This window comes from Siphateles boraxobius, unplaced genomic scaffold (assembly GCF_051911475.1).
Source record: "Siphateles boraxobius isolate OS27281-9 unplaced genomic scaffold, OSU_SipBor_1 130, whole genome shotgun sequence".
Classification (NCBI taxonomy): Eukaryota; Metazoa; Chordata; class Actinopteri; order Cypriniformes; family Leuciscidae; genus Siphateles; species Siphateles boraxobius.
In genome coordinates, this window is record NW_027508734.1 from 14129818 (window position 1) to 14270297 (window position 140480).

At 36.5% G+C, this 140480-nt stretch overlaps 2 protein-coding genes across 5 annotated transcripts; one reads left to right on the top strand and one right to left on the bottom strand.

Moving 5' to 3' along the window:
* Positions 1 to 396: 396 nt before the first annotated feature.
* arnt2 (aryl-hydrocarbon receptor nuclear translocator 2) lies at positions 397 to 93123 on the bottom strand. Of its 4 annotated transcripts, none has more exons than XM_077228018.1 (20): positions 92677 to 93051; positions 78935 to 79046; positions 69593 to 69640; positions 68108 to 68152; positions 66795 to 67008; positions 64648 to 64861; positions 54527 to 54629; positions 52037 to 52102; positions 48774 to 48859; positions 41438 to 41514; positions 39895 to 40029; positions 39523 to 39597; positions 31550 to 31701; positions 17780 to 17855; positions 15102 to 15225; positions 14416 to 14515; positions 13071 to 13212; positions 10896 to 11064; positions 2975 to 3120; positions 397 to 1831 (listed from the first exon to the last, which is right to left on the bottom strand). In XM_077228018.1, the coding sequence occupies exons 1-20, from the start codon at positions 92705 to 92707 to the stop codon at positions 1733 to 1735; spliced, it is 2214 nt and encodes a 737-aa protein (XP_077084133.1). In that variant the 5' UTR covers positions 92708 to 93051; the 3' UTR covers positions 397 to 1732. The 4 variants fall into 4 exon arrangements, with proteins under 4 accessions (XP_077084133.1, XP_077084134.1, XP_077084135.1 ...); XM_077228019.1 differs by having other exon boundaries at positions 10896 to 11061; positions 92677 to 92930; XM_077228020.1 differs by lacking the exon at positions 68108 to 68152 and having other exon boundaries at positions 92677 to 93123.
* Positions 93124 to 99789: 6666 nt separating this feature from the next.
* ctxnd1 (cortexin domain containing 1) lies at positions 99790 to 132165 on the top strand. The gene is made up of 2 exons (XM_077228081.1): positions 99790 to 99920; positions 130897 to 132165. Exon 2 carries the CDS (start codon positions 130951 to 130953, stop codon positions 131128 to 131130), a length of 180 nt encoding a protein of 59 aa, XP_077084196.1. The 5' UTR covers positions 99790 to 99920; positions 130897 to 130950; the 3' UTR covers positions 131131 to 132165.
* Positions 132166 to 140480: the final 8315 nt, after the last annotated feature.

Genomic DNA, 140480 nt, shown 5'->3' on the forward strand with positions numbered 1-140480 from the left:
GACCAAGAAGCTAAATAAGCAGGATAAGGAAGCATAAATGAGCAGGCAGTAAGTCTCAATTTGCCCATTGATGTTTCTTGGAGCAGCAATAAATTTGTATGCATGCATTGCAGACCATTTAATATACGGCACAAAACGCTATTTACCATAACTCTACGATTAATGAAAGTAGTTTTACTGTACATTATAGCTGAAATGAGCTTTTTGTATACTTCCATAAAGTCAACATGAAACCAACAGACACAAAACCAATGCAGATTAGCATTAATGGAGAGAAATCATCATTTTGAGGATTGAATTTACACAATTTGTGACCTGTTAAAACAAACTGGCAAAATGAACATTTAATGTTAAAAATGTGTGTATTGAGCAACACAATGAACAAAGCTCAGTCTATTTGATTGAAATGCACATACTCGATGAGGATTTATTGACACAAGCACAATTTCTTGTCATAAAGTTACACAAAAATAATGGAACACATTTGCACAATTTATACAATCCTAAACTCATTGTACAATGGACAGGCTAACTAAGTACCGGAGTTAAATATGTACTCACATTGCACACAATGATATTAAACCTACACAAGTATATATAGCTGTATGTCAAAGGAAACATGGTCCGACATAAAAATCACATTATTTACATTAAACATCCATTTGATTTAGCAAAAAGGTTTCGATTTCATGTCGACGTCTTTCCATCAGTCCATAGTTGTGGCGTGATCGAGTTTCATCATGAAAACGAGAAGTCCACGTTATTAGTCCAAAAGTTAATAGCAAGTATTGCAGCTGCCACAAAGATTACAATGAACATTGTTTATTTTTATGCTGCATTTGCTCATGAGGCTGGTGTCGATTACTTCAGAAAGTGACACTGTTGCAAGTGTTTTTGTAAGAACAACAAAAGGAAAAGGAAAAAAAAAAAGGTTGCAAAAGCAATTTCCGATTTAAATCAAATACTGATTTTTTTTCTTTACACCTGCCTACATTTATTATTAGTTTAACTAGGTTATAGACATCACTACATAGACTACATTTTACACGGTAAGCGTAAAAATAACTCAGCGTTTTTTGTCAGCAAGATGCTGTTTGGCAATGAAAAATGAGGTGCAATACAAGAGAAAAAAGATTCTTCGCATCATGAAAGATTCTGAAAATACTTCTGTACGATAAAAACGTCAAAAAAAGAGGAAAACTCTTCATTATATTTTTGTTGGATTCCTGTGTGTGTGAAAACAGTCCTGACATGAGGTTGCTGCATGAATCATTAACTTTAGCATACAGTCATTTGACACAAAATCCTGCATCATATTCACATTTCAGCCAAACCAGGCATTAAATTCACCTGCTTTCTATGTAAATTAGACTTATAGTTATTGCGCTTTATTTACTACAGTAAATTATAATCTTACACTGTTTTCGCTCTCAAAAATTGGTCTGTAAATGCAAATGTATTTATTAAAAGGGTCGTTTACGTATATTTTCCATTGATAATGGCAGCAGTTAATCATCACATGATGATCAAATGATGAGGAACATCAAGAATGGGGTATATCTTGTGTTTTTAACTGTTTGTGTATGAATGATCAAGTCAAGAGACTTGATCATGACATTCACATGGCAAGTGAATTCAGAAATGTGTTTCAGCAGCGTCATGTTAGTCACATGTGAGATAAAGGTACTGCAGTCTGAACCAAAACAAAACGAACAAACATACGAGTCTCCATTTACTCAGAAAACGGTGGGAACATGCCGAGGTCGGCAAAGTCTTCAATGTTGTAATTGGTTGATCCTTGAGTGGGATCGCCTGGCATCGGCAGCATATCCTGTGGGACAGAAATACAGCGCTCTGTTGAATCAGACAAGCTGCTTTGCCAGTGAGTCAGTGTAACTGTAAAGGCTGATTCACATCAGACGTCATTTGAGGTTCTTATCACAAAGCATCAACAGCTGTTTCCATCACCCTGTTTTTATGCGCATTTTTTAGCATTGCATCAGAAAAGGTGATGGAAATGCCAAATTTTAGGGAAAAAACCTTATTTTGCAAAAAGTTTTTACGCTTGCTTGAGGTGGTTTTTGACAAAAAAGAGTTAATGCGAAAAATGGGAGATGGAAACGCATTTGCAGAATAAATTCTGTCATAGTGAACATTAAAACCCACTTAAATCCACGTCATCCGCTCGAACAACTTGATGGAAATGCACCTAATTAGCTTTTTTCCATCTTTTTTTGGGCAAACTTTGAAAACATTTGCTTCACTTTTGGATGGAAACCCAGCTATATGGTATTCAAGAGCTACAAGTGAAAAATATTTTCACCAAATCATATGATTAAAAGAGTTTAGGTTAGAGTTTAGAGTTAAAAGATTTCTTTATTCTTTTTAGAACTTCTCAGACATGGCCATTATGAGTAATGATTAGTGTTGTTATCGTTAAAAACAATTAATTGAATAAATTAAATACAATTAGAAATGATGCCTTGGCAACTAACTAAACTAAAGTAAGTTGAAGTACAAATATTACTAAAACTGAAATAAAAATCAATTAAGGCTAAATAGAAATATTAAAAACGAATATTTTTTTTAAAAGATCACAACAAAATTAAGATTATATAGTATTACACACATAATAGTATTTAAAATAACACTGATAATGATACATACTGTATCTTGATTTAATGATCCAATTCAAGATGTTTTGAAACAGTAGGCATTGTGAATAATCAACGAAAGACTTAATTCAATAATTAATACATATGAATGACAGTAAATATTGTTAGTTAATAATGACAGAAATTTCATTTGAACTATTCCTTTAAATCTTTACTTCTATTTTTGTTCGTTTGGTTAGCATACTGGTTACTATCACAGGGCACAGGCCTTCAAATGTTCTGTTGCGCACCAATGCAACTCTATATGTGCTGAACACAGGTATATTTTGATGTGTATGAATGTGAAGTCAAGCGCTCACCTGGAAGACCTCCGTCTGGCTGGACTGAGGATGAGGATGTGGGTCTCCACCCTGCTGGCTGTGGTGTTGACTCTGCCACTGGGACCAGACCTCAGACGGACGACCCTGAAACTGCCCTCCGCTCTGGCTGCTTTCACCTGACACATCTGGAGAAACCAACACATCTTGAGCTTACAGATGAACAGATAATACTTCTAGAATCGTTTTTTTTTTCATGGTATTCATTACTGGAATTCCAGTTCAATGTTTTATGGAACCTACAGGGCCGGATTAAGAATTCAGAGGCCCCTGGGCACAATGTCTTGTAGCCCCACCCCACAGGCAGGCCAAATGTAGTTTGTCCAAGGATTTTAATTTGGCATTAACAGTTTTACTGACTGAAAAGGAACTTTGTTGTACTATGCTGGAGTAAAGTTTATAAACTATCGTTCTTTCCCATAGGATTTTGTAAAACTATGTTGGGTGGACCTCTGTCCCTCTAGGGGGGTGCGGGGGAGCATGAAAATTTTGTACATTTTAAGGTTAAATGCATCAATCTGGTGCACTTCACTTGTAAGAAATAAACCCTTGAGCTTTTATTTTGGAGAAAACACCAAATCACCATGCTGATCGTGTGAGCAAAGTGCGCACTTTTCTTTAAATCACGCAGCACAAATTCGAACTCTGGTCGAACACGTCAAAAGCTACTTTCCAGCACCTCACGCCCTACAACCTATGCCACTGTAGATATTTAGTTGCAGGCGTCTTTTTGCCAAAAAGATAGGCACTAATGGCGCTTTTCCATTACCAGTACCAGCTCGACTCGACTCGACTCGCCTTGGCTCGCCTCGACTCGGCTCGCTTTTCGTTCCGTTTTCCATTGCAGAAAGTATCGCCACAAATAGTACCCGGTCGTCATAGCGACGCCTTTCGTTCCTCGTTGCCCCATCAAGCTCTCGCTGGATCCTCTCTTCGTCAACCAAACAAAGGCATGTCTGCACCTCCTCGTTTGACCACGGCGTATTCTTCCGAGTTGCCATAATAATAGTAGTAAGTTTAGTAACTATCTCTGGCTAAACTATTTAAAAAAGGCGGGGTTATTCTGGATACTCCATCTGGCGCGTGCAATGATGACGCAGTGAATAGTGACGATTCTCTCTGACCAATCAGCAGTCGGCATTGTTTTCACGTCACATTTTAGTATCGCCTTAGCTCGCTTAGAACCTCGCCGGAGGTGGTACGAAAAAAAGTACCCGAAAGCAGGTACAGGTACAACTTTTACACAGTGGAAAACCAAACAAAGGCGAGTCGAGTCGAGCCGAGCCGAGCCAAGGCGAGCTGGTACTGTGTAGTGGAAAAGCGCCATTAGTGCAAATATACGCTCCGTTATCGGAAATGTAAAAAAAGATGGAATTTTTTTCTTCCAATCGCTTGGGCCCCATAATGCCCATTGGATAATCCGGCCCTGGGTGCCCCCCAATTGGCTGGTGCCCCAGGGAACTCGCCCAATCCCGTCTATGGATAATCCGGTCCAGGGAACCGAGCTGTGGAATGTTATCATTGTTTATGAAAACAATTAAGAAATCATTTGTTGAGCTGAAATAAAATAAATAGTAGATGAAAAACCTAAGCTAAAAAATACTTAATTATAAATAAAATCGTATTGTAATATTTAGCTAAAATAATTCAAAATAATTTGTTGATTGAAAAAAAATAAGTGAAATAAAATAAAATGTATATATTAGATGAAAAACTTACACTTAAAAGAAAATTATAAACTGAATAAAATAAAATAACTGAAATAAAATGTCTTGTTACTGACTTAAAATATTAAAAATCCTTTGTTGATTGAAATAAAGCTGAAATAAAATATAAATATTAGTTGAAAAACTAAGTTGAAAATTAAAAACTGTATAAAATATTATAAGTGTTGTTATTGTTAACTAAAACTATTAAACATAATTTGCCGATTTAAATAAAGCTAAAATAAAGTAAAAAATATAAATATTAGATTAGATAAAAGTTATATTATATTAGCTAAAATGTATATAATATTAGTTATATTAGAAAAAAAATATGTGAAAATTAAACTGAATCAAATAAAAATAACTGAAATAAAATAAGTGCTAAAATTACTAAAACTGAAAAAATTATGCTAAATGAAAAAAAACCCGACAAAAAAGCACATAAAATGATTAAAACTAACTAAAATTAAAATGAGAATTCCAAGAAAAAAGCTAATTAAAAACATCAATAAATACTATAATAGTACATAAATAATAAAAAAAATAACGTTTTGCGTTCTACAGAAAAAAAGGGTGAATCAAAGATGGAAGAACATTCTGATATGGATGCTCCACCACTTCTCAACAAACATGTTTATAATTTGCGGTATCAACTTTCACCATTAACTCCAACACACGTCTACTTTTGCAGCATCTCAATTGAGCGTGCGTGTAAAATACCTCAACCGTACGACCTCCATTTCGCTCAATTTGTTGCACAGGAGGGGAACACATTTACTACTGGCTGACAGAATCATTTAAACGCATACATCTACAGTCTCTTCACCCGCGGGGCCCGAGTCTTTGGTTAGGAAACGAGCAGAGTCGAGAAGACTAATGCGCGGTGGGCGCAGGCGGAGGTGACGACGTGGGTGGGTGTTTTGCAAGATGGCACAGAGATGCCCCCGGGCTGTTTCTCATATTCTCCATGTTGATGAGGCAGTGATGTAAGGTCAAACTTCTCATTTCCCTACTGTGTTAGCGCTTGCCACGCGGACGCCGAGAGCGTCCCTTCTCTGGCTCAATTTCTGGCTGTCTTTCCCTCAAGGTTCGGCTGTTTGGCTCCACTGATGCGCCTCGTATGTATCTCTCTATCAATTTTCCTATTCGTCTCTCATTGTCTGTCTCTCCCCAAGCCATCTTTCTCCGTCCCCATCAATCTGAAATCGGCGTGCTTCATGTTCTCCCTCGGTATCTGTAGAGCTTAGGTGTCGCTTATTCTCTGACCACTCAATCAAACATGATTCTTAAAGATGAAACAGTGCAAAAAGCCAGCGTGACGAATGCAAACACATTTCAAACAAAGAGCCGGGCTTTGCTGTTAGTCCCAAGTGCTCTTCAAATCAATGCAAGGATTGAAAGCACATTCTCTCGCTTTCATAGTGATAAATGCAGCTCTTGAAAGCATGCTCAATTTCAAAGCATATAAAGACAGCAATTAAATCACAATGTAGCATTATCTCAGTATGAAACATTTGAATGAAGGCAGCATGATGGTTGTTTATGCATTTCATTAGTTACAAAAAAGAAGATAGTTCGCATATGAAGTACAAATCTAGCAGGAGCTGTAAATAAAAGATTGTATTGATTTCATGTGAATGTTTTCACATTACTGGTGTTAAGAGTTACTTGACTATTATCTTATTCTCACTCTGCCGATGTTCTTTTCTTTGATCTACTTGTATATGTGACTGATTGGACACTTGGAAACAAAGACTTAAAGGGTTAGTTCGCCCATTTAAGACTTGAAGTTGTATGGAATCCTTACCAGCACTATAGTGCATACACACTGACCCAGTTCTGGCCGCTGGAAGTTTTTCAAGAAAGTACTCCCGGTTAGTTTCGGGGGCCTCAAAACTGTGCGTTTTTACGTGAAAAAATGATTTGCGTTTCAAAGCTTGATTAATTTAACACACAAAAAACACGCCGGTCAAAATTCATACCTCCCTCTGACCAGGGAGGTGACAACAGAGTGGGTCAGTGTGTATGCACTATAGTGCTGGTAAGGATTCCATACAACTTCATGTCTTAAATGGGCGAACTAACCCTTTAAGTTTTCATCTGTGTAAATATATTGATCACATGTCCTGGAACAAAGATCCTGGCCTTCAGCAAACAATAGCAGTCAATTAACTTAAAACCTATACAAATAAAAAGAAACTGAATTTCTGAAATATGCAGTGGTTTGGTAATGTCACCAAATAAGTTCATGATATAAAAATGTTAAAATGAATGACATTTCTGATTTTCTAACTGCTGCTCTGGCAGAGATGTGCCCCCCTGTCACTTCTCATTTCCATCAGAACTGAATATGAAATATGAAAATATATAAGTTCTTTGGAAAAGGTGCAAAGTACAACTTTCCTTTTTATGAATTCATCATAGAGAGAAAGTCATTAAGTCTGGGTAGGGAACAGGGCCATACTTATACTCTGGCAAATTTGGCAAAAGCAATGAAGATTTCATAAGAATACGATTTCATGAGCAAAAAAAGAAAAAGAGGAAAAAAGGGGAAACAAAGGGAGATTTATGCATGTAACAATGGCTTAATAATGGCTGCTGAAAATTCAGCTTTGCCAACATACACAGGAATAAATTACATTTTAAAATGTATATTAAAACAGAAAACAGTTATTATTGATCAAATAAACTTGTCTTATCGATCAACTGGGCAATTTTTGATTCTCATTGGTTACAATTGTGCACATACCTTTACTAACTAAGGATTACAATACAATAATGTGCTCAGTTTGCTGGGAATAAAATGTCATTCAATGAATTAATTCCAAACACAGAAAAAGACATTCCTGCAGTCTCTGCTTCCTTCCTCCTTTTACACGTTCAAGGGCTGTCCACGTGAGGAGGTGAAGATAAATGTTCCATTTTCTTTAATGACACCATATTAAAAAAGAATTATCTGGACATGGCTTCATTTTCAAGCGGCTGGCAAAAAGTCTTCAGGCCATTCGGAGCCTGATACACTCGAAATTGAAGTGGGTTTTTAATGTCACCTCTTTAACATAAATTACTTATTAAATGGACACACTAATCACAGGTTCAAGGTAGAGAGTTCCCCTCAAGGGACACAACAATGGGAAGAAAATGCCATCCTGTAAGCCTCCGTACGTACGCCCTGCTTCAAATTAAATTTGGTTCATAGACCTGAATGTGATGGAGAAATTCGAAGCGTCTTTAAACGGATGAAATGCAATAACAACGATTCTATAGTTTCTCCCTTTAAGCCGTTCAGTTGCACAACTGTGGTGGTGGATCTTTGCCCTTCGTGTCACGCTGGTCAAATTCCTTACTTAAAAGTGTCAGGATTCAGAAACCAGATCTCTGTAGCATGAGTTAAAAGGTGCAGCACATGACAGATTAATTAAACACACTGCAGGGTGTTTAAAGCCCTGCACATTACAAAAGAAAGACAAGCAAGAGCAGGTGAGTTTTGAGTTTGACTGATGTAAGATAGAATAGGAGTGGGCGATATGAATGCACAATAATTATATATATATATATATATAGTTCATATTCATTTTTAAACACCACAATACTAATGTTTTAACTTAGGAAGAGTTCAGAAAACAATATTTGGTGGAATAACCCTGATTTTCAATCACAGCATTCATGCGTTTTGGCATGCTCTCCACCAGTCTTTCACATTGATGTTGGGTGACTTTATGCCACTCCTGGTGCAAAAATTCAAGCAGCTCGTATTTGTTTGATGGCTTGTGACCATCCATCTACCTCTTGATCACATTCCAGCGGTTTTCACTGGGGTTCAGGTCTGGAGATTGGTCTGGCCATGACAGGGTCTTGATCTGGTGGTCCCCCATCCACACCTTGATTGACCTGGCTGTGTGGCATGGAGCATTATCCTGCTGGAAAAAACAATCCTCAAAGTTTTGGAACATTGTCAGAGCAAAAGGAAGCACATTTTCTTCCAGGACAACCTTGTACATGGCTTGACTCATGCGTCCCCAGATCATCAATTTTCAGCTTTGTCCAACACCTGGTCATCTAATGGTTTGACGGAGACGTAGCGAGGCCTACAAGCCACAATGTCTCACACCCATTGTGAAATCTGGTGGAGGATTGGTGATGATCTGGGGGTGCTTCAGCAAGGAGAAAAAATTGTCTTTGTCAAGACGCATGAATCAAGCCACATACAAGGTTGTCCTGGAAGAAAACTTGCTTCCTTCTACTCTGACAATGTTCCCCAACTCTGAGGATTGTTTTTTCCAGCAGGACAATGCTCCATGCCACACAGTCAGGTCAATCAAGGTGTGGATGGAGGACCACCAGATCAAGACTTCCTAAGTTAAAACATTAGTATTGTGTTGTGTAAAAATGAATATGAAACTAATTTTCTTTCCATTATTCAAGGTCTGACAACATTGAATCTTTTTTGTTATTTTGACCAGTTGTCGTTTTCTGCAAATAAATGATCTAAATGACAATATTTTGATTTGGAATTTGGGAGAAATGTTGTCAGTAGTTAATAGAATAAAACAAAAATGTTAATTTTACACAAACACATACCTATAAATAGTAAAACCAGAGAAACTGATAATTTTGCAGTGGTCTCTTAATTATATAGATATATATACAGTATATATCTCGAATCTGGCCTCCTTTAAAAAAGGTTTGGACACACCAGCTCTATTTCACTTTTTGTGACATCTTTCTTGATGTAAGTTTTGATTACATAAACTTATTTGAAAAGCAATTTTCCAAACTTATTGAATAAGTTATGCATGTTGTGTAACAGTCACGATTAAAAGTCGCTGTTCTATTGAGAAGTGATTTAAAAGGGTTTTCAAAACTAGAACAAACATCTAATTGCCTGTTGTCCAACAATTGTGAACACTTGAACCACAGAAATCTGTTTTTTATACGGTCTATAATAGAGATTAAGTGGCCAATCCAGAGAAACAAAAAACAACAAAACTGTGTCTCACTATGAATGCCATTCAATCCTCACACTGTCTGCTGTTAAAGACAAAGACTGTTTTGTTGAAGACAAATGTCTGTTTCAGTCATTGTGTGTTATAGTCTGTGTTTTATACGGAAATCTATAAATTGCTGTACATGTAAAATACAGTTCATACAGGCATCTGAAAGGGCCCATGGGAGGATTTTGTTTCCCAGAGGTGCTGTGATGTCACCTCCATATGAATGCCTGTTAATCTAAGACTGACGTCAGTCTGGAACAGATCACGGGTTGAAGCGCACCAGGGATCTTCTGTCAATCATGCGGTGAGATCATTCGACCGTTTTAAGGTAAAAACAGAGGGTTGTAACAATACCAAAATGTCAGTAGCCTTATCAATACTTTAAATGATGATCAATAGCAATTCTTATAATACAAAACAAACGAATGCACTCAAATTCAATATTTTGACAAATCCAATTGAAACCAACAAAACCAATGTTTACATACATAACTTACTAAAACTAACATTTTAACCAAGACATTAACACTTAGGCTGTAACACAAGTTCAAATTATGATATCTACTTGATCACGTTGATCAATAAATTATTCAATGAATGTTAAATAGGATCTATTAAGCCCTTTTACAAAGTCTTATTTTGTTTTTAGGGTGTACTAGAATAGGTTTTCATGCTTCAAATGTTCAAAAAGCACCTTATTATTCACATATTTTACATTGTTGCAGAACCTTTCTTCCCAGTCTGTCAGTAACGCTCTGTTTAGCCCCTACTTTCGAAAAGTGCAATATGCTCTGATTGGTCAGCTGGACCAGTGTGTTGCAATTGGTCAACCGCTTCCAGCGTGTTTCAGAAATGTCACACCCCTTACCGTTCAACACTCTACTAACGGAACTCAACCAGGCCTTACCCCTTTTTTTGCATATGCCTTGAGCAGGTATTATTTAAATAAGGAATATTGTGACGAACGTTCCCGGAAGAAAACTCAAGACTACAATGGAGGCGTTTGAGTGAGTTCAGAAACGGTGCTTACTGATATACAGAATAACTCCCTTTTGAGTGACTTCATACTTTGTAACTTTGCAGACCTTTTCATGCTTTTCAAAAAAGAATAATAGGACCCCTTTAACATACAGCAATGTTAGCGCAATAAACACGTATGCACCAAAATGGAGCAATTTATTGTCATAAATGAACAGATCTTACCAAAAGCAGCGCTGCGATTGGCCAGGTTGGAGTAGGCATTTCCAGAGGGCGATGAGGTGGCGGGGCTGGACAGAGGGCTGTATGAGGACGGGTCGGCCTGGTAGCTGTGGCTGGAGCCAATGCCAAATGGTGAGGATTGAGCCTTATTGGACTGAGTTTGAATCTGCTGCTGTGGTGGAATGACAGGAGACATGATGATGATGTTAATATACAGTGGAAAATTGTATACACTACCGTTCAAAAGTTGGGGTCAGAATGTTTTTATTTTTTTGGAATGAAATTATTACTTTTATTCAGGAAGGATGCATAAAACTGATCAAAAGTTACAGTAAAGACATTTATAAGGCCCTGTTTACACCTGGTATTAAGATGCATTTTGGTCAGAAGGATCAAAAGTGGACAACGCTGAATACAGGTGTAAATAGGGTCTAAAACTTTTTGACTTTGTCCACTTTTGACCACTTGTAGACGCTTATGTGTTTGAATGTGTTCTAACAGTCACAAAAGAATCTACTCCACACCTACTTACCAAACGCGTAAACATTATGGGAAGAGCACTAGCCAGACAGGATTCAAACTTTGTCGGCTGAAGACCCAAGTGTGGTTTAAAGATGAAAACCTTACCAAGCACAATGTTCTCTCACCATTCCTTATTTCTAACACGCACTCACAGCTTTCGGCATGGTCTTGCGGCTATCAGAGCAGAAACAAAAGCTGATGCTCTTCGTATGTTGTACCGTTTAATGTCAACCTGGTGTGTTCATATATAAATTGCGTGAGCTTATTTTGTCTAAAAGACCGAAAGATCTGAAAAAGCCTGTATATTTACCAGCTCATAGACCCTCCCATCAAAGAAATCAGGACAGAAGTGGTTGAAAGTGGACAAAAGAGACAGATTAAAACACCAGGTGTAAACGGTAATGTGTCTCCCTCGTCTACTTGTGATCTGATCGACCAAAACGTTTCTTAATACCAGGTGTAAACAGAGGCAAAATGTTACAAAACATTTTTATTTAAAATAAATGCTGTTTGTGGTGAGCAGGAAAAGGCAGAGGGCCGTGAGAGAACGTGATGAGCGACACCTGTGAGACGCGTGAGACCTGTTTATCAAGCGACGAGAATACTTTTTGTGCGCAAAAACAAACATAAATAACGACTTTATTTCAACTATTCATTTCCTTCTCTGTTGGCCTCTAGTCAGTTAAACTAGTGTAATTGCGTAGAGCTACGTCACACGTAGGCTCACTATTGGCCGACGCTGGTCATGTGGGTGATGCGTGTGACGTACAACAACAGATCATACGCTGTTAAACTAGTAACCTGACTCGAGGCCCAGAGAGAAGGAAATGAATATTTGAAATAAAGTCGTTATTTTTGTTTGTTTTTTGCGCACAAAAAGTATTCTCGTCGTTTGATAAACTTAGGATTGAGCCACTGTAGTCACTTGGACTATTTTAACGATGTCTTTAATAACTTTTCGAGGCCTGCAAGTTCAATCCCTGAAGAAGCCTATGGACTAGTATGGAGGAATAATCCAACTCTCAGATTTTATCAAAAATATCTTAATTCGTGTTCCGAAGATGAACGAAGGTCTTACGGGGTTGGAACAACATGAGGGAGAGTAAATACTAACAGAATTTTCATTTTTGGGTGAACTATCCCTTCAAGCGTGGCCTAAAAGACTATTTAAGAGTGAACATGTTGCAATTTTGCCCCCCGTCTTTTTGGATCATATTAGTTTAGTTGCACTTAATGTTTGCAGTTATACAGCTATCCGGTTTGAAAATAAAAATAATCTCTCTTTTTTTGTATATTTAATAAAATAATAAATCATTTTTAGTTGTATATTTTTGGAATAGAAAAAGTTTATATTTTTTGGTTATTTTTACTATTAAAATATATAATTATACATAATTGTCTTAAATATACAATACATACATACATGCATATTATTTTTGGTAAGGCAAGTATTAAAATATATATTTTACTACTGCTTTGCCCTGAATTATCTTTTTCAGCCACAGCTCCACATCCAAACGTGGATCTGGTTTCAATTCTCCCATCACAGAGCTAAAGAGGAATGTTCCATTACTTTAATTAATCTGATGGAGAATAGAGCGCCAGTGGCCAGCTGCCGGCGCAGGCATGCAAGGGCAGCGATGGGTTCATTCTCACCTGGCCGGAGAAGGGCGGTCGGCTTCCTGTCCAGGACACCTGGCCGGCGTTGATCTGCCGGGATATCTGGGTTAGGTTCTGTCCTGCTGAACCAGCTGTGGACTGGATGTCATTGACGCCTGGGACGTGGATCACAGATGAGCTGAAAGACACACATGCACCACATTATGACATTCCTCTAGATTCTCTGTCAAACGTCTATTCGCCTATTCACACCAGGCACAGATTTTTTGCCATAATTAAGCATTAAACTATTAAAAAAAGCTACAGAACCCTTTTACACCAGGCCCTGTAACAATGCACCATTTATAATGATCATGAAAACAACATTCACTACATCCAAAGAAAGAATTTTAAGCACAAAATCATGATGGGTCTTGACAGTGACAGGAAAAAAACTATATATTCCCCATCAAAAGTATTCTTCAAAAGCACAACACAATATAGGTAATCTAAAGCAATACTGTAATCAGGTAATCTGACACAAATACTGTCATGGCCCGCAAGAAATAAATAAATGCTCTCAATTCACCTAACATTGACTCCAAAGATAATTAACATTACATCCTGATATATTCCAATATCACCACTTTGTGTAAGGAATGTGACAACGTCCAAAAGTTGTCCCGCCGTTTACCCGCACTTCATTGAATTTCTTCACTTTGACATTCAGTACACTGGACAGAAATCACATCGCGTCAACACCCGCTGCGGGCTTTCACGATGCCTTGTGATGCAAAGCTGAATTTTCAGCATCATTACTCCAGTCTTCAGTGTCACATTTCCTTCAGAAATCATTCTAATATGATGATTTGCTGCTCAAGAATAACTTATTTTCACAAAGTTTCCATCCAAAGTTCCGAATTTCACTTATGTGCAAAACTGGAATATCGCAGAAAACATTCGCGAATAACGCAACGTTAAGTTGCTGGTCCAACTATCCAATCACATGTTGAGGCAAAGTCACAGAGTTTTTTGTTTTGCATTGAGGGATTTATTTGGTAAATGCGTTTATGTGCATGTCTTCTTATCGGATCAATTGAGCACATCATTTTTTTTTATTATGCACATTTTTAGAATAGGTGGATGGAAATATAGCTATAGTTTAAAAGAGTTGTGCTGCTTAATATTATTGTGGAAACAGATGATTAAAATTACTAACCCAAACTTTTGAACAGTAGTGTATCAGTAACATGTTAGTAATTTTGCATTATAGCACATGAAAACTGTGCAATAAAATGTCGTATTCTGCATAAAAGTATATAATGACCAGAGTGTATTTGCATTTCATTTAAAAAATTGTTGTGAAAAGGTTTTTAAAGTAGTGAAATGTGTTCATCCATACCCAAAGCTCTTGCCAGAGTGTCCGGGCTGGAACGGGCTGCCTTGAGAGTATAACTGCTGCCCACCAGCAGTGGAGGAGGGAACCATCATCTTTTTATCAGCTAAACACAAACAAACCCAATAAACAAAGATCATTATCATGCTCACAGTTATTGAATGACTACATTTAAGAAAGGAGACATAGTCACACAACACATCACAGCATCTTTACCGGCAACAAAGACACTGAGGAAAAAGAACAGAAAAATAGAGACAAACTATAGAAGACAGACATGTAAACTTATCAGAATTACCCAGCAAAACCAGCATGGAATCATTTTTGTTTTTGCATATGCAATAATATAGCCATATATATATATTGTATTATAATAGTGACAAACTACAGAGGAAAGACACAATGTTAACAGAATTACCCTGCTAAACCAGCCTGGACCAGCTAATGACCCTAAATAACTGTCTCTGACCAACAGAAGCTCGATTTTACGTTTTTTAGCTGGAATATCCGACTTAATTTCTTAGTAAATTTGTTGCAATACCTACCAACTGCATTATAGAGTTTAAACTCTAGCTGGCAGACATGCGCAGGCTTTGTAATTACATTAAGTAAAATTACAGTAAATTGCTTGTTTAGATTAAAATCAGTGTGTGATGAAGTGCTAATCACATGAAATATATCTAAGAACATACATCCAGAGATCCCTGTGTACATGTCACTGAAGCGAGGGTCTCTCTCCTGGGAGAACAGTGAATCGGCTTTGTCGATGGTCTTGCCCGCCTCATGAACGCCGGACTGCACACTGGCAACTGGCACCTGTGGGTGTCAACGTGAGAGGGTCAGTTTGTTACTGATTATTTAACTTGAATGAAAACTAAATGGTAAATAAGAGATGAAGTGAACGCCACAAGGATCACAAACCTAACTTCACTGCAAGCTCAGGAATCAATAATGATGACCAAAAAAAGTCGCTTTCTAAATTGCAGACAGGCGATAAACATCCATATAGATTGTAAATGCTGGTGGGTGCTACCCAAGATCCCATGTGTGAGGAGTTATCTATGTTCAACAAATAATCCTCACTGCTTTATTAAGATTGACTCAAATGACCCCTTTAACATAAACAGCATATTATATAGCATAACAACATTATCACTTATGACTCAAAGCAAATGTGCATTAAGTTGAAAAAGTTATCACAAACGCTGGGTGTTATATGTGTGACTTTGTCCTATTTTTATAGCACAGATTCCACAGAGAGGGAGTTAAAAGTCCACACCTACAATGACTAAAATGATCCAGATTCTCTATTGCATTTTTCAGTCATTACCCAAAGTAACATACAGTGCTTTAAGCAATTCTAGCATGCATACCATGCAAACTAACACATGTCTTCAAGCATAAAGCACACAACAGTGACCTCATACTTTTACAGTGGAATTGATTGTGGGGGAAAATTTTTTATTTGTTTTATCCATTCAAATTAAAAAAGAATAATAATTCTGAGCCATGAATTAAACCAACTAGCTTTAAAGGTATAGCGGAGGATCTTTCCGAATTTTAGAGAAGACCCGCCCTCTCCAATTTTTTAAAAAATGCACATGCGCAACACTCTATTTGCTCCCGAGAGGGAACGCCTATTAAACGTATGCACGAGAGAGCATGCACGAGCCTAGTTCACCTCGATACCCTTTACCATTTGGTCATAAGGCTACTTTAGACAAATTGAGATGTTTACCTTGTCTAAGCGGTGCATGACTTGTGCCAGGGCTAGCATCGCTAATCATAGCTTACATTAACTTTTACTAGCAGTGATTTTAAATGGATTTCTCCAAATAGCATGACTAACTTTTACTAGCTGTGATTTTAAATGGATTTCTCCAAATAGCATGACAAACTTTACCTGTCTAGTAGAATCTTCGCGACTGCGGCATCAGTGGGAAGCCCAACCTGTGCTTTTAGCACACGCCAGCGTGTGAAATTTTCACCCAAAATCACTTTGGTCTTGTTTCTATATTCTGCGGCCTTTCTCTTCTTATCATACACTTCGTATACATTTTTTCTCTTTCGACTGAAACCGTAACTCATCACACATAATACACCTGAAAGTGTGCGTGCGCAGAAGGCGAAAACTACATAGGGACGAGCACGTACGATGCCTTACGTAAACATATCACCAGAATGATTGACACTTAGGTGGACCAATAGTATAGGCTACCCACCCGGAAAAAGAAAATCCTCCGCTATACCTTTAAGATGAATCACAACATTACAAACTCGTATTTGAAGCAAACAAGTATTTGAAAATCAGAAAAAACAAAAAGTACTTAAAGTAGGCATGAAATGAAAGTTGCATTTGATTTTACCACCATATTGTGACACATTTCCATTTTATCAAACGAGGATTAAAAGAGTTAAAAACATCTCTATTTGATTGTATTGTAAAAAGTGAACGTTGCACACTGGAATAGAGGCGGAACTGAATCCGAATGGATGTAGCGCGTCATCAAATGGGCACATCACAGGATGAGCAAGTTATGACAAAAGATTGATTAAAGATTACAATATTTTGTAAAAATAAAAGATAAATAAATGCATGGATGAATTGATTATAATAAGGGTCAGTGAAATAAAAAATAAATATGGTCAATTTTATAAATATATAAAAATATAATTGTATTTTACCAGTAATATTGTCAATTTTCATGGCAACTTTTTTTTTTGTGTTGTTGAATAAATTAAATAAAGATATTAAAGACAAAATGTTCCCCTAAATATTTTGTTAAATCATTTTTTTTATATAATTAGATTACAAACCTAAAACCAATTTGATACAACAGAAAAGCTTTTCATTAACTTACAAACCTCAATTTGAGAAAACCTGGTCTAGAGTTTAAACAGATCTAGTAATCGACAATCAAACATCATATATCTCAATATGAACTCTCATTTCTCATCAAATGCCCCCAAAACCAAACGATCTGACCCATTATCATCCACATTCATTTTATAGCCCTAAACTCTATTTAGTATAAAGTACATAGTATATATAGTACAACAACAATAACTAAGGGATTTTCGGAGAAACATCTGAGACGAAGTTGATGAAACATGACGGTTAACTCCATTAAGTCTCTTGAGCTTTTAAAGAATACTTCTAGAGAATAAAATTTTCCCGTTGGAGCTTCACTGTCTGATATTCAGTTTAAAGCATAAATCTAAAACAGGCTCAGCTGTGACACTAATGGAGGGACTTGCATATAAAATGAAGGAGGATAAATTATACATACTACACAAGCTAAAAAGAGTAATGCACCTGTGAGGGTTAGGTGACTAAATGACAAGCTAAGAGAAAAGTGTGTATGCGCACCTGCGACAGGTCATAAGCTGTCAGTCCATCTCTCTGGTGAACCTCCAGTTCGGCCTGCTGCTGCTGCTGAAGCTGCCTGGAATAAACACAACCAACATACAACTTTGACATCAACACCTGCTGTTTATCATATTCCAGTTTGATTAAAGGCATCATTAACGGACCATGTAGAATAGATAGATATACTAGTCCGATAAACGACCTCAAATGAATATTCGGTTTCGGTAATAAACGATCGATCATATACATAACACTCCAATCCATATTCTTTATACATTGCCTAAGATCATCAAAGCCAAAAATCAGCCTATATGTGAAATAGTGTAATAAATTACACGTGAATTACATATGAATGTAGGACACGCTTTCTTGTCAAAAGTGATGCACAGTACATTTTACAGCAGTGATTTAGTGGCTTACCGCTCATGTAACACTACTTTTGGGGGGAATTGTTTTTATATATATATATATATATATATATATATATATATATATATATATATATATATATATATTTATATTTATTTTACATACATTTTTTTAAAATAAATTAATAATTATTTTTTATTTATAATTTTATAATAATTTATTTTATTTGTATCTATTTTTTGCACACCATCTGTTCCTTGGCAGTTCTTAAAATTAAGTAAATACAACCTCAGATGAATGACAACACATGACATATTACACTGTGTCATGGTTTGTTTAACAAAAACTAGGCCAAAATTGAGAAGGTATGGGTGACAAACTAAGTACACCCTTATGGCTCGTTTCCACTGAGCGGTACGGTACAGTACAGTACGGTTCGGGTAGGTATACCATGATCCGGCTAGTGTTTCCACCGCCAACAGTACCCTTACTTGTGGTGTTTGCCGGAAAGAAGCGATCGACGTCATTTTCGCGCAAAGAAGAAAGCGACATAGTAAACAACAATGGATGATACAGCAGATCTTGTTCTTGCTTCTCGGAATGTTTGTCACAAGAAACAAGCGCCGGCATTACGCGTTTCTCAATACCAAGTAGCCTACGCAAAGTCCGACTCAGGATAATGACTCCCGAGGACGCGAGTCCAGTAATTCTGCTAATGGAACAGCGCATTCTTGAAAGCGTCACTCAGCTACTCCGGTTATCTCCGTATGTACATTTTAGGCAACAATAAAACGAAATATGTTATAAAACACCACTCTGCTTCTTTTCGATTTCATTTAAATACATTTTAAACATTATAAGCACACAAATGTGGTTCAGGCACTGCATGTATGTACGGTAGCCTATATTTATAACAAAACTAAATATAAAACACAACCCTTCCTCTTTTCGTTCAAATTTAAAAAAAATAAACATATTCCAGGCAATATGTGCATTGGTACAAATGTTGCAATAAACAACATTACAGATGATCTTGTAATAAAATAAAAAATAACAAAACTCAACGCTATCTCTTTTTGTCTACGCGGTGCATGACTTGTGCCAGGGCTAGCATCGCTAATCATAGCTTACATTAACTTTTACTAGCAGTGATTTTAAATGGATTTCTCCAAATAGCATGACAAACTTTACCTGTCTAGTAGCATCTTCGCGACAGCGGCATCAGGTTGGGCTTACCACTGATGCCGCAGTCGCGAAGATTCTACTAGACAGGTAAAGTTTGTCATGCTATTTGGAGAAATCCATTTAAAATCACTGCTAGTAAAAGTTAATGTAAGCTATGATTAGCGATTAATAGCCATTATAAAAGTATAAGTAAAAGGTACAAAAAGCGATACAGTAAAGGTTTAATAACATAAAACAAACAATTCAGTCAAATATAAAAATTCAGCACTCAAATATATGAATCTGCCAAAACTATTGTCCAGGGAACGAATTATAGATTCACGAGAACAAAGATCGCCTGTTAGGTCTATACAAGACGAATTATATCTCATGTTTAACCACTACAGAGACGTCAGAGTCAGCGGTAAACATCAGAACGACTAGCCGAGGAAAGGCTGTTCCAGGCGGGGTACATGAGCGCCGAGCGCCCGGTGATTGCTTGGAATGGATCTCAGTCAAATTATCATAAATCTATAAATAAACCACAGATTTGAGCTTTAAAAAACTATATTCTCGCCTGAAAAACTCTTAAAACTACATTTCGTGACACAAAAACAGTAGTATTATATTTCAACTGTATATTTAAAAATGGCGCTTCTAATGCCCTTGTAGCACGCGCAAGTGACAATACTCTGTCAACCAATCAACGTTCTGCAGTGAGTCTAGCTCCACCTTTTAGTACCGTACCACTGTGTTAAGTACCCCAACGGAAGGGTACCCAAAAAGTGGTACAGTACGGTTCAGCTTTTTGGTACCATTCACAACTTTTGACAATGGAAACGCAAATAATTGCGTACCGTAACGAACTGTACCGTACCGTACCGCTCAGTGGAAACGAGCCATTACTGCTTCCCTAGGAATTAAGAGTTTAAGTAGCAGTCAGGCGCTGCTAATCAAATGTCGTTGATTAATTGATAATCAGCAAGCATCAGAAAGCAGAAGTATTGGCAGTTTGCTGGTCTGGAGGATTCAGGTGTGTGTTAACACGATAGCAAGGAGGAAAGACATCAGCGATGATCATTTCCAAACAAATTGAAGTCTATCATTCTACAGTGAGGAAGATTATTCACAAGTGGAAAACATTCAAGACAGTTGCCAATCTTCCCAGGAGTGGACATCCCAGCAAATTCACCCCAAGGACAGACCGTGCAGTGCTCAGAGAAACTGCAAAACACCCAAGCGCTACATCTCAGACTCTACAGGCCTCCGTCCTTCAGATGAGACGTTAAACCGAGGTCCTGACTCTCTGTGGTCATTAAAAATCCCATGGCACTTCACGTAAAGAGTAGGGGTGTAACCCCGGTGTCCTGGCCAAATTCCATTCAATGGCCCTTGCAGGGTTCCAGACTGCGACCACATTTTTTGAGAATGTGCGAGTTAAAATGTAACGTGGTCGCATTTGTGCGAGTGGACGCTTGAGCAACAGAACGCCGTTGTATCAGCTGCTGCAGTCCGTAACTTACGTTCAAAATGAACGAGTAGGCCACATCATGAATCCATTTTCCAAACCGTGTTTTTGACTTATTCTGAATCACTACGGTACGCCTATAATAAGTGTTTATATTCGTACTATTTTATCCCGGGGTCGTCTCGGCTGCGGAGTAGCCCAGTGCCTGCATGACTCGCCATAGACATTAACGGAGAGAAGTTGACGGACAATAACGTCTACAATGTTCTTCCGCAAGAATCGTGCAGTTTATTTATTGACGAACGTAGACGTCACGCGCATTGCACTCGACAGAGGAAAAGGAAATTATTATAAATGCAGAAGGTAAGGAGTGTGAGATTTCTGCTTTGTTACAACTATAAACTTTGATAACGAAAAATCTGTATCAGTTTATTATAATACTCTTATCTTTTAAAATGTAATGCATACATTTGAATGTTTAATGATTTTTAAAAGATAGAAAGATGATAATAGACAGATAGATAGATAGATAGATAGAATATGATTCAAATGTAAATAGATAGATAGAATATGATTCAAATGTAAATAGATAGATTGTACATAATTCAAATGTAAAATGCCTAAAATTACAGATTAAAATTACTGTCCAAAATCCATGAAAATCCTGAAATTTGGCAATGATAATTAATATATTACAGGTATTTCTGCTGCACTCACTCTCTCTCCTCTCCAGCTATAGCTGGTGTGTGGTGAGTGCACTGGCGTCGTTGTGCTGTGGCTGCCGTCGCATCATCCAAGTGGATGCTGCACACCAGTGGTGGTTCAGGAGAGATTGCCTGATACAATTGTAAAGGCTTTGGGTGTACAGTAGTACATATGAAAGCACTATATAAATATATCATTCATTCAAGCCCCTTTCACACAGCACGTTGATCCCGGGAAATTGCCCGGGAAATTGCCAGAACACCTTCTGTGTGAACGCAAACACGACCTGGGATTGATGCCGGGATCGATGCCGGGTTGGGGACCTAGTAACATTGCCGTGTTAAGTCCTGGAACGCGCGCTGTGTGAACAAAAGCCGTAATCAATGCCGTGTCGTAATGATGACGCTGAAGCCGGGATCGTTCGCCAGTGTGAAATGGTATGTAATGCGCTAGTTCACACTGGTAGTGTGAATGAACCAAAGTCAAACGAACCCGGGTCAAATCCCAGGTAAGTTTATCCCTGTATTTTCCGGAATCTCTGTGTGAAAGGGGCTTCAGTTAGCATGTTAAATATTAAAGTTCAAGACAGCATTATGTGTTTGGCCATAATGCACAGCGCCATGTTTGGTGAAAACCAAACACAATATCAGCAAAAACACCTCATAACAACTGTTATACACCTCATAACAACTCAAAGCACTGTGGTGGAGGGGTGATAATTTCAGCTTGTTTTGCAGCCACAGGACCTGGGCACCTTGAGTCGACCATGAACTCCTCTACATATGAAAAATGAAAAATATTCCAGAGTCAAAAGTGAGGCCATCTGTCCGACTACTAAAACATGGCCGAAATTGGGTCATGCAACAGAACAATGAATCCAAGCATACCAGCAAATCTACAACAGAATGGTTGAAAAAGAAAAGAATCAAGGTGTTGCACTGGCCCATTCAGAGTCCAGACCTCAACCTGACTGAAATCCTGTGGCGGGACCTTAAGAGAACTGTGCTTAAACAGACGCCAACATACATCAATGAACTGAAGCAACATTGTAAAGAAGAGCGGGTCGAAATTCCTCCACAATGATGTGACAGTGAGAGACTGATAAAGTCAAACAGAAAATGATTACTTCAAGTTATTGTTGCTAATTGTGGTTCCATATGCAATTAAATCATAGGGTGTACTTAGTTTATCACACGTCTTCTCCAGTTTGCCTTTAGTTTTTGTTAAATAAAAAAAGACAATGTGTCATGTAATGTCTTGCGTTTCATCTGAGGTTGTATTTACTTAATTTTAAGACCTGCTAAAGACCAGATGATTTTTTATTATTATGCCCTGATACGTAAAACTATAAAAAGGGTGTACTTTCTTTTTCATTTGATTGTACATGCTAAAAGCAAATGTTATTGCAACCAACCACACAGTTTCATTTATGCATCCCATTAAATAAGAAAGAGTTGCTGTTTATGTGTGCACCAAGTTGGTTACTTATGAGGGTCCATTTCAGTTAGGATGCTGCCTATTCAGCTGCCAATGTAGACAGTAGACTATGTATTTGTAAGACAACATGGACTATACTATTGTTAACATAATTTTATAGAGTATTATATAGAATAGAATATTGTGTGGTTTAGTGGTTTAATTTCTTAACTGATAACACAAAGGTTTTAGGCTTTGGGGAAAATAGTACATTTTAAAATAAACTGCACTATTTTATTAATATTTTACAGGATTGAATACAATATTAACAATTAGCATGTCTTTCACTTCTTATGCAATCTTGGGTGGACTGAAAAACAAAGAGCTTGTCACAATGCATTATGGGGTTGCACTCTGCACAAACTACACATGTAATGTCTCAGCATAATTACACTGCCTAACTTTTGCATCAAACATGCATCTTCGATGCCTTAAAGTCCTGCCTATGTGGGCCGCTTCAATAGGTTTTGGAACAGAGCTGGTGTGTTTCAAAGGAAAACAGATTCTCTGGCTGCTTTTGAACTGAATGGAAATTCCCTACTGAGAAGCAAAGCTCTTATTATAAGATATCTTTGTTCAGTTTCACTATCAATACCATGCGTCATGGAGCTTCAAATATACCTGCAAATGAAAAGGGGTGCTTTTCCTATCTAAAGGAAATCATATTAACCTGAAAAGAAAAAAACCTATTATATCAAGAGGTGGTTGGAAATTGCCCATGAAAACACACACAGACCCAGATATTAGCGGTTTGAAATGAGCGCAGACATTCTGAGAGCACACTAGGCCACCTGGACCAACAGTGGAATGAGATGGATTAAAACAAAAACACTGAACTACACTTGAACTTCTTAAGAACAGAAAGATCGGAGGGAAAAAACTGAAACAAAAATGTAAAAAGGGCAAAAACATCCAAGCATCCAAGTTTCCACAGGAACTCAAACTCTCCCCTGCCTCCCTCTGCAATTAACTCACTATGTCTCTAAATATGAAAAACGATTACAAGGACGCCACAGTACTTTCATCTCGGCATGGGAAATCATGAGCCGGTAACGTGCCGCCTGTGCTTGGGTGACTGCCACACGTTTCTGAATGGGAAGAGTCTCAGTGGACGCAAGTAAGTGAACCTATAGGACGGATAGCGGTTGTCGTGGCAACAAGGGAGGAGAAAGCAGCGCGAAACTGGACCATGCATGCTGAGAGAGACAGATATAAATTGAGACAAGCAGACAGACAAGGCAGAAAAAAAGAGACATACATTGATTCATTATTTCCAGAAGCTCAACACCTCTGTTGAAACACATAAACCAGTATGAATTTCTGCTAGTTGGTGGGTGGTCTGGGTTGACTAGCTGACTATTTGGTCTTAAGGAAGCCTAATTATAAGTTTGCTGCACACCAAACATTGAGAAATGTCTTGGTAATATATGGATGCTAAAAGGAGTCTTTATATAAAATAAAATAAAAACAATCCTACAGCTGCATCTTTAAATATTAATAATACAAATATGTTGTATTATTTGTACGCATTTATTTGTATTTATTATTTTATCAATATATTATGAATATTATTATAATGACAAAGCACACACATATTGAGTAAAATTGTCCATTTTAAATTAGACAGAACAATCTTTATTGATTTACAGGATTTAAAACAATATATTTACAATCTACATTTCCTGTCAACACGCATTATGGGGTTTCAGTCTCCACAAACTACACATGTAATGTCTCAGCATAATCACACTGCCTAACTTTTGTGTCAAAAATGAATCTTCGATGCCTTTAAATCCTGCTTACTCTTAGGATAATTTAATCTCCGCTAAAAATAGATTAAAATAAATTATTTAAAAAAAAAAGTGAATCTAATCTACTTATCCTAGTCATTCTGAGCCATCGCAAACAGCCATGTTGTCCACCCTTAAAGCATGACTGGTAGAGACGAGCTAACAGCATGCTCTTTCTAGATGGTTTAAGTCTTGATGGTTAAGCTTGTTAAACAGACACCAGCACACTCACATTCAAAACACAAATATCATGTTGGTCTCATCCGGATGGATGGGCTAATTATTATTATTTATAGTTAATGATAATTGATCATTAATAATGCTATAATTCTGAGACAACTATACAAACTTTCATCTTTGCTAAAACCTACATCTGGATCAGTTTCTTCCTGGTTGAAGAAAGAATAAGTAACTTTGGCAAACAGCCTTTTAGTTTTGCAGCTGGGTTTCCATTCAAAACTGTATTTATGGTTTGATGTCAGCCCAATTAATTTAATGCACATTTCTCTTTTAGTTGTACACTCCTTTGCTTAGCAAAAGCACATAACTCTGCAATAATACATCAGCACTTTATATCATAGTATCAAATGTTCTCTCAAACAAAAAAAGTTCACAGTGCAGCACCTTTGAATACTATCCATTCATCCAGTGCATTCACCCAGCAGCTTTGACAGTGGCGTTGTCTGTGTGTCTGTCTGGCGCCTGTAAGAAAATATCTAAACTTTTGTTTTCTGTGATGTGTTTTCTCAACGTCCTTTATATGGAGATGTCTCTAGATGGGTATCTAGGTCTTGTGGTGGTGTGGCATTACGGTTAAAGCTATAAACACAAAGACGATAGATTCAAACCCCAGATGAACCCCAATGATTCATCACTGTCCCCTTGAGCAACCCCGCTTAGAAGACAAACATGGCTGGTCATTAAGGCCAAGCAATATGACAACAACAAAAACCCTCAATATGTTTCAGCCTTTTATATAACAAAAGACTGAACAATATTGTTTGTGTGTGTGTGTGCGTGTGTGTGTGTGTGTGTGTGTGCGTGTGTGTGTGCGTGTGTGTGTGTGTGTGTGTGTGTGTGTGCGTGTGTGTGTAACTTTGGGGTCAGTAATACTTTAATTCAGCAAGGATGCATTCAATTAATTGAAAGTGACACAAAAGACATTTATAATGTTACAGATAAGGTTAAGATTTCAAATAAATAATGTTCTTTAAGACTTTCTATTCACCAAAGAATCCTGAAACAAATGTATCACGGTTTCCACAAAAACACTAAGCAGCACTAGCCTAGAAATCTAGTAGACGCACCCTAGCGGCAGCAAAATTTATTTTGCAGCCAGTGTAGTCTAGCAACTTTCCAACTCTCGTTGGCTTTCGAGCTGGAAAAACCAAACTCTAGTCAGGCCAATCACATCGTGTATAGAGTTGGTGGGCAGGCTTAACATAATGACAGCAGAGATGTGACGGTTCCACGTGAATTCACTGCTACTTGAAAACAAAGAAGATGAAGATGCTGCTGCTGGTGAACAGCGGTCTTTCAAATCGGCTTTGACCGCGACTCTGGAGGACTTGAAGTTAAGCTTTTCTTTGAGAAAACAACAAAGAACGGCACTTAAGTCATTCTTAAAAAGGAAGATGTGTTCGGAGTTTTGCCGACCGGATACAGCAAAAGTTTAATATATCAACTAGCTCCGCTGGTGGGAAAATGCATGGGACTCACTGCCACAACCGTTCGTTGCTCTGGTTGGTTGTAGCGATATCCTATTGCGTGCAGACGGAATTTGAAAGACAACCGTTTATCCCACCCCTCGGATTGAGGCATGCCAATGGTGAGTTCCCAGAACTAACATCTTGATGTGGGTCTGGCTTGCCAGGCTAAAGCAGCACAACTGCTTAAAAAATTCAACATTGAAAAAAAGAAAAGAAACATATTATCTTGAGCATCAAATCACCATATTAGAATGATTTCGGAAGGATCATGTGACACTGAAGACTGGAGTGATGATGCTGAAAATTCAGCTTTGCATCACAGGAAGACATTTATTATATACATTTTAAAATACTTTCAAATACAAAGCAGTCACTTTAATTTGTAATATTATTTCACAAAATCACTGTATTTACTGTATTTTATTCAAATAAATTCAGCCTTGGTGAGAATAAGAGACTTCTTAATGAGACTGGTAATTCAATGATAATCTTGCCTTCTGCAGACACTCAGAAATCTCATTTGCAATTGCACAGAGACTGACATCATTTATGGCAAATGTCACTGCTTCTTTCATTTGTTCAAATATATAGAATGAGGAATGAGATTTGTGAACTGCCGTGCAGGGGATTTTCTATAAATAAACTAAATTAGATGTCTGAAGACTTGAATATAGTCATACAAGCTACTTTTATGGTGTTTTTGGAGCTTGACAGACGTGGTCATTATGAACCTTCATTGTGCAGAGAAGATATAGACAGAACAACAGCAGCATGCAGGTGTGGGACGACATGAGGGAAAGAAAATAATGCCTGAATTGTCATTTTCTTAAACAATGCCTTTAAACACAGCACGTCAGTCTGTGACACCAAGCATTTGGCTCTATTCTTGCGGTTTACATCATATCTGCTTACCTACCACACCGTCTGTCTGAGGGGTGAGTGTTTATCGGTGTCTTTCCACCTTCTTCCTCTCTCCATGCCCTCTCTCACCCACAGCATTACTGTCTATCTGCAGGCAGTTTGCCAGTCTGGAGCCCTGAAGCTGCCGTCTCACCTCGGCACTGCTGTGCATGAATATTCATCTCACTGGTACCTGCTGCTCTTATTATTTACCCATAATCTCACAGTCAGTACGGAGAAAATGACACCTAATGTGAGAAATTTTTTGTTTATTTCTGCCCTTTTTTAAATAACTTTCATGCTGGGATTTCTTGGCCTGTGCACTACAAAAATGCACTCTCTTAATCATTATTTGTCTTGTTTTCCAGTAAAAATATCTCAATGTCTCCAAAATAAGATGAATTTACATTTACTAGATATTAAGACTTGTTTTCGGGGAATATATCTAGAATTAAGCTTATTCTTACCCTATTGGTGAATATTATTTTTCTCTTGTTTTTCTCGCTGAATGTCAATCTGCCATCAGCCAATCACAGTGTTCTGGAAACACTGCCTCCTGTCATAGGATTTTTCACCTGAATTTCGCCGTTACTTGCTTCAGATTCGCATCATGCAATAAAATCTTACAACAAGCTCAAAGGAGGCCTTTATCTGCTTTTATTGCTGTCTAAAAATGATTAAACACACCATTTAATCCCATATTTTGCAATATTTGGGATTTTTTGTTATTTTTGTAAAACTGATCATTTTCTCATCCAATTTCATTTTAAGGAGGATCTGCCTTTCTCGCTGTTTAAGGAGGATCTGCCTTTCAGTTTTTTTTATGAAAAGAACTGATAATTTTCTCATCCAATTTCATTTTTAAGGAGGATCTGCCTTTCTCGCCCCCAGGATGACTCATTCTAGCATTCTTTCACGTGTCATGGACTGGGGAGTCTGGGATAGCTGATGCCATGTGTGATGAATGTCTCCCATATATTTACAATCTCCCAAAAGTACAACACACAAACACAATCACTCAGGAGTTTACAGGCACACAAACTGAAGTGCTGCATTCGCACACACCTTATTCCACAAAGGATGTGGATTGCAACACCCCAAAAGCAAAAGATTTGGATTGCTAACAAAAATAAATAAAGTAAAACAATGTTTTTAACAACATATTATTGTTTGGCTTCTTGTTCAACTTGATTGAAACTCTACATCATTATTAAAAATGTTTTTTTTAAACTTTGTTCTATTTGAAAATATTTTAAAATGTAATTTATTGCTTTAATGCAAAACTGAATTTTTAGCACCATAACTCCAGTCTTCAGTATTTATTTGAAATAGACATTTTTGTAACATTATAAATGTATTTTCTGTCACTTTTGATCAATTTAATGCATCCTTGCTGGATGAAAGTATCAATTTCTGTAAAAAAAAAAAAAAAAAAAAAATTCTCACTGCCATCAAAGGCATTGTAAACTGCAGAAAACACTGATATAAATCCTCATAAATAATAAAAGAGGTATCAAAATACTTTAGCTAAAGCATTCCCGGAGTTACTTTCAGCACACTGCTCTCCCAAACATAACTGATATACAAACTGATTTTCATAATATATACAACCTAAAATTGTTGAAAAAGCAGGTTCTCTTGTGGGTGACATTTGATTTCTGTGTTTAGTAGCATGGAAATAGAGAGCAGGATATGAACACATATATACACACACAAAACAAACACACAGCGAACCTAATAAGAGCTCAAACATTACGATGTGCAATGACTATTGTTTTTCCATTGTGTGAAGAGAATTACTGGCAAGGAAATTATGAAATGATGAGAAAGTTTATTGACCATGGAAGAGGGGGACGTCCATTTTGTAACAGACTCGATTTCAGTAGCATTCATTAGCAGTGTTGTGGAAGCTACTTTGCAACCGCTGTTTGCCAAGCTATACCCAAGCTATAATTGACTGCTCAAACTAGCTCAAAATACCTAGAAATGTAGCAGAATTCATGCTACATCATGACTCTGCTAATTACTGGGAAGCTATGCTATATGCTACATAGCTAATGTACTGACAATGAAGTTTTCTCAGAGTTTTCCATCAAACTGATTCTGGATCAGAAAGAGACAAGCTCTGTTCCAAAACCTAGTGAGATGTTTAAGCAGCATTTAAACTACTGACGCAAAGGCATCAAACAGCAGGTAGCAAAATTACACAGCCTTCATTATGAAGCAGAGAGAAATGCTGATTATAAATATCACTCATGCAGTACTGAAACGTGTAAAGAGAGTGCCTTGTAATTAAAAAATAACTGCTTTATTCACTATTTAAGCTCTCAGAGCTTATTTTTTTGTTTGTTCATTGTTACCTTAGCAACATGGGCTAAAAAGGAGTGGAATGATTCCAATCACAATGTGTTGCCAAATTAGTCACTTATGAGGTTTCATTTCAAATGGAGAGTATAACTTCAGCTTGAGCGTATGCGACTACCAGACTGGATGTGATATATGCTAATCATATATGAGTGCAAAAAACTGTTCTCCTCTAAAGCGTTAATCCTTTCACTATTTTAGTAAAACTGATGGATACAAATAATAATGTCTGTAATGATTATTTTATAATTTTTTATGTTGATTGGCCCAAGAAATGCATTATGCAACTATGCTTTCAAAACTATTGGCGGTCATTGTTTTGTGTGGATATATTCACACTTAATCACTTTTGAAGTGGAGGATAAAGGGCTCCTTCACGACCCATTTGAAATTTCAGTGCAACTGCCACAAGAGGACAAAATGCAACAATCAGTCAGTAGTGATAGTGGAAAGCAGCTTCAGAAGCCAGCTGACAACAGGTCAGGTTATGTATTGTAACAGTGCACTGACAGGTTAGATTAGGCAAACTAAATGTTTCTATTTTCAAAGTACATTTGGTGACTATATTCTCCTCACTGGACCATGTCCTTAGATAAGCCCATTATAAAAGACATAAATAAATAAATAAATAAAGATCCAAAGTAGCACCTGAGGGTAAACTATATACAACCTGCTTTAAATGCATATCTGCAAGTTCACAGGACTAATGTGGGCATAAATCAAGCCCATTCTGCCAACACCAGCTGAACAGGCAAATATTTCAAAAGTGTTAAACAGAAGGAGAATAAATGGTATTGATTTCAGACCTGATGCCAGAGGACCAAATGTCTCGACGCAGGTCACATGGATGTGCCTGACTGGTGCTAATTACAGAAATGACCTAAAACCATCAGTCATCAGAAGAAAAACACCTGTTTGGAATTAGTGACGCACCAAAACCATTTTAGCTACATTTTATCTAAATATTGAAACCAAAATTGATGTTTTCATTTAGCTGGACTGAAAACAAAAATAAAGTTTATTTAATCAGTTAATTAATCAAATGTAATAATTAACACTAAACACAGACATTTTAACTTTTTAATTATATAATTATAAGGTTTCTACTCAGATTTGTTGTTGAAATATGAACATTTAAATGGTGGCTGTAATAAAAACTGTCAAGACAGATTTATTCAAACTTACATTAAATAATGAAGATAACAGTTATAAGAAGTAATATAGTGTATATATTTATAAAAATGCTCCTCTCTAGAGATTTTTTCTCTAGCTGACTATTGAGCTGTGGACAACGAATGATTTTCCTGAGGTAAATGTAACATTATATTGCTGGCAAACACTTTTATTGAAGTCTTTCTGCAGCTAAAACGCTGCTGTAGCAATTACATGAGACAAAATACATTTCAGTAAGATTAATGGATGGTAGGCACACTACAAATAATGTTTAGTGAAGTTTTGTTCATGCATCAACTGAAAATAGCACCGGTTTATCAAAATGAAGATCCATTAAAACAAAAAATCGATATTTTTAACCCAGCCCTGGCTTCTACACAGCTTGTTGTAGTTTATCCACATTGTGTGTACATAATAGACGCTGACAGAGTCATAACGTGCCATTGGAGAAAAGCTAATTGACCATATCGGTCAATTATTTCGGCCATCAAAACCGAAAATATCATTTTCGGCCAAATATTTGTAGTTGCATAAATGTTAGGGTATCAATATTTGGAATAATATTATCAGTCAGGATTTTAATTGTTCCAAACAAAGTATGACAAATCTATTGCAACAGCCTTTAAAGAGATGACAAAAAGTTTGGACATACTTGACATTGGTGTTGGTGCAGATGATGTACTCGATCTCGTCTGAATAAGGGTTCTGGAAGGTGAAACTGCTGGTTCTGATGAGCATCCACTCTCGGTTCTTCATCCGGAACCGGTACATGACTGAGAGAACCTGCCCTTTCAGCTTGACCACCTAAACGCAACAGAAGAATACGGGAGGACAGGGAACATCAAATCACATGTTCTAACATCTTAGAAATTTAAATGTGTAAGACTGGGGGCGGGTAGCTCTAAAGGGGCGCCAAGTTTCAACTTATGCACTACTAAATGTGTTTGTGTTAAAGTCACCATGAAAACAAAATTCAGAACACTTGTCTTTTTATGGTAAATTGCAGTATTTGATTAATCAGTGCACATCATTATTTGTTTAAAATTCAAGTGCCCTCATAATCTTTAATCAAAAGAACCAATAGCAAACAACCATCCAGCCATCCATCCAATCAATTCCCCATGGACAAAATCAAGCCCCACCCTGCCTTTTTTTCTTGTTCAAGAAGCAGTTTCAAAAGACTAATCACAATTTTAGTTTCATACCGACTTTAAACTTAGTTGAAATATTTACAGTAGTCAGGAGTAAATGTTGGAATAGAACTGTGGAGTGATCAAACTGCATCAATAAGCTCATATTTTACCTGACTGACTTTAATCCTTTAGACATATAATGATTGTTGACATTTACACTCGTTTACGTTAAGAAAGAGAACATTATGTGAATGAATGACTTGCGGCTCCTGGACACAAAACCGATCTAAACATCGCACCTACAGGTCCTTCTCAAAAAATTAGCATATTGTGATAAAGTTAATTATTTTCCATAATGTAATGATAAAAATTAAACTTTCATATATTTTAGATTCATTGCACACCAACTGAAATATTTCAGGTCTTTTATTGTTTTAATACTGATGATTTTGGCATACAGCTCATGAAAACCCAAAATTCCTGTCTCAAAAAATTAGCATATCATGAAAAGGGTCTCTAAACGAGCTATTAACCTAATCATCTGAATCAACTAATTAATTATAAACACCTGGAAAAGATTCCTGAGGCTTTTAAAAACTCCCAGCCTGTTTCATTACTCAAAACCGCAATCATGGGTAAGACTGCCGACCTGACTGCTGTCCAGAAGGTCATCATTGACACCCTCAAGCAAGAGGGTAAGACAGAAAGAAATTTCTGAACAAATAGGCTGTTCCCAGAGTGCTGTATTAAGGCACCTCAGTGGGAAGTCTGTGGGAAGGAAAAAGTGTGGCAAAAAACGCTGCACAACGAGAAGAGGTGACCGGACCCTGAGGAAGATTGTGGAGAAGGACCGATTCCAGACCTTGGGGACCTGCGGAAGCAGTGGACTGAGTCTGGAGTAGAAACATCCAGAGCCACCGTGCACAGGCGTGTGCAGGAAATGGGCTACAGGTTCCGCATTCCCCAGGTCAAGCCACTTTTGAACCAGAAACAGCGGCAGAAGCGCCTGACCTGGGCTACAGAGAAGCAGCACTGGACTGTTGCTCAGTTTTGCATGTCATTCGGAAATCAAGGTGCCAGAGTCTGGAGGAAGACTGGGGAGAAGGAAATGCCAAAATGCCTGAAGTCCAGTGTCAAGTACCTACAGTCAGTGATGGTCTGGGGTGCCATGTCAGCTGCTGGTGTTAGTGCACTGTGTTTTATCAAGGGAAGGGCCAATGCAGCTAGCTATCAGGAGATTTTGGAGCACTTCATGCTTCCATCTGCTGAAAAGCTTTATGGAGATGAAGATTTCATTTTTCAGCACGACCTGGCACCTGCTCACAGTGCCAAAACCACTGGTAAATGGTTTACTGACCATGGTATTACTGTGCTCAACTGGCCTGCCAACTCTCCTGACCTGAACCCCATAGAGAATCTGTGGGATATTGTGAAGAGAAAGTTGAGAGACGCAAGACCCAACACTCTGGATGAGCTTAAGGCCGCTATCGAAGCATCCTGGGCCTCCATAACACCTCAGCAGTGCCACAGGCTGATTGCCTCCATGCCACGCCGCATTGAAGCAGTCATTTCTGCAAAAGGATTCCCGACCAAGTATTGACTATTGTGTGCATAACTGAACATAATTATTTGAAGGTTGACTTTTTTTTTTTGTATTAAAAACACTTATTTTATTGGTCGGATGAAATATGCTAATTTTTTGAGACAGGAATTTTGGGTTTTCATGAGCTGTATGCCAAAATCATCAGTATTAAAACAATAAAACACCTGAAATATTTCAGTTGGTGTGCAATGAATCTAAAATATATGAAAGTTTAATTTTTATCATTACATTATGGAAAATAATGAACTTTATCACAATATGCTAATTTTTTGAGAAGGACCTGTATATGTGCATTGCTCCGCTCACGTTTTTGTATCTGTATATATTTACTGCTCCTTATTAATTTCAAATACAATTTCTGAATGTCATTAACATATAAAATACGTATTATTTTATCACTAAGTATTGTTCGTATTTTAATGGAACATTATTTTTACTGTTAGTTATGTGAGGCAAAAGTTAGAATCAACCTAAGCAAGATAAACTGAAATTCACAGCATTCAAACGACTTCTGCTCACAAATTAAAAAGGATGCTATTGGATTACTGAAGGCAAAAGACATACGCATTCAATTTTCCTTACGACCTAGCTTGATACGCTCTGCCTTAAGAACTAATGGTGCAACCAAATTAAACAGGGTTATTATCATTAACTAAAACTATTAAAACATTTCTGTTAATTGAAGTAAAGCTGAAATAAAATAAACTGTAAATATTAGTTTAAAAACTTCAAGTAAACGAAAATTAGAAATGTTGCCTTGGCACTAAACTGAAATAAGTTTACGCACTACAATTTTCACCAGGAAATAAATAAATAACCATAACTGATATTTAAAATGTATATTTAAAATAATAATAAAATGACAAAAGAACAATGAAATTACTAAAAAATGTACTAAAATAAACCAGAAAACTAAAAATAAAAGCTAATTCAAAATATGAATGAAACTATAATAAAACTAAAATAACACTGGTACAAAGTTAGTCACAAACCAGCTAGTTACAAAGCCTAGTGTGAACTTTATGTTCCATATATGTAAGAAGTTACGAATGGCCTGGTGCAACCATACCTGGATCTTTATTTACATGCTCGACATAAAGGAATAAGCTAAATTTAACCAATCGGTTCCTAAAGCAAATACCAAATGTATTACTAAGCTCCCCAACCAGAAACCAAAATTGAGACTTGTCAAGTGCCAAATGTGAACAGAAATTGGCTTTAGGAATTAAGAACATTAAAATTTTGCATGCTTTATGTAAGAATTATAATTAATAATCAAATACAGAAGACAAACAAACCCCTCTATAAACAACGCCAACAACTAACATTTACCATCATTGGTTTATCTAAGACGCATAAAGGGAGTTTTCCCTTTCAGAACTCCATGAGGCATTTCAGACATTACAGATACAAACACATTTGTATGAGGAACAAGACAGGCTCATCTCGAGCAAATGTCGGACTCGTGACTGCATCCACATGCTCGCCACAGTCACCTCTATTGTCACTTAAAGCAATGTTTGCCCATCCAAGTACAGAGATTGCTTTAAATAAAAAGCTGTGCCCAGAGAAAACAACCAGAAAGATCTTCGAAGTTCAAAAACCTTATAAAGTATCTGCCGAAAATGGCTCTCTTAGACAAATAGCACAGCCGGCAGCACTTCAAGTGAGTAAAAAAAAAAAATACAGTGAGTCAAAAGAAAATAAAAAGAAACTTGACTTTTTAGATGTATATACTGCTTTGAGAGAGGAGAGGATATGGAATATTATTCTTGGCGACAAGAGGCCACTTTCCTTTTAGCCTTGAGAAATCTCAGGAGGGAGGGAAGGACACAAACATTTTTTTCATTTCATTCTTCCTTCTGAAACAGAACCCAGAGTTCATAGTGTCAACGCTAAACCAAACCTGAGGTCACATGACTCACATGCACCTCTAAACAGAAGCACCTTGCGCTGTTTGGACATTTATGGGTTTTTTTTTTACTCACAAAAATAAGTTCTCTAATTGGCATCAATGGGTCTAAAGAACCTTTAACGCTCATGTAACCTTTACATTCCACAAAAGGTTTTTTATAGTGTAAAAAGGTTCTTCAGATTATTAAAATGTCCTTTAAAAAAAAAAGTTCTTAAAGAAAAAAGTTCTTTGGAAAACCAAAAATAGTTCTTCTATTGCATTGCAACGAAAGCCTATTTTTGAAAACTTTATTATAAGAGTGTCTGAAGTCACTGAAGGGCAATTTTTACAAAATCTTGGTAGTGAGTACTGAGAAGTGTACATAGTAAACAGTAAGCACATGTATAACACAGAAAAACATCCTGGTGATTGCTTTTAGATATCACAGAATGTAAAAAGCCTTACTGAGAGTGTGTTCTCAAAGCTTTACAGTTTCCATGCTACAGAGAGTTTAATATATTGGGAAACATCAATGTAAATCACGTCATGTAAAGTACAACTATGGAAATTATAGCCAATGCTGATAATCATTTACATTTTGAAGCCAATAACTGATATATTGGTTAATTTTAGATAGCAATCTACATTCTTTGACACTGATAACAAAAAATATGCTCACCTTATAGTAATGTAAATTGAAAACCGATGCAACAACAGAAAACAATTTATTCATTAAGCAAATGTGCCTAAAATGAACCACTCGATTAAAGAAATTATACATGCCTATGTACAACAAACAGGGTTGTTACTGTTTGAACTAAAAATAAAACAATTAAAAATAAATGTCATTAAGTGAAATAATACTGAATTAAAACAAAATAATAGCAGAAAAATTTAAACTTCAAGAACTTAAATGAAAAGGAGAAATGTTACTTTGGCAACTAACTGAAATAAGTTGAAGTGCTAAAATTACCAAAACACTAAAACTTAAACTAAAATTAAAATCATTTATGATACAACTTTTTTATAAATTAATTATAATGATGAATAAATTAAAATATGAATGAACACTAATATAGAATATAAATAATACAAAATTAACACTGATAACAAAAAAAGCAACAAAATACCTGGGTGCAAGGGGGGGGGGGGGGGATCTTACAGGCTATGAGTAAACATTTTATTTCATTTGTGTTTAAAAATAGGTAGGCCAATTAGAATGAATGTGGTGTCCCATGACCATTTGCCTATAATTAAATATTAAATGCATCAGCTTATTATTTTACTGAAGTCACATGATCGCAGATATAATGTGCCTCCCTAGCTGTGATTTACCCATCTGCAATTGATTGGATTGTGAACATTTACCAGAATGAAGATGGGAGGTTGAAGGTGGGACGCTGAAAAATAGGGATTTGTGGTTTCCACCAAATAGGGAAAAATTTTTAATATCAAAGTATTATTAAATCATATTAGATTAAAATTATAAAACCAGGAATGTGTATTAAAAGGTCAATTTAAAGATTAAGTTGACTTCAGGGAAGCCAGGGAATTCTGGATTGTGATATATCAAGGCAGGATCTTAGATTTAAATCTCTCTATGGATTTCATTCTTCATTCTTTTATGACAAATGGTCTCATCTTCACGTGGTAAAGAATCTGTCAAGTAAGAATCCAGTAGTCCTCAAAATCAAATGATTTTGAGCAACCCAGTGAATGTATATTGTTCTAGCCTCTGACATCTGCCGGGACTTAATATCGAAACTACAGGCCAAGAATAACACAATCTCCCGCCTTTCACCGTCTCGCTACGCATAAATTGTCAGCTTTTGTTCCACTTGGCTTCAAAAGTACAAGATAAGACACAGATAAGACTCAGAAACAGGTGTCTATGTGAGCGTTTGTTTGTGCACGACAATGTATATGTGTGGTCTCGAGTTTCGAAGGAGTCTAGTTATCTGAAGGCTTTTCTGGATATCAGCCAAAGGGGTCTTTATCGGCCGTCAACAGACCTACTCAGAGAAACAGGCGAAAGTACTTTGACAAATCTCTTTGTGGCGTACCTGACCACTCAACCTTGGCCTTATGGGAAAAGCGAGGCGGAGGGTCTTTTAAGAAGCGGAGCACGTAATAAAGAGGGCACAATCATCTAGGGAGTAAAGCCCACCTTGAAGTGCCCACAATATCATCCCCTGGGGTGGAATACCAACACACACACACACACACACACACACACACACACACACACACACACACGGTTGGCATAAATGTGTGTGGATATCAGGATGTGAAGAGAATACTGATGATAGCTGACAGGAAGTTTAAGACAATGAAAAAGGGGCTGAAAAGACTGAAAGTTAAGGGAATAAAGAGCAGGATAAACCAAAGATAAAGAGGTAGAATGAGGAAACGAGCAGAGTAATAGGCAAAGCCAAAAAGACCTGTGTGGAGTACCAGCATGTGGTTTAATTGGCAAAGTGATACAAAAAAAAAAATCCAACAGAAGAAATGGTGAAAACCGTGGAAGAGGCCCGTGGAAGCGACCACTAGACCACTCTTTGCTATACTCCACAGGTACTCGACAGACTCTGAGAAACTCTCAGCGGTGGCCAATCAACACCTATTAACTGACTCCAAGGAGAGCTGCAGCTACTGGTACTGAATGACTAACCAAACAGCACTTGAGTTCACTTCCTAGTGCTGACTGGAGAAGGGAAGCTAAGGATTGTGGGGCGTGTTGAGAAGAATTTGTTTTTATTGGCAAGCAAAGTTCACACAATGTCATCCCAGAGCTCAGAGGTTGCCGTTTAATAGCTATGGAGACAATTAAGTTCTCAGTTGTGTAGCCTTTTCTTGGATGTTTCTCCTGAAATTAGGAGAATTCTTACTAACTGCAATTCTTGACATGAAACAAATTACATGAAAAACACCCCAAAGGTCGACTTTTTGCGTTGCTCTATAACCGCACACTATTTTCAATGCGACTGACTTAACAGAGTTGTGCACTCAGCACCACATTTTCTAATGTGAAGTGTATTTTAAAAATGTATTTTTAAAGATCTTATCTCAAGATGGATGGAGCGGTCTGTTGCATTCATTTGCACTCTTTCTTTCTTGTTTTTTTCTAAAGGGAATACGCCTTGGGGCCAGATTCTTCAGAAAATCTTAAGAAAGAAGATTTAACACTTTCCAATAAGGTATCATTAACAAACAATGAGAAACACATGCATTACAGTGTTTGTTAACGTTAATAAAAATTCAGCTGTTCATTGTTAGTTAATATCAGCTCAGGTCCATTACATGATATGAACCTATACAACTTTTAACTTTTAATATTGTATTCGTAATTATTGAAATTAACATCAACTATTATTAATAAAATACTTTTAGAAGTATTTTTCATTGTTAGTTCATGCTAGGGCTGCACAATTAAATGCAATGAAACCGCACACGATTTGGCAAAGGCTGCGATTATTTTATGCGCAGCTTGTCAGTGCAGCACGGGTGATCTGTATTAAATGCTGAAGCCACATCCTTTCACAGAAGGATGCTCAACTGTCGTTATGAAGTGAGTTTGGAGTAAAAGCATGTTATTAAATGCTGTCTTTTGTTGGACAAGAGGTTCATAAATGCTTCTCATGTTGGGAAAGATGCGTGTTGCTTTTTCAAATGCACGTTATACCCTACTCAAACTAACAGTGCTTTCAGAAGGAGCTGCGTTTACAGAGCCATACATCAATGACAAGCTGCGCATAAAAAAATAATCGCAGCCTTTGCGATTTCAAAATAGCGATAAGCCAAATCAGTTTAAGTGCGATTTCATGTAAATTGCATCTAGAAGAAACAGTGAGAGATCTCATTCATGATGGTTCTTTCCTATAGGTGATAGTCATGATGCTGACTGTCAAACCTCTGTGTTTGTGTGTTTGTGTGTGTGTGTGTGTGTGTGTGTGTGTGTGTGTGTGTGTGTGTGTGTGTGTGTGTGTGTGTCGTACCTGCTGAAAGCTCTCTCGCAGGTGGCTCTGGTCCTCTGGGTGGCAGAACTCTAGAATGTCTTTCCCAAGAAGATCCTGTGTAAACACAATTAAAATGAACAGTCATATGAATGCTTGATTTATATGTGCTCTTAGTACTTGTTAAACATAAGGAACAAACAGCATCAGGGTTATAATGAATAATAACTGGAACATTTTGACTATTTAAAGCAGTGATAAGCCTCCATTGTTCTCTATTCTTCAGAAAATTGATCTGTGGTTAAGACCATATGCATCACAAATAAACACACAGGACATAAATACTGTTAAAAAACTGCCTTAATAATTTGTAACTGTGCAATAAAATAATGCTGTACGTTTAATCAAAATGACCTGAGGCTGGTAGCCAATCACATTGATGCAACGAGGGTCCACAAACGTGATAATGCCATCCGAGTTGTGACGGGAAAGGAATTCCGTTGGCACAGAGAGTCCGTTCATATCCATGGAAACGGGAGAGCTGGTCACCTGAGTGACAAGATGAAGGGATCTTTACACAACAGATGGTCAGGATGATCAAACATACACATGCATGTTTTGTAACACCACACTATCATGAGATTGTAAAAGAGTTAGTTGTCTATACTGATGAAGGTGTGAGAAAGTATTTATTGAAAAGAAAAATCTAATTTAAATAAACCATGCTAGATATATGAAAAAATAAATGAATTAGACTCATTTCGACACATTAAAGGTGCATTATGCAGGATTTTCAGTTACTGTTTAAAATATTCTAGTTACTGTGTGTGTGTGTGTGTGTGTGTGTGTGTGTGTGTGTGTGTGTGTGTGTGTGTGTGTGTGTGTGTGTGTGTGTGTGTGTGTGTGTGTGTGTGTGTGTGTGTGTGTGTGTGTGTATAAAAAAACTGTCTGTAGACACAAACATCATCACACACTTCTAATGGATCCTAAATAATGATTAAGAGCCATTATTTTGTACGAGTCTACACTTTATTGTTTGGGAAAATCCTGCATAGTGCACCTTTAAGTACTCAAAAGTTGCTGATATTTATTAAAGCAAGAAATACTTTTCCGCAGTGACACTTGAGTATAACAAATGAGTTTGTTATATGAGAGCTGACGAGGTACTTTTTTATAATGATGGATGAATTAAGTTCCCAGAAATATCATGTGCCAAGAAATATTAATTTTTTGTAAACGACAGAATCAACATATCCTAATATTTCTTCTGTGCAAAGTATTACTTAAATTTTGAAATCCCAGACTCATAACTCATCAAGATAAATTATATTCACAAACAAGTTGAATCAAAGATAAATACACCTTAGATCATTGGGTTCTCTTATTGGAATAGAAGTTGTAAAGAAAATAGACTTTTACAATTTATGAAGACAATGAGTGGTGCTTGCATATGCAAAACAATGCTATGGAGATGTGGGTGGTAACTGTGACATTGCTATGCCTTTTATGAGTGGTTTTAGCAGGCAATGTTTGTCAAGTCACCTTATTTTATATAGCGCTTTATACAATATAGATTGTTTCAAAGCAGCTTTACAGTGATAACAGGAAAACGATTCAATAATGCAAACAGTTCACTTCAGCTGTACAAACGAAAATAGTGTCATTGTTCAAAAAAGAAATGTCATTGTTCAGCTGAAGTCAGTTCAGTGTTGATTCAGTTCCATTGTAAAGATCATCAGCTATTAAATTAGTTCATTTCATCTATAAATCAGTTCTGCAAAAAAACAGTGATGTCGTCATGCAGTTCTCATCCAATCCATTTGTTAGGGTTTTCTGAAAGCTTTCTAATATGTTGCTATGCGGTTGATGGGGTGTTCTAGTTTGTTGATAATACCCATGTTTTTGTTGCCATATACAGTATGTCAGATATCCATGCATTTAAGGTTGGCATACATACCTGCAGTCTTCCAATCGCAACCAAGCAGTATTTGCTGGTTTGACCTGCTTCCGTATCTTCATCCGGAATAGTCATGCCTGAAAAAGACACATGCACAAGAACAGTCATTTGTCCGAACAAACAATGATGTCACACTGAAAACATGTGAAGAGATCTGAAATAGTCCCAGTTCGGCTGGCTCTAGCATTGTTCTGATGACTAAACTGTTTATTCGTACTTCCTTTTTCCAATGAAACGAACTCTTGCAACTCCACACAAGGACCTGATTAAAGGACCATGTGTAAGAATTGAGGTAAAAATATCCAAAAAATGAGCTACACTCATCAAAAGAATGAGAAGAAATAAGGGTGATGATGTCATTAAAAAAATGACAAGTTATAGTGCTGCAGAGATATCAAACTGAATTAGCATGCTAAATTACTAGCCACGGCCCGACAGGGGTCATAATACCAGTTTCGGCCGTGGGAGGCGGTATGCGGGCAACACCAGCCAAACTGCAATAAACGAATAACTCGCACGGCTTGCGGGCGTACTTGAACCTGATGTGTTTGATATTTAGCTCTACCCACAGATCCGATCCGGTTTCACCTGTTATCTACCAGAGCCCGTCTCTACCAAGCTGATGATAAAATGTAACATTAGCTAATTATATTATGTTTATTAAATTGCTTTCCTGAGGTAAATCTGACATATTTGTTCTCCAGCTATGTTCTTGACCTCTGCACGCTGATTAAAAAAAATGAATGGTCGATATTATGTATGAGGAATACATTTTGGTAAGTTGTAGCCTACTGTATCTTTCAACAGTGTTCGTGTTTTTTACTATTAGCTAGTAGAGATGATCGGTTCACGTGCACTAGGGATCTGTCGTGTAACATTTACAAGCGCCAAAACGGTATTTCTTGTTTGAATTGCGTAATAAAATTGACAGAATCTGAGAGCTGAGATTTTTTTATATCATAACTAACCTGCTCTGTCTAGTCTGTCAGTCTCCGTGTCCTCTTTGCTTTGCGATTTTTCTATGTGTGACAAAATTGATGTGTGGCGTGACTGAGAGCGTGTGAAAAGTGTCAATTGTGTGTGTCTCACGGTGAATTCGTGAGAGTTGGCAGCTCTGAATGGCGTTAGCTTGGTCAACATCAGCGAATGCTGTCTGTCAAATTAATGTAATTCAAACTAACAATAAAAATGTAATATGAACAAAATGAATATGAACATATTCACTGGTAAAGGTGATGGGGAGTAGCTTGAAGAGGTCATATTTAAAAATCACTTGACATCAACCAACGTTCCTCTGGAGTCAAAACGTCCTCTATTAGGAATGGCTCGGCTTCGGCTATGGCTCTAGGGTCGTTGTGAAGGTAGGGGCGGAGCATAGAGACTATGCCGTTTCTCGTTTGTTACTCTAGAGTAGACCAACTCACTTTCTGGAGGTATACTGCCCCCATCTGGCATGGAATGTGGAGTTTGAATTGATTTTTTGGCGGACATGACACAAGGCACCTTTAAGAATCTTTGCGCAAAACGTTTTTTTGATCCCACTGATAGCATCTGCTTGACAGTTTTTTACTGTGAGCTACGAGGCTGTTAATTGATGTTACATGCTTTTGTTGAAGCATGCCATTAGCCCACATTATTTGAACATATTTTTTTAATGACAGTGTTAAACAGGAGAATCCCTGGTAAAAAACTACATTGATTCTGCCCTGAAATCTCCACCAATCAGAAAAGCTTATAATGTTGTGATTCACCTCATAACTGGTTGATTTGTTTCATGACAACTCTTTCAAAAAGACTTTAAAAAAAAATGCCTATGGGAAAAACGTATGGGAAAAAATACTTCTGAAACCAAGGATGCTGAAGAAGTGGCCAGGCACTGTTGCACTCGATGGCAGATAGATTTCTCAAGGTTAGATGGTTTTAAACCAGTAACTTGTGATTTTGGTCAATTTATTTAAAGAATCACTTCATAAGACTTCATGAGACTGTATGTTTGTTTTTATTTGCATCCAGCAAAGACAACATATAAATATTTATAGAATAATACATATGTAGTATGGGAAATTTATAGTCTCATTGCCATTATTTCATGGTCTGTTCCCACATTCATACTGCAAACTGTCACCTCGAGTAAAACACAACTCAATTCAGAGGCGCATGGCAGTGCAAGGAACGCCAGTTTGCAAAACGAATGACTCTGTGATATATATATATATACAGCCGTTCCTGTTTATTTGTATTACAGTTTACTCTGCATAAATGACATTCAGGAAGAAAAAAAAACTTCTCTACAAACAGGCTGCATACTACAGACAGATGCACCGATGTTTTGAATTAATTTACTGCCTTTAATTGGCAAAAACTGACATTATACAAGCAGACAGGATTAATTTGGTCGCATATAATAATAAAGTAATAAAGAACACATAATGTGTTTTGCGAACGACATGAAACTGATCTACAATCCATATCAGGAACATCTGGTGTGGCCAGAGCGCTTACTAACCATTAATGCACTGGTAAACATTCAGTGTGATGAAAATGATACAATCTTTGCTTAGATCACCACATTCCAATATGACACAATATTGGCTGACAATCAACTGTTGCAGGTTATTTTTATCCTTACTTTGTGCCGTTATGCAACAAACAGGATGTTGAGCATGTGTGATTAATTTTTAAGACACACATATGGCAAAATTGCAGGAGATGTGCTCGGAGGATACCTGGAGAACCTCCAGATAAGATATGAGGCAAAAAGTTCACGTTTGAGCTTTTCAGTTTAGGGTTTCTCAATTCTCTGCTCTTTCTCTGTCTATATCTTCCTTTCACACAGCACACATGCTGTTGTACTAATAGGAATTGCAGGCCGGGGGGGATCTTGCGTGCCGATGTCATATGGGAGTCATCCAAGACTCCAGACAGTTCTGCGGACCGGTGCATTCTAACAGAATTTAACACCAAATTCCAGAGTTCTAATAGGTCAAGGAGTTCAAACACGTTCAATGTTTGCCACGAGGATTCAGATTGAGAGTTACACAATACATCTGCTCGTGATTCTGATATTGATTAAGTCATATTTAACATCAAAATTACATACAGTGAGGCAAATGATTCAATGAATTTTTTTTGGAACCAGTTCATTTACAAGTATCGGGAACACAACAATAAGGTTGCATTTGTTAAAATTAGTTAACTATATTAGTTAACATGAACTAACAATGAAAAATACTTTTAGCTGAAGTTTATTTCAACATCTAATAAATTTTTTAGGTCACACTTCTCACTATTTACTAACTAATAACTACAACTTCTGCCTCAATAAACTCCTGATTACTGTTTAATAGTAGCTTGTAATGTAGTTGTTAAGTTTAGGTATTGGGTAGGATTAAGGGATGTAGAATCTGCTCATGCAGAATAATGCATTAATATGTGCTTTATGAGTGCTAATAACCACCAATATCCTAGTGATATGCATGCTAATAAGTTAATTAGTAAAAATATTTTTATAGTAAGTAAAATTTATTTATACAGAGCTTTTCACAGACAGGGTCACAATGTGCTTTACGATAGACAATAAAACATAGTAGAAACATAAAATAAAATAAATAAAAGAATAAAATAAAATTTTATTTATAAATAAAAATAAGTAAGTCTTCGCTTGTCCCTTAAAACTGTCTACATTCTCAGCAAACCTAATGCTAGGTGGCAGAGCATTCCAGAGTCATAGAGGCAATGGCTCTATCCCCACGTCTTTAGACAAGTATGTGGTGTAGATAGCAGATTTTGGTTGTCAGACCTGAGAGACCATAAGGGGGTGTGCAGGTGAATTATGTTGGCAAGATAAGCAGGGGCCTGACCATGTAGAGCCCTATAGGTTATGGTGGAAAGTTTGAATTGGATCCTGTAAGTTAAAGGAAGCCAGTGAAGGGAGCAGAGTAGAGGGGTGATAATGGGTGCACCTATTTGATCTAGTAAGTAGCCTAGCAGCAGAATTTTGAATGGATTGCAGACGGTGAAGTGAAGTGAAGAAATGAAGGCATGAATGAGCATCTCCAGGTCTGACTGAGAGACCACAGCCCTCAATTTGCTAATGTTGCGTAAGTGGAAAAAACAGGACTTGGTCAGTGATTTGATATGAGTTTCAAAAGGTAGAGATTTGTCAAATATCACCCCAAGGTTCCTTAGACTAGGCCGGACCGCAGATGACAAATGCCCAATGTTCTGCATAATCAGAGGGATAGCGCTATCTGGCGCTATAATTAAAACCTCTGTCTTATCTGGGCTCAGCTGCAAAAAGCTTTCAGCCATCCAGTTGTTTATGGCGTCTATGCAATCTAGGAGCCTTGTAAGTTGGGATGACTAATTTTGCCGCAAGGTAAAATTAAGCTGAATGTCATCTGCGAATGCCCTCTCCCCCTTTCTACCGCTGCTCATGTGCACTTGTTATTATTGGAGCCTGCCAACTTTATTGTGTGGAGCTATGTCTACCGAGGTGGGTTATACATCATACACATTGAGGAGGGCGTGTGTGTTTATGTCGAATTGCCATAAAGCAGTTTGTGTTTCTCGCTCGTTCTCGCTTCTCACAAGACTTCCTATTTCCAACTTACCGGGACGTTAGTCCCCATGTTGCAAGGTTGGTTTTCCGCCTCGGAACGTTGGGGGGAGCGAAGAAAGTCACCATTTTCACCGGAACAGGTTATTTAAACATCCAAATGATTTCTAAACGGTTTTATTAAGTTGAAATAGTTGCAAAGTTCCCCATTAAAGGCACAGTATGTAATTTACACCACTAGAGGCCGTATATTCAAAACAGAATGATGTGCTAGATGCTATAACTACTACGTATGCATATTTTTTTTCATGAAACTCATGCTGCGTCCGAAGTCGCATACTGTCTGAAAAGGTACTACATTTGAATTTGAATTTATTTCATGACCATTAAAAAAGTATGCTCTATATAGTATGAATATGGGTAGCATGAATGAAATTCAGACGTACTACAACCGCCATGTTGTCACTGACACGTGACCTACCAGCATCATTTGTGTTGCTTTACTTCCATTCATAAATCCCCTTCTGTTGCCTCAAGGGATAGTAAATGGTCCATTAAATTCACAATCTTGCCGGAAGTAGTAAGTCATCCGGGGACTTTTCGCCAACTGTTTTTCAAATACTATGTATTTGGACATGCTACTCTTTTGGCATACGGTTTTTCACAAATTGTATAGTAGGGAAGTATTCGATTTTGGATCCAGCAACACTGTTGCCATGGTTTCTATGGCAGTAAAAGCGGAAACAGAGGATCAAGCAGACATGATGGCATTGACAGTCGATGCATTGAGGAGGGACGTTACACTGGTTAATTCCAGAGAAATTAGCAATTTTAACCATTGTATTGTATTGAATGTACAGTGTAACATGTAAAATGTAAAAATAAGTATTTGACCCCTTGCTGATTTTGCAGGTTTGCCCACTTACAAAGAATGCAACGATCTATAATTTTAATCATATGTACATTCTAACAGTGAAAGACAGAATCCCAAAGAAAATTCCAGAAAATCACATCATATGAATTTATAAAAATTGATAACCATCTGATGAAGAAAAACAAGTATATGACCCCCTACCAAACAGCAAGTATTCTGGCTCCTACAAGCCAGTTAGTCTTTCTTTAAGACACAGCCCCAATCCCAACCAATTATCTACATCAAATACACCTGCCTCACCTCGTTACCTGTATAAAAGACACCTGTCAACACCCAAACAACCAGCATCCGACATCACCACCATGGACAAGACCAAAGAGCTTTCTACGGACATCAGGGACAAGATTGTTGATCTGCATAAGGCTGGGATGGGCTACAAGAGAAACGGAAAGCAACTTGGAGAGAAAAGATCAACTGTCGGTGCAGTTATCAGGAAATGGAAGAAGCACCACACCACCGCCAACCTCCCTCGGTCTGGGCCTCCACACAAGATCTCGCCTCGTGGGGTGTCCCTGATCATGCGAACGGTGAGGAATCATCCCAAAACCACAAGGGGGAACTGATGAATCAACTGAAGGCAGCTGGGACCACAGTTACAAAAGAAACGGTTGGTAACACACTACGCCGTCATGGATTGAAATCCTGCAGCGCAAGCAAGGTCCCCCTGCTCAAGAAGAAACATGTACAGGCCCGCATGAAATTCCCCATTCACCACCTGGACGACTCAGAAGAGGCCTGTTAGAAGGTGATGTGGTCAGATGAGACCAAAATAGAACTTTTTGGCCTCAACTCAACTCGTCGTGTTTGGAGGGCAAAGAACACCGAGTACACCCAAAGAACACCATCCCCAACATCAAGCATGGTGGTGGCAACATCATGCTTTGGGGGTGCTTTTCAGCCAAGGGGACGGGACAACTCCATCGTATTGAGGGGAGGATGGACGGGGCCATGTATCGTGGAATTCTGGACCAACATCTCCTTCCCTCAGTGAGAGAGCTGAAGATGGGTCGAGGATGGGTGTTTCAGCACGACAACGACCCTAAGCACACCGCCAAAGCAACAAAAGAGTGGCTGAAGAAGAAGCACATCAAGGTTCTGGAGTGGCCTAGCCAGTCTCCAGACCTAAATCCAATTGAAAATCTTTGGAGGGAGCTTAAAATTCGAGTTGCCGGGCGACAACCTCGGAACCTGAAAGATTTGGAGGCTGTCTGCAGGGAGGAGGGGGCCAACATCCCTGCTAAAATGTGCACAAACCTTGTCACCAACTATAAAAAGCGTTTGACATCTGTGCTGGCCAATAAGGGCTTTTCTACAAAATATTAACATGCTGTTTGTCCAGGGGGTCAAATACTTGTTTTTCCTCATCAGATGGTTATCAATCTAAATAAATTCATATGATGTGATTTTCTGGAATTTTCTTTGGGATTCTGTCTTTCACTGTTAGAATGTACATATGATTAAAATTATAGATCGTTGCATTCTTTGTAAGTGGGCAAACCTGCAAAATCACCAAGGGGTCAAATACTTATTTCCCCCACTGTATTGCTCATAGTTAGTTAATGCATTACCTAATATTAAGTGACAGGATCTTGTTGTCAAGTGTTACTCATGTAAAAAAAAACAAAAAAACAATTCAATAGATTAAAAAAAATATTTTAAAATAAGTACACTAGCATAGATTAGCATCAATTGATTTCATGGGTTCTTTTAGCTAGTTACTCCACAACACCGTTATACTTCTGAGTATTTGTTTGTGTCTCTCAGAATTGTTTGTATATTTGTTAGTTTCTCTCTGATTTAGTGGCTTTGAACTGAAAGAGATGTGAGCGTGTTTGTGTACGTACCCGCTGGCGGCCAGGCCTTGATGTAGCCAGTACAGTGCACAACAGAGTACTGAGCCTCCCCCTCCTTAGATGGGCCAAGACCATTTCTGCAAAACAAAGAGAAATTAAACAAACAAAACACGTCTGGTGTTTGGTACATTAAAGTTGGCATTCGGGTCATATTAGGATTACGGTCTGCAGGATCTGATTTGGAAAGCCGGCACGAACCTCAGCAAAAATGTTCCCTTTAGCGTTTCACATCAAAATTATAAGCACAACAACATGGCTATCTGCAAACATCAAGATTATTTCAGTTTTGCTTTTCCAAAGTTTGTATTTTAATACCATCTTCAAATCACTTTCGTTGTAAAGTTTGGGGTCGGAAAGATTTTTTAATGTTTTCGAAAATTCTCTTTTGCTCACCATGGTTTCATGTATTTGATCACAAATAGAGTAAAAACAGTAATATCATGAAATATTATTACAATTTCAAATAACTCTTTTCTATTTGAATATATTTTATAATTATTCAGCATCATTATTTCAGTCTTCAGAGTCACATGCTCCCTCAGAAATAATTCTAATATGCTGATTTGCTGCTCAAGAAACATTTAATATTTTTGTGAAAACTGTGAAAAAATTTTCAGGATTCTCTGATGAATAGAAAGTTCAAAAAAACTGCAATGAATTGTAGTAGTGACACATTGAATTTTATGCATTTTTAAAATTGAAAATGTATTTATATAAATGTTTCTTCATACATTTATAAAGAGGTACCAAAATGTATGGCAAAATTAACTAACTTATTAAATGAATTCACAATATGTGCAAATTCATTTTAATCTTACGCCTAATATGATGAAAACAGCTTTGTTAATGTTTCTTGTCCCGTCACACTAACAGTTACGAATTACATTACACGATTAATGTAAATTATACAGTATATTATACATTTAGAATGGTGATATTAGACAAAAGTTTATTAGTTTGCATCCTTGATTATTTCTGTTGATCGTTTAAAAGTTCTATCCTAAAACATCTGTCAAGTATTACATTTTTAGTTTAGCTACTTGCATCTTATCTCGTACTTTATGAACTGAAGCGTCGCGCTGGAATTTGCGCTCAGAAGCTTCTGTTAACATAAAGCCCGCCTACTTTCATTTGATTTGTCATCTCAAACATTTTGACATTGACGAGCACTATCTGAATGCTGAGGCAGCTCAGGTGAGAAGGGTAGTTATCTTGGCGTTGTGCAATATCCTTGCAGCACTAAAGTAGAGTTAAGACAGGCCAATTATTTCAGTCATACTATATATTCCTCAGAAAAATACAGAGGTCTGAACCTTAATGGTGGGTATATACATACAATTCACCTGAGCAATCTCCTGAGGAACCAAAATAACATTTCCAGAAATATTCCCTCTGCGCTTCTGAGCTTAGGATATATTAAAAAAGGAAACCACATTTTCACAATATCCATAAACCCAGAGTCAGACTTTTTTTTACTCAATCCATTAATACAAAGAACTTTGTGTGCCTTTCTCATAATGTTCTTCATGCACTCTGTGCACAACCCCATCCCCCCTGTCAAATCAGCCAGGATTAGTCTTAGCTATTCCATTTAATTTGCTATAACTCATTTATTTCTGTTTAATTAGCTCAACTAGCAGAGCATGGTGCTAGCTACGCCATGACATTTACCTTGAATTAATTACTTAATTTTTGTTCAACTGGTTGAGCATTGCGCAAGCAACACCAGATCATGGGTTCGATTCCCAGGGAAAACATAATGATAAGGTGTATTCTTCGAATGCACAATCCAAGTCAGTTTGGATAAAACATCTGCAAAATGGTTGAATTGAAATATTCAATATTTCTTTTGTTTAAGATTTATCATCCAACAACATCCCTCATCAACTTGGCACTTCTCACCTCTGTGTGTTTTGTGAACCGTACGACAGCCCTCATTCATTTTTGCATAAAAGCTTACTTGACACACGTACGCCATTTATCATTTAGACATCTGATATGTACTTTTCTCACAGATGTTCCTGGAAGAGGTAATTCCTGCATTCCAGAGCTGTTATGGCCCGCAAAACACACAGCATGCCTGCTATCGAGAGGAAGGCAGTGGGTTCAACATCAGAGGTCAAAGGGCGAATTTCTGGAGGAATGAATTGGAACATTGGCGTTACATTCTCAGGAACAAATTCTAGGAAATTTCTTGAAGAAACAAAATAAATGAATGTAATGCCAACTGTCCTAGTTGACAAACTGACGCCAAAAAGTGCCGCAAGAAAAATTGATATTCCCAGATAAGAATTTCCATAATTTGGCCTGTTTACACCTGGTCACTTAATGTATTTTTACTGTTTGGATAGATATCTGATTTGTTAAAACGGTTCCATTTACGCTTGGCCAAATAAATGTGTCTCTGCAAAACGAATATAAATCCGATTCAATTCCCGCGCTAAATTTACGTTCACGCAATGAAAGCAACATTTTATTTATCATCAGCTAATTTCAAGATCAAAGAACGCAATAGGAGAAAGAGCGGCATCAGCACTGGTAAGATCATTTAGTCTCACTACGTTTAATGAAGACGATTGTGTGTTGAGCGTCTGCGACTTAATTTCAGTTTCATTTGTGCCTTGGTTTACTGAAGAGATACTCAGCTACTCATCTGCAGTGATGTGTGTTGCAGTAGCGCTGTCATATCTGGCTATAACATGTCAAATATACCTTGCATTTACGAGTGTCCAGTTTCGTCTGGAATGTGTCTCGGACCACTTCCAAGTGGTTTGAGTGGTCGGATTTGAATCAGTCTCGAAAGCGTTTCGGAGGGCATTTACAGGTATTTTCACGATCGGATAGCTATCCGATCAGAGGAAATGTATGAAGTGACCAGGTGTTTCTTTCATGACCTTGGGTATTTGGAATTGTATGTTGTCATCTATGTATTGTATAATTATATATTGTCTCTGGTAATGTCTTTGTTTTACCTGCCTGGGACTATGGATGTAAATTAGCAATTTTGTTATAATCCGGCATGTTTAAATTTGGTATTTTATACAGCTGTTCATTAACATGCATTGTCCCTAATAAACAAACAAACAAATAAGAGTAAGGCCAAACATAACAATTGAATCAGTAATGCTAAGTACTACTGCATGAGTTCTATTTTGAATTAGATGATGTTGATTAATACAGTAGGGTTGAATAACTCCTGAATTGGGTGCAAATTTAAGATTTGAAAACTCCATTGGAAAAAGAGAGATTCATACCTGTATCTCTTTCTCATGCTAGACAACCGATTTAGTGAGATATGATCCAACGGTGCACTGCCACACCTAGAGAAACAGTTAATTTCTCATTATAAATGAAAAAGAACACAAATACATTTTTGTTAAACATTAAAGTTTGGAAACCGTAACTTAATTATAAACTTTTATGTAAAAAATATATATAAAAAGATCAAAGTGTGGTACTATCAGCAAAGAAGATTCATTTTAAATAATATGTAATCAGAGAAGAACTGAAAAACTGGAAATTAATTTAACAAATTAGACATAATTATGATACGCTATGGCACAAATTATCACTTACAATTAAAAAAAGATTTTAACATTTGTATGTTAATAAAAAAGATTTAAAAAAAGATCAAATATAAAATTCAAATGTGAAAATCAGTAAAGAGATTCAGATTAAATAATATGTACTAATTATCAGTTCCATATGTATAGCATGCATTAACCAGAAAGTAATTTAACACATTTAAAAAGAAAGGCAAAAATGTTTCTGATTTTTACAACCCAGTTCATTATTAGGACTATAATATAGATTTTTTTTAGATAGAATATAATATATTGGTACTTTACAATAAGGTCTCATTTAAATTAGTTTTATCAATGAGCAATATATTTTTTACAGCATTTGTTAACTTTTGTTAATGTCTGTTTATTTTTAAAAATCATGTTAGTTCACAGTAACTACTGTTAACAGATAAATAAAATGTAGTAGTAAATATGGAGATTAACATTAACTAATGTAACAAATGCTATTAAAGTTTTGTTTATTCTTACTTCATGTTTACTAATGTAGTTGACTAATGTTAACAAATGAATCCTTACTGTAAAGCGTTACAAAGATATCTAATATTCTAATAACCATAAACGTCTATTAGGACCATATCTATCTACTGTTATCTTGTGAATCCAGCGAGTAAAGGCAATACGAGTGACCTGAGATCTCTTGACGCTGGGGAAAATAGTTCACATCTGTTTTAACTTTAGCTGTTTATCCTCCACAATCATTTCCATTAGACCTGGCATGACAAAGTCTGTTGTCCCTCCAGTCTTTGTCAAATAGTTTGTCAAGTGTTCATGAATGCAAGGTATGCAAATAAAGAGCACATGCATTTTTCGATCACAACAAGAAAGTAAACATCCTTCAGAGTGGAGTCATGATGTCTGTCTAATAGTGCTCAGATAAACTATTGCATAAAAACTTTAAGAATGACGATCATGTTTTTAAGGGGTTCTGTTTATCTCAAGTGTTTTTTCACACACTTACAAATGTGCGCATTCGCTAACATGCAGGTTCAATTTGTAAGACAACCACAGATAGAAAACATTAAACACGAACACATTCTTGATGTTGCCAACTCTCATATTTATGTGCTGAATGAAGCACAAAGACATATGAGGCTTAATCATACGTTATGTCGGAATTTGCTCGTCATGGTTTATATCTTGAACTAGCAAGGACATTCGTAACCAATTCGGGAAATGCATGTTTCCATCTGTTGTTAAATATAGACCGTTTCAAAACAACATTATGATTGAAAACACCTTTTAAACATAATGAAGGAAGGACAGGAATTTTCAGCAACAACAACAGTCTTGGTTTCTATTTGCCTCACTGCTAAGAAATCCTATTATGAATGCATTTTGTTGTCGTGAAAGTCATGCAGGCTTTAAACTGTAACAGCAAAATTATATTGTTATGATCAGAATAACAGATGAACAAACACTTGGATAAACAGGGAAATATGTCATAAAAGATCAACACAAAACATAATTGAAGAGCATTTTACAAGGGAAACATGCAGACAGTCTATTAATGTTGTGCAGATTGATAATAGTGATTCCACAACATTTTTGTTCGAGTAGAGAGTAATTTCACGCCGACATAAACATATGTGTGGATTTATTTATAAGCAGTGGTATAAATGCTAACGGCACACCACAAGAAATAGTCCAACCTGGTAAAAGTTCTAAAAGGTATCTGAATAACTAAAAAAGAAAGAAAAGGCACATCGTTTCTTGAGAAGAGTGAACTCTTCCATAACCAGCCCTGATTCTTAAAGTCACCATGAAATTAAAACTGGCAATCCTTATATTTGTGGAATATTGCAGTATTTACTATAAATAATTTATCCATGCACAATTATTTTTTTTCACAAGTAATTTTTTTATCAAGATAACTTCCCCTAATCCCCTCCCTTTTGCAGTGACATCTCTTCTCTAATGATGCGTTTACTGGTGTGAGGGCGGGACAACCTGTCACTCACAAGTGATCCACCAATAGCAAAACACAACCATCCAATCAATTCCCCATGGACAAAATGAAGTCCCGCCCTACATTTTTTCTTGTTCGAGAAGTCGTTTCACTCAGATAATCATCAAATTGGGAAGAAAAGACTATTGCACCATGACACCATACCACCCCGTGTGATTATGAGATCTGTGAGCTCACTGAGACTGTAACTGTACCTCATTCTGCAGATGAAGGAACGTCTGGATCCCATACACATTCTCATAGAGGACTGCTGTCCTTCCTTCTTCACCGTCCCCGTCTTTAGGTCCAGAATACGCCCTGGATATGCATCAATTTACAAACACACAAAAAAAAAAAAAAAAAAAACAGACAACACGAAATAGATTAAATTAGAAATGATAATTTCAAATGGCATATATTATGGTACAGTACTCTAACAAAATCACTTGAATTACCTGAATTTTTTTGTGTTTTATTTACAAATGTTACATCGCCAATAAGATAACTCAAATATTTAGATACACTACTTGTGTTTGGTATATTATTTTTTAATTATTATCAATGTTCAAAAGCTTATATTTTAGACTGTGCTTAATATTATAAAACCATGATACATTTTACTGTCACGATTCTTTGATGAATAGAAATGAACAGCATTTATTTGAAATAGAAGTCTTTTGTAACATTATAAATGTCTTTACTGTCACTTTTGATCAATTTAATGCGTCCTTGCTGAATGAAAGTGTAAATTTCTAAATTTTGAATGGTAGTGTATTACGGTTTCCACAAAAACAAAGCAGCACAACTGTTTTCAGTATTAATAATAATAGGAAATGTTTCTTGAGCAGCAAATCACATGACACTGAAAACTGGAGTAATGGCTGCTGAAAATTCAGCTTTGTCTCACAGGAATAAATTACATTTAAAAACATATTTAAATTGAAAACATTTATTTGAAAACATTTCACTTTATTTTATAGTTTATTACTGCATTTTTCATCAAATGAATGCAGCCTTGCAGGTGAGTATGAGAGACTTCTTTAAAAAAAATACAAATAATTAAAAATATTTTTAATAAAAAAAAATTAACAATTCATACTAATAAATAAAAAGATACACTCCAGGAGTACTGAAAATTAGATGTAGATGCCACTAGGGTTATGCACATGTAAAAAGGTTACCACATTTTTGGTTTCATACACATGTTCTTTCAACCATTAAGGTGTATCATCATCCATTGGGATACATGATTATATCAAGGACCACATATACCAATGCAAATCAAAATATTGCCACACAACCTGCAAAAATCATATAATGCCAAGGCACTCGAGAACTTGTACAAAATAAAAAGCCTTTATTTATTCATCGCTATAACATTTTTAAAAATATTTACATATATCCACACACCAACGTGTTGCGGCTAATACGCCTTCATCACTGGATGCACCGGCTATTAACTCATATCACTTCAACATCATGCATCCAAAATGCCACCCACCACATTTAGTGTTAAAGATAAGATTTTTGTGAGCGATTTAGCTGGGCTATATTTTATTGTGTATTTGCCTGCAGTAGGAAACAAAGGAAAAGCTTTAGAGTCTTTACTTGACTACTCGTACACATTCTTAGGTTAAATCATTACCATGATGGCCTCAAGTTACAAAATACGTTTTTAAGATACTGCAGTAACAGTTCACAGAAGTGCATTTCAGGGGCCTTTCAATCCTGATGCACCCCATAACAAACAACAAATGTGCCCACAAACACCCACAGATGCACGGTAAATGTTATGACCATCTCGTTCACTGCTACAACATCTGCTCCATTATACGCCACAGAAGACATGGCTAAAATAATCAAATCACAACAATTTTAAAGTTGTTTTTCCCCATCCAGCACAGCTAGAATAAGGGAGGAACACAATCCAAAGCAGCCAAAAAATGTTATTGGCTTAGCAATACACCCACAACAATATTCAAAGCATGAGCTATACTTCTCGGAATGCTGATACCTATAGGACAAAAGCTCAAGATTATTGAAGCCTGAAGTTATTTCCATAAACAAATTAGCTGACATGCCTTTCAGCGGAGAAGAAGTGGTCTCCGAACTGATCCAGTGACAGCTGCGAAAGCCCTCAGGAGCAGATCTAATTGTCGGGAAGTCTTTCCAGTCTGAAGGACAGACGCCAAGAACGTTGGAAGCATTTAAAAGCTATTAATACTCTTCTCCAAGACAGATAACAACACAACCACTCAATAAGTTCAAGAACATCAAGAAAGAGGCCCTTGGTAGTTGTTGTTGTACAAACAATTGGGTGAAAAACCAGATGGAGATGATAAACAAAGCTGGACTATGATCGTAAATCATCCAGATGGCGACCCACTGCCCTGAGTACAGCCGCACGCTGCTACCAACAACCCAATAACACAGAATAGGCCAGACATGCTGTAATATCAGCCTTTCAACGAGGCAAACCTCGCTGGAAATGGGAAAAAATATTTCAAACACTAAAAGGATTTTCAAGGCCAATATAATAGTTTAGTGATGTCAAATTAGACAGGAATTTTTCCACAATCACTCTAGGCCTCCCCAACGTTAAACTTTTTTTGACTTTCTGACTTCTAGCGGTCAAAATTGAATTTGGTGTCATGTAGGATGACAAGAAATTGTGATAAAGTGCCAACACTAAGTTTGGCACTGAATGCTTCAAGATAACACAGAAAAGTAACGAAATATCAAGGCACCATGTGTATTTTCACCTTATTTTTATTTTAAGAGTGGGTGTGGCCATTTTTACGTGGCTTCCAGTATAATTTGCTTCCAGTTATTTTAGCTGTACAAAAAGTCTATTATGCAGCTTAATAATGAAAACTGGTATTCAAGATTCAAAGATTCAAAAAAAATAATAAGCTAGTGATAAAAATTTGTCTTGGGTAAAAGGCACTTCAAATATTGTCATAATTACAAAACACAATAGTTTGTAGTGCAAATAGTTTTACCGCTTACTGCACTTTGATATTCTTCTAAGTATATAGTGGCTAATGAATCGAAAGTCTTGCACATTCACTGAAAATAGCTTACTTCTGAATTGCAAAATAAGGTTTATACAGGCAAGCAGATGAGCCCAGAAAATTTAAGTACTGGTACAGTTTTGTACAGGTAAAATAACTGGAAGAGAATGACACCAGAAGCCACATTCAAGTTACATGTGGCCCCACCGAAAACCTGGTAAAAATAACTTATTCAAGCCATGACCTCATAAAAGCCATTGCCCGGTTTTACAGTAATTCTCTTTAATCGCATCTCAATCAATCTTATTGTTTGCACTGGTATGAGTAAGTGCTAGTCATATATGCATGGTGATTTGCTGTTTTGAAGACCGGCGTGGGTTTGGATGACCGTTCCTCAGCCTCCTGCTTCCCAAAGCAGAACTCAGCAGGTGGCGTTTGCTTTGGAGCCGGTTCCCTGGACGCTTCTACAACGGAGAACTTTGGTTGATCTTTGAAGAAATTCAACAGCAGGCATGGGAACATCACCTCCTGACGAGCATAACTCCTCCAACTTCAACTCCGTGACCACCTGAAGGGGATCTAAGGACAACACTTGGAGGAACGAGGAAATGTTACCAAGATCGGTCCAAGAACCACAAGGAGTTCCAAGCAAAATCCCCAAATCCTCTGAGAAGAAAAAGGCACAATGTGGAATCTGGGCAAAGGCCCGTTTCATTAGCATTATAGAACGCATAAAGGGCCGCGCCGCACATATATATCCCAGTTTTGCCACACAAACTCCGTTGTTTCTCCTTTGTGGGCAAGTGTATCATTATTATTCTAAAAATGAACAAAGCAACAAAAATGGCAAATATCCCAGGCCACCAACCACAGCCAAGCTAAATATTTAGGCGGCAGTCGCCGTCGACAAGACTGTCGTAGATGGAAGGACAAACAAATAGTGTTGCCAGACAAATAATAGCTGCCCTTCAAGGATGTATCCGAATGGAAATTTAAGCACGTAATGAAAACGTTATCTTCAACAGCAAAGTATGTTTATAAAAATAAACTGAGGAAAAATGGGTCAGTTTAGTCATCGAGTAAAGAATGCTCTTTTGAGTTTAAGTCCTGTTACACTGTTTGAAGGCACTCTGAAATGGTTTTTAAATTTGGCAATCGTATTTAATTTCCACAGAGAATTTCAGGTCGGGCTGTTGCTTGAATCTGTAACCTTAAGGAAAGCTGTATTCTGTTATTCTTTCATTTATATTCAACCATCAATCCATGCATTCCCTGGGAATCAACAGTGTGATGTTGGCAAACACTTGCACCATGCTTTACAAACAATAATACATATATTATTCAAATCAGCCGTTTTCTCATATATTTGCAGTTATTGTCTTAAGATTACTCATTCGTTTTCATGCCATGTTACAGCTCATAGCTCACAAAACCTGTAAAAAGGTTAGATACGTAGGCTAAGGGCAACAAAAACAAATTTGAGCATTCTTTGCATGTCGCAATGCTCGCTTTAATAATTGATGAGAAAATATTTCATTTTGTCACCATGAAGATGAATTGCATTGTAAAAATTCTGATAGTTCAACAGAATTTGTGACTCATGGCATTATGTGCATAACTAATATTATGTAAAAATGGCTCTAAATGGCAGAAATGCCTTCCGTGGGCCATTCATTATGCTTTATTATACACATTAGGATGAGTTTTATGTGCCAGTGAAACATGGTAATACTTTTCTATTAATAGTTACGGTTTTAAATAGTATAATGCATTAAGATAAACACTAAATATGATGTCTCGTGTGTTATTTATATTATTTTATGTTTTGCAATTCAGAACACTCTTTAAAAGCATAACCATTAATGACTTATAATGCATTTTAACAGTGATTACGAAACATATTATGTGTTGTTTATGAAATCACAATGCATAAAGAATAGTATTTTGATGTATTACATATGCAGGCTTCATGTAAAGCTTTCCAGGAATATGTATATGAGACAAGAACAGATTGTGTAGTTTCACAAAGGTGTGTTGTGTGGTCTGATGGATGGTGTGCAAGATCTCACTGATGTCTCCAGCCATCATTTCCCACTTCAGGGGGAAACAAACAAACAAACAAACAAACAAACACACACACACACACACACACACACACACACACACACACACACACACACACACACACACACACACACACACACACACACACACACACACACACACACACAGGGCAGCCAAAATCACTCTTAATCAATTATGTATGCAGAGCCAACCCTTAACATTCCAGCACAGAGAACACATTAGTGGAGCATAGTTTGAGGAGACGAGGAAAATATCTCCCTTGGCCGCTTCATTTGATCACTTTATCACTAAAACATATGAGGTTATCAAAACCTCATCAAGAGCGCCATATTTTAACTGCAATATTTTATCTGAACCTTCTGCAAGAGCGGAATTCCTTCTGAACTTGCAGGTTTCTTTGATGGAAAAGGAAATTCCTAACAACCCTTTTCTGGAAATGTACACATTTGTACATGATGTATATTAGCTTCCAAACGTCTGGGATCACCAACAAAAATGACACAAATATTCATTTCAAATTACCATTCAAAGGTTTGGGGGCAATGTATATATTACATTTTTTAAAAACAGTTTTTTATAGAAGTTCACTCAAAAATGAAAATTATATGAACATTTACTCACCCATAAGTTGTTACAAACCTGTAGGAGTTTCTTTCTTCTGTTGAACTAAAAAGAAGATATTTTGAAAAATGTTGGTAACCAGACAGTTCACAGAAGCCATTGACTTCCATAGGACAATTTAAAAAAAAAAAATAGTATTGGAAGTCAATGGCTACCGTCAACTGTCTGGTTACCAACATTCTTCAAAATATCTTTTTTTTGTTGTTTTCAACAGAAGAAAGAAACACAAGGAATCATACAGGTTTAGAACAACATAGGGGTGAGTAAATGATGCTCTTTGGGTGAACTATCCCTTTAATACTTTTATTCAGCAAGGATGCATTAAGTTGATTAAAAGTGACAGTAAATACATTTGTAATGTTAGAAAAGATTTCTAATTCAAATAAATGCTGCTCTTTCTATCCATCAAACAGTTTCCACAAATATATGAAGTGTTTTCAACATTGATAACAATAAATCTTACTTGAGCAGAAAAACAGCATATTCGAATGATTTCTGAAGGATCATGTGACACTAAAGACTGAAGTAATGATGCTGAAAATTTTGCTTTGCATCACAGGAATAGATTACATAAATAAAATTTAAAAAAGGCATTTTAAATTGTAATATACAATATACTGTTAATATATAATAATATTACTGTTTATAACTATTTTTGATCAAACAAATGCAGTTCTGGTGAGCATTAGACACTTCTGTCAAAAACATTTCAAAAAGTGTTACATGATTTATATATTAAAATGAAAGAAATCTCAGTTTTCCAAGGTGGTCTCAGATTTTTGGCTCCCACTAAATAGGAACCGGGAACATGATCATTTTAATATTACATTGGTGTGTTTCATGTCATAGCCAAACCACAGGTACTGAATACAATTACACAACTAAAATCATACAGAGATGAATACAGATGCCTCTTTTCATTTAAAGTGAATCCCCCGAGTTCTGACAGCGCTCATATTACTGTGGTGAGTAACAGCAGACACTTTGACCCCGGGTCTTATTTAAATGTGGTCCGAGCCACATCAACGACTGGTCCTCTCAAAACAATCATCATCTCACGACTGGTTGGCATAATGAACTGTGACAATGCCCTGATCGCACCTTGTCTGACTGTAGAGACATTTTATTACTTAGGTGGATATTATCATACGGCTCACTGAAACTTTTTAATAAAGGGAAATCAGACAAGAACGATAAAAGGGCTGTGAGAGACCGAGACCACACTGGATCATTCCAACTATCACTATAATTAAATTATAAAGTCATTGCATGCTTCAGGAGGTCAGAGTTTCAGGGTAATTATCGTATACTAAAAATAAAAAAATATATTTTATGTAAAACTATGTATGAAACATACAATTTCTGAAGTTATTATGTGTACAGTATGCAACTGTTCTGTATGAATGGAATACATGGATGAACTGTACAAAATTTGGAGTGCAACAAAGTACTATGTGGGGGAGAAAACTGTTTCCCACAATTCAATGCACTCAACTTGATGGTCCATTTCCAATGAACTAATCGAAAACAATTTCAGCCTCAATTTTGACTCATTTGATCTCTACAAATATTTCCTATTTCTACATAATATTTCTTAATTGTGTGTGTGTGTATATATATATATATATATATATATATACACACACACACACACACACACTACAACACTAAACTGAAACTACTGTCACTTAGGATAACAGTGTCTTCCAATGCATTAAAGTTAACAATTTGTTAAAATATAAAATTGTCATTTATATAAAGCTAAACTGAGACTAACAAAGCCATTTCAGAATCTATTCTGAATCTTAAACCTGAAAATACTATTGAAAATAAAAACCAAAAAGGCAACACTACAATAACCTTGCCATTGCATATCTGATGTTTAGAGGAATATCTCACAGTTTATGCATTTAAAATTACACGAGTCCCTCAAAATATTCATCCGCATTTCAATGAGGATGAGATGGAAAGATTTCCCACAGTAAATTTTTTTTTTCTGTATCTGAGAAGAATAATTCATCTTGTGGTTTATATAAAAACGTGGGTGTCCACAAAGAAGAGAGGAGGAAGTGTTTGCGGTGTGTATGTAGCACCATCTAGTGGAGGAACATTTACTGCGACCAAGTTCAACTTATTTAGAGTTTTTGAGGACATGTGCTTGATTCAATAAGCATGTATCCGTTTTTGCACAGTGGTGAAGCCTGATCTTCCTATAATATACAAAGACAGTTTAGTTTGAAAGTTTGAAAATAACTAGCATTAAAGGTGCTGCAAGCAGTTTCGGAGACTACCATGGAGAAAATGTCCGATCTATCTGACAGATATCATAGAAAAAGGTGTCTTGAGAAATCAATAACCTCTGTAATCAACAAAAAGAGCAAGGTGAGCGGTCCACCCAAACAGAAACCCTCTTTGCCTGTGAATAAATTTGCAAGAGAGAGGTCTTCAACTGCAATTAAGATGAATGGGAATGCTGATGGTTGGCTTTCTCTTGATGTTATACAACTCCTTGTGTGGTTGGGAAATGGGAAATTGTTCAAACCTCACTGAGTACAGAGTAGAAAAACAAATATCTAAACGTAAGCATCTGCCCAAAACATCTGATCTAATCTTCATCTAATATCAACAATCATTTGGACACTCCAATAAAAACAGTACATTTTTTATCAAAGCAAACTAAATGTTCAACTTGAAGATACATTTTGTTTAATAGGTTCTATAATGAAAAACAATATATACTGCTTTCTAAAAAGTAATTTATGGAAAGTAATTGAGACTTTTTATCTCACAAATCTGACTTTTTCCCTCACAGTTGTGAGTTTAAATTACAAGAAAAAAAGTCAGAATTGTAAAATATAAACTCGGAATAGTGATAAAAAAAAAGATTTGTCACAATTACCATTTTGTTGTTTTATTCAGTGATGGAAACAACGATCTTGCATGAACAATGCACAAATAAAACAAAAGTTTCTAGAGGACAAACAAAGCTTTATATCAGCAGAAAATAAATCGGGGGATTCCAACACCAAAACCTCACTGGAACTGCCAAGCATGGTGTTTAACGGAGAGGGAATATGTAATTCTGCCAGAAAATCCAGCAGCAAAATGTCTAAGCATCTGTCTATGATTAAAATCAACAACAACAAAAAAAAAGATGGGTCGTGCAACCTCGCTATGATATTTATCATTAACAGAGTGAGTTTGCCAAAGTCAAAGTCCTGACTTCTGTGATGAGATTCAAGCAAAGCAAATTCTACAGAAACAAACCATTTTGTTTAAATAAATAATCTCTACTTGAACATTGCAGTACAAAATCTGCATACAATCATCCATTTATCTCAACATTGTTAGTCTAGAATGCCTTTCATACATTTAAGTTCACTGAATCCTTTGGCACTTAACTCATTTTAGGATTCTGATCATGTAAGCACTTGTTTTTGTTTCATTAAAAAAAAATTAAAATGAAAAGGAAACTTTTTCAGTTATGTTTTAATACAAAGTTCATTAGCTCGATTTTCGACTGTTTGTTCAAATTTTTAATGCAAATTGTCATATACAAGCAGTTGTTTGTTAGAAAATCTCACAGTTGATTAAAGTTACCGCTGACTCGCTCTCGCCTCAAATACTAATGAGGCGTCTGAATGTTCCCTGCAGAGAAATATTAAAGAGGACATATTCAGCACTTGCTGAATAAGTGGACATCTTTGATGTACACTTAAAATGCTTCTTGCATCAAAAATAATAAAATGGTCATAATTTACTTCTAGCCTGGTGTGTCTTGTTGCTATAACTCACAAGCATCGCTGGGAATTCTCAACCCTGTTACTTACAGTATATTGATGATCTCCATATCATAAGCCAATTAAACTTCAGACTTAAAACAATATGGCCACTTTTTACTGATCTGAGGCAGATAAAAACAATATATAATGACACACACAGAGTAGTAGACGACAACCTGCTGGCTGTATGTATATGTGAAAACACACACACACGTTGGGTTTCCATGTTTTATGGGGACTCTCCATAGACATAATGATTTTTATACTGTACAAACTGTATATTCTATCTCCTAACTCCTAAACACAACCGTCACTGATATCTTTCTGCATTTTTACATTTTCAAAGAACATCATTCTATATGATTTATAAGCTTTTTTCCTCATGGGGACAAAAGAAAAATGTCCTCTCAAGGACAAGGATTTTGGATATTGCTATCTTTGTGGACACTCACACAGACACACACCAACCATTTAAAATGTTGTGGTCAGTAAGATGATTTTTTTTTTTACTTTTATTCAGCAAGGATGCACTGAATTGATCAAAAGTTATAGCAAAGACAGTAGGTAGTAAATTGAAAATGACAACACACAGGTTGTAGGCACCAAAAATATGAATTGCCAGGAATTCACCCAGGCTGGGATGGAAATGTGTTGGATCAGCTAATTCCAAACTGCTGATTCTGACACCATGACTAAAGCTCGACATTTATAGTAGCCATTGTCTAGCAGTTAGTGCTCGTGCTCCAGACATGTTGAGCTGTGGCACTGAAGCGAGAGAAGCCCAATAATTTCCTGTTCCCAAGTATCTTTCAGTAACAAGTGTCTGCCTCTCACCTGTCATTGAATTCTCAGATGTGCTCAGCTGTTCCCTCAATTTGTCCACGTCATCTGGATGGACCTGCTCATAGAGCGTGCTGCCAAACCACTCGGCCTGCGGATGGTTCAGAACAGGAGTGACAGAATCCGACACGTAGATGACACGACCCGTCTCAGCCGCCACCACGAACAAGAAGCCGTCTGCTGCCTCCAGAATCAAGTGCTTCAGTTCCTGTGACAGTAAATAGAGTTTCAAATGACATCTACAGGACATTCAAGAGACATTTAGAGTATCTACAATGCCTGAATTTTCCTATTTAAACAGTGTTTGGTAGCACATTTTGTATATATTTGAGCCTATGCAGTTCATGGTAATATTAACCCTGTACAGCCGGGCTATTCAATTGGCGGCCCGCGGGCCAGGTCCGGCTCGCCAATCATCTCCATATGGCCCGAGGGCACCCCAACCTCCCTCCTCTTCTTTTCCTGGCTGTGCGGCTAAATTTGGTTAGATATGCGCGTGACCGCAGTGGCGCCTGCAGCTGTACGGCTATACGCACTGTGTGTGTACCATGAGCGCTCCGACTGACCTGAGAAACGTTTTCAGTCCGAATATTTCAGCAGTTATTATGTGTGTCCCATATTTCTGTCGACTGAACCAGCGATATCAATCATTCCTGATTAAATCATTCCTGATTTAATTCTTTGGTTCGATTATTTCCTTTCCATGAATTGGCCAAACGCGCTTGCATAACGGTCTGAAACGATTCGGATTCGTTCGGACCGTTCTGTCACTGAATCATCTGAAGCTGTTTCTCGGTCAGTAAGAACAAATAGAGAACAAATAGCGCCGTTTTCAGTTGTTTCACTAGTTTACTTTGAACTACGCAGCACGGCCCAGTGGATAACTGAACGCAAGCTTAAAGGAGATGCGTTTACTCCCGGTCCCGGACACTATTATTAAACAGCGTTGCAACATCCAGTGAGAAGTGTTTCAACCTGACACATCTCTCTGTTACAAACCACAAATTACTCAATGATTTTAACTAGTTTTAAATCGGATGAAACAGCCTCAACATTCCCAACACGACTGATGAGGTAAATAGCAGAAACATTGTGCCATGAACGAAGTTAGAAGACTAAATCCCTAATCACCAGCCTTACAAACATTTACAATGAATGTACTGTAGTAATTTACCATGGTTTGGGCAGAAATGTGGAATATTTATATTGAATACTATGTTATAGTCATGTATATTGCATTAGATTTATTAGGGGGCTGGAGAAATATATAATTAATTGTGTGTATATTTTTTACATGTTCAGGCATTTTTTATACAGTGAGAGTGAGTAAGTAGCCATGCATGGTTTTACCTATGGTTACGAAGTCTCACTGTCAGAATATTTTAATTTAAGCCTATAATAATTATTAATAAAATAATTCTTACCAATAGCTATGATCTTGTATAATTCATATATTTGTACATAGCTGTAAATAAGTTATTTATTATGGTCTGATAAATCTGCATACTGTTGGGTTCCACATTTCCAAGTAAAAACAATACTATTATGTTTACTTTAGCTTACTTATTGATACTGTTATGTTTCAATAAATAAGCTAAACCCATCGGCCCACCTCAACTTTTCGATTTAATAATCCGGCCCTCGAATGAAGCTAATTGAATAGCCCTGCTGTACAGCTTGACGTATAAAACAAAAATAGTCAGAAAAAAAATAATTATTTCTTTTTTAAATATAAACATTTTTTAAAAGTGTGCTTGTGTTTTTTGTTGAGTATCATATTTGATACATCAGGCTTTTATGGCTAATATAGTATGATAAAGTGAGAATACGGAGCTCATACTCGAGGAGGAAAAAAGCCTCAGTTTTATTCAGAGGCCCAAACATATGTTGTTATTTATATGGCCATAAAGATGAAATTATGATAGCTTTTTCAGCAAATTTCATCATGTCTATTTAAATTTAGCAGCTTTAGAAATGTATGTATCAAATACGATACAATAAGCTTTATGGGGGTTAATAAATGCTAATATTTGATTTTGTCCTGTGTTGAGTGTTCAATAAAAAAAAAATTAAACTAAGCTTTTGAGATCAGTTGAGATCCACTGATGTCTATCAAATGTTTCACACAAGTCATTCGTCACCTGTTCAGTCAGGAAGGAAGGTTTGTAAGCGCCGTCGGTTGACGTGTTCCCCGTTCCCCTCATGGACTTCATGTGTGAGACGGCCATGCGCAGGATGGTGAGCTTGTCTGGTTTCCTCGCTAGAGCGCTGCAGGTGGGCACCATGTCCGACAGCTCTGTGATGTACTGGGTCATCTTATTACGCCGGCGACGCTCAATCTCACTGTGGTTCTCTCTGGATGGAGAGAAGAACAATACTGCCATCATTAGCATGTAATGAGAGACGCACAGCACATTTTTACAACTACGTTTGGACCACGGGTACTGGATAATTACCATCAAGGATGTCAAAAGTCAAAACTTCAACATTTTGTTTTTAAAAATTGTATTAATATATAAATAATATAAATAATATTTAATATTACTATACATATAAATGTATGATTTTAAAATATAACATTAACAATTTCTATATATATTATAATACTTATTTTATATATTTATTCTTGTTATGCATAATGTTAATAGAAATATATATATATATATATATAATTACACATTTAAAATGATATCTTTTAAAATTATATACTACATATAACAGCACTACTACATAAAACATTCACCATTTTTTATTATTATTTGAAAAATACATATTGATTCACTTCAGCTTGATTTATTTAAAAAAGAAAGACAGCTTTGTTTTATATTTTATACAGAGTAAAAATAAAAGCATTTTTTTTGTGTGTGTGTGTGTGTGTTTTGAGATCCTTCTTTCACTTGTGGAATTACAATTGTAAAATTTCACTAAATGCCACCTACGTACCTAAAGCATTCGTCGTTAACTTTGATTGCTAAATAAATACCTAAGAATTATTGTAAAGGAGGCGTTCAGGACTCTACTTTCAATATAAAGAAATACATTTTTTTGGCTTGTGCTTTCTTGTCAAAATTCGATAAAAGTTCCTTGGATTGATCTACTGGCAACACGTCTTCACCCAAAACATTAATTTAAAAAAGGTGCCAGAGAGTATAATAAAATACTTTTTCACTTAATTCTTATGATTTAGCTGAGACTTCGGTAATAAACTGAACGCTGACAGATGAGAACCAATCTTCGGAAGCCAGGACGCTGTATTACTCCACAGTGCAATGGCTCAAAGTAACGTGACAATTTCTGAAGAGAATGTCAGCAGAGGATAATTAAATATCAATTTAACATTAGATCTAAACAGAGGCGCTCTCTTGAGGTTGAGAGAACAAGAACGGTTGGTCCTGACAGCAGCAGGGGCCTGATTTCAAGCTATCCTGAGGGAACTTCCCCGAGACAGCCCTACCTGGCATAACGCTCCTTATCACCAGGAATTTGATCATCGTCATACCTGATGAAAAAAAAAAAGAAGATTCAAATTAAAAAATTAAAAAGAGCCTGAAAATGTCACATCATTTTTTATATTTTATGACTTTGGGTAAAATGAAATGATTATGAACCATATTTATTAATGTTGAATGGTTTGACTTAAAGATAGTGTGTGAATATGGTAATATAATAATGAACTGAGATCCCTGGATAATGAAAAACAACAAAAAAAGCAAATTAAACAATCTGAGGTGTCTGTATCCCAGAATATAAACTAATCTTGCCTAAATTGCTTGAAAAAAGTGTCTCGAAGAAGTATTATTATAGTATCTTTGAGAGACTATTACAATGTGTATATATATCATTTTTCTATAAGTTTTATTTTTGCATTTTCCCATTTTTATTCTAGTTAAAGTTTTAGGAATTATGTTTGTAATTTTTACTAATATTTTTTTTATACATGTCCATTTAGTTTCTAGTAGTTTTTATTTAGGTTTTTTGTAATTTTGTATAGTTTGTTATCAAGTTAAACTAAATGAAAATGAGAAATGTTGCTTGTAATTTTATTTCAGTTAACACTATAATAACCCTGCTTCGGTCACACTTAAAAATCTATATGTATTGCATTATATACAACAACAACAAAAAAATTACATTGCATTGCATAAAATATTAAAGCTTGATTAAAATTTAAAGTCATTTGCAGAAACTACTTTTTGGCACCTTCGTATTTAAGAAATTAGAAAAATGAAAGAGATTAAGAAAAAAAATGTCTGTAACAATGCCACTTAATAAGGGACACATTTCTACTATATTTCAAACAACCTAAAAGACTACATATCAAATATATATGGCCATAATTTTTTACTGCGTTTAATAGCTCATGTTGTTCCAAATATGTGTTGTTTTTTATGAGATTTGATGTCAATCAAAGTTCTTGGTCATTGACAACATAAATTTCAGTCCTAGAAATATAGTGCACATGTGGGAATTACTTTTCTGCATTGTTTTGGTCCATTCAATTGTGTAAAAAAAAAAAAAAAAAAAAAAAAAGGAGTTGCATATTGGTTTGGAACAAGATAATTGTAACGTTTTAGTAAATAAAGACAGCATTTTATTTATTTTTTAGTAAGACCATTCCTCAAGTTGGAAATAGCTGGAGTGTTTTTTTGTATATCTCCAGCAGGAGTCAGTGTCTCCACTCTAATGCTACAGCTAACAGTGAAGCATCTTTACCGTCAGTCGCAGCGCAACTATGGGTACAGCTCCTTTAAAAAGAACATGAACTGAAAGGAAACCATAAGTTGAGGGCAACAAAACATGAGAGATGTCTTGAAATGGCACAAACTCTGTGGCACAGCTGAAAGACATGGTCAAACAATAGAAAATATAAAAGAAAGGACATGGTGCATGGACTAACTCGTTTGTCTGAAAAAAGCTTGTAAACATGTGAAAAGTTTACCTTGAAAATTTGCTGGGTCCCTCTCCGTCCTCGTCATCAAATTCCATCCTAAAAAAAATTAAAAAACGTGAAATTGTAAATAAATTTTGCATAGCAGGGCTGATTTTGTGGTATCCATCCATCATAGTACAAGAAAAAAAGACATCTAAATCAATAAAAGAAAATATATGCAGGTGATACAACAGAAAAACTGCTTCATATACTTAAAGTAAATAATAATAATAATAATTTGTTACATTTAAATAGACAAAGTAATTCTAACAATAGAACAGACAGGCTAAACACAGAAAACAGAAAAGGCAATCAAACAAATACAGGTAGGCTAACAGCAGCCAATCATAAAACGACAACAAAAAAGCAGATTATTACACAAGCTAGTAACACTGAAACTTCTACAGTCAGTTATATAAAATACGATCAACATACTGTTGATACCTTGTTGTCCAATATCAGAAAGTACAACAAGGAGGTTCTGGAACCATATTTTGCTTTATTTTTTATGTGAAAGTCAACAGGTGTTTATACTTTCATTAGTAATAAATTAAATATGGCATCTAATCTGACCAAGGCGTATAGTCATAAACTATGAGAGAGGTTTTATAAAGTAGCACAATCTCAGAATGAAACCTGTCTGATGTTGTTGTGTGGGCAGGTCAAGGTGTTTTCTAGTAAAACCACATCATGTTAGTGGACATTATTCATATGCACCGAACTCAAAGCAGCCCTTTAGAAGGTCGATCACAACCATCATCAGGTTGCAGTGTAGAATTCATTTTAAATGAATTTTTCATAGCCTAAAAATTAGGCGGCACTTAATTCTATTTTTGAAATCAGTATCTATCAGTTTCCACAGTAGTTCCTCTTTTATTTGTGAATCAGCCAGGTATTGAAATATTTGCCTATTTTGAAATAAAATGTTTTGAGCAACTATAGTTACCGCAGTGTGTAGTTGTCATTTTCCTTTTTTAAGAATTTTTTTTAATGTCATCCATGTTTTATTTCTCAATGACATGCAAGCAAACAACCAAATAAAGGAGAAAAAAAAGGTATTTATTTCCTTCGAGTCACATGAGGCTGTTAACTTCTTACCTCTTCTTCCAAGAAACAAGGCAAAGGCAAACCCCCCCCCAAAGAAAGGTAATTTTCATTTTATTCATAAGTATTTTTGGGTGACATATATATCTACATAATCATGAAGGTCTCTAGAATCATCCAAACAAAACAAATCTTACAAGAGATCTATAGTTTTTTGTATACTTAGTCAAAAGTCCAAGCGGCAACTATAGTTGCCGGTGGGCAAATGCCTTTTAAGTACATATATCATGGGGAAATGGGGTATACTGTGTTAATAGGTTAATAAATCAAGGTCATTGGTCTTGTTTAGTGCTTTTTGCTTTCATAATATCCTACCTAAAACCCTTTAACTAACATCTCAACTGTCCTGTAGACCTTAATTTGATATGGAATAAATCTGTCAAAAGGAGGAGATGAGAGAGCAATCTTTCCACCGCTCTACCGGGCCACCCCTGTGTCTGCTGTTGGCATGGGCGTAATTTCCTATGGGGACAGGGGGGACATGCATTCATAAAAAGATGCTATAATTTAAAATATACTGTCTTTATATTGTTTTTACATTACAATGGAAATTGGGTTTCACATAATTTCAATTTTATTTACACACAAAACATTAATGTTGAACATTTTTGAATTTATAAAATAATTCGATCAAGTCTTGACAATCGGCCCCAAAGTTATGACGTCACTTTGTAGGCCAAAATGCGGAAGTGAGTTAGCATTTTATCACTTCCGGTTCCATCGCCCTAAAGTCTATGGGTTTTTTGAATGGGTTTTTGCTAAATCGCCTGAAATAAGGTCTGTGGTTAACAGATCAAAACGTGAAAATATTTAGAGGCTTTATGACATAAAACACACCAGTTATAAGCCCAATTTATACTTCTGCGTCGAACTTACGCCGTAGCTACGCCGTAGGCTGTGCGTACCCTTCGGTGAACCCTGACGTGCACCTCTCCAAAAATGTAACAATGCGTCAATTCTACGTGGACGCAAGCGCTGTGATTGGTCTGCTCAAACCGCTCCCTCGGGTTTCACATGCTCCCTCTGCGTGCGTCAACGCGGACAACGACTCAGAAGTATAAATTAAAACCAATGCGTAGTCTACGGCGTAGAGGCTCCGGCGTATGTCCGACGCAGAAGTATAAATCAGCCTATAACCTGCTTGTGGTTTTTTAAACTTTATTGTGTCTGCTTGTGGTTTTTTAAACTTTATATAGGCTTCAAAATGTATACATTTTGGATTACCTTGTAAAGATTATCTTGATAGACAAAACGTGTAAGGGTCACAACTCTTTGTTGAACACAGATCTTATTTTTTGCGATTTTCCAAAAGTCTATGGGGAAAATGCATAGCTTTTCGATCGAGGTAACCCATGCGCCGCTAACTGCCGAGTTGTCCTACAAAGTGACGTCATAACTTCGGCACTCTATTAAACAATAAAAAAGTAAGAAATCTTTTTGTTATACATAGTAGCCTACTTTTATTTTTGGCAGAATTTGTCATTATAATCAACTTAATTATTTCCTGGATTTTGTATCACCATAGTCAGGGGCGGATTAAGGTTGTCAGGGGCCCCTAGGCTGCTCTTTGTGTGAGCCCCCCCACCCCCCACTAAAAATTTATTTTGTGCCATATATGGTCCATACGCAACTACGGTGAACTGGCATACACACACATTGAGACAGCTAACACTACAGTGTTTTCTTTACATTCCTTCAAGTGGTGGACCACAACTGTAACACAATTACCACCACACCACGTAGCTTAAATGAAAAATTGAACATTACAAACAAACCACAAATACAAACAAGGCCCAGTGCTTAGAATCAACCATTTAATTATGATCAAGAAACACTGGCAGTACAACCAAAACAGAGGTGTAAGTGGAAAGAATAGCCACATAATTGGTTTGTTTTGGTCTTGTACATCCATAAATGTTCCAGCAGATGATGGATAGTTTAGATGATATTAATCGTTGCTATATAAAACTAAATAAGCTATGTATTAATAATAAAAAAAATTATAAAAAAAAATTCTCACCATTGGCATTGGCGTGTTCCACCTCTTTAGGTGATGGCTTACAAAAGAAATCTGTCAGCATTCGATTCATCTTCTTATGGAGACGATCACACGCGTTGTTCAGGTTCGATAACACAGAACAAGCAGTGCGCTGCGTTTTTTATGTTGCTAGGCAACCACCGAAACAGCAGTCCTGTCAGTCAAGTAAACGTCAAATCAGCCTTTTAAATTTCGCATAGTAGTCAGCACCCAAATATATTTGTAGGTCGCACAGATTATATTTCAGGAGCATATGCGACCAAAATGGCTTTGATTTCGGGCACTGATGTTAATTTCGAGCCCTGATGTTTCTTGTAATGTTTGCCATAGTTATTTATTTCTTGATTTTGGTGTCTGCGTTTTTTAAAGCCATCTCCCGCGGACGCAGTAACGTTTTTAAGCGCGAACCCGAATCGCCATTGCTAGGAGGGCGCCAGCGCCTCTGCCTCTCAGCGCCTCTGCCTCGCGAGTGGATGATAGCCCTGAAGACGCCTAGCACCCGAATCGTCCCGCGAGCTGTTCGTTTAATAGTCGACTCGGAAGAAAGGGAACATTTTGACAAAAATAAAAAGCGAGGCGGAAGAAATTTTGCCATTGCGCACCGCCACAATAAAATAAACATAGAGGAAACACTGCATTGTGGAATAACTCCCCAAATTCCCTGAAAGTTTACCGATAACATGATGAGCTAGCTGCAGGCGTTTCAGCTAGCTCCGTTCCGGCAGTCTGCGGTGGATCTTGTCTTCGACTGGATGAAGATTCAGCAGCTTTGAAATATGCAGTCAATTTAGGATTTTTTTTCAATATATCTTGGTCCCGTTGTTGTCTTAACTTTAATTTACGTTTTTGTGCTCCACTTTCATGCTTTCTTTCAGCCATTCTGCCACTATGGGGTCCAGCAATAGCAGTGATGTAAATGAAAATGATTGACATGATTTGACCAGCAGCAGCTGATTGGATAACCAATTCACGTCCACGGAGAGCGATCGCGGATAGGTTCGCGCTTAAGTAAATAAAAAAAAATAAAAAATGTTTGGCCAATCTGAGGCCCCCTGAACACGTGGGGCCCCTAGGCTGCAGCCTATGTAAGCCTGTGCATTAATCCGCGCCAGACCATAGTCTCTAAATGTATGTAAATTTAGGAAATGGGATTCAAATCGAAAAAAAATTCCCCCTTTTTGTGTGTTCCCCCACTTTTCAAACCAAAGTTACACCCTTGCCTGTTGCTATGGGGGGGATGGGCTTTCCAGTTTTCAAGTGACAGCAGCAGTTTCCAAACTTCAGTCAGTCACACAAAAGGAAGGATGAAAGATAAAGAGTTAATGATGGGATTAATTGCTGTAGATGATCTTTTTCTCCCTTTTATGATATTATGTCTTGTAAGGGACAAAAAATTAAGGCCCCTTCATCCATTTTGGATGCGTTTCATTCTAATCAGTCAAGGACTCTAATTCTTTTTATGACTAGTAGCTTATGATTCCATTATAATGTTGAAATTCAGACAAGTAATGAGTTTACTTTTACATTATTATATGAAATCCCCTATACTACAGTCAGACATTTAATGTGAAGGGCCTAAAAAAAAAGCGTAATTTTCTTTCAGGTATACCTTGGCAGAGCTTTTGGATTTTCTTGATGCAGATAATCCCCCTGCAAATGTCTGTAATGTAACAGTTGTGCCAGAGTCTGAGAAGAAAGCTCATGACACAGATTGTGACAGCGACGGATCTGATTATGAGTTGGCATGCGATTACATGCGCCTACCATCAAGGTTGCTGAAAGGAAATGGCTTAATATAGTATAAAACTTATTTTTATAGATTTTTTTTGATTTTTTTATTTCATTAACTTTCTTTAGATTTTTGATACAAAATGGCCTGTTGGGGCAACTTAATGGCTGCACTTTGTTCTGCACTATGTTCCACCACTTTAAGACAAATGTATTTGTTGTTTGTTTAGTTTATCATACACTAGAGATTATAAGCTAGATGCAGCTTTTTTTGGGTTCGCATCGAATGTTCTTTGACTGTTATACATAATAAATGTGTTCATGAATAAATATTGATCTGTTGAAAGCAGTTATTTTGAGTTAGATGCCAAATGTTCTCCTCCTATTCAAATTTGACATTGGAGGGGTGCATACAACATATTTGCCCACCGGCAACTATAGTTGCCGCACATTCATATACGATTTTCAAGAAAAGAAAAGAAAAACTGGGGAAAATAAATGCAGAACATGTTCACAGAGGACACTATTAACACAACTATATACATGAAACCATTCAGAAAAATGTGGGCACAAATGGGTAAATAACTAGGCATAAAAAAAAACAATTAAAAGTAATTTAATTACATTTATAGTAGGCCAATTTGCAAAAAGAAACATTCAAAGCCATAGCCTTGTGGACAAAAACTACTTCATTGTCCTGTCATAATAAAGTGTGTCTGTGTGTGCGTGTGCGTGTTTTATTCCAATATGAAACCCTAAAAAAAAAACCCATACGTTATTCATTTTAGACTCAAACTATTAGTATGTACATACTACACAGTTAATAATGAACTGAAAGAACTGTTTGCTTGATTTATTAATGCTGTGGTGCATTCTGGGAACTGTAGTCCTGCCTCCAGCAACACAGATGCCACTGTTCCCTACTTAGATGAATTATCATGTGCTGCTATTCAACAGTTAACGGACCACTTGCACTGAGCTTTGTGACGCACTTCTGTTTGGAAATAGTACGTCTCCCTTATTTCCGATAATGTTTACTTTCAATGTACTGGGGTCAATGAGTTGAACAAACGCCAGCTAAAATGAGTGGCCGCTATACGATTTAAAAACTTGGCAATTTTAATTGACAGGAGATGGTATATTCTGATGTTTACTGTATGCAGAATTTTCCAAACTTATCGGAACATGAAGTTTCAATCCAACCCAAGCCGATCTGAGAAAGCAGCGGGTGTTAAAATTACGCCATTATTTCAGCACAGGGTGTCAGTGTTCATCTAAACTAGTGACCGTGACGCTGAAGTGTGTGAGAACAGATGAATAACATCTCTACGAACCACGAACATTTATTTATTTGGATTAAATATTTTAAGCATTCCGTGTCACTTTTCAATGTCAATCTTTTTACTATTTACATGTTTATGCCCAAAATAATATAATAATATTCAAAGTAGTTGACTGTCATTCCCCTCTACACTGTGGACGTTATTGATTAAATTGCCTAGCCTATTTAACATTGTTACGGGCAAATCGCAAGCATGATTTATTCAACTATTTTAAAAGACTGGAATAAACACCAGCACACACCAGCAATCCTTTTAATAGTCAATTTAATTTAAAAATGTAAACCCAACAGGTATGAAATGTCAACTGTTAATGAGAAGACGAGCATATAGGACTGCTGCAGCTTAGTAGATAAATATACTTAGCCTATTTATTATTCAGAATGCACAGTTGGAAAGAAAATATATTTATAGGAACATTTCAGCGGCTTAAGATAAATAATACAGAGATCATTATTCATCGTTTTAATCAATTGGCAGCCATAAAACATAGTGATAATCTGCATTCTCATGTATGTAGGTGCGCTGAACGCTCTAACCGGAAACTCCCCATATGTACTAACTAGAACCCGGAAGTAGTTGTGCAAGTAGTCCATTGTGCAGCTATACAATGGGCCCTATAAAAGTGTATACTATTGTCTAATAAAGAATAAAAAATAGGAAGCAATAATATACAATCAATATCTCACTCAAATAATGAAATAATTGGCACAGAATAAAGCTCCACCCTATTTCACCAATATCCACCCACCTGGAGATTTCATTTGCAGTGTTTTCCCACTCATGTACATACAATTAAATGCTGTGTAAAATTGTTTAATATTCTAAAAAGTATAAGAGCAATTTTATGCTAATAAAATATTCAAAAGTAACACCCATACTTGAGACTCATGAAGGTGCATCAGTAAATGAAATTATGCTTTTATTTCCTTTCATTACCACTTGAACACCTGTTCAACAACAAAAAAGTCTTACGTGATGAAAACAAATGAGTCCTCCTCTTTCATAAATGGCAATCATGTCAATCATGTCATAATTCCATTAGCTCATTAAAGCTGCATTCACATTTTCACATTAAAAAAGTGAATGCAGCTAAAGTGTGTAATGCGAGCTTTAATGTGCAGCTTTCACATTAAAGCTTGCATTACACATTTTATTGTATTCAACGAGAAATTACGTAGATAAAAATTATAAACAAAGATTAGAAAAAAGATAAAGATAAAAGGTATATAAAGGAGTTTCATTTCCCTAAGGGAAACTGACTGTCTGAATGAATAATCATTTCATAATTTATTCATTCAGTAATAATAACAATAATAATAATAACAACAGTCTAATAGTCGAAATTCAGAATGTGTGTAAATGGATGACGCATTAATTATTTATCTCTCTCTCTTACACATTATGTTGTAATGATGAGATATTTTTCACATTTGATTTTTCATAAAAAAATAAGTTTTATTATGTCTCTCCCCACCACCCCCATCTAGTGTTGGGGCGATATGCTCCATTTTCATGTCGTCCTATCGTCGGCCTGTGAGATCGGAATTAAACGATATTATCGTGAGGGGGGCGGGGCTTACTTATATGATTATTAACTTGATTATTCATTAATTTGCGAGTTTTATTACTTCGTTTTATATATGAGAATCTTTTTCTATTTTGCTAGCAAAGGTGGAGTGTTTATTAATAAACTGGATAAGGTTATTTGCCGAGGTAAAGGTTATAGTGAGGTCAAAAAAAGATCCTAATCATTTTTGTATCTGACTATTTACTAGAGAATTTTTAACATGTCAGCGGGAAACTTACGGACACACATTATCCTCTCATGCCGTTACAGATGCAGCATTTTGACTGTTCTTCTGCACGAGATGAAAACACGTTTTAATAATTTCTTGGGTCAAGAAAGAGCCAGAGTTTGCGATATATGTCCTCCTACCAGTGCTTTCTCTGTCTCGATACACTTCACATATGCGCACTTCAATAAGCCCAAAGAATGCGGGTTAATGTGTTCTACATGCCGGGAGAAATCAAAGTGAGGGGCAAAAATCTAGCTGAGTAGATCGGTTTATACATAAACTTATGACTTGACTCCGAAAAAAGGAAAACGGGTAATTTGTTTACATGACCACATGCATTGTCAGTTTATTCAGCATAATCGGGTTAAGAACGTGCATGTAAGCGCTCTCATTCCCTGAAAGTGAAAGTAAAAACGGACTGAGCTTTCAGCATCTGTCGCTGCATTAACACTGCATTCTCTCAGAGGTGATGATGGATATAACAGTATAGCAACTGTCTTAATTTACTGGCTTAATATTTCTCTTGTGGACCTACAGTGATGACATGCAGTGTAAAAATTAGAAGAATATTTCTTGTTAAACAAGTGTTTGAAGCTGCTTTTGATTGTCACAGATGGCAGAGTTGTGCTGTGTTCGTGAACTAAAGACTGTTATTAGGCCTATATCATTTTAGTGATATTATTATTATTAATATTTAGTAATTGTATTGTTTTTAGTGTTATTAGTGTCATTAAACGTTTTGTAAATGTGCTATGGAAACAAAATACTGACGAACAACAATGCCGTTTTCATCTTGGATCTGTATAAGAATGATGCGTCTGTTAAACAAGCACTCTTGACAATTTGTGAATGGATCACCTTGCAATTCAATTTTGATGTGGGATGTAGTTTTTTAGTCTGTTTTAAAAACATTTTCTTAGAGGAGTCCTCATACGCACGTGTCGGTGTTGTCGCAAGTGTTAGGCTATGTGGTGATGTCATTAAGAATTTAGGCAAGGCAAATTAATTGTAGTTCCTAATATTAATTTAATAACAATACTAGCTTTATAATACAAATAATAATAATTGAATACATTAATGGTAAAATGAGCCAATTATCATATTGATATCGTCAAATGCATCTGCCATCGGCGATATCTCTAACTATTGTTGATGCACAATCCTATCGTCTATCGGCACAACCTTACCCCCATCCCCCTCAAACAACTAAACACACCGCTGAAAATGGATAATTCTGACATTGTAAGAATATTGTTTTATTTGCAAACACCAAATTGAACTTTGAACTGATATATTGAACAGAGAATCTGTAAATAATACGCCGTTTAGCAAAATAACTCACCCCGTTGATCTCCGCTTGCCTCCTCGCCCTGGCATGGTGCCCGCCATCCTGACCTGGCCCGCGCCCACAGCGCCTGGCATGGCTACCGAACCCGGCAGATCCGTGCCCATTTCTGAAAAGGCCAAAAACATCTTCACAATCAACAACGTGAAACACTAACTACACATACATTCAGCTGGTGTATAAATGCAATAAACTGTAGTCATGTTAGGCTTTAAGCAAATGAAATGAACCCACAAATAAAATCACAAACAGTAATGCATTTCAAATAAATGGTAAATATACCACCTTGTCTTTATACATTGTTTGTATTCTTTGTCAGACACATATTTGCAATATAAATCTTTTAAAGTAGACCAAACTTGAAACTTGTATGCATGCATACCCACTCTATGTTCCCACTCTCCTTCATTCATTTAAATGAAAGTGAAGTCAGCTCCACTAGAAAATCCAGGCATAGTACAAACATGTTCAAAGGTTTGGAAACGGTAAGACTTTTTTATGTTTTTGAAAGAAGTCTCTTATTTTCACCAAGGCATTTCATTTTGAGCATTTATTTGAGCAAAACACAGTAAAACAGAAATATTGTGAAAATTAATTAATTTTAAATAATTGTTTTCTATTTTAATATATTTTATTCCTGTAATGCAAAGCTGAATTTTCAGCATCATTACTCCAGTCTTGAGTCACATGATCCTTCAGAAATCATTCTGAAACTATGTGTATTGTGAAAAGCGCTATACAAATAAATGTGAATTTAAATTAATTATAAAATGCTGATTTGCTTCTCAGGAAACATTTCTTAATATTATCAATGTTGAAAACAGTTGTGTTTTCAGCTGATAAATATTTTTGTGAAAACCATGAAATATTCAGGATTCTTTAATGAATAGAAATAACAGCATTTATCTGAAATCAAAACCATTTGTAACATTATAAGTGTATTTAATTTACTGTCTTTACTGTCACTTTTGATTCATTTAATGTATCCCAATTAAATAAAAGTAATAGCTCAAAATATTTTATTTGTGTGTTTCTGGTCATTTAAGTGCATTTAACAGCATGTGACCCTGGATGACAAAACTAGTCTTATGGGTAATTTTTTTGAAATTGAGATATACATCACATGAAAGTGTAATAAATAAGCTTTCCATTGATGTATGGTTTGTTAGCATAGGACAATATTTGGCCGAGATACAACTATTTGATAATCTGGAATCTGAGGGTGCAAAAAAATCGTAACATTGAGAAAATCGCATTTAAAGTTGTCCATTTATGTTTGCGATTGTGCTGCATTCACTCACAAAAATTAATGTTTTATACATTTACGGTAGGAAATTTACAAAATATCTTCATGGATCATGATCTTTACTTAATATCCTAATGATTTTTGGCATAAAAGAAAAATTGATAATTTTGACCCATACAATGTATTGTTGGCTATTCCCACAAATATACCCGTGCTACTTAAGACTGGTTTTGTGATCCAGGATCACATATTTGCATAAAATTTTAACATAAAATTTAATGTTTGGCAACCTTAAATAGTTATTTGGGCACCTGAATCTGCTCTTTGGATTCACGGTTTCACTTGTACCTTCATATGAACTAAGGTTTGAAATCAGGTGTAAGTTTGTAAACCTCATAAATGAATTAATGAAAACTCACTGAAAGGCTCTGCTCAGCTCTAGAGAACAGGAAAAGTGGAAGGCAGACTTTATCAAATATTAATATGATTCTTAAATCAATGGTGCTAAACGTGTCAGTATGTGTTCATTTTCTTAGTCAGCTGCTGCTGGCGATGCTAGTCTGAGATGGTGTGTGTTACATTTACTTATGCTGTTTAATTGGTGTATAAGGTATAATGGTGTTTGGTGTATTAGGAACGACATGAGGGTGAATAATGATAGAATTTTCATTTTTGTGTGAACCATCCCTTTAAATTAATTTAACAGTGTTTTCCACATATTTGCATAAAATTGTATGCATGTCGTTCCAAACCCGTAAGACTTTTGTTCATCTTCAGAACACAAGATCTTTTTGATCTTTTTGATGAAATCTGAGACCTTTCTGTCTCGGCCTCCATTCACAGCTATGCAACCTATTCTGAAGCTTTAAAAAGTTCATAAAGAGAACTTAAAATTGAGCAGTTTACAAAAAAAATTCTGAAGAGACTCGATCGAGAACCAGTAAGGTTCATTCTTGCGTTACGCAGCACGTTTTTGCTTCCACAAAAGGTTTGATTCGCGCGTCAAGCTTTATCGGTTGAGCTTCTGTTTATGTTTTCGCTGATCAATGTTTATATGTGAATAAAAGCCTAAATTCAATCTGTTCATCATATTAATCAAGTCTCTTCAGAAAATTAAGTTTAAACCGCTTAATTAATATGGATTAGTTTTACGATCTCTTTACAAACTTTTTGAAGCGTCAGAGATCTTCATTTGTGTACCGAAGATGCGAGTTTGGAACGACATGAGGGTGAGAAATTATGCTGCCTTCATGTGCTATCGGAATTATCATAAATACTAGTTAAGTTAAAACATTAGACAATGCCCTCTCAAGTCAAAATTTGAATTCGATGAGCTCGTAATCACGACTTTAGAAGTGGGAGTAGGAAGTTTACAATAGCACGTGAACGCAGCATAAATTACAGAATATTTATTTTTGGGTGAACTAACCCTTGAATTAAATTAGCCCCATAACTAGACTTTTGTTTATCAGTAAATGATACAGAAACTTTATCTGAGCATAAAACATGTATCATAAACCAACTATATTTGTGCACAAATGTCTTCCGAAGACATATGAAAGCTTTGAAATGAAAAGACCAAAATTGAAAGAGATGGTCGCAGCAGTGGGATTTTCAGCAAATAATTAGCAATTGAAAGATTTGAAAATATAGTGCACAACTTTTTGACTACTTTAATGATGTAATGAAACCCTAATAAAGCCTACGGTATCACATTTGAAGGTTTTTAAGAATAATAGTAAAAACATTGCTTTTAAGGTTGTGGTACACATCTTGTTGCTGTGAAATCTTTACTAATTTTTATGAAGTAAATATAAAATTTTCTTTTAAACGGTTCATAATATTGAACGCTTAATGTAGACAATTAAGATGAACATTTACTAGACTCAAAAAACTTGTGTTTACGTAATTATCAGACCCTTTTTGTTTCGAAAAATGTTGTTAAAATGTGAGTATCAAATATGATACAAATATGATACTAAACACTAAAGCTTTGATCATAAAAAGAAGCATTTAAATATCATATTAGGCTATTGGGCAACAGAGTTACAAATTTAATTGTCAGAATTTCATCTTACTTTTTGGCCCCATAAATATCAGACCAAATCACATATTTTTGCACAGTTTGGATCTCTGAATAAAAAAAGTAGGATTTTTCTCCTCCTCGATTATGAGCTCTATATTGAGCCAAAAAAGCTATAACACTACATGAGCCAAAAAAGCCTGATGTATCAACTAGGGATGCTAACCGATGACAGTTTGACCGATGGTTGACCGTATCAACGTTAACCGATCAAAGTTGTCGGTAGTCGGTTAAAAAAAAAAGTGATCTCTCAATTAGGCTATTATAGACAGTGGACTAAACGCTACTACAGTTAGCCATCTCATTCCAAGATATTTTGTGTGAACAAATCCCTCACACTAAATTTTTCTTAACTCGCCTGTTTGTACTAACCAATAAAAACATTTGGAGGTCACAGCGCTTGCGCTTGGGTTCGCGCGCTCACAGGGTTTGCGAAAAGTAAAGGCTACAGGCTAAAACACTGGAGGTTAGAGAGAGGGCAGACGACAGGATGAAGCGTACAAAGAAACGTAGTGTGTGGGACCATTTCACCAAAAAGAATGACACAGTAAGTTGCAACTTGTGTGGTACAGTGCTTAAATACAGTAGTAATACTGTAGAAATACATTACATCTACATTTCAGTGGTAACAGATAAGGTGATGATGATCATCATCTTTCTTTATTATTGTTAGCACTAACGTTACCTCAAACTAAAGCGGAGTCTCTTCGGAGCTGTCATTTTCTTAAATTAGCCGCTGCAATGTTTCAAATGAGCTTCTAACGCTAGACCAACGCCTTTATTTTCAACGCGATCACCTTGTACCCAAACCATTTCAAAACTAAGGAGCCATTTGTCCTCCGATTACATACAAGCTCCTCTGCGCCGCGTTTGCGGGACTCATGTTTCGCGCTGTAGGGGATTTTAAAAAAGTGACGTGAGTGGAAGCGCGGCGCCGTGGCAGTGTGTGTGTGTGTGTGTGTGTGTGTGTGTGTGTGTGTGTGTGAGCGGGAGGCAGAGAAAGATGCGACAGAGTTGCGAAATTGCAGGCGTGGCTCGAAATGGCTGTTATTTCAAATAGCGTGGCATATTTTAAACTAATCGGTTAACCGGTTTCAAACCGGCTAATGAGGCTCGGTGGTCGGTCAAGAACATTTTTAGTTTTCGCCATCCCTAGTATCAACAATGATATTTAACCTTGTTAACATGTGCAAAAGTTTGCAACATAGCAAAAGCTGTGTGATCCTTCTTCAAAATATCTCCATTATAGATGCCTTACTGCTTTCCAGAACTTTCTAAAGGTCCCTCATCCAGTCATTGTCTCCCAGAAAGCCCTCAGGTGAAACTCATTAATCTGTCTCATGGGATGGAGTGAAGGACAGAAGACAGATAGGATGCTGCTGTCTCTCATTTTAAATCACGACTCAACAGCTTACGTGCTCCTCTCTCTCTCTCTCTTTTCTCTCCTCTGCCTCATTCATTCTAATGTCAGAGGACCGTTTTCCATTCAGATCTGCCCTAAAACAAAACATCGACATGGCACCCATCCATTGGGATCCCGCCTGTAATTTCTGATCCCTTTAGAAATGTGCAGCACGCCTCATATGCGTTTTGCGTGAGAAGTGAACTCCATCGAGACAAAAACAGGCCAAATGAACACCACCTTCCCAGAACACCACAGTCTCTTGGACCGTTGCCATCTTTACGGATCTAGCTATGGTGTGACAGATAAACTTAGATAAATTGATCCTTTGAAGGAATGATTCAGGTCTGGATTATCAGTATCAGTACTATCAGTTCAGCACTGGATTGTGGGTATGTGGCAGTTTCAGTCGATTTTGGTGTTGCAATAGCTGATGCTGGAGAGCTTTAAAAGTATTAATACTTTTATTCTGCAAGGATGAATTAAATTTATCTAAAGTGACAAGACACTTGTAACATTAAAAAAATTTATTATGTTCTTTTGGACTTTCTATTCATCAAAGAATCCTGAAAAATGTATCATGGTTTCCACACATAAGCTGTTTTTCTTTTTAACATTGAAAATAAGAACTGTTTCATATTATTTGAAAATGGGTTTTTGGAGTGCGGACTGATGGGGCAGTGAACCCGTTCAATGTAAGTGAAGTACAATTCACATAGGAAAATCTCACAGTAAGAAAACTTAATTCATTTTATAACAGTATCATATATCTCTTTTAATTTATTTTATAACCGTTTTAATTTTCCTTGCTTTTATTTTGTGATTATTATAATTATTTTCTGTAAAGCACTTTTAATTGCCATAGTGTATGAAATGTGTTATATACATAAACTTGCCTTGTCACATGCAAATCAGCAGATTAGAATGATTTCTGAAGGATCACGTGTCTCTGAAGTCTGGGTTAATGAAGCTGAAAAGCTTTGCCTTCAAAGGAATACATTTCACAATATTACTGTTTTCCCAGTATTTTGGTCAAATAAATGCAGCCTTGGTGAGCAAAAAATATTTTGTGTTCTTTGAGTTTTCAGCCCTGTATATTATTTTAATATGAGCTAAAATAGGAATGTTACAGCTCAATGAAAGTCTGAATTGACGTGTGAATATAATAGCTAAATTGTTCAACCTCTTTAACTCGGAAGGTTTGGTAGCAAAGCATTTAGGGTACGTTTACACAACAACTATGTACAAAAAAAAGAAACGTTTTTTCTTTGTACAGATGATGACAAAGATGTCAAAACGATCCCTGTTCACGTGGTTCCGTGAAAACGACTAAAAATGCTGCATTATGCTGCAGGCCAGAAGTTGGCAATGTAACTTTGTAAGGAAAGACTACACGCCTATAGACTGAACATGTAATACACATGCATTCACCATTTTCACAGATTCCTGTTTTTGTAGTTTACACAGAGATAATAACTTAAAGTTTTCAAAATTTGCACCAAAATGCTGTTGATGTGTAAATGAGAGGCCAAAACGCATAAAAAGTTGTCTCGTCTAAACGGCCCCTTAGTTCCCATTCTCTAGCAGCACTAAAAAGAGAGTGAAAAGGGCGATTCAGTGCAGCTGAAGCATTATGATTTCAGGGTGTAGATGAGGTTGAAGAGACACTTGGCCTATTTCCATGCAGAAAAGAGTTTCTCAATTCAGTGATACAGAGCAGGAATTGATCAGAAAGTAACAAGTTTAAAGCGAGAATCTACAAATGATTTAATTAACATGATCAAATCCTTTTTTCTGATGAAAAATGTCAAAAATGTGCACGAATATGTCAAGAACAATGACTCTTCTCTTCTGGTCTATTGTTACACAGCCAAAGAAAGTTCATGCTGCCAAAAGTTCTAAATATTTAAGACATGATGATCAGCAGAAAAATCGAAAACATGCTGAGATACTTCAATAATGCATAATTGCACGCATGTGCAATTGACCTCAGTAACGTTTTTAGCTTTATTCTAATTTCAAGAGTTTACAGAAATGAATGCTGTATTTCTTGACAGAAGTTTAAAAAAAAACATCAAAACTCCAATCCATTAAGGTTTCACGCAAGAATGGACTCAGCATTCATTAGCAAATTCATAAAGGGGCCGTATAATGAAAATATATAGAGAGTTCTATAAACTATGAAAACATACTGTAACTTTCAGAGCTAAAAACTTTGAAAAGGCATTTACTGAAACTAAGCTGCAAAAACGACTTGTTCTGAATCCAACTTTCTGATGTCAGGTAAATCAATATATTAACAAACAACTGAAGTCAACAATGCCTGGGTAATCAGAAACTTGGTTCACCCACATAAAGAAGACGAACTATAGATACTCGCATATTTCAGAACAAGTTGTTTTAGGAATCTGTAACAATGTCATGCAGCTTTACAAACAGGCTGTTATTGAAGAATGGAGCTGTTAAAAAATTCTATATTGGACTTGCAGCACATAAAAATGCAAGTTAAAGTATTGCTGTCTGTCATCACATACAGATATTTACATAGAAGTCTTAGGGTGTGTTCACACTTGGCAGGTTTGGTTCAATTAAAACAAACTCTGGTGTGATTACTCATTTGATTAAGTGTGAACGCTGCCATCCAAACCCTGGTGCACAACAAACAAGCGGACACAGTCCCCTGAAAAGATGGTTCTCGATCCGCTTCCAAACAAACTTTGGTGCGGTTCGACTGAACGCAACACAGACCAAAGACATCTAAATGAACCAAAATGCGGAAGCACCTTTTTTCCCCGTCATACGAGCTACGTTGACCATTACAGTTCGGCACAGGCGTCAGAAACACCATCTCCTTGCAGCAGGTCTTTGTTTTTGTGCAACAGAAGAATTCCTGCCGCTGTTTTGACTCCTTTACACATTTTTCAAACTCTTCATGAGTTTTCCATCAGTTGGTCAAAATACCATCATATGTAGCACATGCAATGAGTGGATTTAGTCCTGAACACAGCATTGTTTTGGATGTTCATTAAAGGGTTAGTTCACCCAAAAATGAAAATTCTGTCAGTAATTACTCACCCTCATTTGTTCCAACCCCGTAAGACCTTCGTTCATCTTCGGAACACGAATTAAGATATTTTTTGATGAAATCTGAGAGCTGGAACACTTCTCCATAGGCTTCTTAGGGTTTGAAACTTGCCAGCCCCGAAAAGTTATTAAAGACATCGTTAAAATAGTCCAAGTGACAATAGTGGCTCAATCTTAAGTTTATCAAACGACGAGAATACTTTTTGTGCGAAAAAACAAACAAAAATAACGACTTTATTTCAAGTATTCATTTCCTTCTCTGTGGGCCTCGAGTCAGTTCACTAGTGTAAAAGCGTAGAGCTTCTGTTGTTGTACGTCACACGCATCACACACATGACCAGCGTCGGCCAATGGTGAGCCTACATGTGACGTAACACTATGCAATCACACTACGTTAACTGACTCGAGGCCCTCAGAGAAGGAAATGAATAGTTGAAATAAAGTTTTTATTTTTGTTTGTTTTTGCGCACAAAAAGTATTCTCGTCGCTTGATAAACTTAAGATTGAGCCACTGTAGTCACTTGGACTATTTTTACGATGTCATTAATAACTTTTCGGGGCTGGCAAGTTTCAAACCCTAAGAAGTGCGAAGCTGGGTTCGAATGACGCCATAGATCGGTTCGTTTGGATGATGTGAACTTGTTTTCCGAACTCAGGTGCGCACCTGCACTACAAAACTACAAAATTCGACTGCTTTACGGTAGGGCTTGAGCTATCGATTCTTTTTGTAATAGATTAATCTAGCACTTAATCGATCGATTAATCGAGTAATCGGATATTTTTTTGTGTGTGTTTTATTAACAGAATAGTTATATTAAACTTGTGTCTATTTCAGTTAAAGCTGTTATAAGTTACATACTATAAGTTATATAGTATGCAAGTTATAAAGCTATCTCATATGTGAATTTTCCTTTAAGATATTATAATATAACCACTCTAAGCATCTAAGCATATTTGTGTATTCTGGTAGTTTAACGCTGAAGAAGAGCTGTAACGTGACTTGTTGAACACGCAGTAAAAGCTGACGCACTCTTTGTTCCGTGCGTTTTAGCTGAAAAATGAGTACTCCGAATCTTTATTAAAAACCAACAGGCTGGGGACTTTAATTTTTTGTTGTTGTCTGTATTTTGCAGACGAGAAATACAAACAAGGTCTCGCAAAGACTGCAATACAATATTTGTTCCTCCATCACGGTGTGTACAGTGAATGCATGCTGAAATTATTGTTGCGTGGCTACATTAAAGTTTAAGCATACGATGCATTGCTGCAATTGGTCTGACTGGCGTGTGTGTATGTGTGTGTGAAGGGGTTCTTTTTTTAGGCTTTACTCTTGCAATTGAATGTGATAGTTAAGTTTACTACTTAAAAATGTCATCAAAGCTAAAAATCATATCTAGTCAAACCGCATCACGACATCGCTACAAATACAGTATGGGAATAAAATCAGCGAACATCAATAGGGTTAGACTACGTTACCTTGTTTCAGCGAGTTAAGTGTATTAAGTGAATTAAGTGTGTAATGATCCCACACTTTAGACAATTTCTGCCGTTTATTTACATATTTATTCTCCGCCATCGCGCTAACTAAATTCAAAATATATGCTTCCTGAACAGGTCCGTGTGAATAAACGGTCCGTGTGAAACAATCAAATCCCTGCGCCGCGCGTATAGTGCGAGTCATAGGAATTTAACGAGGCTTCGAGGCAGAGTTTTTGCCTCGAGGAATTTTTGTAATCGAGTAACTCGAGTAACTCAAGGAATCGTTTCAGCCCTACATCAAAGCTAAAAATCATATCTAGTCAAACCGCATCACGACATCGCTACAAATACAGTATGGGATTAAAATCAGCGAACATCAATAGACTTAGACTACGTTACCTTGTTTCAGCCCGCCATCGCGCCAACTAAATTCAAAATATATGCTTCCTGAACAGGTCCGTGTGAATAAACGGTCCGTGTGAAACAATCAAATCCCTGCGCCACGCGTATAGTGCGCGTCATAGGAATTTAACGAGGCTTTTTTGTAATCGAGTAACTCGAGGAATCGTTTCAGCCCTACTTTACGGCATACGTCACTTCCCCCACCACCCCCAACTTCCTCAAATTCTGACGTGAGGACCCAAATATCATTTGATACCCATGTTGTTGTCATGACCGAAGCAACAACTAAAAGGAAGGCGGCAAAGGTTTTGTCAAAGGAGACTAAAAAAGAAAAAGGGAGAGAGACAAATTAAAAGGCCGAACGAGGATCAATATTGGAGGGAGAGCAAGACAGTTTGAAGACGGTGAGAGTGCGCGCGCGCGACCGGCTCTCTCTCTATGCTCGTTCTTTCAGTAACATGCACCCTCTCACAAGCGCAGCAGTCAGTCACCTATAAAGTGTTTTCTAAATTTATAAATAAATCAGGGAGTCAGGGAAGCTGACTACCGTGCGAAATGTAAAAGCCTGGCCCGGCCATGTTACGGAATCTACAAGTAATGCTAGTAGAGTAGCGAATTATCAATCTGGTAGCAAGTAACGTTAAACACTAACATGCTAGTTTACGATGGTTATGATAAATAATCTTTCAGGATAACTATCCTAATGTCTGCAGGCTGATAATCATGTTTGTTTATTTATTTTTATGGTGAAAGTGTCTTGCCTCAGGCTATAATGCAAATCGATTTTCAAATTTGCAGATTCATCTATGGTAGCTTGATATTATAATATTGACGGTATATGGCTATTAACTACCACACAAACATTGAATTGAATTAGCATATCCGTTATGTAAAACAGTAGCAAATAGGCTACTATAATGACGCTGTCTTGTAAACGTGAGCTACGCGATCTTTTGACGTTTGAAAAAAAAAAAATTAAACCCATGAAATTATATTCATATGACATGCTGAAATATATGCCAATGTACCTGGGATGAAGATGTTTCACACGCAACGCTGGCAGTCTGCCCAAGACGTGAGAACTCACGACAACTCAAGACGGTATCGGCTTGTCAACAAATGCACGTGTATCCCCTGATGTAGCCATGACAGATTTCACGACAGTAGTAGAAGACAATACTGTTTCCCAACTGTAGGGGGACCCCGAGAGCAAAAACGACAGTGTTGCTTTGACACATACGTTATGAAACATTTGAGCGAAACACAAAAAGACTCAAAACAGTGAAACTAATATTATAAAACGAGTAGTTCTGACTATAAAAAGCAGTCAATAACTACCGTTAAAACATTTGGGGTCGGTAAGATTTTTTTTTTTTAATGTTTTTGAAAGAAGTGTCTTATTCTCACCAAGGCTGCATTTATTTGATCAAAAACAGTAAAACCGTAATATTGTGAACTGTTTTCTGTTTGAAAATATTTATTATGCAATTTTTTTCAAAGCTGAATTTTCAGCATCCGTCATATGATCCTTCAGAAATCATTCTAATATGCTGATTTGCTACTCGAGAAACATTTCTTATTATTATATCAATATTGTAAACAGCATTTATTTGAAACACACATAGTTTGTAACATTATGTATTTACTGTCACTTCTGAGTAATTGAATGCGTCTTTGCTGAATAGAAGTATGAATTTCTATAAAAAGAATCTTACTGAGCCCAAACTGTTGAACAGTGGTGTACACACCTGGGACAAAAATCAGTTGAAAGTGTTATAAATGGTACAGCAAACAATCTACAGGTTGACACTTCTACAGTCTCACATTACATACATCATATATTCAAGCTCAGCCCTTTCTATCAAGAAAATAAAGTCAATCCTGATGTAGCACACCATATGCTCTAGAAACACACAAGTCTTTCTTAGCAATGGTACACGTCTGGTCAGCCCTGTTATCCATCCCTCCTCTCAATAGAACGCCTTCCTTCACAAACACAAGAGGTCGGCAAACAGTCTGAACTGTTGCTAATCAACTGTGCCTGTAATCCCCATTGACAAACGGCAACTGCTATTTGTACGAAACTCGTTCTTATCGCAGCCATGCTGCAACCAGGGCCTTTTGTTAAGCATTGTGGGCATAACGGTAAAAGTACAGATGGCCTACATATTTCTTAACCAAGCAAAATAAAAGCAAGCTGACATTAAAACAAAGTGCCCTTGAGTTCAACAACAGTCATGTGACTTCAGCTCAGAATGCTCTCTTGCATTTTAAAGCGTGCTTGGCAGCTCTGTGTGTCAACCAGGTGCTAATAACACACACATTCTTTATTCATTTCACCTCATTTGCATTTACAATGAGGTGGCGGGAAAGGAATTGCCCGCTGGGGGAAAAAAAAAGAGTGTTCATGGAAGCAATGGAGTCATGGAGCGTAATTTACTTTAACAAGTGCAGACTGAATAAATTGAGCAGCAGTGGGTTTCTGTGACATGCTTCTATCAATCACTAACCCAGTTTGTTTGATTTGTACAGCAAGTTTGCTGCATAAAGTTTACTAGATGTAGGAGTTGTTTTTATCAGTTTGATCAGGCAAGAGATAATATTGCTTATTTTTTCCAATTCAGACAATTTTTATTGTATGTAGCCTAAAAAAAATTGTTATATGAACTTTTAGGGCCTCTAAATTATCAACTTGACTACTACATGCATTCAGTCACTTGATTGACAGTCTTTAGCAAGTAAAATCCCTTGTAGTATAATTGTGAAAATGTATCACATATCAGGCTTTTGAGGAATGAACATCTCTCGATCATAATTGTATTGCATTGCATTATATGTTTTGCCACCTCAATAAAAACTACAGAACCTTGATCATAAAACTAAGCATTTAAATATTATATTACTTTGAGATATGGACAACTGATATGTATATATGCATATTGTGTAAGTTGTCTGTTGTAAGAATTCTGATAGTTGCATTACAACAAGGTATTAGAATTACATCTGTTAGGCCATATAAATAACAACATCTGCACCAAATTGCATATGTTTGCTAAGTTTGGGGCTCTGAATAACACTGGGGTGTTTTTTTCCTCCTCAATGGTTAAAACTGAATGCCTGATTTCACTTGCAGCAACATTTCTATAGGCTATCTGTGCCGCCCTGCTAATTTCATATTTTGGCCTTCTACATATTTTCATCCATCTTGTTGTTCTGAGTCAATAACTAAACCTAAAACATTCTGTGGTGTCTAAAATAGACCACAAATGCCCACATATTAGTGACTCTGGTGGCACGACAGTTTAAACTCTAGCACCATTAAATATTCAGTGACAAACTAAAAATTTCACACATCCATGAAAACTTACATTAGCTCAGGACAGTCTTGCACAACAATCCAGTGCTCGTGTTTAGATCTCGCACAGTCACTTTACCGTTTCGTCTCATATTCTTGCTCCTATTTTATTGCTATTTGAACATTATCATGTTTGCCAGTTGACAGAAACTTGACTAGGCTATTTGGTTAACAGGCTACGGAATCAACAGGCTGAGGAAGTAAAGCTGTTATGCGTGTTACATACTCAGCTCATAACAAATAACCCCAAATCAATCATTACAGTCCCATAAGCAACGTTTCAGATTCACTAGGTGCGTATCAATGAAATCAAATCACGTACTGGCTTGGGGAAATTTATTCAGCATCTAATTTGCATTAGCAACAAGCCACGGCAGAATAACGCCAAATGTGATACATTTCGTTCTGACGTCACAATACAGTCGCGCAATGTTCTATAGTCACGAAAGAATGAACGTTATATTATCGATATGCTATAACCGTGATTCAGTAGAATTTTAAAATGTTTATTCTAATTATCGCTGCTGTTACTTGTGCAGGGGGGAGGGGGTGCTCGCGTGCGTTTAAACCGTGGCGGTTTCTTTTGTTAAGGCGAAAACACAATATTGGGTAAAACCTCGACGTCCGGTTTCCCTTTAAACACCACACACAATATACTTAAAAGCACAACGATAAAATTCCTACTCACCCGATGGGTTTACAGCGGCGGGTGTTGCCATATTGCCTGGGTGGAAACGCAGAAATGCAGAAATGACGCACAATACGAAAATAACGCCGTACGCAAATCCTCTCCGAGTGTCTCAAACGCGCAAACTCAGTTCAGCCCCGCATGTGAAGATGTGATGGCGTTCGAGCGATGCTGGATGAGATTTTACTGCGTTTATGTTCGTGCATGTAGCAGTTCGTCTGACAAACGCAAGATGTCTGAGAGGTTGCGTGAACACCGCGAGACTTCACTGAATTAATGAATTCAGGATCCAAGCAGCAGCGATCGGCGCCTTTCTGCACTCCAAGAACTTCAAAACGAGCTAATACACTCGTGCGTTGTTGCTTTGCTATGGCCGTGTGCGCTTAGACATCACTGCGTGTTCTGAGATCCGTATAATAGTCAAATGTAGAGTTTTCTCTTTTGTATAGGCTATTGGTTTCAGACTCAACGTTAAAAACCATGCAGTTCATTAGAAAATTAATTAATGTTTTTTGCGAATTAAGTCTTCCAAACTAAAATTCTAACATATTTGTTTTTCTAACAATTTTAATTAGTTTCATTGTTTAAATAAAAATCCATTAATTATGAATATAGCCTATTATTCCATTGTGAAAATGGTCAGCGTGTGTTCAATTAACTCGGGTGTCTTTTTTCCTGGGCAACAATGATGCTGTCTCAAAGTTTGTTTGTTTGTTTGTTTGATTTGTCAATCATTTTAAACTTGTGTCTATAATGTGATTTATAAAATAAAGCCCCCGTGAGAAATATAGCCCCAGTTTTCCTCATTTATTTATAAAGTGTCAAATGTTTGCTATCATTTTATATTAAAAAAAATCATATACAAAAGCATTTTTGTTTTCGTAAAATAATTTGCATCAATTACATTTCTATATTGCGGTGTTTAATATGGTCTAATGGTCTTGAATTTCCCTTACGTTTTTACTTCTCTTCTTTTTTCAATTGCTTACACCCAATTTCGGAAACCATGGCTCCAAAGATGCAAAACGTCACACATCTCTTGCAAAAGCAAACACTTAATTCAAAACTATTTTAACTCTTCTAAAAATTGTGTTTTTGTAACTCACACAAACCATTACATGATTAGTCACGTACACGCCAAATGCACGGATGTGTAAATGTAAAACAACACTATCTTGTGTCTTTTGTTTGTTCAGTGTGCAGTCGAGTGTACAGGAGTTTGTCATATCACTCACAGGTAGCCTACACTATACACTCAAAAAAATTGCTTGTTGGTCAACTTAATACAATTATCACACCTATTTCCACACAGTTTAACTAATTTATTTGTACTTAAACTAGGTTAATTGCACTGATGAGTAACATTTATCCTAAGTGAATGAGATCACACCAATTTCATTTGTATTCTGTGAATGTTTCCTGAATATAATTCACTCTTGTTGAGCCAACCAGTATACTGTTGCTGTTCAGACTGGTGCCCTTGTGCAGATTTGCTTGAGTTTTCTGTTTTTAAGAAAATGGAAAGACTTGTTAGAGTTTAAGTGTTTTAATATTTAGTTATTTTTAACATTTGAAAGAGTTTATAGAACATGAAATAATAATTAAAATATATATATTTTTGGTTACCATCGTGGTGAAGAGGAGAGCTGTTGCTTAGGTTGTCAGTAGCTGTGGTAAAACATTGTTCATCATCGTTTGATCCAGAGGAGTGGGACAATGTCCACATTTTCTCTATTTTATTTATTTAAAAACAAATAGCCAACGCAACTCTTGTTCATTTGCTAAATGTGATTTCTATAGCACAAAAAATTATGATCAAGTTACAGGCAATAGCACAGTTACAGTTCATTGAGAACAACATAGATATCTATTCCTGAGAACTAGAAATCCACCACTGCCCAGTTTCAGTCAATGATTCTGATTACAAATGATTCATGTAGTCCCAACACAAATGGTTTAAGTTAACTTAACATTTTACAAATTCCATTTAATTTAACGTAATAAAATTTAGTTCAAATGACAATTAAGTAAAAAAACGAAAGATCTGTGTTGTTTTAACTTATTTTATTTAATAAACTGAGGAAATAGCTTGAATACATTTTTTGAGTGTATACAAAAGTTGCTGCCTTTAATTTGTAAGTATAATCAACTTGGATGTTTAAATCATTTGAAATTGAAACTTTTATTGCATTAAACTGACGTAAAAAAAATAGTTGAATATTGTATAACTTATTTTGATGAGCAATGTAAAAACATTTGTTGTTTTTGATCATATAATTTATGTGTACATGTATTTGCACAAATTATAAACCATATTTACACTATATTTACAGTATGTATGCACAGTTGATAAACCTTTCAGTTATTGAACTGAACTAAATCAACACAACTGACTTGACCTGCATAATGACACTTGTTAGAGCTGCTTTGAGGCAGAATTTGAATTTGTTACTATTATAAAGCTGCTTTAAAACAACCTGTATTGTGTAAAGTGCTACATAAAGGTGACTTGACTTGTATGCATGTATTTACAAAATAAACAGAAATGGAAGGGTGAACATTTTATTTGTCTCTCAAAACATTTGAGTTTTGATTTCTAAGTGATCAAATCATGTATATTTACACTAAAAACCGAAATGCACTTGGGTAAAAATAAATTCTTTCTTTCTAATAACATTGAGTTTTGATTTTTTTTAAAGTGAGCAAATAGGTACAAATGTTTACACACATGATCACTGGGCATAGGTAATCAGTAAACAAATGTGTGGCATTTAAATTGCAGTGATTTCCAAATGAAACACAAGAGCTGGTGGTTTTGAATTATGTGTCTAGAACTGTGTTTAGAGTTTTGAAAAAGGTTTGTTTCACAAAATTTCAAACGTAGTGTAAAGCAGATAATGTGCTTGCAGTTTTGCAGACTTATTTTTGAAAGAAGTGGACTTTAGATCATTTTTGGTCTAAAAATGATTTCACTAATTGGGCCTCAAGGACCACTCTTAGTGTATAAGCATTTTTTTAAAACTGTAATTCTGTTTGTCACATGATCTAGTTTTTGTAATTGAGCTAAATCGTGACAGGGATCAGAACACCAAGAGCGTAATATAATTTTAGTATTATTTTCATAGGGATTTACCTGATTAATAATGTGCCTGGAGACGATCTGGTTATGAATTCCGTGAATAGATTTCTATTGAGGTCAAGTTTCCAAGGAATCCCCTGGCTTTAAAATTATGTCATACAGTGACCTCTCATACCACACTCCTCCTAAATCATTTATCATCACAAATTGTTCAATGCAAGTTAGTCTGAATAGGATCCTAAATCCTAAATCAAAGTTAGTGTCTTTAAAACACAGGTTCCTTTATCAGAACAGAGGTGAGGTACAGTAGTGCTCATTGTTTTGGACTGAAACAGCTCTCAGTCGACTCCATCTTGTTATACACATTTCTTACCCTGACATATAACACACACCATATTTTTATATAAAGATGATGAAACACAAACACAGTGAAAACATTAATCTTCCAGTGTTCCAGTACAGTAACTCTTTTGATGATTTATGATGGAGCAAAAAACAATTTCCCTCTAGATGAAGTGAGGGTCAAATGAGTGATCCACACTGGAGGAGGTCGGGATGTTCTTATGGGGACTTTCAAGAAATGCACACACACATATACACACACTATGATGACACAATGCTTGACTCTTTTAGATTTATTATATATACAGTCTTTTCATATGAGAAAAAGAAAAGTTTGTCAAGGTAAAAATGTAATGCTTGTCAAAGCCTGGTCTGAACATTTTAAAAGCTTGAAGTTGGAAGGTAATACAATAAACAGATGCGATTGATACAGTTACTAGAATATTGTGATTATTTTCTAGAGAGTGTCAGATGCTAGGGTGCTCTATATGGTTACTTGGGAGCGTTGCTAGGCATTTTCCAAGTGGTTGCAAGACAGTTGTTAGGTGGTTGCTATGGAGTTCTGAGTGATCGCTATGATGTTCCTAGGGTGTTGCTAAGGCCCTGTTTACACTAGTGAGTTTTTCTTTTAAAAAGGTATAACTTTTGCTACGGTTACGCCTGGTGTGTCCACCCTACTTCTGAGTTTTCGACCCTCGAAAACTGAGACTTTTGGAAACACTACAGACCCCGTTTTAGTTTGGAAACTCCAGGGTTGCGTTTCAGTGTAAATGGACCCAAACGGAAACTTTTAAAACTGAAGGCGTGGCTGCCCACAATAAACTAGAACACGACAATAACACACCAGATTGTCTGGCCAGCCTTGACGGCCGTGTAAACAATAACATGGGGACGGAATTGCGGATGGATGGATGGATGGATGGATGGATGGATGGATGGATGGATGGATGGATGGATGGATGGATGGATGGATGGATGGATGGATGGATGGATGGATGGATGGATAGATAGATAGATAGATAGATAGATAGATAGATAGATAGATAGATAGATAGATAGATAGATAGATAGATAGATAGATAGATAGATAGATAGATAGATAGATAGATAGATAGATGTGTTCTGCAGCTGTGTTTAGATTTGTGCCAGTTTTCCTCCTCTGGTTTCTCTGCAGTGCTGCTATGACCTGGTTAATAAGCTCTTGCACTGCAGACACCTGCATAAGATGTTTTGCTGACCTCTACTTTATTAAAGATGCTTTCCGGGCAAAGGAAAACTAGTCTGTGCCTTAACAACAGACAGGGTTGACAGATCAAACGGAAAAGCCAAACTAAAAGAGGGGTGTTCATTGAATTTTATTATTCAGCAGTCAGAACAAAGTTTGAGCCCTGTAAACTTCAAAACTGAAATTCCCTACTGCATGTTGTTACATCAGCCATCAATGTCGTCATCTCACCGGCCCCTTTTGGAAAATGAGAAAAGGTTTTTATTTGATGAGAAATGTTTGAGTTTATATTTTTCGACTTTATACTTTGGCATCAACTCTGAGCTCACTGAGAAACAGCATTTTTATGCATCAGTTTGGAATATATGAAAACAGCAATGTTGAAAAGTCCCTGAAGCACATTTGCAATTTTGAATAATGTCAGGTAGCAAATTGAGCTCTGAATGTCGATATAAAGATATTGACTAAGTGCAAGTTTCCATAAAGATATTGACTAAGTGCAAGTTTCTGTTTACACTGTTCAGCATGAGATCGAGATAGCCAGCAAATGACAAAGTGCATTAAAATGATCTTCTACACTCCACCAACTTCACTTGCTCAAAGCTCTCTTGTTTGTCCTTGTTAGGCAGAATGTTTATGGGACAGGCAGACAGAGTGGCGCACCTGTACCGACAGCACTAACTGCTGACAGGAACATCCAGAATGCAGGAGGACGGTGAGAGTGGCTCTGCTTGTCTGATCCATTAGCATCACAGGCGTCTCACTGATACATGTGACCGATCATAACCTCATGTTCAGTGGGCTTAATAGACCAGTCACAATCACATCCACCTTCTCCATAGACAAACTGATTTTTAGTGATAATGTGCAAATGACCGTGCAAACATCTTATGACCTGCCATGAGGTCTGAGGTTAAGTATTTGCTTCTGTATATGTCAGTGTGATTTTCCACTGGTTTTGCAGTAAATTTTCTTCAAATATCGCTACATAAGATCAATAATACAGTTTTCTTTTTTTCCTTTTTTTTTTTACAAACGCTAAGACACATTTCTCAATACTTGGGTATTTTTCCCCAAAACTCTTCAAACAGTTCTCCTCACCAATTTTCAACTTGGTACAGCAGTTACTTTCATATTAAAAATGCACTAAAACTGCCAAAACACTCAAGTCAAGCCATTCTTTCATAACACTAGCAAAGTTTTCAAACACACTAAAACTCAAACATCAGGTAGCATTATTAGCATTATACTATAACTATATTTATTTTGTAAACTTTCTTTACAAAACGAGAATGACACTCTCTACTGCTTATGGTTCACTGCAGAATATGTTACATAGCCCGTGTTTACATTACAGTACAAAATTAAAGTTTTCCCTTTTTTAATGGATGATAATGAAAGTGAAAGACTAAACACTTGTGTAGGTGTTCAGTTACCTTGTATGGGCGGGAAGTCCGAGACAGAAAGAAAGAAAGAAAGAAAGAAAGAAAGAAAGAAAGAAAGAAAGAAAGAAAGAAAGAAAGAAAGAAAGAAAGAAAGAAAGAAAGAAAGAATGAAACAAAGAAAGAAAGAAAGAAAGAAAGAAAAAAATATAAAGAAAGAAAGAAAGAAAGAAAGAAAGAAAGAAAGAAAGAAAGAAAGAAAGAGAGAGAGACAGATAGATAAATATTGTTGACAGACAGACGGATAGATAAATACTGTAGATAGATAGATAGATAGATAAATACTATAGACAGATAGATAGATAGATAGACAGATAGATAGATAGATAGATAGATAGATAGATAGATAGATAGATAGATAGATAGATAGATAGATAGATACCGTAGATAGATAGATAGATAGATAGATAGATAGATAGATAGATAGATAGATAGATAGATAGATAGATAGATAGATACTGTAGACAGACAGATAGATAGATAGATAGATAGATAGATAGATAGATAGATAGATAGATAGATAGATAGATAGATAGATAGATAGATAGATAGATAGATAGATACCGTAGATAGATAGATAGATAGATAGATAGATAGATAGATAGATAGATAGATAGATAGATAGATAGATAGATAGATAGATAGATAGATAGATAGATAGATAGATAGATAGATGGATAACTACTGTAGACAGATGGATGGATGGATGGATGGATGGATGGATGGATGGATGGATGGATGGATACATACATACAAAGAGATGGACGGATAGACAGATAGAATGATGGATAGACAGACAGATGTCAAGACAGTCAGATAAATATGATCAAACGTTGGTCACAACCAGAATGTTGTCTGTGAGTGTATGCAGTACGTGGAGTGAGAGTCCCTTACTTCCATTTCCAAATACTCATGCCCTTACACTCTCTCTCTCTCTCTCTCTCTCTCTCTCTCTCTCTCTCTCTCTCTCTCTCTCTCTCTCTCTCTCTCTCTCTCTCTCTCTCCTCTCTCTCTCTCTCAGTCTGTTTTAAGAAGCAATGCAGTACGAGTGAGCTCTGAGCTGCAGCAGGATCCACAGCCTCAGTGTCAGACGCTCTGCAGCATGCATCAGGAAACACTTCATCCACACTTTCTGCTCCACGGGATGTGAGTTCAGGTAGGACCATATCCTTTCTCTCCTTCTGTCATGTCTCTCTGCTGCTCCCATTCCCTCGTATCCGCCTTGGGAAGCCAGAACGAAGAGTCTGATCACAGTGTCTCTTGTCTTGTTCCAAGAGATCCAAATAATTGTTGCATGTTTCATTGAATGTGAGGTAGTTTGAGCACTTTTACCTGTTTAAAGATGGATAATGATGTTGAGGATTGACGACTTCATCTTGTTTTAATAACTGAGTTGTCTTTCATGGCCAAGGGAATGCAGAAAGTTTTTGTAATCTTTAAGATGAGGATTAAAAAAGCACACTGTGATGCTTTTGCCTGTGAATCGTTCAGTCTTTCATGCAATCGCCATAAAAAAATTGTTCAGTCAGACCAGAGGCATTTGTAACCGTTTAAATTTCACAATTCATCATAATATCTTTCTGTCTGAGAAAATGAACTGTTCAGAACTCAATCAGAGCGCATGACTTACTGTATTAATCACTAAATTATGATAGGCTAATCTTTCTCAATTTAAATATTTGAATAGCACTGTAACAAAGGTAAGGTGAAGCTACATGAAGTGTGTCTCTTATCACAGCTATTGATTCATATCAGTCAGTCCTGCATGATCAAGCAGAATCCGAATCACTGTAATCATTTATGACTGATTCTCTCCGGCGACTGTCAACATCTTCAAGGTGTGCTGTATTAATGATCACATAGAATTACATGAGTGACTTAAGTATGCTTAAAATGCTGAGAAGACAAAAAACATCTACGTTATACTGCAGATCATTTTTAGAAGTTATCAATCAAATGAAAATTGCATTTCATGTACGTTCATACAGACACACAGACACACAGACACACACACACACACACACACACACACACACACACATACACACACACACACACACACACACACACACACACACACACACACACACACACACACACACACACACACACACACACACACACACACACACACACACACACACACACACACACACACACACACACACACACACACAGAGAAGATATATTTATAGGAAATAAATACATATTTTTGATTGACATATTAATACATTTTCTAAAAGCAACTATCATCTTCAAAATTGTAGATAACTAGATTAGACAGTTAATTAGATAAGCTATTAAAATCATCATGAAACTCATTGAGATACTATTATATTTTTTTATAATTTTTTAATTAGTTATATGTGTATATTTCCCATTTTCATTCTAATTTAAGTTAGTATTAGTAATTGTTTTGTGTTTTCTTGTCACTTTATTAGTTTTTATGTTTATATAGTTTTTTATGAAGTTTATTTAAGTTTTAGTTTTAGATTTAGTTATTTTTGTATGTCATGTTACGTAAACTAAATGAAAATGAGAAATGTTGCCTTAGCAACTAGCTGAAATAAAATAAGTTATTTTTTTATATTTTATTTTATTTAAATTGACATTTATTGTATTTCAAACAACAAAAATATGTTTTTATGGTTTTAGTTTTCATTTCAGTTAACTTTAATAACCTTGATAAGTTTAATAAACTTGTCATAAAATCAAAATGTACACATCATTTAAGAGAATTAAATGTTTGTACTTAAAGGGATATTTCACAAAGATATGAAAATTTTTGTCATCAATTACTCACTCTCATGTCGTTCCAAACCTGTAAGACTTTTGATCACCTTTGGAACACAGATGAAGATTTTTTTGATGAAATGCGAGAGCTTTCGTCTTCTCTTCTCTTGAGCTTCCTCAAGAACCAATGAGGTTCATTTTCGTGTTACGCAGCACGTTTGAGCTTCAGCAAGAACCAATGAGGTTAATTTTCGTGTTACGCAGCAAGTTTGAGCTTCAGCAAGAACCAATGAGGTTAATTGTCGTGTTACTCAGCACGTTTGAGCTTCAGCAAGAACCAATGAGGTTCATTTTCGTGTTACGCAGCACGTTTGACCTTCAGCACGAACCAATGAGGTTCATTTTCGTGTTACGCAGCACGTTTGACCTTCAGCACGAACCAATGAGGTTCATTTTCGTGTTACGCAGCACGTTTGAGCTTCAGCAAGAACCAATGAGGTTAATTTTCGTGTTACGCAGCAAGTTTGAGCTTCAGCAAGAACCAATGAGGTTCATTTTCGTGTTACGCAGCACGTTTGAGCTTCAGCAAGAACCAATGAGGTTCATTTTCGTGTTACGCAGCACGTTTGACCTTCAGCACGAACCAATGAGGTTCATTTTCGTGTTACGCAGCACGTTTGAGCTTCCTCAAGAACCAATGAGGTTCATTTTCGTGTTACGCAGCACGTTTGAGCTTCAGCAAGAACCAATGAGGTTCATTCATGTGTTACGCAGCACGTTTGAGCTTCAGACCTATGGTTCGTCTTGTTTTAAAGAAGACATTTTCCAGATTATTGTAGAAGTGTAGAAATTATTAAAAATGAAACAGAAAAAAACGTTCTATAAGTTTTAGTTTATGAACATGTGCAATGTAAAAATATAATTATTAAATATATATATTACAAAATATATTTTACCTTAAAACTGCAAGAAAAAGAAAGCCAAAAATCTGAACAAGTTGTGTTCCAAATTGTAGGTTTATATTAGCCTGGCTAACTTCAGACCGAGTCTATGTAAAACCAAATGTTCATTTTCACGTATTTGAGGCGTGGTTTTATAGGGTGCTACGAATGTCTATCAAATGCGCCTGTTCGTAGCTCATAGCCAATCGTTTCAATTATACCAGATGACATATGTACAGCGAAAGAAATTAGACCAGGAAGAAGACGATTGGTCAGAGATTTAACTAAACTACTTAGAACAATATCTAAGGCTGCATCGAAAGGTAACTTCGCGTTTGCATCACAAATCGAGAATCCATAATATTTTTCTTTATATTTAAAACATTTTCAGACCTTTTTTTTCTCATAAAATGGAATTGGTGTTATCTTTTGAACTCTTGGCATGAAAACAAACTGAGGTTTCTACCAATCTTTCATGATTTTTCATGTTTATTGCTATTTCAAAATAAAGGCCTAAATACTCCTAATGAATATGAAATATTCTTGTTGCAAATTGATAAATTACTGTTCCTCTCTAATTTATTTTAGAAAACACCAAATATGAAAACTAGAGATTTTAATCTTTCAGATGATATATAGTTTGTCAATATTACTTTAGGTTTGTACTAAGATATCATTGTTTTAAATATATAATGGCAAACGTCCCACCTGTGGGACGGTGACACTCAAGGGTTAAACATCCACCCAAAAACATGAATACAAATGAATCACTAAAACAACTTATTAAATTGCTGACTTTTGACTTTCATACTAAAACCAACCATATTTGACATACTCTTTCTATCTAGAGGCAGCTTATTCCATTCCTGGGCCCCTGAGTATTCAAAAGACCTTCGACCGTACATTGTTTAAAAACGACATAATGTAATATCCATTTTTACTCTGCCTGGTATTATAACAGTATTTCTCACTTACCCTAGAGATATACATATTAAAATACGATGGAGCTCTTTTATTAATTATCTTATATACCATCTTTAATTTAAAGAGCACAACTCTGCTTTCTATGGGTAACCACTTAATAAATCTAAAATGGGAAGCATCAACATGTGTAAAGCTATTAAAACCTAAAACCAACCATATCAATTTATTTTGAGATCTCTGTCACTTAACCAGCCAAAAACGAGACAAATCGGACATCAAAGAAATGCATCCGTACTCCAGATGACATAGGACTAAAAATGATGCAAGTATTTTTAAATTTTGCTTATCCAAAAAACCAACACATCTGGCAAGAAATTTTGTCCCATAATTAACCTTCCCTAGAATTTTCATAGCCATACTCGTACCACTTAAATCATTGTCCAAAACACATCCAAGATAATTAACAGTACTTCTATTTGATATTACATAATCCCCTACCTTGATAGACAAGTTAGGAGCTTTGTTCAAATTTACTTCTCGACCCAAATAATATGGATTCAGTTTTTCCTAGATGCAATAAAAGTTTGTTATCAGAGAGCCAGTCTCTTACCCTGCAAAGCTCCTCACCTAATATCACTTGTATTTTGGAAACATCCTTATCTGAAACGAGTAGAACAGAGTCATCAGCATAAAAAAAACAAATTACAGTCACAAACAGCTTGCTTGTCATTTATGTATAAGAGAAATAGAAGGGGGGCTAGGACACTTCCCTGAGGAACTCCATTATTAATGAATGTCTCCTCAGAGAGTATCCCATCAATTTCTACCCTTTAAATTCTCACAGTTAAATAAGAGTTCAACCAGGCTATGACCATACTTGAAAAACCCATGACACTTAATATATCTAGCGATATTGTATGGTTCACTCTCGAAAGCTTTTTGAAGATCCATGAGTACCATTCCACACATTTTACCTCCATCAATCTGCTTTCTAATAAAGTCTGTTAAATAAAGTAAAGAAGTATCAGTCGAATAAGATCTTCTAAAACCTGATTGAAATTCATAAATTAAACCATTCTAACATACATATTGTTACATCAGTTTGTGCACTAACTTTTCTAAAATTGTTGATGCCACACTAAGAATGGAAACCGGATGGTAATTTCCAGGATCATATCTATTGCCTTTCTTGTACAATTGAATGATTTTGGCTATTTTCATGTCAGATGGAACTATACCCTTTTCTAAAGAAAGATTCACAATAAATGTAATAACTGGAGCTATAGTATCTCCAGCATCTCTTAAAAGTCTCGCTGGAATATCATCTAGCCCAGTGGACTTGGACACCTGAAGTTCTTCTAACATCTTAGTAATTTCATCTAGCCTACTGTAACTGTAAAGTAAAAACAAAAAAGTGACGTATACTATCCCCTTTTTTAAGTAAAAACTTTTAACAAAATCTATTCTATATACTTCCTTAGACAAAGAGAGCTTATCCAATAAGCTCTTTTCAATTGATGGAAAAAAAAGATTAAATTTATTAGCAACTTAACTTTTATCGAATTCAACCTTACCATCTATATCTAATCCTAATAGATCCAAAATAGATCAAGTTATGGAAATCAAGATGTTCTTGACTTTGAATTGAATGTGAATGGCAACATAATGAAAGATAACAGAAATAATCTTAGGTCACAGTCTTTATGAGACTTAATGGCCAAAGAAAAAGCACACTGAGGTAAAATTCCACTAATAGCTGCTAATATGAAACATTTACTCTGTTATTGCATGAAATAACCACAACAAAGCACCATTTTCTTACAGTCCCAGAGAGCCTATATTGACAACAATGTTCCTCATAGAGAATGTGTGTTGGTGCCAGAGTCAGACTATTAAAAATGAAAGATTATACTGGCAAACACACTTCATCGATTTGTGCCTGGAATCGTGACGAATATGATTTATTAAACCATAGCTTAATAATTTTTGCCTTCACTATTTCCCCTCTAGATCAAAGTGTGGCCCCCTTCTTTTGAACTCACACTTTGATGGTTTTTGCTAATAATCTCATTGGAAATTTTAAATCAGCAATGTTCTCCTTCCCTTAAAAATAAAACTGTTGGTCTTTTAAACCTGTGGAAGTAAAGACCCTTATAGTCAGCAGACTTTAGCAATGACGATAAAATGGAAATTGCGCTTTAAACTTTCCAGTTTGGACCTGAGGTTTATTGGGGTGAATGGAGGTCATACAGGAAATTAATTTGCAGAATATTTTCTGGGCACCAAGATATCCTGTCAGAGAGATCTGAAGAAAAAGGTAGGAGAGAGAGATAGATAATGTATAGGAGAATGAATGGAAGAATAAGAGCAGGACCCTAAAAATAATTATATCAAAATGTCTTTTGAAATACATTTATTTTATGCAAAATATACTACAAATACATTTAAATATTATGTAGCCTACTTAATATAAATACCCTGCAATCGTATTATTAAATTGTATACTTAAAGTCTGCTAAATTGGAACAACTAATTTTCTTTTGTTATACTTTACTTTAAGTATCTTGAATTTTAAAGACTGATATTAGACAGTGATCATACTATCTGATATCAAAACACACAGTAATTATCAGTAAGCCTCAAGCATTATGTCAGTAAATATGTTAATGGTACTTAGTATGAAATAATGTATTTTACAGTTTTTTTCAATCGCTAACAAGCGCTTACCCATACTTCAGATACTTTTTCTAAACTCTTAACACAGACTCACACCTACAAAACACAATTGGCCAAATGGATAGTTTTCTTCTCAAAAACACATTTTGTTAAATATATACTAACTCTTCTTTTCAAAATAGAACACATCTTTCTCTGCACACACTAACTTTACCAAAACATTGGAAATCTGACTCAGAATGAAATTATTCTGTCAAAGAATAATACTTGTTTTCACTTCACAAGGTACATGCAGTCAATCAAAGTACACCAGGTTTCAAAATACTGGCTATTGTTGACATTACAAAAACTTCATAGACTTTTGTGTTTCAGTTTTACAGGTATTTGCATGCAAAACATGCAATCCACCGTTTTTACACTAAATGTCTTGGTTGGGAACTGTATGTCCACATGTACTGTAATGTTCACATTCAAAAGCATTCCAGTAAAAAGCAAATCATTTTTTTTCCTTTACTGTTTACAGCCTCTCTTAGTGAAAGACCGTGGTTGATTACATGGTCAATGATAGTGGCAATTTCATCACTGACTACTGTTCTTGCAGCCCTTGGAATGCCACCACCACTCATTCTTACACCTCTACCTTGCCCTCTCCCTGGCCCTGCACCTCTCACTGCATCTCTCACTGCACCTGCACCTCTCACTGCATATCTCACTGCACCTCTCACTGCACCTGCACTTCTCACTGCACCTGCACCTCTCACTGCATCTCTCACTGCACCTCTCACTGCACCTGCACTTCTCACTGCACCTGCACCTCTCACTGCATCTCTCACTGCACCTCTCACTGCATCTCTCACTGCACCTCTCACTGCATCTCTCACTGCACCTGCACCTCTCACTGCATCTCTCACTTCACCTGCACCTCTCACTGCATCTCTCACTGTACCTCTCACTGCACTTCTCACTGCACCTGCACCTCTCACTGCACTTCTCACTGCACCTCTCACTGCATCTCTCACTGCACCTGCACCTCTCACTGCATCTCTCACTGCACCTCTCACTGCACTTCTCACTGCACCTGCACCTCTCACTGCACCTCTCACTGCACCTGCACCTCTCACTGCACCTCTCACTGCACCTCTCACTGCACCTGCACTTCTCACTGCACCTGCACCTCTCACTGCATCTCTCACTGCACCTCTCACTGCATCTCTCACTGCACCTCTCACTGCATCTCTCACTGCACCTGCACCTCTCACTGCACCTGCACCTCTCACTGCATCTCTCACTTCACCTGCACCTCTCACTGCATCTCTCACTGTACCTCTCACTGCACTTCTCACTGCACCTGCACCTCTCACTGCACTTCTCACTGCACCTCTCACTGCATCTCTCACTGCACCTGCACCTCTCACTGCATCTCTCACTGCACCTCTCACTGCACTTCTCACTGCACCTGCACCTCTCACTGCACCTCTCACTGCACCTGCACTTCTCACTGCACCTGCACCTCTCACTGCATCTCTCACTGCACCTCTCACTGCACCTCTCACTGCACCTGCACCTGCACTTCTCACTGCACCTGCACCTCTCACTGCATCTCTCACTGCACTTCTCACTGCACCTGCACCTCTCACTGCACCTGCACCTCTCACTGCACCTGCACTTCTCACTGCACCTGCACCTCTCACTGCATCTCTCACTGGGCCTGCTCTTCTCCCTGGGCCCCTTGCTCTTACTCTTTCTCGTCCAGACATTACAGTGTTTGTCTTTTTCTGTTTCTGTCTCCAAAAACATAACTCCTCAAAGTCCTCCGTTTACTGTATAAGTGTCAATGTAATAGAAAAAAATAACCCCTGCTACTGAGTCTAAGCCAGACTGGAATCAGCTATGGTTGGCCCAATTTACCCAACATAAATCAGCTACGGTGTGTCAATTATTCAATTGTTTGTTTATAATCAGCTGAGATATATTGTTTTTGAACTGATATAATTGCAGAAGCAGATGTTTTTATACTGTATCTAAGGTTTGGAATATTGTTTTTGCTATTGTGGGATGGTGTGTGTTAACATTTGTAAATACAAAAACAATCCATAATTTTGTTGGGAGGTATAGCTTGCTGTTGAGAAAATGTAAGCATTGTGGAAATGTGTTCACTGACTGCATATTGTGTGAAAACGACATGAAATGTGTGAATGGTATGGCCACAAAAGACCGATGCTGTGCTAATTGTGTTTAGAGTTTTGAAAATGTGACAACTGGTTGGAGAAACGCTTGTTAGCGACTGAAAAAAACTGTAAATACATTTTGGTATAGTTTTTTTTTTCACTAGGATGGAGAGAAAGCATTTGTTTAAATGATCTTAAAGTCTATTGCATCTGGAAAGAAATGTTAGCATTGTCATTCATCTCAATGGCAGATACAAATTAAATGAAAAGTCCATTTCATGCTTTTAAGAGCCTCTAAAACTAAATTTGTCACTAGAAAACACCAGTAATATATTAAAATATAAGTTTCTATGTTGCTTGCATTATCCCTTTTTTGTATAGCTTTTCTTTAGCTTGCATTGCACTTATATTGTATTTTTGCATTTACACATGCACACTCTTGAATCTATAAAATGTGTGCTTTCATCAAGTTGAATAGCATAACCAATTTTTCCTTTGTTTTGACATTCCTGCAATGATTGGAAACAGGCAGGTCATTTAGTTGACAATAGGACCAATGCAATTGATAAAGAATAAGGCATCACGTTTTTTTTTTTTAATCCTATTATTAGAGCAAAAAAGGTATTTTCTGTTTGGTGGTTGCAGTAAAACCCACTGCAGCTTTAATAATGAATGAAACCGTTGGACTGGCAATGGGAGGATCTGTATCAGACTCCATCTGCTATTTAGAAATGATTAAACACATCAATATTGGCATGTGATTTATCTGGAATAAGCACTAGGTGGAAACAGATGTGACATTGATCAATGCTCTCCTGGAAACACACCAATCAGTGTGTGTGTGTGTGTGTGTGTGTGTGTGTGTGTGTGTGTGTGTGGTTGTGTGTGTGTGTGTGTGTGTGTGTGTGTGTGTGTGTGTGTGTGTGTGTGTGTGTGTGTGTGTGTGTGTGTGTGTGTGTGTGTGTGTGTGTGTGTGTGTGTGTGTGTGTGTGTGTGTGTGTGTGTGTGTGTGTGTGTGTGTGTGTGTGTGGGTTTAGGGGTAGGGTTAGTTTAGGGAGATAGAATATACAGTTTTTACAGTATAAAAATCATTATGTCTGGAGAGTCCCTATAACACAACATGCTAAATCGAGATATTTAAAAAAAAAAAAAGACTAAAACTTAAACTAAAATTAAAATGAAGTAGGCCTATGTGTGCTTTACTTGAAATGTCAACTAGCCTCCTACTGTGCCACAACTAAACAATAACCTCTTAAAACCTGCGCAGACACAAACAAAAATAGATTATGCAAAATAAGGTGAAAAACGGGAGATTGTGTCTGTGTTTGTGTACTTGCATAAACATATTTCTGGCATAAAAGCCAATAATTTTTAAAGGGTAAAGACTCCATCTCTTTTTTGAGGGTTAGGAAAATTCATGTTGTACCGGTCAATATTAAAAATCTCCGCTGGCTCAGGGGAGAGAAAAAATGTACAAAAATACAAAAAACTATACAAAAACTATATCATGGTTTCCACAAAAATATTAAGCAGCACACCTGTTTTCAACATTGATAATAAAAAGAAATGTTTCTTGAGCAGCAAATCATCATATTAGAATGATTTCTGAAAGATCCTGATGTGACACTGTAAACTGCAGTAATGATGCTGAAAATGCAGCTTTGCATCACAAGAATAAATTACATTTTAAAAAATATTCAAATTGAAAACTTTATTTTGTATATGAAAAAGTTATTATTGTAATAATAATTCACAATGTTACTGTTTTATTGTATTTTTGATGTAATAAATTCAGCCTTGGTGAGCATAAGAGACTTTATTTTAAAAATCTTACCGTAAGGTTTTTTGTTTTTTTTCTTGAACGAATAAACATGATCTCAATTAAGAACATTTCAATTTGAACAAACAAGATTATACTGAATGCAACTTTTAAAACAGGTAATAAACAGGTAGCAACATTTAGCTAAATATTTCCATAGACCTTGACTTGAATCAGTGACTTACAAGTTAACAAATCAGTATAAATCCCATCGTCCATCTGGGAATTCACTCAGAAATTATGTTATATTAAACATCTACACCTGACACTAATATGAAGCCATTTGTTTGATTTGTAGGCTTTTCTGTGTCAGAAGAATAGTACCGTAGGCTCGCTTATCCTGATGAGCAGCAGGAAAGTGAGAAAAAGTGAACTCATGTGGGCTTATTGCCATTGGAATTGTGGAGGAATTGATTTAAGGCCTTTTGGCTGGATTCCCTACTCCCTCTGCTAAAACACATCACATCAACTCAGTTGCCTCCATTTATTTGATCCAGAGAAGCATGTGAAATCAAATGATCGGAAGCTGTGAAGTGTTAGAAGACCAGTGTTCGGTTGTGTCATACACATCGGACTGTGCAATGCATCATGAACATGTTCACATGCATGAATCAGGAACATTGTTCTAACCCTTATATTATGTTCTGGGTCAATTTGAGCCGCAGCACGTTTTTGAGTTGTTGGAAAATTGTGTTCTTATAGGTGTCATGCCTGCAAATTTCCGATACTCTGAGGTTTTGTGGAATGTGCATACAAAATTCCAATTACGATCGTGATGTTATTTCTGTATGTTGTGATGTTGATCCGCAAATTTTAAAGACACCCAAAATTTGTTGGGAATCAAACCCTTGATCTTGGCATTGCTAGCGCCAAGCTCTACTGTTTAAGCTTTAGGAAAGCACACATTAATAATATTAAATGTTTTACTTTTTTTTAACATTATTCATTTTGTGAAAAACAAATGTTTAAAAACTGTTGTTAAATGCAGCTTTAAAAAGCATATGTGACCCTGGATCACAAAACCAGTCTTAAGTAGCACGGGTATATTTGTGGGAATAGCCAACAATACATTGTATGGGTCAAAATTATCAATTTTTCTTTTATGCCAAAAATCATTAGGATATTAAGTAAAGATCATGTTCCATGAAGATATTTTGTAAATTTCCTACCGTAAATGTATAAAACATTTATGTTTGTGAGTGAATGCAGCACAATCGCGAACATAAATGAACAACTTTAAATGCGATTTTCTCAATGTTACGATTTTTTTGCACCCTCAGATTCCAGATTTTCAAATAGTTGTATCTCGGCCAAATATTGTCCTATCCTAACAAACCATATACATCAATGGAAAGCTTATTTATTACACTTTCATGTGATGTATATCTCAATTTCAAAAAATTACCCATAAGACTGGTTTTGTCATCCAGGGTCACATATGATCTCATGTTTAGGTTCACTGTTTTACACAACTTTTTTTTTTGATGATCATAGTGTGATTTTTGTTGAATTGTATTGAATTCAGTTAGGACTCGTAACTACTATTGGACCCAGAATTTTAACATAAAAGTGCTCGTAAAATTCTCCTATTGTGCTCTACATTAAAAATAAATGAGTTTGGAACCAAATGATGATGCAGTACTTTTAAAAGACAAATATCCTGTGGAAAGAGGAGAGAATGTGAGAGAAGATTGAACATAATAAAGAGGAAAAGGGGAGGGTGAAGGGAAAAGTGTGCGGTATAGCAAGAGAAGTGTTCCCTGGAGTTAAATGCAAACACACCAACAAACAGAACTGTAATCACTGCTTGAAGTGGGAAAAATAAAACCGGTACTCACAAAATGGTCTTTTACAAAATGGTCCAAGCATGCAAATCGGTTGATGACATAACTACAATAAAGTAGCCCACAGTTAACAATCACTTGTTTACAAAGTGCAATGGGATGTCAAACTATCTTCAAATAAAATGTTCTTAGACTAAACATGTTAATTTCCTGTCATCTCATTGGAATATCTGAAAGCAGGGTTTTCCTAATATCTATCATTATTAGCAGAAGACATTTCACACATGGGGAAAGCCAATTGTTTGTCTTTGATTCAAGAAGGTCCATATTTCAAAGCTCTTTCTAACTTATGCTCAGCCTTAAAAGTAACATAGTTCTTGTAATTGTTTAACTATATAATTTGTTACAATAAGGATTTAATTACAAGTAAGACTATTGATGGCTCCTCATGCTAAGGCCAAACTTTTTTCTTTCGTTTTTATCTATAGAATTTGTAATGAAAAATAGCAACAAATGCATTTAGAGACTGGCTACAACATGCCACAGTTGTAATATAAAATCCTTAATGAAAAATATATTCCCTTAACAGAATATCTAATATAAATTCTACAACTAGTCAAAATTTACCACAGTAAATACAGTAGAAAAAGCTTTCTAATTTATGTTGGTGCATGTTTTCATCAGCCTTTTTTGTGGCTGTTTTAGATCATGTTTGACTTTCTCCGTAGCGTTTTACTATATTCTCAAAATAATTCAAATGGGTTGCACAGTTATCATCAGCGTCGCATAGGAACGGCTTGTGCAAATTTTATCACACTTTTGGAACGCGCTGGTGAACGCGCCTACGGTGATTCTCGCGCCACTCATGCAAAATAAAACAATGGCCTTCAGTAAGACTCATCAGTTCAGTTCGTACAGCTTCTACAAGCTCCGAACGCGCGATGAATATAATTAATTAATTAATAGCTTGGTTCTACGTTTCGGTGTGTGCACTCAGAGTACCGGCAACATGTGAGAAGTGCCAGTACGCAAGAAAAAGTTAAGTTACGCAACTGATTAAAACATAGAAGTGGCGACCAGTACCGGCACACTTCAAGCACTGACTGTAATAGAGGAACTGCTTGTCAGTTTGAAAGGTATCTAATCTCCATCAACATAGCGTCCAGAGATTATGAACAATCCACCCTAAAGAAAGTGTGAGTGCGTATTCATGTTGCAGGATTGGCCCGAACAGATGCTCTCTCTATGGTCTTCATCTCTGACAGATGGCCGTGATTACAGCTGGGAATTGGAAAGCAGTTGCATTAATTAAAAAGTAATGGAACCGAATGATTATCATGACTTTCAGTTTGATTAACAGTTTTGAACGTCTGTATCTGCTGCCAAAGCGCATGGAACACTGTATTTGTGTTCGGGTGATTTTGACCCGGAGAGGATTTTCTTTATCCCAAAAATGCTAGTTAAAATGATCACATTGCACTAAAACTTACTGACTTTACTCACACCCAGGGTATAAATACTTTCTGTAATATTTTGTGAGTTTTTCCCACCTTGTTACACTTGTGTTCCTTACCGGCCTACAGAAATTGCTTATTATTCTCTCTTTACTTCGGGCCAATATTATCACCAAATGGATTCAATCTGTTTGTCAACTTTTGTATTTCTTTTTGAATCTGATTGATCCTGCTTTATCAGAGCTTATGCACCTAAATGTTTGAGCACAAAAAAAGCATTATTTGTGGGTAATTTGAGCCCGATCTCATGAAAGCGCGTATCTATACAACGAATTTTATTTCTCGTGCCATTTATACGCCAAAAATAGTTTGTGCGTGCATATGCTACGCAGTTTACGCGTGTAATACACACGCACTCCCCACCCTAATCCTACCCAAGGGGTTTTCAGTGCGTAGCATATGGACGCTAAAATCATTCTGTAGTCTGATTCGTGAACAAAAGACTCTTATGAACTAATTATTTTTCTTGAATCAGCAAGACTCATGAATCACAGATATCTGTTTATATTTATCTTATTCATATTGTGGTTGTATTAAATTTGTAATATGCTTTTAATCTTTTATTCATGCAGTGTTGCAGCTCAAACAATATATGTATGTTTTTTTAGGATTTAAAGATATTACTGGAAAACAGGTAAAAAGACAATACATTAAAATGAATAATGGAATTAATTAATAAAAATTATTAATATTTATATTCATTATTATTATTTTTTACAGTCGTTTTGTGCAGGACACTTATTTATACATTTTGGATAAAACTTTTCTTTAAAAAAAAATGGATAATGGAATTGTTATAGGGAATAGTTTTTTAAATGTAAAAAAATGTTAAAGTTTAATCCGAGTCAGAATAATTGTTAAATTCCCTCTGATTCCCATCCCTTGCCATGATAAATTATATTATTAGCTGCTAGCTTCCATTTTTTCATGCAACACAACCCAAAACACAAAGGCTCATAAGAGTGTCTAAAGAAGTCCAAGAACGTATTTACCCTCTAGTCTCTCGGAAATTGAGTTGTTCTTCATGTCAGGCCTGCAGTGGCACTGTAGTTTCTCTCTCTCTCTCTCTCTCTCTCTCTCTCTCTCTCTCTCTCTCTCTCTCTCTCTCTCTCTCTCTCTCTCTCTCTCTCTCTCTCTCTCACTCACTCACTCACACACACACACACACACACACACACACACACACACACACACACACACACACACACACACACACACACACACACACACACACACACACACACACACACACACACACACTATCTCCTATCACAGCTTCGACAGCTTAACACCCTCACCCTCAGTCGTTAATCATAGCATGCAATTATCAAAATACTGCAAATGTCATACACTATCACAGCTTAAATGATAACAGTCTGGAAAATAATTTATCTCCAGCGACAGCTTTTAGACCCTTTAACCACCAAAACATGTTGGTAAAAGACTCAACTAAGGCCAGAAACATTCTGGATGCAAGTACCTGGATGCTTGGCCAACACATTGAAAGTGTGTATTGAACATACTCACATGCTCTCTTGCATTGCTGTGGTGATAATGTCTGTGACAATGTTTTTTTTTTTTATTCAGGCAGCTGTAATATGTTGACGGTTTAACTTTAACCTACTTGTTTAGTAAGATTCTCTTCAGACTGTTGCTCTGCTATGACAGTAGTTGGCCTGAAAGAAAAAACTAACTGAAGATGAACACAGTTTATGTTAGTACCAAGGTTGCATTATGAATAGCGGTATGACATATTTCATAGTAGAGCTTTCATTCGCATACTTGCCTTAAAGGGATAGTTCACCAGATCAAACGTGCTTCGTAACACACAAAGAATGAACCTCATTAGTTCTTGCTGAAGCACAAACGTGCAGCATACCAGGAGAATTAACCTCATTGGTTCTCGAGGAAGCCCAAACGTGCTGCGTAACACGAGAATGAACCTCATTGGTTCTTGATGAAGCTCAAACTTGCTACGTAACACAAGAATGAACCTCATTGGTTCTTGAGGAAGCTCAAACGAGATGCGTAACACGAGAATGAACCTCATTGGTTCTTGATGAAGCTCAAACTTGCTGCGTAACACGAGAATTAACCTCATTGGTTCTTGAGGAAGCTCAAACGTGCTGCGTAACATGAGAATGAACCTCATTGATTCTTTAGGAAGCTCAAACTTGCTGCGTAACACGAGAATTAACCTCATTGGTTCTTGAGGAAGCTCAAACGTGCTGCGTAACACAACAATGAACCTCATTGGTTCTGGAGGATGCTCAAACGTGCAGCGTAACTTGCTTCGACGTCAAGCGAACTTGCTTGAGCTTCAGTTTACCACAACTGATATGTGAGTTGATACATTTGTAAATGTAAAAGCCTAAATTTGATCTGTTAATCTGTTTAATCGGACCAATTCATATGGATTAGTTTTACGATCTCTTTATGAACTTTTTGAAGTGTCAAAGTGGTATTTTCCGACAGGAAAATATGTCATCCTCTGAGACAGCAGAGAGTAGCCAGTTCAGCAATGAGGTTTCTTTACAAGGATAATTTAAGAAATTATGTTTACTTAATTATTATTATTCAGTAAAACTATATGTAATTGAGAATATTATTGTTACTCGTTCATCATTGTGTCAGGGTTTTATTCGCTGAACTAAGCTTGCTTCCTTGCACGAAGAGCAACATAGTAACGAAACACGTGTGTCCATTTTGGGCTACGGTAGACACAATATGTAGACCTCCATAGAAGGGGGTGCCCGCGGTTATGGAGATATAAATGTCTCATTCAAAGGCAATAAAAACATAACGGTTCATTATGCAAGGTCTTCATACACAGCTGAAAACATAGTTATGGATCTTATATTGCATTTCTTTCAATAGATCCTCAGAAATATTACACATTGCATCTTTAAGGAATTTTCCTTATTGATCTTATTTTACTTGCATTTTGAATTTAGTATTGCATTGTTTTGTTTTTTAGGGTTAAATGAAATGTCTGTAAACTTAACGGATAAGGTCCTTGCAGAAAATGAGTGGGGTCAAAATTAGCCAAAACCAATGGGTCAAGGTTTGCCGCCGCTGGTTTATTTTGTAACAACCTGATACAGGAATTAAGCCTTTTTGTCTTACATTTTGCAATGAACTCAGACAAGCTCAGTTATTTTCCGCGAATTGGAATGTGTGCAAAGGATTGTAGGTGATTGAAGGATGTGAAGTATTCACTTGATCCATCCTTCAAAATTAACTGAATGAAGGACGCAAAGCAAAGGCTGCCTTCCAAGGATCCTTTGAATTGAGACGGCCTTTGGCGGTGCTTGATGACATGGCAGCCGAGATATGCAGCCCTCCATTTGTGAAGCACACTTTAATAAAAAGCTGAAGTGATGATATATTTTTGTAGGTCAACCCAGAAAATAGCTTCAACCTGATTCTCTTAAACAAAACCAATAGGATTTTTCCAATGACTTTTGGATTACTTTTATGAATTTTGTATGAATGCATACAATCGCCAGAAGTAAAAAGCTAAAGTTAGGCTATAAATGATCTTCACCAAGGTTGCATGACTTTAAAGTCACCAGCATTAAGCTTTTACAACACAATACAATACATTTACAATACAATACATTTTTTTATTTCTATAGCATTAAAACTGCCATTGACCAAAGCGCTAACCAGCAAAGATAATACAACAAAAGTAATTACATAGAGTCACACAAACAAAATTAAATCCTGTTACTCAGTCAGTTCTAAAAGCCATACTAAAAAGATACGACTTCGAACTAGACTTAAAAGCATCTACAGATGGGGAAGATTTAATGTGCATTGGAAGAGAGTTCCATAAGCGTGGAGCTGCCACAGAGAAAGCCCTATCAGCCTTTGAATTTATTCTAGTTTTAGGAACATGAAGAATTATCTGACTAGAAGATCTCATATTTCTTGTGTTTTGATAAGGTATCAAAAGGTCAACAATAAATTTTGGGGCAATACCATGCAATGATTTAAAAACCATCAACAAAACTGAACTCAATTCTGAATTTTACAAGCAGCCAGTGGAAAGAAACCAAAACTGGGGTAATTCTCTCTTTCCCTTCTTTGTACGAGTAAAAAGTCTGGCTTCAGAATTTTGCACTAATTGTAGACGGGATAATTGACCCTGTCAGAAGCCTATACATAAAGAATTACAGTAATCAGTGCATGATGATACGAATGCAAGAGTAACAGACTCCAGGTCCTTAAAGGAGAGAATTGGTTTCAGCTTAGAAATAATTCTGAGTTCATAAAAACCAGCTTTAACAACAATAGTGACCTGTTTATCCAAAAAAATCTTGACATGATCTGAAACACTTATCGACATAAGTCCAGCCTACTTATTATTTCCATAGAGGCAGAAAAGGGTCCAAAGACAACTCACTCAGTCTTATTGGTATTAAGATGAAGAAAATTGCTTGCCAACCAGGCTTCAATCTCACATAAGCTCTGTACAACTGCATCGAAAGATTGAGAGCCTTTCGGATCTATTGGAATATATAACTGAATGCCGTCTGCATATAAATGATACAGAATATTTAGGAAAAATTGAGCCTATAAAGGGCACATGTACAAAGAAAATAAAATAGGCTCAACTATGGAACCCTGTTGTACACCACAATGTTAACCAGGAGGGTCCCTTAATTCCAATATCTTCCAAACAGCGCAATAAAGTACCATAATCAATGGTATCAAAGGCGGCCGTGAGATCTAGTAGAATAAGGGCAATTACTTCCCAGAATCAACTGCAAATAAAATATCATTACAAATCTTAAAGAAGGCTGATTCTGTACTATGAAGGGACCTAAAACCTGACTGGAACATATATATAGCAGCATTTGCATCTAAGTATGGAACAAGTTTGAAACAACCTTTTCTAAAATGTTCGATAAAAAAGGTAATTTGGATATAGGTCGGTAGTTTCTTAAGACTGTACGATCTAAATTAGGTTTCTTATAAAGTGGCTGCATACTTCATGTTTAAAACAGGAACATTTTCATTGATCAAGCTACTATTAAAAAGAGATAGAAGTACCTAAAATATCGAACAAATTTAACAACAGCCGAGGAAGGAAATAACAAACTGCAAAAATTCACTAACCAATGGTTTAGAAGGACAACACACATGTTTATTAAAATCACCAAGAATAAGAAAATGATCACAGTGAACAGGAACTGTGACAGACACAAACTCTGAAAATGCATTAATAAATTCCTTATTGTACCTTGGAGGCCTATAAATAAGTGCACATAGTAACGAAGAGGCAGAGTCAACCCTAAATAATTGCATTTCAAAGCTGGTATAAGTCCCAGATGGCAGCTGACAACATTGACAAAATGACAAAATGATTTTTGTACACTGTTGCAACTCCTTCACCTCGCCCAGAAGTTCTAGGAGGGTTAATAAACAAAATAATTAAAGGGAGAAAGATCCGATAAAGGACAAATCATCAAACCACGTTTTAATTACAAAAAGGAAAACCAAAATTTTTGATGAACAATAATCATTTAAAATGACAGATTTATTCACGAATACACTGTACAATACAATACAATACACTGTAAGAAAGGACATTTTGTCCCCATAATGTAGGGTTTACCAGGCCACACACACACACACACACACACACACACACACACACACACACACACACACACACACACACACACACACACACACACACACACACACACACACACACACACACACACACACACACACACACACACACACACACACACACACACACACACACACACAAAATATATTTTAAAGAATGTGGGTAACCAAACAGTTGATGGACCTCTTTGACTTCCATTGTAATTTTTTTTCTATACAATGGAAGTCAATGGGGCCCAAGAACTGTTTGGTTACCCACATTCTTAAAAATATCTTATTTTGTGCTCAGCAGAAGAAAGAAACTCATACAGGTTTGAAACAACTTGAGAGTGAGTAAACGATTGACAGAATTTATGGGTGAACTATTCCTTTAATTTCCCTGACAACCTCTGAAGTCCCATTTAGCCAATTTTACAATGTAAAAATATTTTGAGCATGTTTTAACCACAGGCTTATTTTAGGCATTTGTATGAAGTGCAAAAATGCTAATTTCTGGGTTTTAGGACTGGGTTTTAGACAGTAGTCTCTATGAATTGCTCTCAGGGTTTCTGTGTTGTCTCCTTTTGGCTTTTAATTAATCAGACTAAAGTTTGCCTTAGTCTGTTGGATATATTCTCAGAGTTGCTTGATGCACTATATTGAAGGTGTTTTTTTTTTAATCAGCTTGTCAATAATTGCTTTTGATTCTCAGTAGAAAACAGAAAAAGTAAACCTATTTATCAGTTTTTCATCTCCTTTCAAATGTGACCATTCCAGAAGTGGACTGAATAGATAAATGGAGAAGTCATTAGCTGGTTATCAGAAATAATCTCTGAGCAGACACTTTTAGCTTCATACTGTCTGTGTTTGCGCTTTATTCCCCAAACAAAGCAGTTTCTAAAGGATTTAGGGATTCTTTTTTCAAAGCCGCAGCCCGTGTCCACACCAGGGTTAATTCGGAGATGAAAGGTTTCCTGGTTGGAGGGGACAGCAGTAATTCTCTATTAAATTGCTAATGTCGTTGCCATGGTTACAGTTGCCTGCGTCCTTGAGTGAACACTAATTACTGTTCCCAAACAGCATGTCCGCTTAAAGAGCAGACCTCACCAAAGACGTGAAAGGGCTCGTGGACTTAAAGTTCTTCCAGACAAGGCCTCTCAGATTGGATATTTGTTTCATTATTACAGTAGATTTCTTTTCAATAGCGCTAAGGGTCATATAAATGAGACAGGATATCGACTGAAAGGATATCAGGTTGTTCAGTACTGCTTTACATTATTTACTAGCAAAAGTGATGCCAAAACATTGAGTAACAAAAATACAGAGTGAGACATGTCAAGATGAGGAAGAGCTTACAAACAAAAATTTACTGAGTAATGTTACAACTCACATTAATATAGGATTGATGTGTGAATTCATGTGTAAATATGAGCTTTGAACATGGCTCATCCAATTAGAATTTAGAATTGGAAGTATCCATTTAACAATTTAAAATTATAAATAATAGCACTTTATTTTGCAGTCCTGTTCCCCATGCACTGTACATATGTTCTTATTATAGTTATTATTACAATAACTGGGGAATAACTAGGCATTAACCCTGAACCCCTAAACCTAACCTTAACCCATGTAGTTGTAACACTGTAAGTACACGTAAGTGCATTTACTGTAAAATAAAGTGCAACCTTATAAATAAATCAATATTATTTATTAAATCTTCTAATTTGTGCCCATCAAGGTCCAAGTAAAAAAAAAACAACAACTATCAAATGAGACTAAAACTACACACTACTACATTTTTTTAAAGTATAAACAACTTAATCAACATAATAATTTGATATAAAATTACTTACCAGCCTATTTGGTAATATATGGTTAAGCCTTTAACGCATCCTTCGGGTCTTTAGTTCAATTCTCATTCTAATTCACATTTATTTGTATAGCGCTTTTCACAATACACATCGTTTCAAAGCAGCTTTACAGAAAATGCATGAATTCACAATTACAATTTAGAGTGATCTGTTATCAGAGGTAACTGTCTAAGTTATGTATTTCAGAAATGTGCATATACAAATCACACAGTTAGCTTAAAATGTATTAATTTAAACAATGTAATAATTTAAGGCAGAAACGATGAGCTCATTATGAATACATGTTTGTTAACAAATGATTATGATTTAAATAATTGTAGCATGGGTGCACCAGGACGTAATTCACTATCCTCCTCCACATTCATTTTTTTAATTATATTATATTCATTATAAAAAATTGTTGTTGTTTTTTAAAGAATGCCTGTTTCCTCATTTATTTTTGTAAAAATTGTGTAGGGCTGCTAACGAACTGAGGTCTGTAACAGTGTAAGTATTTTTTTTTATTTTTTTGACTGAATAAGTGCAATTCACCTTTATTCTACAAGGTGGCAAAGTCTTATATACAATGATGAAGTGATGTTCCACTCATAGTTACCGCAGGCAGAAAACAAAACAATAGGAGAGGAGAGTTTTATAGTGTCGCGACAGAGATACATCCGTGTTAGATATAGATCCAGGTTGCTAAAGACCCGAATATGTAATAATGATTGGTGAAACATTCATGCATTTACTTTCTGAATTTGATCCATTCTTGGTGTTTATTGAGATTGTTTTAGTTAAAATGGGGGCAATTCATTTGTTTGAAATGGCGCTTTATCATCATAATGACATATCCATTTTTGACTTTGTTGTATATATTATAGGCTGTGATGGTCTTTTGATTAGTTCTTTCATCTTGAACATCTGATTGTTTTTAAATGACCATTGTTGGACTGATATTATATGTACTTGCTAAGTACTATTGATAGTTATTTTGTAATGTAATGTTGTAAATATTGCCTGTACCTGCCCGGGGACTGCAGATGAAAATTAGCTTCGGCTAACTCTGGTACAAAACATCTTTTCGTAAGATTAATGTATTTTAACGCATTCTCATCCTTTGGCGTCATATGTGACGCCATATGACAAAACGGCGAAATACTACGCACATGGCACCCTTTATCGTCAATATAACACGCACTGTGATGGGTACGTTTAGGTGTGGGGTAGGGTCTGCGTCTCATATTCACGCTAAAGGATGCCAGTCAACTTTATGACGCCTTGGGTTCGCGTGTTATATTCATGCTAAAGGGTGCCATGTGCGTAGTATTTCGCCGTTTTGTCATATGGCGTCACATATGCCGCCAAAGGATGAGAACGGGCTCTGTATTTTGTACGTTGTCCCTGATAAATAAATAAAGTAAAAAAAAAAATTTTTAAATCCTCATGCCTCCTCGTGATGATTCGGCGAAGCATCACATATTGAATTTGGGATTCACTGTGATAAATGAGATATGTTCTGAACTGCATTGCAGAACATTAATGGTTTAAACCTCATTTAATTCGAGTACTATATGAACATCTGCAAAACTTTGATGGAGAGAGAGAGAGAGAGAGAGAGAGAGAGAGAGAGAGAGAGAGAGAGAGAGAGAGAGAGAGAGAGAGAGAGAGACTGCAAAGTTTTTGGGCTTAGAGTGACGTTTAAATCCTTTCAGTGTTCCCCCATTTAATTTACATAATGTCACTTAAAATGACCTCAGACAATGTCTGTACATGTTCAGTATTGTTGTCTACAAAAGAACATACTTACCCAGCAGAACTGCAGGACTAATGGAGTGCAACGGTGACCTTTTCAGTACTCCTGGTTTCAGAAGTATTTCCCTGTTCTTTTATTCTCACAGAGATGAAAAAATCTTCAATAAAGCGTTCTGATCCATGAAACCAACACAACCAGCTCTGAGATGAATCACGACATTAAAAAAAAAAAAAAATCTGTAATTTTAGGGTCAGTGTTGCCTCATCATAAAATAACTTTTAATTTTTGAGTTTGATTTATCTCCGTAAAGAACTTTCCTAACTTATATCTGAATTAAATTTAGTATGGAACCCCTAAGAAGCCTTGCATTATTATTATCTTGAGATCATGAGGAAACAAGAATCCCTAAAAAGCTACACCCATCTGAATGCATTTGTTGTATATTTAATGTTTTAAATATGTTTCTGTAAATATATTTAACTACCTCCTTTTGGTGAGCAAAGCGTCCTTAAACAAATGAAGTTTATGCAACATATACTAGAGTCAGTAACCATTACCAGATCCACTTCACAGCCAGTCATAATCAAAGGATGGTAAAAAGACAATCAATGCTTCTAAGAAATGCATTAGCAACAGTACTTATTTCCTTTTTGTGTGCAGACAGTGAAATTGACTTATACAACCCGCAACTAATAGAAAAGGAATCGATTATACTCCTGTCTTCATATCTAGACATAAATGAGAGGAAATAAAATCATTATAAAATTGTACTTGGCATCTTCGCTCAATGATGAATCTGAATTAATGTTTAGTGAGTAATCATCAGTTACATCAGCCATCTGTACTGAACTAAACGTGACTCTAACAAAGGGGACTAATGCGTGTTTTGTGTGCACTCTTATCATGCAAAACATTTTCATCACTATGCATGCACTTCTTTTGAATTACTAATATGGCACTATTATGGCTGAACATCACATTCATAATACCCGTTTAATGATCTCATCTATGATTCATGTTAAACTGCTGAAAAATGCAGCACACTGCATGATTACAAACTATAAATCGCATTATGGTACAACAGCAGATGACAAATAAACATTTACAGTTATTTGTTTAATAGAGAATAGAACATGATGAAAGGAAGAAAAAAACAAGTAGAAAGTAACATGAAAAGTGATGCAAAGCAAAGAGAATAGTCTTTAGATGTGTGCATAATGCAGTCAAATTTAAAACAGTCAAACTGCTGAAATTATTTGATAAAATACTTATTAAAATAGAGAACAGTTCTGTTAAATTGTAATAATATTTCATACTATTACTGTTTACTGTCTGTTTGATCAAATCATACATACACATTTCCAAGCAATAGCCTATTGACATCATATCCGGGAGATAAGTCAGTAAATTCGAGTAAAATCACAGGCTTCGCTTATCCCGTGCGAATGTGCCACACGAAATTCAGATGTGAAGGGGTCATTTCTAAATCACACGAGGTTCCCAGATAATACTAATCCAGTGAGAATAGGGCTATAGAAAAGGAATTGTTGAGATTTGGGAAAATAGCCAGTGGAATTAAACGGTTCCACTAGGATTTAAAAACGAGTCACTGAAACATGTCACGTCTTTTAGACGTCAAGTGTTTATGTTTTTAGATTCAACGGCTCTTGGCATTTCCCTTTAAGTCCTGTATGAAGGCAAGTCCTACATGCTTTATGCAAGTACTGGGAGTTTAAAATGTTTTGAATGCGGTGAAATAGGACACAAAAAAATGCGTGCCCTCGTAAAAGGAACACTGAAAATAACGAGTTGGACAATTAAATAGCAGGACCGAGTGGGTCAAATGAAATGGCTGGGCCAAGTGGGTCAAAACAGAATGATGGTGAGATTCGTGAGAAGGACAGTGTAGGAAGGAATTTAGATTAAACTTTTTTGCGTGTATATGATAGCCTACGCAGTTTCCACGTGCATATATACGCACTTTATGGCGTGTAAAACGCACAAACTCCCCACCCCCTAATCCTAACCAAGGGGTTTTCAGTGCGTAGCATATGCACGCAAAAAAACAAACATTTTGGGCGTATAAATGGCACGAGAAATAACATCGTGGTATAGATACGCACTTTAATGAGATTGTGTTGATAAATCAGGATGTAACGTTAAGCTGTGAAGAAACAAATGTAAAAATTGTGGTACTGGTGAGAGAGTTGAGGAAACGGAGGTGAATGTTTCTCAATGTGAAGATGAAACTGGATACAGGAATGATCATAAAGGTGCTGTTGAGGTTGCTGATAGGGATGATAAAATGGAGGAGATGGGTGATGATAGTCTTTCAGAAATGTCTGACATTACTTCTCAGCCATGGTCCTGCGCCCTTTGCAAAAGCCTCTGTAGCCTAAGCTGTGCATCGCTGTTTTACTGAGGCGGAAATCCTGTCTCAGCTCAGTCTCGACAACATCGAACCACATGCGCAGTATAGGCATGTTTGGGTTTATCGCACAGTATCTCACTGGACCACCAGTTTGGAAAAGAAAACCATTTCACACCATTAATGGGCTGAGTTGGAAAAAAATTGCCCCTTCAAACTACTTTAAACTGTTTACACTCAAAATAGTAGGCTACCTCACAGTGTAGCCTATGTCATTTCAGTGTCTGCAGTTAAGTATGTGTGGGTTCTCAGACATAAACACATTGTTTTGCTTAACCTATTTGTGTACAATTAATTCTAAAAAGAATTGTACTAATGTCATACAAAAAAATGTCACATTACACACAAACCATCGTTCAAAAGAACAGCATTTATCTGAAATAGAAAGCTTTTGTAACATTATACATTACTGTTCAAAAGTTTGGGGTCAGTAAGAATTTTTTTTTTGAAAGAAATTAAGAAAAGTAATAGCCTACTGGACTTTTTATTCAGCAAGGATGCATTCAATTGATCAAAAGTGACAGTATATATATATGTTATAAAAGCTTCCCGTTTTAGAAAACTCTAAAACTTTCTAATCATCAAAGAATCCTGGAGAATCCATGTTTTCTACATTGATAATAATCAGTAAAGTTTATTGAGCAGCAAAATCAGCATATTATTTCCTCAGGTAGGTTGCATGTTTTCTTGTGTGGCTGGATGTTGGATTCAATAATCAATAATCCCGCTTGAAGCGTTTTTTGAAGCTGCAGTTTGCAAATCAAACAATGATTTGTCCCAAAAGAGAGATTTATATTATTATTGATGATAATAGGTGTCGTTGATCATTCTAAAGTGTTGTGATCAGCACTGCTGATGTATCAGTCAGTGGTTAGATCAGCGTAGCACTCAATAAACGGGACAAGGGAGATCACGTACGGGACAAAAAAAACATATAGCCAACAGTCATTACAAAATATTACTTGTACACATAGATCTTTACTGGGTTCATATTACAATATAATACAAGTCCATGAAATTTACGCGTGTCCAGCTCAGCTACTGTGTTGGTTAGTTCGGTTAATGTTAAATGCAACACGTTGTTTGCAACCAATCCACACATACCATAAGCTGATCCACCAGCATTTGTAGGCGTCGTAGACCTCTTCTTCTCCCTTGATTTCTGCGTTTTGTTGCAGACAATTGCAAAAACATCTCTAAAACCCACTCAATCGACATACACTTGCAGACAGATCAACACTTGTCGCCTCTGGTGACGTAGCAGCCAGCTAGTGACGATGTATGATTACGTAACCGTAACCAAGTGGTGTCTCATTTCATAGGGGTATGTTTTTACCCATAGCGCTTACCACTCGGTTTCGAGGGACAAGGGCTAGGGGTAAGACGAAGGGGTAGGGGAAGGGGAAGGGGTAAGACAGAGAAATGGGATTCACCCTTCGACTGAAAAAAATTGTGACAAAATTACGAAAAAGGAAAGAATGGGTTATGGTTACAATATACGTCATGGTTAAGTCACGAAGGGTTTTTTTTTTCTTTCTGTTCTCTTCTGATTGTTTGTCTTTCTCTTTTTTCTCTTTTTATGGAGAGCATAGAAATAGGGACACTAAATATTAATGGGGTTTCCGTTTCTTTTCATGAATGTTTACTCACCAAATAATGGAGCAGACAGGGTAGAATTTTTTTTTACAAAATTATCTAGTGAGTAAAATTTTTTTGATAATGCATATATGGTTCTTGCTATTGGTATTGGACTGGTATTGTACCTTAGATTTTACACTAGACTGAAATGGTGAAGAACCGTATCCCCAGTCTGCTAATTAAGTAAGCAGTATTATGAGGAAATACGACTTATCTGATGTATGGAGGGAGAAACACCCAACAGTGAAACAATATACATGGGTTAAAGCCTCTCATGATCATATTAGTGCTGCGAGGTTGGATAGGTTTTATGCAAGTAAAAATAATTCTAATAGAGTTTTAAAAGCTAATATTTTTTCCAAATGGTTTCACTGATCATCATTTGTGCATGATTGAAAAGAGTTTTAAAAAGTCACAGGGTTCTAGTTATTATTGGCATTTTAATTTGAATCTATTACATGACTATATTTTGTGAAAAGTTTGGGTAATTTTGGTCTAAGTGGCAAGAACAAAAAGGTGACTATGAAGATTTAGTGCAATGGTGGGAGATTGGAAAAGCACAAATAAGAATGTTTTACCAGAACTGTACAGCCCACACAAATAGACTTGTAAAGAACAGTATTTAAATACTTGAGAGAGAAATAATTGATATTGAAGAAGGAATTACCGAAGAAGTGGAACTGTTTTGGCGTCTCTGTTCAATGAAAGAACAAAAGGAGCCCGTTTTCCTTCAATACGAGAAATAGATGCTCCAAGCTCATATTTGTTTTAACTTGGAGCGAAAAGGAGGAGAAAGAAAACTTATGTTACATTTGAAACTACCAGATGGGACTTTAACAACTAATACAAAAGAAATGAGAAACCATGCAAAGAACTTCTATGCTGATTTATTCAAAGCAAGAGACTGTGAAATTACTTGCATGGACAACCTACTAAGAGATTTGCCAAAGCTCACCAATGATCAGAGACAATGGCTTGATGCCGATATTCAATTGGACGAAATATCAGAGGCAGTAAGGAAACTTTCTAATGGTCGGTCTTCCTGGCATTGATGGACTTCCTTCTGAATTCTATTAGTGAATAAAACATTCCGACTTCAAGCAGCATAGAGATTATTGTATGCGGAACCGTGCTAGGGTGATACAGCACATGCTGTGTTTAGGAAAATTATTGTTTTCAAGTATGATGTGCAATTGTTTTTGATCAAATTGGACTTGAGGGATGTTTCCCCATTCTACAAAGCGGTTTTGAGAGCATGGACTTCAGTTTGTAAGGTTAAGATGGTTCTCTCAAATTTTGGACTTTGGACAGAGAATGAACCTCTCTTTAATAACCCGCTGATACCAGCACAGGCACTGGAGCCCAGGAGCATTCAGAATGTAATGGCAAGAGCGGGGTGTACAAGAATTGCTGACTTAATTAAAGACTGGAGAAAACTGGAAAAGTCCAGAGGAAATCTGAAACAAGACAGGCATCAAGTCTACAAGGATTAAAAGAGAACAATGGATGGAATTGTTTCAGCATTACCTGTCTTCAGACAAAGCTCAGAGGAAAATGAAGTTCCTGAACAGAACAGAGGGAGTCATTTTCCCCAAGTGGAAATTTCAGCAGCGGTGGATGAAGAGCCAGAGGAAGGTTCTCTTCTAAATTTCAGGACTCCTGTGCTGGAAGGTTTTGACACTGTCTCTAAAAAGGCAATAAGATTTGTGTGAAAGTGTCTCACTACAACATACTCAAAGATTGCAAAGAGACAAAGTGGTCAGATTTGTTCGGGCCAGACTCGTCCCCTAGGGGCCCTGTACACACCTTCTATAGAGAAACTCACTGCGGATCTCCAATGGAGGGTTGCTCACTGGGCGGTAGCTACAAACAGACGTGGCAAACATTGACCCCACTGTAGGGAAAGAATGTCATTTTTGTGGCACTGAAGAGTCAATAGATCATTTGTTTTTAAATTGTTTAAGGTTAAGAGGATTGTTTCAGATCTGAGATGGGTGGGTTAGAGATTTGGGGGTAGGTTTTTAATTTTTGGACCAAAATATTCAGACAGGAGAAAAAAATGTGTGGTTGGAGGAGCAAAGATGGCCAACACCGAAATGGACATTGAAAGGAGAGGGGGAAGTAGGCCCTGCGGTTGCTCTTATAGCAACTAGAATCAAGGCAGAGTTTTCAGATTTTAAACTAATAAATACTATGGACAGATTTATTGAAATTTGGGCTTTGAATTATTTTTTGTGCACAGTGGATTATGAAAATGCAACGCATTCTCATCCTTTGGCGTCATATGTGACGCCATATGACAAAACGGCGAAATACTACGCACATGGCACCCTTTATCGTCAATATAACACGCACTGTGATGGGTAGGTTTAGGTGTGGGGTAGGGTCTGCGTCTCATATTCACGCTAAAGGATGCCAGTCAACTTTATGACGCCTTGGGTTCGCGTGTTATATTCACGCTAAAGGGTGCCATGTGCGTAGTATTTCGCCGTTTTGTCATATGGCGTCACATATGCCGCCAAAGGATGAGAACGGGCTCGAAAATGAGCTGGTATTAAATGTATGAGTTTTTGTGATTTTTGTGAATTGTGAATTTTCTGTTTTTGTGAATTGTTTAAATGAGGATTTGTAAATTTTATTCAATAATTTGCTACGTTTTTGAGAATGTATGAGTTTTTGATTGGGTATATATGTGTATTTATGTACATTTTTTGAGAAAATAGATGTTTATGAGGAATGTCTATACAGTGTAATTATAAATAAAGTTGTGTTTAAGGTCTCTCTCTCTCTCTCTCTCTCTCTCTCTATATATATATATATATATATATATACATACACTATCCATATATCCATGTGTATAATTAGCCCTCATGTTCTCATTGTCTTGGTCTAGCTTTGTTCGTGTATCACTGGTGAGTGTTATGTCATGTCATGTCAAGTCAAGTCAAGTTATGCTTAGTCAAGTCTTTGTTTATTTTGTACACGTGTATGTTAAATAAATACTGAATTTAGGGTTCATCAAGCTCGCTTTCAGTGGACTTTATTACAGAAAACTAGACTGCTAACTGAATTTTGTGGACTCTGTTATATGGTGGACTTTAATGATGTGGCACTCAGAAATTTTTGAGTGGGTTTGAGCAAACCCATTTGTTCCCTGATGCCTGGAGGGAAAATCCATTTTTCTTTAGCTGAATTCCATCTTTGCTTCCACTATGCTTTGCTGTTCAGTGGTTCATCGCCCTGCAATCCCACAGTGCCCACCACACCAGAGTCCCATCACGCCATGGATGCCACGCCAGAGCCTCGCCATGGGCACCACACAAGGGTCCTAAAAGCCAACTTGGCCGCCATGCCTGAGCCTCGTCACATCATGGCCGCCATGGGGGGGGGGGGGGGGGGGGGGGATGTACATATAGGGGGGCTATATGTACCAAAGTCCATAGACAAGGCTGGCCACTGCTCCACGACCCCGGCCTGCCTCTGCTCCACGTTAGGTTTTGTTCATTCTTGCTTGCATGTCTTTAATTTTGAAGTTTAGTCATAGTTATGGTTCCTGTTTGTCATGTGATTACTTTTTCTGTCATGTGCTTCCCTTGGTTCATGTGTTGTGTTGTTCTCATTGGTTGGTTTAGTCATGCGGTTCTTCAGTTCTGTTTCATTGTATTGGTTCATTGTGTTCAGGTGTTCCTTGTTTAGTGATTAGCCCATGTGTATAATTAGCCCTCATGTTCCCATTGTCTTTGTCTAGCTTGGACAAAGCTAACTGTTCTCTATTTTAATAAATATTTTATAAAGTCATTTATTAGTTGAATTTTAACCATCATTACTTATCATTCTAATATGCTGATTTGCTGCTCAAGAAACATTTCTTATTATTATCGGTGTTATTATTATCAACGGTTGTGCCTCTTAGTAACACTGTAAATGTGTTTACATTTAGTGCATTGTGCTTAATATAAGTATTAATGTAAAAAAAAATCCCCAGACTTTTGATTTCTAAACAGTATAATTATAAGGTATAATTTATATAATGCAATTTAATATATATAAACAATACAATTTAATAATATTTAATACAATGTACACAAATAAGCTCTAACCTGCTCTATCCATTGACAAGACTGATGGACATTTTTTGGAAATTACTGTTAATGTGCCAAAAAGGCAAACTTATCCCCTGGTACCTAAAATCCTTTATGCAGATTGGTTAAACCAGCTCATTTTATTGGAAGTTCTGGCAGGCAGAGATTTACTTGTCTCTCAATCTTCCCACCCTCAGATAAGTGATCAGGATGGTAGCAGAGGCCTGGACTGATGAGGACAGACCAAAGCGATGGAGGAGACAACACCAGACCCTGCTTTTGTGGATGTGGACCAGGGTCTGACCCTGGCATGCATCGCCTTCCTCTGTCTACTGCTGGTGGCAATGATCATCCGCTGTGCCAAAGTCATCATGGACCCCTACAGCGCCATTCCCACGTCCACCTGGGAGGAGCAGCACTTGGACGATTAACAGATACGAGTCTGGACCAACACCATGTTTTCAACCAGTACAAGATTACTATTGGATAATTAAGCTGCTAGTCATCTTCTGCTTTAAGGATCACAAAGTTTCCTAAGCTGAAGTCATCTTTATGGAAACTGAATTTAATTCTTTGCAAGTAACTCTTATCAAACAAGGCATGAATCCTGAAATGACACCCAATGAAACCACTCAAAACCGAAAGCGCACAAGGCCAGAGAACCAGACCAAACAAACCAAAATCAGACAATTCTATACCACACTAACCTGATGCTCTGTTCTCACAACCAATGCATCCTGAATTTATAATAAGAAACATGGGAGCAAATTTGTATTTTTATATTACATAATGATATACACACCTGAACACACTTCTAGCTACGCAAGCTAAATTTTGTATGCAAACAAAGCTGCATTCTTAGCATTGCCACGAGGGGTGCAATAGCAGACATGAACTTTCTTCTACTGTCAATCTTTTCTTACTTATGGTGGAGCAAAGTTAGTAAACAGTAAACATGTTTATTTAGACATTCACATTTGCAGTTAACTCTATCGCCCCCTTGAGTAGTTTGTAATCACCCCTACAAGTACAGTTTGTACAATGGAACTGCATACTTGCAATTCATTGATGAAGCATTCACATTTACATTGTTTTTGGTCTTAAATGTGATTATATTTCTGCAAGACGACAAAACCTTGACTGAATGCCTTGGGGCAAAATACTTAAGATGAAAAACACCACAAACTGTTTCATTCATCTTAATGTTGTTTTTACAAGAGCATCTGTCTGATTCCCTGATATGGTTTGATTTTGTTGTCTTTGATGAAGTGTACGCATTTGCAGAGAGCTATAGTCTGCACTGCATGATGTCAAGTGCCTCAGCTGAAGTCATAAAAATGAAGTAATGAATGTATCTTTCATTAATGGGCACAAAAAAAAAAATGCCAATGTGTCCTGTCTGATGAGAAAATGCAATTGTGCTACATGTCTGTTCTGAACCACAATAAAGATTATATTGATTCCAATATTTCTGGTAAATCATCAGCAATCATTGGTGAATACACTGCAAATTTTCTCACTGGAAATCTTAAAGGGGTTACATGTAAGCAGATTCATGAAGCTTATTCATTGCTTTTTTTTGTAATGCCAATGAACAGCCAATGAACTTAAACGAAGCCTTCCTCGACTTCCTAGGTTGTCTATGAAAGCCTGTAAACTGATTTTTATGTGAAGGACTTGTGACGTTTTTTACCGGGATAATCCAAAGGATGTGACATTAATGTGCACTCCCGAGAACCTTCAATGACACATGGAATGAATGCGTACCCTATACAACATTTAGAATAATACCGAAAGAGCCATTCTGTAATGTCAATGTGTCATACAAAGAAAAGTGATTAATTCAAAATAGTCTCATATAGCCAGATCTATATAGTCTATAGTCTCAATGAATATAGGTCTATTGAATAAATATGATTATACCATGGTCTGGGTGAATACTCGATTCTGATTGGCTGCAGGGTGTCCGTTAAAAAGTGATAGAGGACACCTATTAAAGTAGTTCTGGTGAAACTGCCTGTTTACCATTCGAAATTAATAAATAAATGCGCCGCCTACAACAGCTGTGAGTAACCATAGCAACATGCAGTCAAAGTATCCGTTAACAATTTGCTCTATCAAAACAAACATCTAACGTTAGTTAGATATTACATAGCCTACTAATACAACAATGAGCGACTTCGTTATTCCTTTTAACATTTATGGAGAATATGACAACTTTGACGACTGGGATGCTGCTGAAGAAAGAAAAAATGTAAATAAAACGGAGAAACGACACAAAGAGATAACACCGGGAGAATTGAATCAAACAGAAGACGAAAAAGATGAGATCAACAGGAAAATAAATATGAAATGGGCAGTAAATACACTCAGAGACTTTATTGTTCAAAAAGAAATGGACCCCAGCTTTGAAAATTACACCGCTGCTGCTCTGAATGAGACCCTGCGGGAGTTTTACTCAGCTGTCCAGACAACCAAGGCAGGAGGAGAGTAAGTTACAGCGTGAAGGGTTCTACAAGCTGAGCGGACTATAAATATCTCCGGTTGCTAAATAAACCGTCAGGCTAGTTATTATTTGTAAAAAATAGATTTAGCCTAATTAAAATATAAATGCCCTCCGAGGTGTCCATTGTCAGGTTTTAATGGACTTCGGCGGAGGCAACCGTCCTCCGGTGCGCGTCGGCCGGTTCACACCTCGCCGTCGTCCATTAAAACCTGATGTCTATGATGGACACCTCGTCGGGCATTAACCCTTACATAGATTAGCCTACTCACATGATATGATGTCAGTCGATGCCATAGTTAGTCTGAGAACTTTTACCTTTCTAACATGTTATCTTCCTTCATAGCGTGCTCGCTCCAACGTTTACCAACAGTGCACCTATCTTTTATTTAGTTATCTGAATAAATATTTTTCTGAATTCGTAACTCTCCGGGTAACATTTCAGTCACTCATAATGAATCAGTGTAAGACGAGCACAACTCCTAAAACCGAGAACGTTACTTGAACCAAGCATACTCGACTCCAGGGACGTGCACAGGGGGGTTCCTCAGGTTGCCCGGGCAACTGCCCATATGCCCTTCTCGACTCAAGTTGCCCTTCCGAGAAAAAAAAAAAAAAATCGTACAATGGCTGCAGAATTTCACATAGGCCTAGATACATTTTTTATTTATTTTTTTTTAAATCGCAAAGCCTCATTCACTTCCATTCGTGCACCGAACGTGAAAGTCAGTAAGGGAAGGGCAAACTGTTTACGTGGCTGCAGCGCTGCACGCGACCGGTGCGTAAGACCCCACAAATTACTTAAGGCCCCGCCTCCATCTCGTGTCATAGCGTGTCAGTTAATGTGTACAACATCCATGACAAAATGAAGCGAAACTATCCTTCTGGTCACGAAAAGAGGAAGAAGAAAAAACCCATGAGAGTGAATTGCGGGAACAACAATCAGGTAAACTTGTGTTCTCTCCTCTCTAAGTTTGATGTCAGCAAAGTTTGATGTTTTTCGGTCTTGCTAACCTAGCTGGGCAGGTAGTGCATCTCTTGCATCACTTTGTGCCTGACAAAAGTGAGAGTAAAATAAAAAAAATTATTACGTTTGTTTTTGATAAACGACAAAGTGCAACGGTGTTTGTTTACTGCAGCTCGGAAAACATAACCGCGTCGCGTGTGTTATCGTGAGTTCATATGCGCGTGCACGAAATGAAACTCGCATTTTTCAAGCAGAAATATGTGGAGACCAGACATACTGTACAATACATGCACGTGAATGATGGCACTCCCAATCAAAGTCACATTTATAAAACAAGAAACTGATTATCTAGTCTCAGTGTAGTTAAAAACTCTAAACAACTGCACTAATTATGCAAGATAGAAAGCAATGTATTGACAATTTGACATTGATTGACTATTGATTTATAGGCTATATTGAATTTAAAATGTTGATTAGCTGGACATACTGGTCAATATGGATGCACATCCCTCGGTAAATAATAACCATAAATCAAGAATTGCTTCAACATGCATAATAATAAATAAAAAAAATCATACTGGTGCCGAAAATACCCAGGCTGTAGAGAGAACCAAAGTTAATCCCAAAAGCCAAAGCTCAGGGTTATAATTTATTATTTTCTTCTTATTTATGTTTACGTTAATATTCACTTGTTATGTTAACATTCTATAGAAAATACTCTATTCAATAAATATTGTTTGTTTGAACCTCATTCTGTTCTATATTGTTGTACTTATTCTTTGACTGTTTTGTTTAAAGGAGGGAGGATTGTATTGGGAGCACTGAAGTGTCAGGTGTGATTGTGTGGCAATGGCAAATGGTTTACATAGCTCACGGCGTCACAGGTCAGGTAGAGGGCCCCTTTTGCTTAGGGCCCCAGGGGGAGTTCAGGATCGGCCCTGGGTTTAGCAGTCGATTCTGTTCCCTACCGGAATTCCTGTTCCCTTTACGCAATCATACCTCAAATCATGCGTAGTTGCCCGTAGCCTACCATCAGAACTGAATACGAGCAAGAAGCAAAACTGAATGTAGGGGAAGCCCTTTTTTCAGGTCAGAGCAACTGCCCCTCATAATTCCTGTGCACGTCCCTGCTCGACTCGATAAGTAGATAGGCTACTCGATAAGCAGAATGAACAATTCACTTACTCACCGATACATTTTTCTGTCAAATATGCATACGACCTCAGTGTTGTGTTAAAGGGAAATTACTTTCTTCTGCTGAACACAAAAGAAGATAGTTTGAATGAACCAAACAGTTGCGGGGCACCGTTTATTTCCATAGTTTGGAAATAAAATAGAAGTCAATAGTGCCCCACAACTGTTTGGTTACTGACATTCTTCAAAATATCTTCTTTTGTGTTCAGCAAAAGAAAGAAATTCATAAAGGTTTAGAACAACTTAGGGGTGATTAAATGGTGACAGAATCTTCATTTTTGGGTGAACTAAATACGAAGCAGAGTTACTGAAAAAATCCATTTTGAAACTGATTGGTTTGACTATATGTCATCCACTGATAGAAGCCTCACTGACACAACGAATCAAAGTGCGTCGGCAGAGCGCCTCAAGACATTTATCTGTGAAGGTTTTATCTGGACAACCAGAAGTTTTGGTTGTTGATTTTTTACTTTTCTCATGTTGAGTTTATAACAAAATAAAGCATTACAGTAACAGATTGTATATGCTGTAAATACACATACAGCAGCATTGAGGAGCGTGACATCAATTCTGTTTTTGTGCTGCGTTATGATCTCTGTCATTAAAAACTGATTTATGTTTTTCCCTCGCATAACTCCTTATCTCGTAGCCTACAAAATGACCCGATGATTCAGCACAGTGACAGTGAGAGCATTTGTTGTCCATAAGAACCACAAGTTTCTTTCCTCTCAACGTATTTATTTAGCCATATGGGCGATCGATCAAGCGAATACCTCAGCTTTTTAATTGCGGTTCAATTCATTTAAATGCTAAAAATAAATTTCATGGCAGTGTGGCCAACATGTTACTTAACTCTTATCAACGTTAGAATTGCATTTTATGTTTTTCTCTTTTTTGGTTTGGTGGGGGGCGATTCATGACAGTTTTAAAACTGGAGTCCAGATTTGAAATACAACAAGACATTATTACTGCCCTAGAACAGGTGGTTAATGATGCAAAAAAAAACACGTTTTTGAAATGATCAAGCAGCACTTTCAAGGGTTCAATTACATTCAATACAATTATTTCATTAAGAGTATATTCGCCTAATAGAAATATTCATCAATAGCCCAATCTTTGGTCACCTTTTTTTTCACAATAATGTCCAACTTCCAGTATGAAACTAAATGGAGCATTTAGTAATCAAATGAGAAGATAATTGTTGTTTTGAGGTCTTGTATCAGAATCAGAATCAGAAAGAGCTTTATTGCCACACACACAAGGAATTTGTTTTGGTACTGAGGCTTCCAGTGGACTATACAAATACAACATGAAACATGAAACATAATACTACAAATTATAAGAAAAAAAAAAAAAAAAAAAAAAAGAAAAAAACTGTACACTGTACACTGTACTTCAACATAGGCAATGTGTCTAATGCATTAGACCTGGTTTTCATATAGCCTAAAATTGTCAACATAGTTGCAGGGTTTTTTTAACACACTGATGGATTTTGCATAATAAGACCAGGAGGATCTATTTAAAAAGTTAAATAATAAATAAATAAATAAAAAAAAAATAAAAAATATGACAAATGTGATTTTCAGAGAGGCAGTTCCAGTTGTGTTTTCCATTTTTGTATTTTTATAACCATTTTCATACATATTTTTTTTTATAATTTAACAGATTGAATATTTCAAAGTTACACAATATAACTACAAAACACATCATAGAATTCAGCAAATCCATTGTTAATAATTATAATATATAATATTAATCTGTTTTTTAATCTGGAATTTTTATAATTTAGTATACATACATGTAAATATGGGGGAATATTTTGAAGAAATTCTGAAAGATTTCAAGTTCAACAATACCTAAAAAAATATTAAGTCTGAGTTTATTTAACTTTTTTTTTTCTGTTTATCCTATGAACCCCTGGTATTTGAAAATATTTACCAACCAACCAATAAATTAACAAAAAGGGATTTACATAATGGTAAATTGATTTTTCATTAAAACATAATTCCTAAGAAAACATGTTGCTTGAAGAAAGGACAGAAATATATAAAAATATTAAACTGGTATTGTGATAAAAGAACATCTTTAAAAAGTGAAATTAAATATATGATAAGAACATAAAAATGTACTGCATAGTAGGAATGATCATCTTACCAAAACATGCACAGTGTGCAGTATGTCACCATTTATTCTATAAATACTTGAATTATTTGATTTCCAATCAGTGTAAATGTGTTTACATCAGTGTTCAGGCAATTGTTTGAAAGCTTTGAGATTAGCTGTGCGCTACTAACTGAACTTTCAGCCAAACAAACAAACACACACACACCACAACAGCACTGCTCCACTTGCCACAGAACACACACAAATCAATATTTCTATTAACTTTAGAGGCACAGTAACTATGGGGACATGATTCATGTGGGGCAGCAGCTGAGTAAAAGCTCTCAGCAGAGCTAACTGAATTATGCTAACAGTAATCATATGCTGCTGTTGAGGCCGATGTACACTATTATTCAAAAGATTAGGATAGGTACCATTTTTCGAAAGAAATCTCTTATGCACACCATATTTTTAAATAACCATTTTATGTGAATATTTTTTAAATATGTAATTTATTCCTGTGATGTCAGGAATACATTTTCAGCATCATTACTCGCCTCTTCAGTGTCACATGACCCTTCATAAATAATTATAATATGCAGATTATCTGCTTGATTCGCTGATGAAAAGTTCAACAGAAAATCATTTGAAATATAATAATAAATAAATACTACTACTACTAATAATAATAATAATAATGATGCTGATAACAATGATAATAATAATAAAGGTAATTTCTTAAAATTTTAATGGAACAAAGTCTCAAAAGTATCTGCGTAGCTATGCTGTTAGCACCTGTTATATCCCTTTGTATATCTTTAAACGTAGGCCTACTTGTGTGCTTGGAATCTGATGTTATTATGTTTTGAAGTGCAGTGTGAAATGAAAATGATTCATGTTCTGTACATTTGCATTTATAATGTACTTCTGCATTGATTAAATACGCCTCTCGTGGATTTCATTTATAACACTCTGATCCAGGGGGCCCAATTGATTGGTGGCATTTCAAAGCATTTCACACACACACACGCACGCACACACGCACACACGCAGGCATGCACACACACGCACACACGCACACACGCACACACACACACACACACACACACACACACACACACACACACACACACACACACACACACACACACACACACACACACACACACACACACACACACACACACACACATACACACAGAGAGCATAATAATCAACCCCACTATGAAAGTATTACAAGTTTTGGTAACACTTTCTTTGAAGGCTGTGTAATATACCGCAAAAGAGTATTAAACCATACGAGATCGTTTCCCGTGTTCATTTTACTTTAAGTTTGAGTAATTTTGTATGTGCTTTTGATGTTTTGGTTTTGTTCTATTTAGCTTTAATATTTATTTTATTTTTGGTACTTAATATATTTAAACTAATATATTTCAGTAACCGATATATTTCAGTTAGTTGCCCAAGGCAAAGTCTTTTGTTTTTTTTTCATATAAGTTTTTTATTTTAAAGGTGCACATATAACTTTTGGTCCTCTAGTGGTTAAAAAACAAAACTGCATTTTTTTATGGAAGGACATTATTTTGGTTGCGCTTTGTCTGCGTGACTTTGCAGATGAATATGATTCTTTCTCATAACTAAAAAAAAAGAGCGAGCGAGGTTATCCTACTGATCATAAAACATGCACTATAGGGTTAAGAGATATAACCAGTTTAGATGGAAAGGATCTCAAACTGACTAGCTGAAGACGTTACTGTAGCTATACCCATTAATAGACAAGGTACTTCCTTCAAAAATAAATTTCAGCACAGCGCAACAACAACCATAATCACAATAGAAAATGCTTTACGATGAACTCATTCAATAAAATACCTTACTCACCTGCTGTTGAGTAATAAAAACGCCATCTCACAGCACCAGTCTTATTGGTAGTATACAGGACACACTGTTTTCAGAGATTTATCACCTGCCTCTCCTTCAGTAAGTGAAAGGTCAAAGCACTAAAGTGCATCTGTGAGGCTGACAAGACACATCGGTAAAAGTTTGATCACAGAGGGTTAGAGACACACAGTAAGAGTGAAACGAAGATCCCTCCATCTCTGTTTCCAAACCAACACACATTCACACATACGCTGAAAGAGTCGTGGATGCCAGCACAGAATCACAGACCATCTGACCTCTGATGTCTCAATGACTCACAGGCGGGCCCTCGTGATCTCCAGCAGCATGGCTCTAAACGCTCAGCACCATCTGTTAACAGGACTTGAGAACACAACAGAAATTATTCACTGAAGAGGAAGTCCTAAATGAAAAGTTCTAGGTCTGTAACAACAATTTATTTATAGTAAGCATTTTTCACATCGTATGATTAATTTTTCAGTTTGAGTTGTCAGTTTAAATGTGGTTCAGAGCAGCGCTGCCATCTGTCCTTACTGTGGTGATACCATGGCATCAGATACTATACCATAAATACTTAAAATATCAAAGATAATTCATTGAATAGCTTGTGAAAAAACAAACAAACAAACAAAAAAACACATCCGAAATACATGGTTGTACTATGGTACATGTGTCAAAAAAGTAGTACCATGGTACAAGTACATGTCCAGAAAAATGGGGAATAAAATGGTACATGTGCAAAATAAATAAAAACATGGTACTGTCATGGTAAACATTGTAGCACCACAGTACATGTGTGTAAAAAAAAGTAAAACGATGGTGCAGGTACATTTCCAGAAAGAACTGTGTTGTAAAATGGTAAATATGGTAAATAAATAAAAAGTCTAAAAGATATGGTAACAACATAGTGCATATGTCAAAAATATAAGAGAGAAAATAAAGTACGGTGGTGCAGGTACATCCAGGAGGAAAAAACATGGCAGTAAATGGTATTTAGATATTGTCAGCACTTGCATGCCTACCTGCTGGGCATCGCTGCCTGACGCTGCCTCCTCTGCCAGATCTCTGAGTGCCTCTTTTGTTCAAGGCCAGTGGTACCCAAAGACTTCAGGAGC

Excerpts from the sequence above, each read along its gene's own strand:
- arnt2 (XM_077228018.1), bottom strand. The coding sequence starts at position 92,707 with ATGGCAACACCCGCCGCTGTAAACCCATCGG. Across the intron at positions 68,153-69,592 it reads GGACCCAGCAAATTTTCAAG|GTATGACGATGATCAAATTC; the intron begins GTAAACTTTTCA and ends TTTTTTCATCAG. Across the intron at positions 40,030-41,437 it reads TTGCGATTGGAAGACTGCAG|GTGACCAGCTCTCCCGTTTC; the intron begins GTATGTATGCCA and ends CTTGTCACTCAG.
- ctxnd1 (XM_077228081.1), top strand. The coding sequence starts at position 130,951 with ATGGAGGAGACAACACCAGACCCTGCTTTTGTGGATGTGGACCAGGGT.